This window comes from Rattus norvegicus, chromosome 7 (genome assembly GCF_021556685.1).
Source record: "Rattus norvegicus strain SHRSP/BbbUtx chromosome 7, alternate assembly SHRSP_T2T, whole genome shotgun sequence".
Taxonomy (NCBI): Eukaryota; Metazoa; Chordata; class Mammalia; order Rodentia; family Muridae; genus Rattus; species Rattus norvegicus.
The window spans coordinates 92,773,387-92,917,565 of NC_141540.1; the positions used below are offsets into that span (position 1 = coordinate 92,773,387).

Consider the following 144,179-nt stretch of genomic DNA (forward strand, 5'->3'; position numbering starts at 1 on the left):
CTCCATGAATGTCAGCTAAAACCGTTATTTAAAAAATGAAATATCCCTAGAACAAAACCGTATAACCACCGGATTCACATGAAGATGACCTAGTGGAGACAAGCTGGACCTCACCTTACCAACAAGCTATCAAATCTGTTATGTTTAAACAGTGAGACCTCCAAGGAAGGAGATGCCAAGTAGTGCTTCAAAGCTTCGGACCACAATCAAACACAGCATCCTTTTCAACAGAAGCAGAAGCTCATCTGAATATGCTCATGGATGCTGACATCAACATTTAATCATCTCACTCATCCAGGAAGAGGGGGAGATCAGTTACTACTGTACTTTATTGTGTTCAACCAAATCACCATGTTACAAAAATAGCAAGCTGCCATAATAAAAAATAAGGCTCCTCTATCCAGCACCAGATAGCATCATTTTACTTTCAAGCCTAGAAATTGCACACTTGTATATAAACCAATCGAAGATGAGGATTGAGAGTTCATCTTGGTGGATTTTTCCTTTGATGAATATGAAGTGTCCTTCCTTATCTTTTTTGATGACTTTTAATTGAAAATTGATTTTATTTGATATTAGAATGGCTACTCCAGCTTGCTTCTTCTGACCATTTGCTTGGAAAGTTGTTTTCCAGCCTTTCACTCTGAGGTAGTGTCTGTCTTTGTCTCTGAGGTGTGTTTCCTGTAGGCAGCAGAATGCAGGGTCCTCATTGCGTATCCAGTTTGTTAATCTATGTCTTTTTATTGGGGAGTTGAGGCCATTGATGTTGAGAGATATTAAGGAATAGTGATTATTGCTTCCTGTTATATTCATATTTGGATGTGAGGTTATGTTTGTGTGCTTTCATTCTCTTTGTTTTGTTGCCAAGACGATTAGTTTCTTGCTTCTTCTAGGGTATAGCTTGCCTCCTTATGTTGGGCTTTACCCTTTATTATCCTTTGTAGTGCTGGATTTGTAGAAAGATATTGTGTAAATTTGGTTTTGTCATGGAATATCTTGGTTTCTCCATCTATGTTAATTGAGAGTTTTGCAGAATACAGTAACCTGGGCTGGCATTTGTGTTCTCTTAGGGTCTGTATGACATCTGTCCAGGATCTTCTGGCCTTCATAGTTTCTGGCTAAAAGTCTGGTGTGATTCTGATAGGTCTGCCTTTATATGTTACTTGACCTTTTTCCCTTACTGCTTTTAATATTCTTTCTTTATTTTGTGCGTTTGGTGTTTTGACAATTATGTGACGGGAGGTGTTTCTTTTCTGGTCCAATCTATTTGGAGTTCTGTAGGCTTCTTGTATGCCTATGGGTATCTCTTTTTTTAGGTTAGGGAAGTTTTCTTCTATGATTTTGTTGAAGATATTTACTGGGCCTTTGAGCTGGGAGTCTTCACTCTCTTCTATACCTATTATCCTTAGGTTTGATCTTCTCATTGAGTCCTGGATTTCCTGTATGTTTTGGACCAGTAGCTTTTTCTGCTTTACATTATCTTTGACAGTTGAGTCAATGATTTCTATGGAATCTTCTGCTCCCGAGATTCTCTCTTCCATCTCTTGTATTCTGTTGGTGAAGCTTGTATCTACAGCTCCTTGTCTTTTCTTTTGATTTTCTATGTCCAGGGTTGTTTCCATGTGTTCTTTCTTGATTGCTTCTATTTCCATTTTTAATTCCTTCAACTGTTTGATTGTGTTTTCCTGGAATTCTTTCAGGGATTTTTGCGATTCCTCTCTGTAGGCTTCTACTTGTTCTCTAAGGGAGTTCTTTATGTCTTTCTTGTAGTCCTCCAGCATCATGATCAAATATGATTTTGAAACTAGATCTTGCTTTTCTGGTGTGTTTGGATATTCCGTGTTTGCTTTGGTGGGAGAATTGGGCTCCGATGATGCCATGTAGTCTTGGTTTCTGTTGCTTGGGTTCCTGTGCTTGCCTCTCGCCATCAGATTATCTCTAGTGTTACTTTGTTCTGCTATTTCTGACCGTGGCTAGACTGTCCTATAAGCCTGTGTGTCAGGAGTGCTGTAGACCTGTTTTCCTGTTTTCTTTCAGCCAGTTATGGGGACAGAGTGTTCTGCTTTCCGGCGTGTAGTTTTTCCTCTCTACAGGTCTTCAGCTGTTCCTGTGGGCCTGTGTCTTGAGTTCACCAGGCAGGTTTCTTGCAGGGGAAAAGTTGGTCCTACCTGTGGTTCCAAGGCTCAAGTTTGCTCGTGGGGTACTGCCCAAGTCCTCTCCGCGGCGGCAGCAACTGGGAAGATCTGTGCCGCTCTTTCCGGGAGCCTCCGTGCACCAGGGTTCCAGATGACGTTTGGTGTTTTCCTCTGGCGCCTGGATGTGCACAGAGAGCAGTCTCTTCTGGTTTCCCAGGCGTGTCTGCCTCTCTGAAGGTTTAGCTCTCCCTCCCACGGGATTTGGGTGCAGAGAACTGTTTATCCGGTCTGTTTCCTTCAGGTTCCGGCAGTGTCTCAGGCGCAGGGATCCTGCCGCTCCTGGGCCCTCCCCTACGGGAACCCAGAGGCCTTATACAGTTGCCTCTTGGGCCAGGGATGTGGGCAGGGGTGGGCAGTGTTGGTGGTCTCCTCCGCTCTGCAGCCTCAGGAGTGCCCACCTGATCAGGCGGTGAGGTCTCTCTCCCACGAGGTTTGGGAGCAGAGAGCTGCTCCACACTGGTCATTTCTATACGGACCCCAGAGGCCTTCTGACTGCATCGGGGGCGAGTAATTACTGTACTAAGCACATGGCTCACAAAACCTAAAATACCATAAGGCTCCTTAGAGACAAAAGTTATCTGATCTCTTCTCTGCCACCCCTTTCCCAGGACTCTCCCACAGGCCCTGGGAGCAACTGCAAGCAACAGAGATCTGTGGATATTGGGTCAGAGTCCACCGTTTAATGAGTGCTTTCATTTAATTTAATTCTATAAGACCTGAGTTATTGCACAAGTAATTGTTAGTACATAACGTGATAAGAGGACTGTCCTCAACCAAGGGACAGTGTCATCTTTTTATAGGTCATATATACACAACAATTTCATGAAAGTTGAACAATTGGCATCATTTCTGATTTGGAGAGCTGCAGCAGACAAGGGACCAGGAAGGGCTGTGGCTGGCAGCAAACAGTTAAACCGTGAAAGCACTCAGTTCTTGGCCAGCTCTATGTCTAAGACAGTGGCTCTCAACCTTCCTAGTGTTGCAACCCTACCCTTTAATGCATGTTGTGCTGACCCCCAACCATAAAATTATTTTCATTCCCATTTCATAACTGTAATTTTACTACTGTTATGAATCATGGTGTGAATATTTTTGGAGATAGAGGTTTGCCGAAGGGGTCAAAACCCACAGGTTGAGAACCCTGTTGTAAGGCCACCTGCCTCTTACTATGCCACCATTGCTAAACAACTGGTCACACTTCACTTTATGGGGAAATTTTTTTGGAAATTTCAAAGTACAAAAACACTAATACCATCCAAACAAACCTTTACAAGAAAAAATGTGTCTAGCAGCAAAATTCCCATTCGTCCCCACAAAAGTAGCACTCAGGAATAAGAAATAAAAGCTCACATTTCTTAGACTCGCTTAAGGGCTCTCCCTTCCTCCCCATCAACCCACAGCACTGAGGTGCCACCATCAAGCTCCAGGGCCACAGCCAGCCATCTATGCCCTGCCTCCCTGAAGACTCACCCTGAAGAGCCAGCAAGCACTCTGGGATGGAGAGGGGCATGGCCAGTTTAAGCTGCACCATGCATCCCTCCACGGGCACATGAAACCCCATTTTCCCTGTAATAACCTGTATAGTCCACGCTATTGCTGTGGGCTAATTCATTTACAGGAATGAAGAAGCTGTAGCCTAGGGCAGCGAGGGGTGTTTCTTTACACTTTGCTGAACCCACACCTCAAATCTGTGATGCAAATAAAGTGTATCCTCCATCAAAACTGCCCCTCTTCCAAGTCTGTGTCCTTTGAACCTATATGCCCAATCACCTCGGGGTTTTTCATAGTAGGGAAAACTGAGGCTGCCTTCTAGCACAAGTCAATTAAGCAAGTTAGCATATAATTAGCACCCACCCCTCTCCTTTCACAAGGGAAGCACATTTTTTTTATATCTGTAAAGTTTATAAAACATAACCTGTCATAAGCATTCTCCACTGCCCCTCCTGAAGCATTTACTTGGTGAGGAGGTTCGAAATCTATCACAGCCAATGACAGACATGTGCATGCAAAAATAGCGAGTCTCAAGTTGACGATTTTATTGCCATATTTTGAAACAACTGGCTAAGCAGCTGCTACTGTTATCTTCCAATTACTTCTCATTTTTCCAGAGTCTTAAACGCAAGCTGTAACGAATTAAATCTAAAACTCCTATATGCTCTTAAAAAAAAAAAAAGAGAGATCATTATCCGAGAACACTGCAAAAACCAAAGTTGGAGAAGTAAAGAGGGATGCCGGCAGAGAGAGAGAGAGAGAGAGAGAGAGAGAAAGTCCACTTCCTGAGCCTGAGCCTGAGTGTTCTGTTAAATGGCCATAAGCTATGCAGGTCTACAGCCCTACGGGGCTCAGGTGTCCCCTCCTGAATAAGATAGTAGTCAGGATCTTGCAGCTAGCTAAAACCACAAGCCCCTGCATTTTTATAAAGGTGATCAGGAAATCTCTTCACCAAATGTCCCCTGCAAGCCTGTTATGTTAGGGCGTTTGCTGGCGTCACACTCTATTGATAATACTTAACTACACAAGAATTCCTTCAGAAGGCCAAGTTTTGGAGGCATTTCAGACTCAAACAAAGCAAACCAAAATCAGCAACAACAGCAAAAAGAAAACAACAACAACAACAAAACAAAACCATAATATTTTGTAGAACAGGCTGGCCTCAAACTCACAGAAAACTGTCTGCCTCTGTCTCCCAAGCACTGGGATTGAAAGTGTGCACCACTGTGCCTGGCTTCCTCTACATTTTCTAATCTTTGTTCTCACCTTTCATCTGACTTCTTGACCCTAATGTTGGGGAGCTAAAAATGAGGGTAGGGAATAGAGTCTCCCACTTTTTTCCCACCTTGTGTTCCAGGTCAACATCTATCTCAGAGCACAAATAAAGACTCAGGATTTTCTCAGTGCACAGCTGTAAAATGTCCTGCACGCTGACCTCTTTTGACTTGGGCGCTACACTTCAAATATAGATATGTCTGTGACACCCTGCTACTCTGCCTTACAACTGGAAATCTGTCTGAACGTGAGATTCTTCCAGCCTCCTTCTCCTTTGTTTACCCTTTCCATTTTCGTCTCTCCTCTGAGACCTGAAACAAATACCCTTTTCCACCTCTAAGGGTTACAGTGAGTTATTATGTAAAGTCTTCCTGAATTCGTCTGGCAACTTAAAAATGGCGGCAGGGAGGATTTATAAACCTTATGTGCTTATTTCAGACTTGATAAGGAGCAAAAACAAAAAAAACCTTCCCAGGAGGCGACATAGCCAGATTCCAGAGCAAACTGCATCCAGCCCCGAAGGAGGTTAGCTAGGCTCCCCCCCTCCAGCAGGGATCCTCCTGACTCAGTGAGGCTGGGCTGAGGCCAGAGAACTCACTGCCCTGATAGGCTTTGCAGGTGATGCTCCCGGGGCAGTATTTTGAGAGCCACGTCTTTGGTTCAACAAACCAGTGTCCCTGCCACCCGGACGGAGCACTGAGCTGAATCTGATCCATGTGATCACGAACTCAAAGTGTGACACAGGTCCGAAGATGACACCGTTCTTGAAAGGGTGACTTTGTAGTCGTAGTTTGTTCATGCTGGGGCTCTACTTTCAAAAGTAAAGCCAGATTCACGATAAGAGACAAAGGTGCTGAACTGACAGTAATTTCTTGGTGGTTGGCCAGTAGGGCTTTCTTCCTCAGAGCAAGTTGTAGCACATGAAAGATCCAGAAGAAAGAAGATAATCTTTTGTCCAAGCGTGCTTCAGTCATAATGACTTACTGCTAACAATGATTATATTCAGGGCTCAGGCAGTTGCTGCCTTGTCAGCTGCCTCTAGGCACTCCCCAGCAGAGCCCCCCAAATTGTTCCAGTCCATCAGGACAAGACAGGAGACTGTCATCTGAGATTTACCACATCAGGGCTTCATTAACATGCAAAATCAACACCTTCCCTTTCTCCCTCTTCTACCCCAGATGAGTTCTGAATTTCTGTACATTTGTGAATTCGCAGAGGCATGAACAGAATGACAGGAACATCAGAAATGCAAATGTCTTTGTTGCTAACAAATCATGCCAGTTTCGCTCCTCTGTGTTAGGGAAGGCTCTCTGCAAAGTCACCTTAAGCTCAGGAACTAGGGCAAAGGGGCGTCCAGCTCCTCAGAGCTCTGTGAGAAGCAGCTGCTCTCACACACACAAACGCCCTCAAGAGTTTTCTTCCTGAAGCTGATTTGTACTTCACTAAAACTGACATCTGCATCTCGGAAGAAATACTTCACTGTCAAGAGAACGTAGCTGAATTTTGTTTGCTTGAAATGTTTTCAGCTCAGACCAAATTTAGAATCCCCTGCCACCTGTTTATACCACCAATCTCCAGCAAAGCAGCCAAGCTCACCTCTCCCATCCTCTTCCCTGCTGGAAGAGTCAAGGTGGTGGGGAGACCGAGTTCTAAATTCCATCTAAAGCCTCCTTCCCCTTTAAATATGCAGTATTTGTGTTCCAAGTCCAGGCGGGATGCTTCAGAGGGCAACTTGCACATAGAAAAGCTCAATCACAGAAGGGACAACATTTGGGCTTAGAGACACGCTGAGCCATAGGCTAATCTGAAAGGCTACTGGACCTAGAATGCTTCAGGACCTGCACTAGAGATCTAGAGACCCATTTTTGCCTCTGAATGGGTGTTAGTGATGGCAAAGACTGGAACAGGCCTCCCACTATCTCATTCTATTAATACAGTCACTCTTAAGACTATCTTCCCAAATCTGTTGGAGCCTACAGGGCAGCAAATAAGCCTTGGAATGACACGAGGATGTTGTTTTGATGTTGAAAGTAAGAAACCAACTCAGTTATTGAAGGGGAGAAAAGTTACTAAGAAGATTCAAAAGGATTTTTGTGAAATCTGAAGACATAAATTGAAGCACGTTTCAAAAGGGAAACAGAAAGCCAAGTGTTAGGGCGAACCAGAAAGCACCTGTCATGCCCAGTTCCCAGTCTGAGTGTAGCAATCTGGGGAGGGCTCATCACAATCTGCTTAAAGTGGTTCCATCATGGGTGAACCTGGCTGGAGTCTCTGTCTCTTGGTATTCTCTGTACCAAGGGCATTTGCTTCTCACTACATCTGAACAGGAGAAGATATACGAGCAACTACTTTGTAAAGTTGCAAAGGGAATTAACGAAGGGAATAATAGAACCTAAAACTATCTCACCTATAATGTAACCTGTCTCTGTACTTTCTTCTCCATCCTTGGCTCTTCTGCCTCCAGAAAGCTCTCCTCAGGATGTCTGAAGTGTCACAGACTACGAGCCAAAGCAACCCTGCCATCAGAAGAGATATTTTATGTAGGCAGTGCATGCACGTCGTATTTCTTTGGCCCATTGCCTCAGGAGAGTGCTCTTGTGTTATAGTGCAGTGGGCTAGAAGTGGAAGTCATCAGCTCCAATTCTTCTCTGTATCTCATTAGAGGCCTAGTTTCCCCTTAATGCACATGAAGACCTTTCATTAGCAATAATGGGAGCCGTACGCCTCACGAAGAAAGATAGCCCCTCACCACTGTGATTTCGATGAGGTTATTGGGACACTTGCCTTCCTGATGGGAGAATTATGACATTCTGAGATGTATGGCTAGATCAAGGCACAAATTAAAATCTTTGTGACTTTTTAAAAGGTGTGTGAGTGCACACGCGTGCATACACACACACACACACACACACACACACACACACACACACACACTTTTAAAACCTCACATGGAGAAGAGCAAGAATCAAAATGGAACAATCACAGGCAGATTGAAGTTAGTAATTAGTTGGGCCCGTGAAAGCTGAATAACAAGCTAAAGGCGAGGAGAGATTGCCCAGGGTGTTTGACAAAATAAGAATTCTTTCCACTTTGCGCAAAGCAGGATGCTGCCGAGACTACAATCCCAGAAAAGAAGGCAAGGGTCATTTACTGCCATCGACAGTGACCAGGCTGAAAGAGAAACGAATCCTTGCCTGTGTCCACAAGGGAAGGCAGAAGACGGCAGAAATGACTGTGCAGTGAAGTCTCTGAACCAACTACTGCTGAAAGAAATGGTGACTCCCAAGTTCCTGTTTTGAGAGTGGCCCAAACGCTGGAAGCAGAGTTCTCCTGCAGTCAACATTCAATTAGGACATAGGGAAATGGATCATTCCTTGTCATTGAAATGGCCGTCTTTCTTGTGTTCAATGTAAAAAACTGTAATCTGTGAATCCTCCTTTGGAGAACTAGAATCCTAAGGGCTGGGAACTGCACAGTAGGAAACTCATGTATCTGGAAACTAGGAAAGGTGAGACATTCATTCAGCACCTTGTCCTTCGTCCTTAACCATATGCATGATGCTTGCAGGCAGTGTTAGCTGCTTTAACAAGAAGACAGAGGCAGCATTCACTCTTTGACAGACTGCTGGCTACTCAGCCAATGAATAAGAGAAAAGAGGGTGGCTTCAACATCTAGTTCTGTGCAATGAACTGTGATTAGAACACACTGGTCACCGAACAACTGAAATAAGGGTATATAATAAATAATTGAACAATGCATCGGAGAACCGTCATTGACTAAAGTACTCAGAAATAAACATCTGGGATAGGTCAGACGCTTGGGAGTGGCCAAACCCCCTGTGGTGGTTTCAGTAAGAATGGCCACACAGGTTCATATACTTGAATGTTTGGTTCCCAGTGGTAGACCTTCTAGAAGGATCAGACAATATGACTTGTTGGAGGAAGTATGACACTGGGGGATGGTCTTTGAGGTTTCAAAAGCCCACACCAGACTGTCTATCCATCTGTCAATCATCTATCTATCTATCTATCTATCTATCTATCTATCTATCTATCCATCCATCCACCCACCCACCCACCCACCCACCCACCCACCCACCCATCTATCTATCTATCTATCTATCTATCTATCTATCTATCTATCTATCTATCTATCTATCCATCCATCCACCCACCCACCCACCCACCCACCCACCCACCCACCCACCCACCCACCCATCTATCTATCTATCTATCTATCTATCTATCTATCTATCTATCTATCTATCTATCATCTATCTACCCATCTACCTCCCTACCTATCTACCTTCCTATCATCTATCTCCATCTTGCTGGTTAGCGTGGGCTCCCTAGTCAGATGAGGGACAGTAGAGTGTGGCCATACCCCCTGACAGCTCTCAGAGAGCACCAAATCAGGTTTGGATCTACTCAATTCCATAGAGACAAACAAAGGCCACGCCATGATAAAGCTGGATAGGCTCCTGTTTCACTATTTCAGAACCAGCTTCTCAGAAACCATGTGACCGGAAGTCTGCTTGGAAGACCCCTACGTAGCCCTGATGCAGTACCTCTTCCCTTGACCCTTTTCCCTTCCCCGCTCGCTTGAGCCAATATAGTCTAGCCTCCTTGATTTCACCTCCAACAGTCTCCCAAGTCCCCACTGTACTCGATCGCTGCTGCCTGAGATCCTGATGGAGGTGGGGGGACCCAAGGGTATGATGTAAGCTGTCAGTTACTGCTCCAGCACCATGCCTGTCTGCTGCCTCACTCCCTGCCATGATCATCACGGACTAATCTGGAACTGTAAGTAGGCGCCAAAAATTAAATACTTTCTTTTGTATGTTGGTCACTGTGACTCTTCACAATACAACTATTTCCAAACTGGGCATGTAGCATCCTGAACACCACCCCTGCATGCATGAAATTACTATTAAGGCTTGTGTGTAGACAGTCTGGGTTCTACCAGTAGCTATGGAGCCAAGGTTGATTAAGATGCATTACAGGGAGTGTCCATTTGTGTAAAAAAAAGTCGCAATGGATAAAGCCATAATAGTTTATTCCAACAAACGAGTTCCCAGGCTCGCCCTCCTCCCCACTCAGTACCTCCAATCTCATCAGACCCAACAGAAAAGTCCACACACCTGACATATGAGTCCCTGATCAGTCAATGGACTCTAACAGCTGCCAACACTGCAGCCCCTCCTTACGTTTCCTACAGTGGAAGTGAGTCTCAGATATGCATCTGCCCTGTTCCATGTCTGAGCCTATCATCACTTTTGTACATCGCCAGTGAGGAGATGGCCTGAAGCACTCTCCAGGGAACCAAGGCCACCCTTCTCTTCTCAGAGTTGAGCTCCTGGATCAAACTCAGGGACAGATCTGCGTAATCTTTTTCTTTCTAATACAGTAAGTACTTGACACACAATAGATACTTGACAAATATTTGTAACATGAGAAGCAAATAAGAAGGTCAAAATAAGTTAGGCCTTTCAGCAGGGTAAACATGTTCAGTGAGAAGAGACAGGAAAGCGAAACGGGCAATGGTTTACTGCATTAAATGGGTTGAGAATCGTTTGCTATCAAAAAAGGGTTCACAACTAAAATACAAAATGTGCAACAGTTGATTATCAGTATGCAGAGTCCAATGCCAGCACATGAAGCGGACACAGATTCTCTAAGATCCCAAAAATCACAATATGGACCATGTAGGAACATTTTAGAATACAGAAAAACAAAGTATCTCAATACTGTACATGAGAAATCATACTAAAATCTATTATAATCACAGTCAATTTCCAACAAATGAAATTCTTCAAAAGCAGAACCTTTGATACATTTACATTAATGCTAAAATAAGGGATTTTTATAATTAAGTTCTGAATGCTAGCCCAAAAGATTTGAAATTAGCGAGCCTCAGCACCCTTGTTCACAATAGCTAGTTTATGGATTCAGTCTAAGTGGCCACCAATGGAAGACTGGATAGACATGCTATGCAAAACACGCTATGAAAAACACGCACGATGAATACTAAGTGACCCTAAACAGGAGAAACGCTGTCATTTGTAACATTAATAGAATGCCAGAGCGTAAGTTTCAACTAAACCACATAAACCATATACCAACCAAATGGTGCGTGCTCCAGTATTTATAGATGAAACAATTGCACTCCTGAAGCCAAGTATGGGGAAGGAGATGGCAAAGCATGGGTGGGGGTGATCATTAAATGCTGGACTGGAGTGTTTTGAGATGTTATGAAACTTGATAAGTGTTGCTGAAACAAAACTGAAACATGTTACATTTCCAAGTTGCCAAGTAGATGGATTCCAACTGTTCTTAGGTTATCAGATAGCATATCAGATACCAGAAGTTATAGATAGCATGGCTGGCTTGCTGTGGCATTATATTGCATTCAAAACTCATGCCACTTTATGATTACAAATACATGTAATTTGTGCATGTATAGATCTTATGTGAGGCCAGTGCCTTTGTACGCGTGCACAGACTAGTTGAAGTGTTCTGAATCTTTTACGCTCTGCCTTACTCCGTGTCTCACATTGAACAGAAATTAGGCTGGCAATGAACCTGGTCATGCTCCTGCCTCCACACCCCACAGAACTGGTGTTACCGATCATACATGCACCATATCCACTCTTGCACAAAGAACACCTCTCCAGCTCCTATGTATTTTTACAAAAAAAAATGTATTTTAAGTTGCTAAAATATGTAGTTCTCTCTGGTATTCAAGCATTACCAATGATTATGGGGCTAATGTATATTTAATTCCTTAGTGCTTAACATTCAATTTTCCATCAGATCACAATAGATTTTCCTGCCATTCTGTAGCTAAATGAATGCTAGACCTTGTACTAAGTTCCTAAGCTTTTTGGTGTTTAAAGAAGCCACAAATAAAAAAAAAAATAATATTAACAAATGGTGTTCGTTGGTCTCTGGAAACCTTTTACTATCGTGCTGAAATTGAGTCTCAGTCTGAACCTAATTCCTCAACATGACATGCTGTGACAACCTAATTTTCATTTCCTTCTTTTCCTGAAGTTCTACCCACAATTCCTCAATAAGAAACTACTGAAATCTGTTAAGCATGCATTCATGCTTCACTGAGTTAGTGAAACCTAATGAACACTGGGTGTAAGAACCTCTACAAAACACAGGATCTAGTAACTTCATCTCATATCATGAGAACAGTTAGTACGGGGACATTTGAGCTGGCTGTCCACCACTTTCCTCTGATTCTTTAGGAGTGGTTGTCTAATGGTAATAAAACCCCAAGTCCAGGCAAATAGGATGCAGAAAGATAAACCAAGAGCGCTCCCTTGTCTTGTTTACTCAAACGTCCCAAATAAGGGATCAGCAGAGGCAGGGAGGACAATCTGCAGAACATTTCCTTTTTCTTTTTCTCCCCCAGCACTGAGCACTGGGCCCAGGGCCTCCCACTTGCTAGGCAAGTTCCCCACCTGTAAGCTGTATCTTCAACAAAACCCTTCTGGAAGGCAATCTGAATATATAACTAAAAGGTTATAAACTTATCAGCTTCTTGGCTAGCAGCCCCATTAAAGGAATTTATCCTAGGTAAATAAGGACATACAAAATTAGAGACTCGGTCTCTAGACCCAAGGTCCTCAGCTTTTAAAGGTACAACTCAAATAACCACCTCACATCCTGGAGAGATTGTCTAGAATATTAACAGTCTCCCAGATGACCAATCTCTTCCTTAGCTAATTGTGGTGCTAAACAAACGTTGAGATCTTCAATAATCTTTCAGATATGTAGCCCTTATACTCATGAGCCTCCTGCCTTGGCCTCCTGAATACTAAGATAGTTTATAAAGTAGGTGCCTGTTATAGATCACTGTTTATATTTTCTGTATATTTGAATAATTTTATACACCAAGCATGGAGGTAACCATAGTGGTGCCCTGACGAGGAGTAGATCATGTACTCAAGCGATGTCAGGTAAAATCTTAAGTCAAATAAAGGCTAGAGCTTGTGATTGAGCAGTGGAAGGGGACGGTGGAGCTGGAAATTTGAGGGGGGGGAGGGTGGAAGAAGAGAGAGAGGATGATGGAGAGAGAAGATGGATGAAGAAGAGGTTGAAGATGGAGTAGACCCACGTGGCCTGGAGGAGCCACAAGTAGCTAGGGACTTCAAAGATGGGCAATATAGTGTAGTGGTATATTTGCCCAAGTGTTCAGCTTGTAATTATATTATTGAGTTGCGTGTTCTTTGCATGGGCATTTGGGGTTGGAGATTTACCATTATAACTCTGGCTGGTATAACATAAGTATCTAGTGTTTTCATTTCATGGGGCTAAGGAGAGCTGAGTGAGCGGTAGCTGGCACTCTGCAGGCCACCAGGTGTGATTGGCCTGGGAAATGCTAGTGGTAGCTCCAGGCACTGCAGGAAAAACTGCTTTGGTCAGGGGCAGGAACCAGGGCAAGACAGGCCCCAGAGCTAGCCATAGTGGGGTGAATGAAACTGGATGCCAGTGAATAGCAGGATTCAGGGTGGGTTTTTAAAACAACAACCAAAACAACCAAACAAACAAACAAACCAAAAAACCCCTACACACTACAGGTGGTGCCACTGTGCTTGGTGTATAAAATTATTCAAATATATTTTTCCAATGTACTATATTCTCCTAAGTTTTCTTCTTGCATGTACAACGGTTAGTGGTATGACAATACTTTGTGATATAGGAAGATAAATAGGAATTCCTAAACAAATATAAAAACATGAATTTTATTTTCATATAAAATACCTGATAAAAATGACCCTTAAAATTCATATGCTCAGTGGTCTATGAATATGGAAACAGGTATCTATCACCTGAAGAAAGGGAAGAGTCAAATGAAGGCAAATTACTCCAAGCCTGGGAAGTACAGAAAACACCCACAGGCCTCCAGAGCAGAGCTTGAAAGAGGCCAGCAGCCCAGAAAGGGCGGGGAAGGGAGAGGACAACAGAGACTGCCACAGGAGTGTACTGAGTGCGAGAGAGTGCCGATCTGGTCAAGACTTCTTCAATCTTTTTGGAAATAAAGAAAATGAAACAAAATAAACACACACAAAGGCAACTGAACAACCAAGTAACTTTTTATTATTGGTTATAAAGCCATTACAGCACTAAGAGCACAGTGCGCCTCTCCACTTTGCAGTACAGAAACACATTTTCCAAGAGTCACTCTGGTGGAGTCTCAACAGTCTGTCTTCTTTGCAGGAAGCTTCCTTTTCTTAGTTACTGTATTCTTGAAGAGCCTGAGCCATGAAGAGTTTGCCTAAGTTTTGGGCAGTGAACTCCTTGATGTTCTGGCAGTAAGTGTTAATCTGGCCTGCACATTTGAGTAGAGAAATCATAATTAATGTTCAACAAACTGAAAAATGGCCTAGAATTTCAGAACTAAAATCACTTGTATATGGTTTTAAACCAAGAATTAACCAAAGGAAAAACAACCCAGTGATATTTTTTTTTCCCCACAAGAGATAAAGAATGTCTTTTGCAAAGAATCTATCTTCTAGTCTTAGGGACCTGCCACCTACCTAGTAATCTTCAGTCACAAACTCCTGCCTCATAGCTGTCCCCCTACAGCAGATCAGACCCACACCAAGCTAAGACAACTTAGAGGACAGTATAGACTCTCCTTAGCAGGCAGGAGGACAAACAAAATAAAACCACAACCTGTAGCTAGCCAGGGTTCACGGGGCCCGTATGTGAATGGCCACCTTAGTTTAGAGTACAATCTTTGGGAGTGCTAAGGGTCCTTCTCTCGGGTCCCAACTGAGCAAGAGCCCAGCCCTCCTGAAGTTCTTCAAGGGAGCCTTGAGTGTCAGAAAGCTGGCACAGCTGCACATGGCTCAAACAGACTATACACTACCTGAACTTGACCTTAAGAAAGGGGCTGTGCCTCTAATTTAAAAATTGCAAAACCTTCACTAAAAAAAAAAACAAAGAAGACTACAAGACAAAAACCTAGGGAGGAAAGTGCCCAATTCCACCCAAAGCACAGTAAAAATGGACAGCATGACGTTCTAAATTTAAAAAGAGCCAACTAGGGGTTGGGAATTTAGCTCAGTGGTAGAGCGCTTGCCTAGTAAGCATAAGGCCCTGGGTTCGGTCCCCAGCTCCGGAAAAAAAAAAAAAGAGCAAACTAAAAACAGTAAAGGGTCGGATGGGACTGGCTCCTTGTAGAACAGTGCCTGCAGGCCAAGGCTCAGGGGCGGCTCTATTCCCAGGGTGTACTTGTGGAAGGCAGCTATACAGACTTGAGTTGTCCTAGACCTCCACAAGTGTATGGTGATCCACACACAACCACCCCTTCACAAACAGTACAGCTCTAATCTGACAAAGAAAACAGTGAGAAAAGATGGTGAAATTGTTTCTACGTCTGAGAGAGTGGCACTGTAATGCAGACCATCCATCCACAATCATAGCTTAAACACTGCACTGCACAGGACCAGCAGGCGTGAATTGTCCTGGCTGGTGTCCCTGGGATTCAGACAGACTCTGTCCCAAGACTTGCTGACAGTCCCATCTCATCTTCATTCCACAGCTTGCTGGAAAGCTGCTCTGAATGCAGTGTGACATCAGACCGTACCACTGCAACCTACATGTACTGCTCAGAGGTGACTGGACTTTCAATGAGAATACATAAAAATAAGTCTGGATGCCACAAGAAGTTAGAATACAGGAACTCAAAAGTCTTGTTCATGAAGGAGCTGGGCAGCCATATCCCAGGAGAGCTCGTTCTGCTGAGATTGCAGGTTATCCACTATAGGTCATCATTATACATTGGCCTGGAGCCAAGGTGCAGTACAGGTTATAGATCCGTGAGGAAGAGCACAAATTAAGAGAAAGCATGAGGATCCCACTCCTCATAGACGCCTTCACCATAGTGCTCACAGTGTTACCATCAAGTCAAACGTCTATTCACCCTCTCAATGAATTCAGTGGAAGACAAGCTTTTAATGTTTCACGCTAAAATCCTGTTCAACAAAATTACTACAAAAATACAGCCCATACATACATACGTACTATGTATGTACGTGTGTGTGTGTGTGTGTGTGTGTGTGTGTGTGTGTGTGTGTGTGTCTCACAAAAAAACACTATGCTGGGCAGTGGCGGTACACACCCTTGATAGCAGCTCTTTGGAGGCCAGCCAGGCTACACAGTGAGACCCTACCTCAAAAACAAACAAAAAAACAAAACATAACAAAACAAACAAAAAAGCCCAGAACAATGCTAGCCACTAAAAAGAGATGCTAAGACCCAGTATCCACAAAGGTTCTTTTCTATATTGCCATAGTCAAAATAGAACAGTATTTTCCTCACATTAGAAACCCAGGAGAAGAGATGAAAGGGCTTTAATTCTAGGTTTCTACGAAAGATGTCTCACACAAAACCTATTTTAGAAAGCATAGTGCCAGCCCAGACATGTTTAGATACGCACATACCAAGTGAAGCCCTGAAGAATCCAAGGCACAAAGGGTTGGAGGTGAGACACAGATCAAACCCTTACCATTTATAAAACACTAGTGTTTAGGACCCATGATGCTGTTGGGGAAGTTTTCACTGTCTACTGCTCCCTGAAGAAGACGAGAGCCACATGTGTCCCCACGGCAAGTAATACCTGCAATGAGCAGCGAGTCCATCCTGGCAGGGGCTTGGTGGGGCTTGAAGAGTTTGGAGAGGTCCTCCTCAGGGAGCGGGGGCTCGCCTCGACTCTGCCGCTGCATATTCTCCTGCTGGCGACGCTGCTGATACTACAGTCAAAGAGACAAGCACTCATTTTTCTCAATGGAGAAATGAGCATGTATGGGAGTGTCTCTCAGTGTCTTTCAGTGTCTCTCTCTCTCTCTCTCTCTCTCTCTCTCTCTCACACACACACACACACACACACACACACACACACACACACACACACGGCAGTCAATAAAGAGCCCGGTGTTACTGTACTCTCCAAGAGTCTACTACAACCTTCAGAAGACAGGCTTGACACCAAAGGACCTTAGAGGAACATGCCAGTGACATGCTAACACTTTGGACAAAGGGGAAGGCTATTCATCCCAATATTAACAACTAAGTAAAAAAATTATTCTACTGACCCAAAATACTGTCAACAAAGAGAACACCAATATGGCAGCTCTGCTGATGTTACTAACACTGCCTTTCTTGTCACACCATTGTGCTTGGTGCTCCCCTGTGCCTTAGCACATACTAGCTCACACAAGACTTCCAAAGCATACACATTTCTCGATGCCTCTGTCTGATTAGGGAGGATGGCTATAATCAGACACTGATTAACAATAAAACCACATGCCAATTACAACGAAATGAGAGTGCTTGGAGATGGCTTGTCACAACAGCAGATTATCAGGTTGGGTAACGAGAAATCACCATGGACTGATACATGTTTAGAGTCCTTGGACCCCTGTGAAAATCAGTGGTATTGACTCTTCTAAAGAAGCCTAACTTGCTTTACAAAGATTTCATCCTATAGGACGAGGGACATTGACACAAACCTAAAAGGGATTCTGAGCAGTGTCATTAAGCACAAACATCAATGTAAGATCTCAATACACTGAAGTTGAAAAGTATGCATAAGCTCTTAATGAATTTGATATCCCATGTGAGTCCTTTCTCTACAAAATCAAGCAAGAGAACGAAACCAAGCTGGGGTCCCACCCTCTGCTCCACATTTTGTCTGAGACCATACATACATACATACATACATACATACATACATACATCTTCTCCTTTCAAAAGTGGCAAAAGTATGCATTTTAAATTCACTACATTCGTGAACTGATGCTAAGATTTTTAAATACAATACTCTCATAACTGCCTAGCTGTCCTTAAGCACAGTATTTAACATCTCGTTTATAGAGGCTTTTAACATAGTGGTCAAATGTAAACACCATTTTCATAGATAAAACATGCTCAATTCTGAATCAAAGGCTAGAACATTTGAGTAATAAGAACAGAATTCCACCAAGACACGGTGAAAGCCACGAGACCATCAGGTAACATGAATAAAGGGGTTAAAGGCACAAAAAAGACTATGCATGTGCATATGAAAATCTTCAGGTAATCTTAGGGTTTTATATGCACTACACTCGCTATTTCACAGCAGTTGGTCTATTATTTCCTATCAAAACTGCTTGCTCTTAATCACAATTGCTCAGTTTTTAAATGAACTGAAGATTGCTAAGTATGCCACAACGAGCCACTGGCAAACCAATTACAGTTAGTGAAGAAATGAGCTGTGACACTCTGGATCTCTTCTGCCTCCGATTTTCTCAATAATGTATCACCTATTTGCATAACCTTGACATTATACTCTGAGCTTAATAGATCAGTGCTCTCTAAGTCAGGTATTTTTAAGTACAAGGTGTAAATTGATACTACACAAAGAATATTCTTTTAAAACATGGTAGTTATGAGGTCAATGGTTTCCCAACAGCTCTGAAGGGGACTCTGAGATGCTGTACCTAAGCACTAACCTGGTGTTTCTGCTGTTGCTGCTTACTGCTGTTCCTCATGTATGTGTTGTATTTGATTATGTCCTGACTCATTTCATCCACCCGGTCCATCAGCAACTGCAGATTCTTCCCCAAGTGATTGCTGAAAAGGAAGTACATCACCATGTCATTTTTCTGCTTACTGCATGGCAGGCGCTCTCAGCAGTTCGAGATGTTAGCTGGACTTGCCTTCTGTTAGCAGGGTGAGCCCACACATATGTAGGAGCAAGGGTAGCCAGTAGGGACAGCTTGTTAATAAGCTTCCTAGTCAGCCTCAAGCGTAACCCAGGAGTGCCTGCTGCACTAGTTCCATTTTTTCTCAAAGCACAGGGGTGAGGGCCAAGAACTGTTCAGTGTGTCTACTGAGAGTTTATAATGGGCATTTTTTAAAAAACTAAGTTTAATTTAAATTCTATATTCCTGAACCTTTTTTTCTTAAAACCTTTCCCTCCTACCCCAGGGACTTTAAATTAGCAGTCCCCAGAAAGAACGTGTAAACAATTAAAGTTCCTCAAACTGCACTTCTTATCCAGCAGACTCTAAACACAACGGTAGCATTTGCTCTGCAGAGCAAATGATCTCTTTGTCTCTTGTCATTCCTAGATTTCCAGTAGGTGGTCTTTTATACTCCTTTCAGTTCAGGCACCAACATCTTCTTTATATAAAGGGGTGGTAAGGATTGACAGAATGACCCCATCTACACCACTGCTGCCTGCAATCTGCGGCCTCAAGGAAGCCTGGACAACTGATAGACACATATAAGCCAACAGCTGCCGGCTGACAACCAGTACTCCCCATCACTAACTTCAGGCACACAGATATTTGCTACAGTTTATGACTTGCCAGTCTCAGCTACTGGCAACAGAGAGACAGCACTGAATGAGACACACACATCTCTCTCTTCACTGGACCTTTAACTGTGGAGAGCTGAGGACATGCTTTAGATAGCATGTCAGAGCTCTCTGAGGAGATGACAGGCTGAAAACAGAGCATTAGAAGTCAGCAATGCTAGCAAACATTCTGGAGAAAAGATAAGTACAAGTGATGAAGGCCCGAGACAGGCAAGAAATAGGCATTTTCAAATCTATTTGATGTAAAAATAAAAATCACCCAAAAGTCCCAGTGGCATCAAAGCTCCCCTCCAACCCTGCCTGCCATGAGGTCTGTGGGAATGAATCTTCTCAGCACCAATGTGAAAGTGCCCTGGACAATTAAAGACTAACCTGCTTCCTTTAAAAAGGGCACCATCATGCAACTATGTCTCTTGTAAAACACTGAATGGGAGCGGGGTGTGGCAATGCACACCTTTACCCTCAGCACTTGGGAGGCAGAGACAGACGGCATTTCTTGAGTTTGAGGTCAGCCTGGTCTACAGAGCGAGTTCCAGGACAGCCATGGCTACACAGAGAAAGACAGTCTCAAAAAAACAAATACAAAACAAAGCCAGTGAACATGTACGTGCGCGCGCGCACACACACACACACACACACACACACACACACACACACACACACACACACACACACCATTTCAGAGAAAGGCCATTAGCCTGACCAGGCACATCAGCACTGAGCATACAGCAATGTGAGCAGAACTTTGCTGCTGCAGTTCCACATATGGGGCATTATAGAGGAGTGGGATGCTGGTGGCTCCGTGTCCTGGTTTGAACAGCCAACCAGTTAAGGAAGAAACAGGCTGGGAAGCTTGGAACCAGATCAAAGTAAACATAACTAAATTATAGATTCTATTGGGAATCAGAAAATTAGGGTCTTTTTTCTTAAATGGTGTTATGATGAGAATTGTGTGTCTGCAAATGGTGTTATAATAGAATGAGGTGTAGGGGTGTGTGTGTGTGTGTGTGTGTGTGTGTGTGTGTGTGTGTGTGTGTGTGTGTGAATAAAGCTACCTTTCAATCCTGTCAAGCAGTTCAGATAACCCTGACTCAACAACCATAGCTACCTAATCTGTCTTCTCCAGTCCTCCCCGCTCCCTTTTGCATTTTCCCCACAGGGATTCATGGAGCCCAAGCTGGCCTTGTTAACACTGAAGCTAGCTTGAACCAGCCCCCGTCTCCCATCATCCTGCCTCTAGCTATACTGTTGGCATTTTAGACATGTGGAACCACCTGGCTTCAAGTACTCCTTTAATAGCAATACTCAATTTATATTTATAGTATTCCATTGGAAGTGTTGAACTACTTTTTAACTTGAAAAATATTTCTTTGAGAATTGGGATTGTTGCTGTTTTCTAATGTCTTAATAGTTTGATTTTAATTCATCCAGACTCAAGTGTTTGGGCATATGGTGTAGGATGAGAAAGGAAAGAGTTCTTCCTAGTAGCTAATCGGACGCCCAGGACCAGGGATCAGTCATGCTGCTTCTCAAATCACTTCACAATTCATTGAACAGTACTGCAGCTCACGCTTGTCTTTCCCCTCATACTGACGCCATCCTCTCACTGCCTGCCGTTCCCTTAAACAATAAGGATCGCAGTGTAAGACACCACTGCACTTAGCACACTGCACAGAGAACAGAGTACGGAGATAGGCTCGTAAGCATGTGAAGTGCTGTAGCAGATGTCCAACAGATGCTTACAAAAGATGGTTTGATCGGATAGAATGAGACCCTCCCAGACTGTCTGACAACCACAGTTTGGGCTTCTGAAAAGGAGACAGTGGCAGGCAGAAAGCGGAAAGGCATATACATCCTATAGGTACTGGGCAAAAGCAGTGAGCTGGACCCCAGTGTGACAAAGATGTACAGAAAGAGTAGTGATTAGCTCAGCAGAACAGAATACACTCTAAACCAGGACGTGAGCATTATGGCACTGCACACAGGCAGGAGTCATTCTACAAAGCACTATGACAGCCCTGAGGTGAGCAGCAGTCATGCCTCAGAACTTTGCAATTTCAGGCTCTGTCTAAAGACAATGGGACCAGTAAAGACTTAAAGTCAGGGACGATAATGACGTAGAAGTTCATGGCGTAAGATGAACTCACCCCTCCATGTACGCGGGGCAGACGGATCAAGAAGAACACGGACAGTGGACAGATCATCAAGAGAGTTCACTAGTAACCCTTACATTAATGGAACCGGAAGGAAGTGCTGCAACAGTGTTCAATGCAGAGTACATCCGGGGACACAGTGACAAGTCTTTAAAACTCCAACAACATGCAATGAATGCAACAGTGTAGTGCATGGGTAGTGGGAAGTGAGGAGACAGACAGAGGGACAGAAAATCCTGTCAAGAAACTTAGGCGTCCCTAGCAAGTAAAGCAGGTTGTCTCTGACTCTGCTGCTTGCTACTGGCTCCCATCCCCGAGCTGGACTGCCTGGTTGGGCCTCAGCTGGAAAGGATGGACCTCGTCCTGCTAGGACTTGGGATCTCAGGGCAGGGTGGTACTCAAGATGGGCTGAGGAGAAGGGGAGGATATAACGGGGAGAGGGACTTGTAAGGGTGGGATAGCAGGGGGCTTCAACAGGGTATAAAGTGAATAAATAAATTAATGGGGGAAAAAGAAGTGTAAGCACAATAAAAAGTTAAAGTCAAGGTTGTTCTTTCTGCCACAGAGAAAGCCTGGCAGTGATGGCATACTAGGAAAGACAGGAAATGAAAAATCTATGTGAAGACAGACATTCAGTGTCCTTCAGCTCATGAGGTCATGAAGGTTGGGGCAGGGTACAACGGCCTGAGGGACAAATAGTGTAACAGTGAAAGAACAGAGCTATGTCAAGTATATGAAATACTATTCACATGACCGATTGTTATAAGACACACTCCTACCTGCAGGGCACAGGCAAAGAAAAGTTCATCACTCCCAGAGCTGAGAGGTGCCACAGAGAGCCGGAGAGCCACTGCTGAATGCAAACGTGCTATCAATCCTGGAGACTGCTACACTCATTTTAACAACAAAGTTAAAATGGGCCTTTCTGGAACTGGAGCATTAGCCCATCTAGGCTGGCTCACGAGGACCTGTATCTCAAGTTCCAGGGAGATCTGACTGACGCGCAGGTGCACATGCATGCGCGTGTACACGCACACACAAAAGAAGACTACCATAATCATGGTATTTGGACTTCAAAGACAGTGTGACATGTATATCACAATAATGGCCTTTAGAAATACAGTCAGTTAGAAACACTCAAAAAGACACACAGTGTCTGGGCATCAGGAATTAACAATCTCACAAGAAACAATTTTCTGGAAAATCTTTTCAGAATTGGTTTAGCCAGTGCAGGGAAACAGGAGTTCCTGTGAGGAGTTTCTATAATCCAGCCCTGCCTTTTATTGCCAAGAAACAAAGAACTGAAAATGGATAACTTAAACAGATGTGAACCAAGACGGTGAAGTCAGCTCTTGCCACAGGATCAGTTCATGCTTAGTATCCTGACTCTAGGATACTCACCTCAGGTTTACTATCTAAAAGAAGGAACTGGCACTGTTTTCCCTGCGTGGAAAGCTCAAGGCCTATGTCCTGCAAATGTTAAAATGAATAAAGACAGATCTAGAACACCCCTTTAGTAAAATGTAAAAATTAAGACCCTGAACAAAAGGAACTGTACATCTGAAGCATGTGTAAAACAAATTAATTCTAAATAAAAGAACTGATACCCACATATGGGTCATAAAAGAAAAAATAAACCTAGTATCTAAGGAAGAAACTAAAAACAGGCAATATTCCAGGTATCATCGTGTTACTCTGTTAATGTGGGAGAGGAAAAGAGGATGCACAAAAGGCTCATTCTGTTACCTCATGGCAGTGACACCTGGCTCCACATAGGAGTCCACAGGTACACAACAGGCACCGGTCGTACCTCCTCCCCACAAAACACTAATTTACCCTTTAAGCAATTCACAGGGAAAGCAGAGAGCCTCTCTTTCAGAGTCCCAACAATACAGAGGATAAAACCACAATAACATAGTATTTGAGGATGTTAGTGATAGGGCAAGCCAGGATAGTATTCTTGGCTATTCCGATTGTACAGACAGGCTCACTGGTGACCTGAGAGCTACACAAACGCTATACTGTTCTGTATGTTCAATACAGAAAGCCAGGGTAGAAGGGAAGACATGAATTATACTAGGCAGGTTTTGTGTAGTAAATTTAAAATTACTACACAACTGTGTGCCAACACATCAAATTGTAACCTCCCACACCGTTAAAGAGGGCCCTTAGCTTGATCCTTTAAATACAGGTGTGCCAAGTACCTTTGTAAAAACAAAAGAAAGAATTGATCTTCTTAAGCAGACAAATACAAGGATTGTTATGAAAGTACCTTTGCATCCATACAGTTCACCCTTTGGCTCCGTGAAATCTGGCTATATCATTTGTCATTCTGGTCATCCTTGGGTTTCCATCTTGTTGCCCTTCAAGGCCTTAGCCTTAGCCTTTGTGATACATTATTGTGATTCGATGCTACATGAATCATGGTGTTGTTACTCATGCAGAACATGGGAAACACTGGTCTCCCTCCAGTCCTTTCCTCCTCTCAATAATTAACAAAGTTTTCGTTGCCCTTACTAGCTTATATTGAATGTAACTACAAATCTGATAAATAATTGAAGTTCTGCTCAAAACTGATTGCTTAAGAAAAGAAAGCTTAGCTAGGAATGGAGGCATCCATCTGTGAACCCAGCACCCAGAACTCTGAGGCAGATCTGAGTACTTAAGCTACACAGTGAGACCCACACTGTTGAGAGGAAACTGTTTCAGTCAACTGATTATCTACTCTGTTTGGTCACTTTATAGTACATATCTGCTGGTGCCTCTTTCCACCAGAAAGAAAAGTCACAAATAAAACTGAAAAGGAATGCAAGAGAAGTTGTCTGTAACTCTGACGCCTCTACTGAAAGGAAGACAGGACTGAAGCCGTCATTCGGCCATACCCAGCATGTATGAGGTCCTGGGCTCAATTCCTGTAACCGTAAAACATAAAAAGGAGCAAGAAATTGAGGAAGTTAGGGAGACAGGTCAACAGTAACGCCAGAAAAGCAACAATTTGCTCTGGGACATTTCAATCAGTATTAAAACAAAATAAAACTATGATCTTGCCAATTGGTCAGCTAAAAGAGTCACACTAAAGGAAATTGCATACTCACTGCTATTTGTAAGACAATAAAAGTGTCAGGATCAAAAATGCTAACTCTGGTCAAATACTCTAATAACTAAAAGTTTACTATTTGGAAGTCACCATCTGAACAAGGAAGGGTCAGACAGCAACCTCCTGAACCAACCTCTTGGGTTCCAGTACAGTAAGCAACGTCAAACTAAATTTCAGCAACCTCTCCGTGGTATTTATCCTATAAAGGTCCAAATGATACAGTGAGGAAGGCAGCCGAGGGATCTGACAACAGTGATTACCCTGAGAGTTTTCAACAGGAATCTTTACGGGGCCAGGTGAACAGTACATGCTGTTACATTTATTTTAGCAACCTCAAAGTGATTCTCAGTAATTTTTCCGTATTTCCCAAGGAAAGTATGCAAAAGAGTTTGCATTATTTAAATAAAAAAAAAAGAGGGGTGGAGGGCTTTTATTGGGCAGGGTCACTTACCTGCTAGCAAGACTGAGCAATTCATGCTTATCAGCCACAGCGGACTTCTTCTCAAGCTCCCACATCAGGACATTGATCAAATGTGAGTTTTTAATTACAATCGGCACTTCTTCAAACATGTGTTCAAAGGTGATGTTTGCCTTTTTCAATCTGTGGAGCATGTTAAACACACTTGAGGCCAGTGGTCAGAACTGAATGCTGAATTGAGTAGTTCCTACATTTTATCTAGTCACAGGGGCCCTCCATAGGCTCGGTTTCACTGGTTCTTTTAACAGCTTGGGGGTGGAGAGTGATTGCCGAACCCAAGTCCAGTGATTTGAGTAACTTTGAAAATGGTATGATTCTGAGCTATTAGCCCAGAAAATAAGGTCCTTGGCAGACAGACAGACAGACAGACAGGCAGGCAGGCAGGCAAAAAGCCTGCTTATTCTTTACAGTCAGGAATTCTTAAATTTTCGGTGACAGTGAAATGTCACTGTGAGTTACTTGATTTACTGTACACTTAGAGCAGCTAGAGAGGGCAGTGCTCTCTGCACCGCGGAAGGTGAGAAGACGCAGACACACAGCCGGACACAGCCTCTCCTAGCCCAGCTACAGCTCTTCACTTAACTCAGCTTCTCTTCTAAGGATTTTTCTGCACATTTTTAGAAGCCAATGGGAAACTAGTGAACTGTCCTACACGAAGTTGCATATGAAGTAAAAAAAACTTCACAATAACATAAGAATTCTAAATATTAAAAAGAAAAAAAACCCCATGCCATGAAGCCAGATCCCAGAACAGTTAATTACCAATTACCCTAAATTTCCAACAAGCCACTGTCTTCCCTCTGAGTCCCTGAACTGTTTCTATCTGTTCCACTGCATCATGCAACAGGACTCAAGATGCTGGAGCAGGCGACAGCCTGCAGTCTAGTGATGGCTAACTGCTCTTCACACCTCCCCTCACTCTACACTCACGACAGGCTTCGTACATGGGCCAGTTAATTCCCACTAACTGAGCTCACCAGAGTAAAAACAGCACACGAGACCTTCCATACAGGATAGTTTGAACATGGGGGAGAAATCAATGCAGAAAACTTCCACCACCCACGCAGGATTACTTATCCCAACCAAGGACTCAATACACGTGGCAAACGAAAATCCTTTAAAAAAAAAAAAAAAAACCTAAGTCATTTACCATATGCCTCATGGGCCTGGAACACTTACGCTTCCGGGGAAAAGTCCTTCTCTTTACAAACTTCCATCAGTTTAGGAGTCAGTCTGTATGCCTTCAGTGAGAGAGATCCTTGGGCAGTTTTTATGGGATCTCAAAAAAGGAAAAGAGAAAGCTATTACTGAGAATGTTGTCACCACTGGTGCTCATATAGCACTAATTTTGGGCACACTGCTACTAATCATACAAGTTTTGAAATATGAAGACCAAACTAAATAATCAGACATAGTTTGAAGCTGATTAAAACCAGAATAGATTTAAAATCTAGCTGGGATACCTTCAAATCCATCCCGCAAATAGAACCAGTAAACTTGTTAAAAATCAAATGTATGATCAGTTCTATAGATCTTATGTAAATAGTAGAAAAATATTCAATATAGAAAAATCTGTGTATACTTCTATAGCCCTTCAATCAATCAATTTAAAACAAATAGCCCTGGGAACAAAATGGATCCATCCCAGTGAGCACTGTTCACAGTTCTTCATTAGAGCAGATTGTAAAAACCAAACCACTAAGTCAAAGTGCTATCGCAAAGTGTCGTTTTAGTTTTAGGGAAGTAAGTTTTGTCAAAACTGACTGCTTAAACACTCCACTAGGAAGGGAGCTTAGCACTTGCTGCATGATAACGGCTCTGGCGAGCCAATGTTCGCCTAAAACCTGTGTTAACATTCATGTTGTCTGAAATTCAACACAGTGAAACTTTTAGCAATAGGTGATAAAATGAAAACCAAAATAGATTGCAGCAAGTGGAGAATTCATCAAGGTCTGATGATGCAATGTTTCCAGCCAATGTAAGTGCACTTTAACAACTTGTTCTCTCTGTAATCCAATTGCTAACACACTGAAACAATTTCGGGGCAGCTCGTAAGATTGATCGTATTCATTAGTATTTTTTCTGACAGATACTCAGGACGTTACATTTACTTCTCAGCTGGAAACTATATGCGAGTCTGCCAGATATGGCAAACTGTGAGTGTTTGGGGAGGGGGAGGCTATAAAGCTGTTAAATTGCCTACGGTTCTGATACAGCACAGAACATCTGGTCTGGAGAGCTTGAGGAAACACCATTAAATAGGCCGAAAAGAAAAAAAAACTTTGTGCTAAGAAACAGTCCAGGTTTTGTACACTGCTGTCAGAGGTTTAAAAAAAAAAAGAAGAAGAAAAAGGAAAAAAAAAGAGAGAGAAAAAAAAGAGAAGGAAAACTTGGCACGCTGTAGTATGATTGGTCAGTCGTGTACAGAACCAGACACTCCAGCAATGGGAGTTTGTTAGACATCTGGTCTCATTCCACCAGCTCCTGCAAGGAGGGAGGGAGATGAGGGGGAAAAAAAAATGAAGCAGCTACTCCAGCATTCCAAAACGTACACATCAGGGCTCTGATAGCAAGAAAAATAAACAGAAAGAAGGAAACCCTGTCTAGACTTAGCTGCTGCTGAGCTGCTCCGAGAGAGCTGATGTTTACTTGAGAAGGAAGGCCTGCCAGGCTGCTCCAAGAGGTAGAAAGACAGAACGCAAAAATAGTAGTAATAATATTAAGGAGGAAAAGAATAATAAAGGAGCCTCCCACTCACCATAAATGAGAACGACAGATTCTTCAATGGCGTGCTGGTAGCTGAACTGAGAATCCAGAAGCGCCCGGGTAACGAAGGAGCCATAATACGTGGACTGGTACCAGCCCACGTGGAGGTGGTCGATGTTCACGTGGCGAAGGCTGCGCATCATCTCCATCTGATACTGCACTGGATGGTGAGGAAGAGGAGTTAAAGCAAAGCCCCAAAGTCCAAGCTTTAACAACACCACCACCATTAACTATTGGTTCAGTATAACAGGGTTCCAAATTTAAAATTATCCATTTTACACAAAAAGACAACAAAGTTTTCAAATCACTTCAAATAATCGGAAGTTGTTGTTCATACTTCTCTTTCCTAAAACTGCAAAAAAGTTAACTGTGTAAAGAAACGGTGTACAATTCTTAGACTGTTCATGATAGTTTCATCTGAATTAAGTCAGTTATCATTCATGGTCTCCTTCACACAGTTTTTGGAACTAAGAACTACATCCATCAAGAAAACTAAGGGGAAACAATGACCACATCACTTACATAGGAACCAGACACAGGCTACAGCTAATTCAATGGAAGAGTCCATTTTTGCCTTCATCTAGTGCCCCCTACTGCATAGACAGTTTTTTAAAAAAGCATTTTCTTCTCTTTGTATTTGTTTGTGGTAACAGATACTTTAAAACTAGACTAATTGTATTAATCACCATGTATATGACTAAAAAGTCTGATGACTTTTCTTCTTGAATGGCTATATTATTCACTTAAAGCGGTAAGTATTACTAGAAAATGAGGTATAAATTCATAAAATAATAAATGACATTTAAAAGCAACACAGGGCTGGAGAAATGGCTCAAAGGGAACTGAGTTTAGTTCCCAGTATTTATGTCAGCTAGCTCTCAACTACCTGCAACTCCACTTCTGCAACTACACACACACACACACACAAACATATAAGTAAATGAATTTTTTAAAATAAGCATCATAGTCTAATAATGCACATCACACACAAAAGAGGAAAGTTGTACAGCCAATCACTACCCTAGCTATTTCTGTAATGAAGAATGAATGCAGGGCAGCACAGAGCAGCCACACAGCTTAACTAGATCTGATAACTTTCTTGTTTTAAATACAAGTATTTTCAAAATTTGATCAAATTTTATGAAAACTTTATTACTGCTGCTCCCAAACAGTAAACAAGACTCTGATTACAATACTGTCAACCTGTTCTTGGGCAAAGAAATTATAGATTTTATTTCAAGGACTACAAGATCATTGCAAACTCTTCACCTACTGAAAAATTGTCTAAAGAAAAGCCCCACATTGCTCTTATCACTATCTGGAAGGACCGCTGTTCAATTCCACAGTAAATGTGCAAGAGGTGGATACTGTGTGCTGTCAAGAGGCACACAAATGCAAGTAAGTAACTCTCTTCAGTGTGGATGCAGCTCACTATTCCTGGGCCACGTTACTTCTTTTGTCCTTTCTTTTCTTTTTACAGGGTATAGTGGAGAGGCTCGGGAAATGGCTCAGCAGTTGAGAGCACGTGCTACTTGTGCAGAGAAGCCCCGTTTCCATGGGATCTGATGCCCTTTCTGACCTCTGTGAGCACCATGCATGCAAGTGGTGCATATACCGTGTACTCAAAGCACTCATACATATAAAATAAAAAGTCAACGGGTACAGGAGAAGGCGTGATTGATATGTTACACACTTTTATAAATCCTGTTGATTTTTTAATTTTCTAAATAATATGTGAAAACAAGGCCTTATAACTCATGTTACATTTGAAACCATAATTTAAAACACTACAACCAGACTGGAGGCAGTGGTAAAGTATCTTCCTAGCACATGGAAGGCCTTGGGTTCAATCCCCACCTACTTAACCTAAAGGAAAGTAAATAAGCAAGCCACAGTCCAGATTATCTAGTTTACACATAATGACACCCTGGAGGAAGCAGTCTCTAGCTATGAGACTCTTAAGTTAATGTAAACGGATCTGACTAATTTTAATCAAATTTAACTTACAAATAAAAGCCCTAATGCTATCAGTACAATGGGAGCTAAAACTAAATTTGCTAAGTTGTTTTAAATTGAAAGTAAAGAGATGGAAGAAATTATCGAACAATCAACAGAACAAATATCATTAAAAACAAACAATGTATTTTGAATAACTGAACCTTAGTGTAAGAAGGCCAGCCTCTACCACACATCTGCTAATGAGCAGTTAAAAAACCTTAGTGCCATCTGCCAACTGGGAACAGATGGGAAAAAAAGAGTGCTCCTGCCAGCGCTGACATTTTCCCTGTGGGGTTCTTGCTCTCTCTGATCTTTGGTTTCCCCATTTCTAAAGACATCTGAGAACTCATCCCAGTCAAAATGCTAGGACTCCACATTGTTCACTGGATATGCTAATTACAAACAATGACTTGTCTATTAGCCAAAGCAAGTGTGCATTATGACTTAAAATAACTTTTTTGAAAAAAAAAAGTCTATGAGCTTGCTAAGACTCCCCTCAAATAGCTTGGATAAAGAGGACTTTATAAAAGCATTTTAGAATACCTCACAGAGCTTTAAAATATTCCAAGATCAGCAGCAAAACTCTGTAATGTCCAGCTTCCCTAACCTGCAGGCCTCTGATGAGACAATCGAAGGTGAAGCTCTTCTGTAAACTAGAAAAGTCAGAGCTACAAGCCCCAAGGCTGCTGTGTGTACAAGTAAATTTGAAAACTAGAGTAGGAGACCCGATTATTATCGTGGGAAGGAACAAGGAAACACCAATCCCTCCTTATCACCAAGACAAAGATTCTCCCTCAAGTACTTATCTTAAATGAATATAAAAATGAAAGGGCTAAGAACAAAGAACTGCTTTCAGAAATTCCAAAGCAGGCCAGACACGACAGTGCCTGACTGTACTGTTGGCACTTGGGAAGCAGAGACAAGAGTCAACTCTCAAGGGCTGACGGCAATCCTGATCCACAGAGAAAACCCCAAACCAACAAAACATCCCAGTACCCCGAAACTTCACTACTACACAGCGCCTGTGCTTGGGCCATCCTGTATCAATGTCAGTTCTTTACCTATCCTGACAGTTGAATTCATCACCCAATTGTAAGAATTGAGAATTCGTAAATCACATGTTGTGTTGCTCTCACTTAGGGAGATAAGCAAAGGGATCCATCTCAAGTTTGAGGCCAGCCTGGGCTATAAGGGAGTCTCTGCCTCTAAAACAAGTAAGAAACTAGACACACTGCCATTTTAACAAGTTTGTGGAGGCATAACACAGAAATAATAAAGACTAGTCTTCAGACGTGCGGCTGGGGCTCTAGTGTGAGCATGAGAGGCCCAGGCCAAAGCACATGCTGTCTGAGAGAGAAGTCACGTGAATCCAACTTAGAAAGTGATGCCTCTGCCATATGCAAGCTAAGGAACAGACAGCGCTCACAAACAGCCATGTGACCTGAGCATCTTGCAGACGCTTAAGGACTGCCGTTGTTTGTTCTAATGTTGACAGAGTGGTCCTTATCTCCCCACTTAGCTTTCCTTCCACCCACCCAATTTTTTAAGAGCCTTGCTGCTAAAGCTAAGCAGAAACAAACAGCACACTGCGCCATTAAACTTTCAGGACCAAAGCAACACTCACAGCAGCCCAATATCAGTCACCTCAGTGACACATTGGCAGGCAGCCATTTACTTCTACAGATTGTAGGCACAAGGAAACAAACCATCAAGCGCTGATGTGACTATTACAGTAAGTTTTCTAGTTAACAAGAGCGGCCATTTTGGATCTTGATTGTTGCTTTTTGTGGTTCTGCTAGTCATCAACAGTGAGGAGATAAGGTAGGGGCAGAATCCATCTAAGCTATAAGCCACAGATAAACAGAGACGCCCCAGGGGACGTGAATGAGGCCGCATTAGAGCCCACAACTTTGGGAAATACGATTGAGCTCTACCTCACACCTAGCCATTCCTATGTAGAGTGGCTCACAACAGAAGGAAGAAAGCCAAGTCCAAAGAAACAAAAGGGAAAGAAAAAAGGCCCTTAATAGAGAGCTAAGACTCCCCATTGCTCCACAAATTGAGACCAGTGGAGCAAAAAGCTGGCAATTTCTCAAAGCCGGACATGGTTGGGCACGTCCCTATGGAAGGAGTCATCCAGTGGTATTCACTTCTGAACTCCCCAAGGAAACATAGTGAAGAGAAAGTCCTTCTGAAGAGAAACTACTTTTAAACTGACAATAGTGTTCAACAGAAGGGTTTAGAACTGCATCGCAACAGTTTGGGGAAGAACCTTTAAAGTATTCTTAGCTTCAAAAACACTCAGCAGGTAAGGCTCAGCAGTTCTGAGTTGGCTCTGCAGGTAAGGACGCCTGCTGCCAAACCTGACGGCACCTGAATTCTGTCCCTGGGACCCAGAGGGGTGAAGGAGAGACCCAAGTTGTTCTCTGATCTCCACAGATGCACACTCACACACCCCTAGCTCCTCCACACAATAAATAAAATGAATTAACATTTTAAATCAAGGCAAACATCTAACCAACTGAGAAGCAGCAAATAAAAACTTTGCAGATGAACTGGTAGTGACCACTAAGCAATTCAAATTACTAATATAAAAGCCATACTCGGATACAGGGGAAGTGCTGCCCAAATATGAGGGGCATATTATTGTACAGGTTGAAAAAAAATCCCTTCAACTCTACCAAGGCCTCAACTCAACAAGGCCTTGGCAGGCAACCAAGGCCTGGTGACAACACCAGCATCCAGTCCAGGTCTGGCCCCAATATACTTACCTTCATTTTAGATAGCTGTTCTACAAGAGTCAAATTCAAGTGCCCAGAGCTACAGATGCCCCGAGGCAGACTGCCCAGGAACTACTCCTTCAAAAGCCCACATTCTCAGGGCTTCCTTTTGTTTCATTTTTAAATCAAAGAACCTTGAAAACAAAATGATTTCTTATACTGAGCTGCTGTGTCTGGAGTTACACTAGCAGCTTACCATATGGAGCAGAGAACTGTCACTCTAGAATTATTAACCATCTCCTTACATCTTCAATTATTCATTTGAAATACCTCTCCTTTATCATCTTTCTAAACTGCTTATTGTATGTATGTTGCATTTCAGAAGCCAAGGAGCTGGTTCTCTCCCTCTACCAAACTAACCCAAATTTTATAAATGAAATCCCTACTATCTTAATATTATATAAAAGAAACCTGAGTCTAGGAACCAGCCCTTACTGATCGTCTACTAGTCCGACTTCCCAAATGGCCTGCACATTATCCAGCTCCCAATAACTCCAACAAGCTAATCGCAATTATGGGAATGCTTTTAGAAAAACCATCTACCACAGTTGTGACTTCAATTTGCCTTTCGACTCTGACTCGAAAGCCTAGGGTGCCTCTCCTTCATAGACTCCGGGGATGTGGAGTAACGGCATCAGACTCATAAAGTGCAGCAGACATACACCAGAAGCTACAGTGAGGAGTCGCCGTGGCTTCCCATGCTCCAGAACTGTAACAAAGCACTACCAGTAAGACATTAAGTGCAAAGACTACTACCAAAGGCTTTTAAGTGCCAGAGTAAATGTGAAGTCAGACTCCCAAGACATTACATTTTATGTTACTATTTGAAACTTGGGTCAAGATTGAGTTGTCATTAAATGCTGGCTCAAATCAAGCAAGCCGGGAGACATAGTGATGGAGCACACACTCCATAGCAAAGGAAAAAAACCAATCAGGAGATGCAAATGGCTTTAAAAATAAGCAAAGCCACACAATGGCCCTGAAACAAACTAATGATTTCAACAAATATTTTCATATTGTCAAAGTGTAATGCATAAAACTCTCCTATCTGTCCAGGCACTGCAGCCCAGAGAGGACTTTAAAGAAAACAATCACAAGCTCTTTTCCCTGCAGCACCATGGGATGTCAAGGAGCACTCAGTCTGCGACTGTTTAGCAAGACAAACTTTATTCTGTGCTTTCCTTTTCATAGCGAGACTTGCTGCCAAGCCGCACATACGTTCCGGGCAATGTTCAAAGCTAGTAGCAGATGTAGATTTAAGCAAACAGAATGTGCATTTGAAAAAAAGAATTAAATACAGTCTACTTCGGGTGGAGAGGATTATGGAATACACAGATTTCTCAAAAGTTCCATATTCTCTTCGCCCCGACCATACCATGTATTCCTCCCTTGTTTCAATTAACACATCTGTTATTAATGCCACTCCTGGGACGGCTTCGAATTTTGGTAATGGCTCAATTTTTCACAAAAAGTGTCCAATATAAGTTCTTCTTTACCTAGAAACTACTCTGTCCTATTTAAAAGAAATGGCAAAATACTGCCTTTGTCCTGAGTGGTTACATACAGTCCTTCAGCTGAATATGAATTCTGGCAAAATAATTTCTTTTGAATGTCAGGCTGGGGACAAGGAACTAGAAGTAAGGCGAGAGGCAGTCACTAGTTTATCTTTTAAAACTATTAAGAGCCTTTGACAATTATTGGAATATTGGGGGGGGGGTGTTGGTATGTTTAAGGAGTTGCCTATGAAACACAAGAAAGTTAAGAGAAAAAGAACATCTTTGTCCTGTAAAACACAATGTCTTCTTAATCAGATTGTAAAATACAGTTAAGAAATTTACTGGGAAGTTAACTGTGTGTCATCTGACATCGGTGTACATCAAATTAATTTACCTGTGTAAGATCAGAGACAGACTCTTCACTACATGAAAAACTGTCACAGAACGACTTTCTGACCACTCCAGCATAGTATATGCCAGGGAAAGCAGATGAGAATCCTGGGTGTGGACAAAATATTTCACAAGATCCTGTCATACGGCAGAAAACATCTCTTCCATATTTACAGCCATCTGAGGTATTCCTACGAGGCTAGTATGATTATAAAACTAGATGCTACAAACACTCTGAAGGAATGGAATGTTGATAATATACTAAAAAGGTAACAATTATCAGACAATTGTCTGTGTGTTCATGTCCTGCCCCATCTACAAAGGGTAGGAAGCAGCCTTTTGCTAACTTGTATAAATAACTAGTCCTATCAGGTCAGGGAAAGTGTGCATTAGCAGAGAGACCACGAAAGCTAGAGTGAGCAGAGTGAATCAGACCATGGGTAACTTCTGGTTCTTAGCATTCCAAACAAGAAGGGAAATATCATCATTTACACTGTCCAATAGGCGAGAAACACCTCAAAATGTCTCAAGTAGGCGAGGCTTTCCTTAGTGTCTAGCCCTAAATACAGTCTCCACTGAAGCTTCAATAAAAACGTTTGTACAGAGTCTTAAGACATGGACTTCTATTCCTACTATAAACAACATCTGACTTGACGATCTTATAACTTTGGTTTTGTTTTGTTTTTTTTTTGTTTTTTTTTTTTTAATGTGCAAGGGAAGAGTGGGGTCATGAGTACTTTTCAAAGCAACAACAAAAATAGTACACTGAGGCTGAGGGATAAACATGAGAAGAAACGGCTGTCAAAAAGAATCAAAGCTACATCCTATATGGATCTGTGCAACAACTTCAACCTCCAATTCTAAAGCACCAGAGAGAGACACACCAGTGCTGAGTATACTAAATATCCCAAAGAAAGCTAATGATGACCTAGGACTGCTTGCAGGTTGCAGAAGGTTGGTGACAGATGACTCACAGATCACTGACCTTAGCTGCAAGCCCTAACAAAGCAGTGTGAACTAGGGGTCTGAAAACTACAGTGGTATCTTTTGGAAAGTTCATCCTCACTCGGGATGAACTGACGATGGATAGCATATAATTGGTCTTTTAGTATCTTAACTTCACAACTAGAAAATAATGATTTCAACTTCCAAAAAGCATGATATTGACAGCATTTTCAGAACCAAGCCTGGCCGAGGAAAACAGGTAGTCCACAGTGACCATCATTCCCAGCCTGTACTCTGCTTCCAGCTTCTTCTTCAGTACACGAACACAGTTAGCCATGAGCCTACCGCTCCTTTACTCAGCTTACAGTCATTTTTCCATAGCTAAAATCATTGAAACAGGGGGAAATTAATGGCATAGGAAACACTCATTTGCGAGGCAACATAGAATGTGAATTTGTTAGGATACAAACAAATGTGTTAGGAAACCACAGGTTACGCCTAAAAGGAAACGCCATAAAGAAACAGCTAAAACAGCAACACTGCTGTCTCTGCCATGGAGAAAACCCAAAGAGATTTGCCTTCTTAATAACCGTTCCTGTCCTTTCCTTTTCATGCTGTGGTAGCACTACTAACAAAGCAAGGCGCTCTTCTTCCTAGAGTGATAGAGAGTTAAATAGGGTAATTTATCCAAAGTCTGCTATGACACGTCACCTCAGAAAGAAATAAAGAACTTGTCCCCATCAACTGGGCTCAGAAAGATCTAGAATCTCAAGGAAACAGCACTTACCCTGGCTCAAAATCAATTGTTTTGGGAAATTGGGTTTGATTAATTTGATGACAAGCATTGAATAAAGTCCTGACTTACCATTTCTATATTGGGAATACAGAAAATGAAAAGACAAAAGGAGATTGCCTGACCAGAAAAGACAAAATATGACTCCATTAACATTCATCTCATGAAACTAAACTTACGAGTATAAATATGAATGTGGCCGAAATACAATCTACTATGAGAAGGATTACAAAAGGAAAAATACTTGTAGGTACTAAGATTATAAGCTAATTATATTCTGTACAATAAAGAACAGATTCAATAAAGAGAGAGACAAGCTACAGAAATTAGATTTCAGGAACAGGTAACCTTGAATGTCCTGTTATTACTGTGCATGTAACAATAAAATACATTTTACTATACAGGTTTCTACCTCCTGATTCCATTGTAAGTCTTTAAAACAGAGGAAATAAATCCCTGCCCCCAAAAGGTGACTAAAACAAAACCACTAATAGGGGAACACACGCAGGTCCGGGCAGCCGGCTCAGAGGCCTAGACAGGAGCACTTGGAAATAATGACATCCATCAGAGCACTGACTCTACGAGAAAAAGCCAACAACTTTATAATGCACCATGTTTTGCTGAAGATGCACTGTCCATTACTACAACTTAACTGTCCAAAGGTAAGTTTAGTTTTCCCTTACACACTAAGATTTGTATTTTACAGTCAGGATTAAAACACTAGATTTGTCCAGGCAACGGTGACTCAGAAGGAAGAGGCAGGCAGATCTCTGAGTTCAAGGACAGCTTGGTCTACAGAGCGAGTTCCATGACAGCCAGGGCTACACAGAGCAACCTTGTGTGTTGGAAGGAGAAAGCAAACAAACCCCACTGAGTATGAAGAAAAAGACTATGGATTACAGTTTCTCACAAATATCTGCAGCCCAAGACAAAGAAGCTGGCTAACCTGCAAAGTGAGGCACTGTTGTTAAACATGAAAGAGGAAATAATCTGCTATGGGTTCCTTACATAAGAAAGATGTTTATGTCTTCATAATCACATGCCCCACTACTCATCTGTCGCCTCCTTCCCTGCACACTCTGCTTCTCCCAAAGATTTTTATGGACTAAAGAACATAAAACTTCATGCTGAGAAAAATGGTCACACAGAAATCTTTCGGGGCAACTCATGATAACTCTGAAGAATGCACGGCTTACTTTAACATGTTTCATTTCCTGTTCAAATGCGGTTTTAGGAGACAGAACCCAACCCAGGGGTCTTTGATCTGGGATTTCAGGGTCAATTTCCTCAAATCACATGCATATGATGTCCATGAAAGAGGACTTAAAGCTCTCACCAAATTCTCTTCAGATCCAAAAGAGGTTCACAGGTACTGAGAACAAGGCTGACCCCACCCAAGCTCTCACAAAAGTCAGTCCTTTGTGGGGGCATGAGGCAGGATGGAGCCTAGGGATGAGGCAGTAATCAGTCCAGTGAGGAGACAGCTAGAGTAGCACAGATCAGCACTGAGCACCAAAGAGATGCCTTTATGGAAGACATGGAGGACAGGCCAGAGGGTCAGAGAAAACACCAGCGTCAGCAGGAGACTCACCAAGTTCCCGCTTTCCTCCAGAAGAGAACAGGAAGGAAACACTGAGGCAAGCTGAATGGGGGGCTTCACCCTACTCTCCCATGATCCAGATGAGCATTTCCCAAGGCAGACAGGAAAGAAACCCCACACCTCCTGGCAAGTGCTAATAAGACTAGAGCTGTTTGTCCATCCATGTGTGAAAAAGATGCCCAGAGTTTGAGAGCTCTGCCTAAATGTAAACATTTCTTATTCTGCTACATGGATATACTTTAGAGCACAACATTACAGCCTCACAGTCATCAGCGTTTTCAAGGAACTCACTGATCCTAACCTGCAGCACGTTCACACAGACTTCTAAGTCATCAGTGAGACTTATCTTTATATAATCTGAAGCTCATAAAGGTGTTTTTCTATAGAAGGCCATTTGGTTACAGAAATATAGTGTTGGGAAGCAAATGCTACTGAAAGGCAAGGAAATGACTGGAAGAATGCATTGGAAGCTACAGAACAGGCCAAGGAGCTTTGTGTTCAGTGTTCCTGTGTGATGTTCAGAAAGGAATTCACTCCTGTAACTATGATGGGAATAGCTGAAAACCACAAATACACACAATAAGCATAATTAACCATTAGCAGGGTTATTCCTCCCCAGTTACACAGTAGGCAGTTTATTGCAATTACACTGATAAGATATGCTGGACACAGAGCAAACAGTACAGGAGTAAGGACTTAGACTACAGAATTTGCATCCTCAAGCTAGCCTCTTAGAGGGATTCCTATGCCTCTTCCTTACATATGGGAATCAGAATTAAGAGAAAAAAAGAAAAACATGACTCATACATTTATTCCTTCGTGTATTCACCCTGAGCTTGACTGTGGAGGCCGGTAGGTGCTGAGAAAGAGTAGCCAAGACACAGGCAAACAAGGGCAACAGCCTGCACGAGGATGGCAGCCAAGCCAGCAATGAATGTCTCCTCAAGCTCCTGCTGGACACAGTTCTCCAGGCCATGAGTGAACAAACTACTGTCAGGAGCAACCAGGAACTGAGGCTTAGAAGTCAACAGCTTGGCATCAGCCCTGGCAAAGTTAATCCAATGTCAGAAAACAGCTGCGCTCTAAGCAAACAAGACGCTTATGCTGCAACGCTGCCGTTAAATACAGTTGGACAGAGAAAATGGCCCAAAGATTGGGCTCTCCCTGAAACACAGTTTTAAAATCATCTACATTCAATTTGTACAATTAAAACATGATTTGGCTTGATGCTTTTACATGGTGATGGGGACAACAGTAAACAGGCACACATCCCAGCTCACATTAACAATTACACAATAAAAATTCTTTTCTGAAATCACACATTTTTCCTGATGAACTACTCTGCACAGAAACAACACATGTGTTCAGCCTGACTGTGGGCCTGCATGTGTATATATTTATGAGTAAATGCTTTTTACATACTAGGCAAAGGTTATTGTACTTTCTCCCAAAACGTAATTTTCATTACCTTTGTAACCAATTTAAACTGCTGTCTGCCATAACATGGCTTGTGTGTGCAGACGTCGTGCTCCGAACCTTATTTTCCCAGAAGAGATTGCTTATCTTTAGATTTATTATTTAGGGAATAGCATATAAGAAAACCTGCTTGATTTATAAATGTCAAATGTCACTACAATTTACTTTTAAACCATACAAACATTTTGATGACACCATACCACAACTTAACATTTTACAACTACACCAAAGCTCTGGGGAAGAGCAAATGGGTACATGAGCCAACAAACCTCCTTTCAGACGTGTCGTCGTAACTTCTGTCACGCTTCTTTTCAGCTGCAGTTACACACCTACATCCTCGTTCTCAGCAGCTACGGACCCAAATACTAGGTTTGGACAGGTTTCACAAAATGGGCAATGACTTTTTGTTGGATAATCTTTGCTGGGGGTGGGGATGAAGTAGGGTCTGGATCCAGCTCTCCCACTGTAAGATCCGCATTTTTCCAAACTGCCCACTCTCTCAGGAAAAGGAAGCCTTGGTTGTTCAGAGATAATGTAATAATAATTTAGGCACCAGAGTGCCTATAGGACTATGAACACAACAGAGTAAAAAGGTAGAGACAATGAAGTATACAGGCAGATGCAGTCTTCATAATCACAGTCCAAATACAGCACAGGCTGTTGTTGGCCCAAAGAAAAGGTGTTGGCGCTCACACTGTGCCTGCATTCCAGTCACTCGGTAAGATCTTTTTCAAATTTCCTATGTAAGTCAGGTGTGCATTTTTTCAACTGCCTCAAGAATAACCTGACCACACAATAAGCCCTGACAACTACAACTTGAGGCTAGAATCCCAAACGTCCAAGACATAGCTATTTTCAATACACTGTAATGTCTACATCCAGTGACTGGTCCCTTTGATAGGGATACAGAGTACATTATACCTCAAAATCGGAGGGAAAGAAAACTATGTCCATGGTCATCAAAAAATTAACTCTGAGTTGGGCATGCCGCACTACAATACCAGCACTTAGGAAGATAGGCAAGATCACATGAGTTCAAGGCCAGACTGGCTACACAGTAAGACCTTATTAAAACTTTTTTTTTCTGTTTTTGTCTCTCATCCTTTCCTACTTCCAAGGCCCTTCCAGCTACCCTCCTCAAAGCCCCCTAGGCCTTTATAATCTTTGCTAGGGGTGGGAATGAAGTAGGATGTGAATCCAGTTCTCCTGTTGTAAGCATCTGCATGTTTCCAAATTGCCCACTCTCTCAGGAAAAATAAGCCTTGGTTGTTCACAGAACAATAATTTAGGCACCTAGATATAATAACACTAATTTAGATGCCTATTCATCTGTTCTAAGTCTACAAAGTTTACTGTATGGTGCGTATTGATATCTGTGAAAGCTTGAAGTCTTTTGCCTGGAGTGCCTATAGGACTATGAACACAACAGAATAAAAAGGTACAGACAACGGAACGAGTTGTTTCTTTGACTATATTTGTTACATACACACATAGAGGTATGTATGTGTACATACAACAAAAACAACACACAGACACACAATCCAATGAGACTGCTTTTGCTGTTTATCTGTAGAAGGCTTCAAGGCTGACCACTCTGACTTGACAACCAATAAAGGTGCTGGCCTCTGGAACAGGCTACTTCTCTTCATGGGAGTCGTTAGCTGCTGATGGTTCTTTGCCTAGGAGTAGGACCCCATAACATTTCCCCTTTCTATATTAACATGCGCACTGATTCTGCTTTTCTAATCTTTTGATACAGCTGTTTTTAGGACACTGTTTCACAGCAGACTTCCTGGCACTCTGGCTCTTGTAGTCTTTTGGTTCCTCTTCTATTATGTTCCCTGAGCCACAGGTGCAAGAGCACCAGAGGGCTGGGCTCCCACGATTTTTGATCTTTACGTTCATTGTATCCAGTTATGAAAATGTTTTCCTGATGGACAGAAGAACACAGTACATCCAACTAGAGCAAGGCCTTGATCTTAGCCCTGTGTAAAAATAGTGTTTATAACAAAAAACAAATAAACAAAACCCCAGCAGCTGAGTGTGCGTCTTTGTTCATAAAGGGCCTGCTGTACACATGAGTTCAGACTTCCAGCAATGAAGTAAAAAGTCTGGTGTGGAAACATAAAAAACAGGCAGTGTACTATGGCAATAACCCTAGTTAGCCAATCAGCTTGACCAAAGCAGTGAGCTCTAGAGAGTGAGAGAAACTATCTGAAAACATAAGGTAGAGAAAAATCCAGGCAGTCACCCAACGCCAATGCTTATTACCCTCCACATACACTCAAATGTATATGTATGTGTGTGCATCGACATAAGTACCCCCACCCACAAGTACAAATCAACTCATGTCTAATGACAATGTCAAGAAACTATAATGTATACATACCTTCAAGAGTTTACAGGGTCACTATAATAATGATGGTGATGAAGATTCATTTACAAAACAATGTGGGATTTATTTAAAACTTACACAAAAGGTTAAACAGGTAAAATGTAATACATTTTAAAAGTTTAGATAAAATGCACCAAACTAAAAACTGTTGTACTCAAGATGATATAAGACATGTTCTGAAGAGACGGCTCAGCAGTTAAGAACAGTGCCTGCTCTCCCACCACACCCCAGGTTCACATACCAGCACCCACAGCGGTTCACAACTGTCTGTAACTCCAATCCTAGGGGATCCCATGCCCTCTTCTAGCCTCCATGAACACAAGCACGTGTACACTAGGCACATGGTACAGACATACGTACAGAGAAAAGACTATACATTAAATAAAATAAAACAATATAAGATAATATAAGATAGATTTCATTTTTCAAAATTCTCTGAAATATTTTCTAATTATATCATTCAAAAGTTATCTAAAAATAAAACTTACAGCAAGGACTCAAAATTCAACTTCAGCCCGTGCTCTAATGAATGTACTGTAGTGCTACCTTCTGCCCTGCCCTAGCATCGCAAACTTTAAAGGAACAGATAGGCTAAGGAAAGAAGAGCAAGAGAGGTGCAGAACAGAGCAAGAGGTAAAGCAGATAGCCCTGTTCATCTTCAGCAGCTGATTGTGAAGAGGGAAATGCAGAATGTCAAAGGTTATGAAAAAAGAAGTATTAAAAGGAGGCTTAAAAGTAAGGTCCACCCACTATAGAACTGTCCATTTTAGATACAGCCATGCTATACTTTCGGTAAATGTCAATTAGTATCAGTTGAAGGCTGATTAAAAGGAAGCACTGGCAATATGAGAGGGAACTGTTTCCTCACTGGAGTACCTCACCGAAGCAATGAAGGCTGAGACCAAAGAGTCATGTACAGAGAGTGGAGAAGTGGCTCAGGGACTTCCTGTGCAACCATGAAGACCTGAGTTCTGGTCTCCACCAACCACATCAAATGTGTTCTGGGAAGACAGACAGACCCCTGGAGTTCACTAAGCATCTCAAGAACTAAACAGCGGAAAGACTGTAAAGACCCAATCGCGGCTTCTTTATAACCTTTATAACATCCCCACACCACATCCACGCACACACAGACACTTCTCAACACCAGATATAAGACTACAAACACATGTAAAATTTAGTTTACTCTGCACCGTACCAAAAACATTTACTTTTCACACAAAATTAAAGTGCGTTTACTAAGGGTATCTAGAGTAACCCCTTTTATGTCTACCCAGCACCCTAATCAAGAGAACATACACAGTGCAAGGCAGTGAGATATGGCTTACTACGATTGTGACCTGTGAAGTTTTCCCTATAAGAACTCTGCTTAGAAGATAATCATCTGACACTAAATTATGCGTAGTACATTCAGTGCAAGTCCAGAGAAAAATCAATTAAAGTTATACAAAAGTTAAAGATCAAAACATCTAGGGTACCTACCACCTACAGTAACATTTTACAGATGGCTTCATAAAACAAACCCTTCAACAAACATCTGTGCTATCAAGAATGGTGCTAAATAAAGCCACATCCCACACACTGAGCAGAATAACTTTTCGGTGCTGCAATATCTCATGACAAATTTAATCCCATTGGATAGTAGAGCTGACTGATCTATGCACCCCAATTATGAACTTCACTTGCTCGTTAATCTTCTTGGGCTATGATAACAAAACACCATGGACCGGCCAACTTAAACAACAGGTGTCCATTTTCTCACAAAACTGGGTCCTGGAAAGATCAAGATCAAAGCATGAAGGTCTCACCTCCGGCTTTCGGAAGGTGGCCTTCTTATTGTGCTCTACGAGAAAACTTACTGATGTTTCTTCTTCCAAGTACATATGACTTAGTCTCCCTTACAATCTCATCTAACCCTGATGACCTTCCAAAGGTTCATCTCCTCAATTGCACTGCAAGTTAGAGTTCGGCACCAAGGAAGACACAAACATGAGCCTACACCAACTTCTGAATTTAATTTTCACTAAGCTGAAAATGAGGTGATTGACATCAATTAATTTTATTTAAACCATACTTATTATAAAATGACAATATCGATATTCATAGAAAAGACTTTATCAGACATATTGTACTCAAATTCTAAACGTCACATCATCACATAGTGATTTCTAAAACCAAGGCAAGTTGGAGATGTCCAATTCCTCCTTACCTATATGCTTTTTAAAGACACAGAATGATCAACAATACCCTATGTTTATTCTTCAGTTAGAAAGAAGAGAGCCAAAGTATCAGATACTTGCCATGTATTTATGCTGATATTCCAAACAGATCCAAGACCAACAGATAGTTACTGCCCTCACTTCTCAGAAGAAAAAGATGAAGAGCTACCTACCTAGTATACATGAACGATTTCAGCTTCTAGAAGGATCTGCACAAATCCAAAGCCCTCCGTTTGACTACTAGCCAAAAAAGGAGGGGAGCCTCCCTCTGCACTGTGAGTTTTATTTTTGTAGGTGCATGTGTGTGAGTGTGGGGAACAGGGTCCACACATCACAAAAGACAACTTCATGTACTTGGTCCTTTACATGGATTCCAGGGACAGAACTTAAGGTCTCCAGGCTTACAAGGCAAGCACCAGCTCAGTCATCTTGTCATCCCTGCCATTTATTTTCACTCCAGAGTGAAGCTGCCCCAGTATAACCACTGGAGGACCAAGATAGAACAAGGCAGGGTGGGACTGAGTCCTCACCGGATGAAAACTTCCAGAGACACGGGCCTTTCCCCCGAGACTCTGATTCAAACTAGGAGGCACAGAGTCCATCATCTCCAATACACTCTACAACACACCCGTGAGCAGGTTGCTCCTGCTGGACCCTTTGAAATAGACACTTAGAAGAAGCACAATTTTAAAGCAATGTTTCCAGGAGGAACTTCTAGATTACCTTGAAGCTAACCTATTCCTATTATACTTAAAAAAGTAATGCACTTCTGCATTCTTAGCTACATGTTGTTTCTGTAAGGCAACAGTCCTTAATAAAAACGGTCACACTATTTCTGATGGAAGAAAACTCAGAGACATTTGTAACGCTTTCAATCTTTTCCAGACTCTGAATCATGATCAGTGCTAAAATTCCAAGATTGGAAGACACAGATAAGAAAATAACTCCTCTGAACTGTAAACATACACGGAGGAACGAGCATGGCATGAAGGCAACAGTGAACTTGACAGATACAGTCAGCATCCTGCAGATGCCAGGATTAAGCAAATTCAAAATTTGCTCAATTATAAAATGTTTTAAATTTTTAAATTAAATTAACAAGAAGTATTTATCTCCTTTTTCAGAAGGGTATGTAATTCATTCTCTGACACATACTCATCGAGGACACTCCTGAAGTACATTTTCCCAAGCTCTTTCATACAGAATAGAGATGTCAGGAAGATATCCACAAGGCGTGACTGCAGCACACTATCATCATATCACAGCAATCCTCTTACCTGTTTGAAACAAAGTGGAACTTCTGTGTTCTAAATAGTGTGTGGTGTAAGGAACTGACCAGGAGGCAGCAGTAAGGTGAAGCAGTGCATCTGGTAGAGCATGTTATGTGCCTAGCCGTCACATCTGCTGCCATTAGAGTCCAGCAACAGCTGCAAGTCCATGCACAACAGTAAAAGCACAATGCAGGATAAACAAGGATGAGGAAGGATCTCTTCAGCCATAGAGCACTGTCTTTCTTTCCCACCCTTTTGGCAATGTGCTAACGACTGAGGCCCAGAGAACTTGGAGCAAGATTCCTGCAATGTCCTTCCAAGTATGTAGGTGTTCATACTCTGCTTCTACTCTATGGCTGCCAATTACATCCCTACTCCATGTCCGTCAAGCTAGGTGTATGCTATTTCTGGTCTGTGGCTCAATCTATTTTACTCTTTTTGTTGTTCTGAAACTCACCAATAAAAGAATCTGCGTTGGGGGTGGGGGGTGAATAGCAGCAAAGGAAAACTGAGAAAGTCCAGATGACGGAAGAGGCCGACTGTGCTCCCACCCCTTCTCCATTTACCTCTAGTTTTCAATTTTGTGCCATAAACAGCAACAACAAAAATCTATGCTTGCTGCAGTAAATACTGCCCTACATTTTGACACTTTTAAGAGCCCCAACTGTGCCATGAAAGGTTCCCCAACAAGGAGTGATCTGCCCAGCAGGAGAGGAACCCACTTAGATTTCCTGAGAGCTAAGAAGGACCAGTCTCGTAGAGTAATAGAAAGCAAGCACAGACTAGAAACTACTCAGAACAGTTCCCACAGCCTCATGCTATCAGCCACTTCCCCATGCTCAGGAGAAAGAAAAGGGATTCCCTTACATTCGGTACAGCGAGCTTCACTGACAGTAAAGAGAACACAACTACTGAATACAGGAATTCATTACTGATGAGCACAGCATCTCTACCCTTCTACTACTAGGATGAACAATAGTTTACACAAACGTAGGTATATTTTAGAATCTAGCTTGTGAAATCAAGTATTATGACCTAAAACATGAGAATTAGGGGCAGATATAGTTCAGCTGGTCTGCTTTCTACTTAGGAAGCATGAGGTTCTGGGATTGAGCTATTCTAACAACCCAGAAACTATATATACATCAGCACTTAGGATGAGCAGATTCAAGACGGGGAGTTCAAAGTCATTCTTGGTTACAGACATAGAGTGAATCTGGCTTTCCTTGGTTGTTGTGTAAGTAACCTGGCTCTCAGCAAGGATAACACAGTCTCCATACCATGAAAAATAAAGGCTGCTGACCAACTAAGGGAATATCATCTTTTACAAGGAACAATACGAGGTGTAAAATGAAATCCAAAGTCACCTTAAACCTGAGCTAGCTTAAAGTTTTGCCACCCAATTCAAACTAGCCTGTTCTACACAGTGAGTTTCAAGACTTAGAGCACCTATCCCTTTACACACTATATAAAAGGCAGCAGCTAGCCTTGAATACAAGCCTCAAGTACCCACAATGGCGGATGAGAAAGCAACCCACTGACACGCGGGCAAAACCATGCAAAAAGGACTACAGAAATGGATGCACTGATAAAGGCTTCTCAGAGACGTTGTCACCTGCGCTAGAACTGAGGGTGTGGAAGTTAGCTAGGCATGAGCTATGTCCTTTCCTAGAGGGCACCTCTAACAATCTCAGATTATATGATATCCATGGGCAAAAGAAGAAGAAATAAAGCCAGGGACTGTTATCTCAAAGGGCCAGGGCGAGCCAGACTCTACTGACAAAAGTTGGTTTTTAAAACACAGATTCTCAGGTACCTGCTTTAGACACTGCAGTGGAGCAGCAATTAAGCCAAAAAGGAAGAGACTTGCACAAGTAACTGTGTATGGGAAAAGACAGCAACGACTGGCAAGGCAACTCGGAAGGCTAAAAAGAATTAACATGGAAACTGGAGGGGCTCTACAACTTTACAGACTACCTGCAATATGGGCTTATCAAAGAGAATTCTCGAAGACACTTGAGGCGCAGTGTAGAATAATGGAGTGTTTGCTATGGAATAGCTTCGTTCACAAAAAGACTGCAAGACTGCATCCTGCCTGCCTCAACTCTGGTGCTTCAGTAAAGAGGCGACCTCAGGTTGGCATCGTAAAATCTACAAGTCAAATATTCCCAGATAAGCAACTGATATGATTAAAATGTGTTATGTAAGACAACGTATTAGATAACAATAAGTTACCTAACTTCTTCATATATTTTGTTTTCTACCTGATCCTTTCTTAAGCTAGAAACTAAGAGAAATTTATTTGATAAAAGGCATTATTAATGGTTTTTAAAAACTATTTTAAATAGGTTTCCAAAATGTATTTCCCATTTATGCATTCTTTCTACAATAATGTCAAATCTGTTAAAAATAATAAAAATGAGGTTTGTCAATTACAACATGATTCCTTTTAAAGATACTTAGAAAATTACAAAGGCAGTAACTATTCATTTACATAAAAGAATTTAATACAGGTGGACTATTCCTGTAGTCTTACCATTCCACAGGCTAAAGCAGGACAGACAAACTGCCAGAAGTTCAAGGCCAGGTGGGTTACACACCCAGTTCCAGGTTAGCCTTGCCCACCAAAGTGAGACCCCCCTGTCTTTAAAAATAAACAAATAAGCAGACAGAAAAACAAGGTAAAAGAACTTAAAGTCCAGACACCATTCTAAATTGACCCAAGTCTGGCTACTGCCTTCATAGCCTTAATGATACAAGCCAGCTAAAGACAGTAACAGTTTTTAGACAGTGTTCTGACTACAGATTAAGTATAAGACAATATAGAGCTGGGCAAGCGGGGCTGGTGGCACGGCCCTTAGTCCCTTCCTCAGGAGGGGAAAAGCAGGTGGATCCCTGTGAGTTCAGAGCTAGCTTGGCCTACATACTGCTCCAGGACAGCCAGGGTTATGAGACACGGTCTCAGAAAAGAAAACAAGTTGCCAAAACAAACGAAGAACACCCACGAACACCATAGAGCCTAACTTAACTCCCAATTCCCTCATTTAAATCTACATACTATTCATATGACCGATAAAAACTTAAGCTTCTGACGGAAAATTTCAAATAGTTTTACAACAAGCAACTACTTAACAAATCTACAAAGCTGGAGTAAAGAAACTTCCAGAGAATGTCCTCACAGAGCGAGACAAAGGTTATATAATTCCCAACAGTGTGAGAGAATTTTATCAGCAAGTGTCCTGAAATACAGTACGTTTCACATTTCTGCAATTCCACATAGAAAGTGGAAACAACCCAGATGTATTCCAAAGAAATAATGAAGATAAAAAGCATAATATATTCTTATCAAAGGATATAGCAATGAGAATGAATGAAAAGACAAGACTAACAAATGTGAAAAACAGGAAGAGGGGAAGGATAAAAAAGATATACACTTATAAAACTCAAAACCAGACAAACTGAAATCATAATGACAGACAGACTCAAAATCACACTGCACATAAATACAGCTGGCAGAGTCAGGAAAACAAAATGGCACAGATGTCAAATGCTGGTTAGTTCTAAGGAGAAAAACGTGGATCATAAGCAAGCAAGAGCGCTCTAGGGAGAATCTATGGTACTACACTGTTCTATTTCTTGACCAAAGCCATGGTTATGAAGATATATATGTCCTAAATATTCACCAGCTCTACATTATGGTTTTTTCCTGTAAATATCTTTTACAATAAAACATATGCCTTTAAACGGGGCATTTTTTAAATGATGGGATGATCTCAAAACTAATGGACAAAAGTCTATCTCAGTTTTCTAAAAATCAATGTGTAAATGGTATGGCTGCTCTGGGAGACAACCTGGCAGTTCCTTAGCTACATGTACTTAGTTAACATGTAGCCCAGCCGTTTTAACCTAGAAATGTACTAAAGAGAAATGAAAGCATAATACCCATAATACCCTAACTAATAAGTGTTTCAGCTGCACTGTTGACAACCAACATCACCAAACAAATGATGAACAAACAGGAGATCACATGACATAAAGGAACTCTGCACAGTCATAAGGCATCTATCTGAGTTCTTTTGAGAAGCCGCCATAGGACGAACCTTGAAAATGTTACGCTCAGTTAAAGCAGTAAGACATACCAGGACCAACACTACATGAGCACCCACACATGAAGCAAAAGCAAATTCACAGCGAGAGAAATTAGACTTTGAAGATCCCACGCTCAGGTCTTTCTCTATGATGGACCTCCATTCACTCTTTGTTTCCTATGGGTCCATTTGCCTAGAGTAAACAGAAAGGGCCGACCTAGAACAAAACTGATGAACCACCAACAGCTACCACAGGAATCACAGGTCTGTTACTCATAGATGCGACATCAAAGAGTGAACACACACTCTTACCCTAACTATGCAGTTAAAGGAAAACTACTCTTCCTTTATTCTTCGATCCTTTACCGCTTCCTTTATCTCTCTCAATTCCTTTATCCAATACCACCCAACACACTCAGAAATAAACTCAGAAAGTCCCATGAAGATGTAATGTTCTAGGCTGAGGTGCACTCTGAAAAAATTGCTCTGCAGGAATGAAGTCTAAGAAAGGGAGAGCTGGTTTTATCAATCCTTCCACGTTGCTGCCATATTACTTTGATCCTAACCATTTCTAGGCTGAATTACAGTAGACTCTAATAAGCTGTTTTTCTTAATCTCAGTAGATAAAAAAGTCTATATAATCAGATGCAGCAAATAGTCGTTTTAAATAGAGCACAGGCAGTAGAAAGAGGTAGGAAATAACTTAAGAATGTTACATTATGTAAACGAATAAAAAGCCCACTTCTCTCCCGATAAGCAAGTGAATGAGTCCCACATACCAGCAGAGTCCAAAGTCCCAAGCAAATGAGTGACTGACACCAGTGTGTCTCAGCCTCAACCTGTGCACCCAGGCAAACTGTCTTGTTGGATGTAAGCACATCTCCACCCCACTGCAATCCTGCAGAGCAGGAGACTCCTAAGGAGAGCAAGCAGTAGCACTCAGAAAAAGAATGGCTTTCCCTGTCTCCCCACAGACAACAAGCATTAGACTGTGCCCGCCTGTTAACACAGCATACCACACTGCTAACAGCAGAGTGCCACCTGTTGGCTTATATTCCCTCCCCCAAGCCCTCAACTGAGTGAGAGTGTGGGGATGGAAGCTTCTTGACAAGCACTAAGGACACTCTAAGAAACCCCAAATGTAAGGAGTAAGTGTCTATCCTTCGGTCTTTTAGCATAGGCTAATCCTTTCACCTCACATGCTATATTCTCAGTAATCAGAACTGTCTCAAAAAAGGAGGAAAATCCTCCAAAAGCAATGTCCTACCTGAAAGAGAGGACAGAAGACACCTTCAGTTCCCACCCTGATTTTTAAGGTTTGACAGATTAGACACGATAACCTTGCACATAACTCCACTCTGAGCAGAGAGATCTGTCAACAGCTGGTGCAGATGTCTTCTTTGTTCATGACTTCATATGGCTGTATGACAAATAAAAACCTACTTTCTACAATACCCCTAAAATCCTTCCCAGTACTGCATCCCCTTATCTGTTGAAGCAAAGTACAGAATAGACAATGGTATAAGCAAAGAAATATAATAATCCCCCTACGGTATAAAATATTAAATGGGAAAGCCCAGAAATCATTTACATTTTAATTTGCATGCCTTCCTGTGCAGGAACCATTCCACTGTGTGGAACAACTACTATTAGCCCCAGACACAGCTCTCACCTTAGGGTTAAGAGAGATTTTTTTGAGTCAAATATGAGTGGCTGTGGTCCAGAAATACTGATTCATCATGTTACAGAATGACTGTCACATATCTGTACATTGACATGGCTGCCCTAATTCACTATGGGTTAGTGTGCATTCATTCCTTGCTGTGCTTACATAACATTTTACAGTTACAGAAGAACAGGTTATGTGTTAAGACTGTCTAAATACAGTGGTGGGATAGACAGGTGGGCGACAACAAAGTAGACAGGGCTATAATGGGTTTTAGAGACTATGTAATGACAGTCTTTACTCTGGAGTTTGAAGAAATCAATGGCATTAGGTTAAATGCTGAATGTAAGCACCGGATGCTCTGAAGGGACACAGACAGCCCACGTTAACTGTGGCTCTGACTTGGCAACACTGTGAGTCTTCGATCATGTCCCAATGGATGAGTCAACCTTGCAGACTCTTAAAATAGATGTGGTTTATTTTTTTCTGAGAACTTTAGACTTTTCAGTTAACAGATGACTGTCACTGTCCTTTGAATGACAAGATTGCTAACTATGTATATTTTCACGACTTTGATCAGGCCAAAGAAAAAGCAACAATATGGTAAGGGCCAATTAAATATAATACAAAGAAAGGACCACCCACCCTATTATGTTAAAGAGGTAAATATTGTTTCACAGTAGAACCTAACTAGAACTTAGCACGCATGAGGAGTATTTTGGCAGAATAACTGACTAAGACTTAATTAAAACTGGAGTCTGTAGAACAATTAAGGAGAAATCAGGAAAGGTAAAATCTGTCCTTTGATAAGGAAAACCTATTTCTCATCACCTCATTATATTTACACCTCATACTATGGCACTAAAACATTTATTTAAAAGACTGTGTTCATATAATTACACCTAATGAATTCATTCCTAAACTAAAATACCAGTGTCAAGGAAGAAAACCAAATAGTGGGTCCCTGGTTAAGACACTTAGACAGAATCAAGAAGACTGCACAGCTAGTCTTCAGCCACATCACCAGCTCACTGTACACAGGGAAATGGGCACAAAGAAATGTGCCTGGGCTACAATCAACTCCCTAGCTTTCCTTAACCAAACTCAATTCTCTGGAGTACCTAGAGACAGAAGCGGTCAAGAGCCAATCCTATTCTAACACAGCGTGATCCTGTCACCTCCAGGAGGTAAATGGGCAAGGACGAGCACACAGCTGAAGGTTTATACTTTCTTCACCACCATTCTATAAAACCATGGAGCACATTGTGACGATATGTTTCCCCAGACTGCAAATCCCAAGCAACCCCAAATAAATTTAACTCCCTTGCTCTGAAGTAGGTAGATTTTAATTCTTGGTTGACAGCAGAGTTTTAATATCAGTTGTGAGATATGAAGAAAACATCAGGCCTTCAACTGGTCTTTTTGGTCTATGGGGAATGTATCTTCTTCATAATTCCTCAATCTAGCATAAAACTCAAGTTAACTATGTAGCAATAAAATATTTCCTATACCTCTTTCTGCTTAGGAATACAATGGAGGTACTCTACATGTCCAAATAACTTTGTAGGGATTTCCTAATTTGAGTCTTTAAATATTGAGGGCTTGTGTTTAGAAAGCACACAATCAAGCAGAAATGCTGTCTCATGAGGACTAAGGGATAAGGACTTAATGTGACATTGATGGAGTAATATCTAAAGAAATCAAAATACTAAATTTAGCTGTACTAAATAACCAAATACAGTTAAAGTAAACCCAAAACCATAATGCTTAATTTGAAGAAAACTGTATTTTTAATCATTAAACATTTTTATGTTGGAAAGTTTAGGATATGCCTCTTTGACTACAGAGTTAGCATAACCTTCCCTCAAGGGGCTGCCATTTTTGGGGAGCTGTTTCCCCCCTGAGGAATGAAGTTTTAAATATTTTCAAATGGCACCACACACGATGATGAGTGGAAAAGCCAGGGCTGCACTGCAAGTAGACACCGATGCTGCGCAGAGCAGCCTGCGAGGCGAATTTGCTAACACTTCACTAATCTCAATCTGAACACAAGAATAACCTTCACTGTCACAACTCAGCTGTCATGTAAATAGAAATTTATAGATATGTGTTTAACACAGAATATTTCATCTTTTAAAACCTCCTCCCAAGACTAAGGCTCAAAATAATGAGGTCTAACCAACACTGAGAAAGTCAGTGTTGAAGACTGAAGCTAAGCGTAATTTACCCAGTAAATATCATGACGGTGTTAACAATAAAGGTCAAAGTACTAAGGTTAAATTATAGGTATTAATATCTTTGTTGTGTGCATGCATGTGTGCAGGGATGAGTGATACCCTGAAAGGCAACTGAGATGCTGTAAGATAGCTGGGAAGTGTGGGCAGGGAGGCAAATAATGGATGTGCAGAGGCAGCAAGCCCACTCATCCCTTCCACTCATGTCTGTCTCCCGTGTCCTGAGACACTAAGATGCCACAAACCTTAATCAGTGGCCTGCTTCTAGGAGGTCTCTTTCAAATGCTAAATGTACCCTTTGCATCTCCCCAAGCATGCCTATGCGCCGTGTCTGTGTGGGCACACACACATCATGACACACATGTGGAAATGAGAGGCCAATGTACATACATAGCTCTAGGGTACTGCCTGTACCTTCCTGGCTTCTAGACAGTGTCAGTCAGTACAAGCCCTCCTGCAGTTCTAACCTACACTACCTAGGGCAAGAGGACAAAGGAAACCCACTCTTTTTACCAGTCAAACTCTAGAGCTAAATTGAATTTATTTAAATAAAATAAAGAGCCAGTGAGACTGCTCTTCAGGTAAATACACTTCCCAAACAAGCTTGATGACATAAATGCAATCTCCAGAATCCACAGAGGAAGAGAAGCAATCCCAGAAAATTGCCCTCTGATCTCCACACCTCAGCATGACACTCACTAATGCACCTGTTTGCATGCACATGTGTGTTCATGCACGCATGTTTACTCATATACACTATATATAATACATAATCATAAAATTAACAAAAATAAATTTTAACTGTTGATAATCACATCCTAGTCTATACTGGAGCACCTGACCCTATACACGAAACCACTGTAAAGATGTGAGATCCCCCTAGACCTTCCTGTCTTCTCTTCATCACACTAAGTCAATATACAGCTTTGGCTGTCCTGGAACTTACTATGTAGACCAGGCTGGCAATCTGCCTGTCTCAGACTGATGAGTGCTGGAATTAGAGGTGTGCACCACCAAGCCCAACTTTACAGCAGCTAATTTTAATAAACGTATGGATCTCTGATAATTCTCTTCTAAGAGTAGGATGTTTAAAAGCAAATGGCAGTGGAGAATGTTTCAATGGAAACAATGAAACAAAGATAAATGTCTGACCAGTCTTCAGAAGCAAAGTAGATAGAAAAATGGCTGCTAAAACAAAAGATTGAAGCCACTTAGCAAACTCGTGCAGCTTTCCCATGCTTTGTTTTCTTAAAACTATAGAGCCCTGGAATGAGAAATATCAACCAAGCTGGCCTCAAACTCCAAGGACTCACCTGGCTCTACTCACCTCACCAAGCGCTGGGATTAAACTTGTGCCCCACCATACCCAGCCCCAGTCATGTTCTTAAGGAAATTCTCTTTATGTTTTAGTTGCTACTTAGTTTAAAAAAGCCAACAAAAACAAACAAACCCAAATGTTACATACAAATATGGTTTATTGTTTCTGTTCCTAGTGGATCAACCAACAGGCTTTTCCAAGAGGAAGCCAGACAGCATCCACAAGAAAAGCTTGTTAGATTTCGGCACCTGAGGTTCAGGGAGTCCATTATATTGCAAAATCTAGGCTAGATGCAGCACTGATACTTGTACACACATTTTTCTTTTTGTCAGAGGAGAGAAAAATTTCTATTACTGCTAATTACTTACAAAGAAAAAGCTTTCTGATGTTAACTCTGCCCTTCTAAAGTGTAGGGGAACTCAAATCACTCAACCAACAATGTTTAACCAAAGACATCTAGCCTACTCATATTGTCAAAAGGCTTTAATCAGTTGTCCTTCAAGAATGAGAAGAAAATAAAATAGTATGCTAAATTAGAGAATTGTCAAGCAGTGGTGGCACACACCTTTCATCCCAGCACTAGGGAGGCAGAGGCAGGTGAATCTCTGAGTTCAAGGCCAGGCTGGTCTACGAACAAGCTGTAGGGTAACCAAGGCTGTACAGAGAAATCCTGTCTCAAACATAAACAAACAAATAACAGTTATAGGATAGGAAAACTGCTCAAGTTCAAATAAACGTGAAGCAAGGAAAGCAGCTTATCACCTACCTATGTGTCAAGTTCCCTACCTTTGCATGTCTGTAACTCACAGTGGCCTCCTTTCCACTCAGCAGTTATTTCATTTGCATTTAGTTCACTCTACTGTTCCACACACAGGGGAAACAGTAAATAAGTGTCAGTCCTTGAGTTCAATGAGAACTTGGTCTAGCAGAACTGAGGAATAACAGAAAAGATGGGCTCTGACAGTCCTCATAATGCTTATTAATTATGGAGCACTTTTTATGGATCTGCAGGTCTTTGATATTGCTCCCACAAGAAATGGAATTTAAACCTAAGTACAGGCTGCATTTATGAAAGTATGGGAAAAGAAAAACATTAACTGCTCAGTGTAGAAACCTAACAGTCAGGGCCAAAACCATGTGACCGAGTGACCTAACACTGTCTTGAGAAGCATCACCCAGATGCAATGAGGAAGAGCACGCCATCACTTTCTCCACCACATCCATATCAACACTAACCACGAGAAAACAGACAAATCCAAACTGGCAAACACACTACAGAGCTGACAAGTACTCCTCAAAATATGGCAAGTTCAAGAGAAGGAAGAAAACACAGACTGGAGCACATAAGAAACATAATGACTAAATACAATACAGTATGTTAGACAGAACCCTAAAACAGCTAAAGGACAGAGAAAACTTGAGGGAAGAAATCTGGAGGAATCTAAATGTAAGCTATGGTTTCGTTTCTGGTAATTTCTTACTTGAATGGGCACATGTTAATTTGCTGACCATGTCATCAAGAACCCAATGATAATTGGGTCATTACAGGACCATGACCCTCTATGGACTTTTAGATGTAGTCACTACTGTGGGTCACTGCTCCCTGCAACTCTAGCACTCTGGAGATTCGGACAGGAATATTAAGTTCAAAGCCAGCCCGTGCTATTCAGTGTGTCTTCAACACCTCCATCCTCAGACCAGAGGAGTCAGAAATAAAGAACATCTCTGTATGCTGACTAAAGGGTATGCCAGGAGTGTATGTACTGTCTTTGCAACCTCTGTAAATCCAATTTCAGAGTAAAGGCTTTCAGTATTTGTAAGGGTTAGGTAAGCAGCATATGATCTGTGAGCATGCAGTCTGGGCTTGCCCCAAGGCTATGTGTGTGGGGTCTCAGGATAATATCTAAAGTGAGTCCTGAAATAGGAGCAGGAGTTAATTAGCTGGGGGTAGAGGACTAAGGTAATCACTGTCTAGGAACCAGGTAGACTCTGGACCTGTAGGGTAAACACATGCTTCGGTGCAGCTGGCAGAAGGAGAAGAGAGACTAGGCAAGAACAGGATGCACCTGTCTGCCAAGACCCAGCTCAGTGAAATCCCAGGGAGACCAAGACACCACCCTCCTGCTGAAAGGACCACATTTACTCAGTTGTGTCTCAAGTCTGTCATTTCACCACAACCACGTACTAAGAGCATCTCACCCAACAGTCCAGCATTAGAAATACTACAAAATGTGAAACTGCCCCACCCCCTCCTGGTTATGGCAGTTGCACCAGGGATCAAGCTCAGGACTCAAATTCACGTAGGTCAAACACTACCAGTAGGAGGGTCTTACAAGTGCTCAAATGCTTTAGGAACATTTCAGATTTTGAAATTGTAGAGTAGGGCTGTTCAATCTGTAGCAGCTATGCAAACATTCCCAAAACAAAATACACATCTCCAAGATCCAGAGTACTTCTGGTCCTATACAGTTCAAACTAAGGGTCAACCTGGACCGCCTTCTGCCAGGTTATTTATCTTAATTTTTCCTAATTAAGTCTTACCTCTCTCTACAAATGGACTAAAATAGCAGGAGCCAAGTTTCACATAGCCATTCTGGATTAAACAGACACTTGCCTAAGTGCTCAACAGAATATTTGGTACTCGCCAAACACTCAGAAAGCGGTAATTAAATCAGCACTGTTCTTAGAGTGTTAGCATTATCAATAACGGTAATGAGCAAGACAACAAGGATCACTACATGCACAGCCAACCTCTGGGGCCAGGGCTTTTACTCTGCAATCATCTATCCAGTTTTAAAACTAGAAGATAGGTCTGTTACTAATAGTTAGTCCCTAATAATAGTAAAATAGCCTACTGGGAAAGCCTCAGTATTGCTGCTAATGATCATGGCTGCTAGTTTGTTCTATACAGAGAAGAATAGGATTCATCAACAAATACGAGGAGATCCCTGAATCAACAGGTAAACAAATACTGAAGAAGAGCTGCAAGAAAGGGAAATCAAGAGTGACTCTAATTTCCTCTCCTATTCTTTAACTGAAAGACATCAGACTGAAAAGTTTCAATGATCGATGAAAAGACATCCACTTTAAGGGCTTTTGTAAGGAAATCATTTCAAGTATTATTTAAGCAATCTTGTATGTTTTATGTTTCCCTTTCCACTTGACTATGCAATCTCCCAACATCGTAAAGGTTTAAAGATGGATGGCACTACTAAAATACCCATCCAATGAATCAGGCAGGTCAACAAGTTGTTAAGAGTGCATTTGAGGTGGCACAACTGAGGAGTGGCACCACCTTTCTATGTTTGAGGTCTGAGCTCTGCTTGGAGTTTAATAATCATCTTCTCAGAAGATAGCCTTAAAAAAAAAAAAAACTCACAGCCGCGCCCACCACACTGACTATCCCACATTCTCTATGCAGTTTAAACGACCCAAACAACTCTCTACAATTACTAAGTCTAAAATACCTCATTTCAATAAAGATGATAGTTACCACAAAATATATGAACATCCTGGCCTGGCACTAACAGCTTACGCTCATTACATATCTGATCTTTAACACAGACCACTGTCACACTATCACTGAACAGGTGTCTTATATGAAATATTTTAAAAGAGGATAATGAACAAAAATGTAATTCTTCTGGAATTCATCTAGTCCACCTTATCTGCCCTCCATCTCTCTCCTATTCACCTATGGTTATTAGCCGTGTCATTCAAGTTCTCCTTTCCTTCCCAGTGTCCCTCCCTAAGCCACAAAATGCCGGTTCCGCCCTGCGTACTGTTGCCAGAGGATACAAACTGACTACTGCATTTTCAAGCATCCTAGAAGCTGAGTATTTTTTCAGCCCGTTTCCAAGGTATTCTCTGCTTCCGTTGACGATCTTCTCGTTCTACGCTTGTGTCACATATATGTCCCTAATCTATGCGTCCATCTTTTGTTCAAATCATCTTTCCTGATTCAACGAGTTGTACATGACAAGTTAAAAAAAAGGGCCCTACATTCAAAACAAGAATACCACAGCTCTTGGTAAGCAATCTTTGCAATACTCAAGTCTTCTACTTATTTTAACTTTTTCCTCTTTTTTTCTGATTAGGGAAAATAAAAATAATACTGAATGTATTCCACATATTCCTCTTACTACCAAGGGCAAATCAAAGAAGATTTAATTCTTAAATGCTTTTAAGAAGGCTTAAGTTACATGGGGAAATGAAAACATTGAAGTAAAATTATAGCAATTATAACAGAGTATTCAAATATCAAAACAATGATAATTAGTAGGAATGTGAATAAATGTAAAGCATATTACATATTAATATTAAATATTGCTGAATGACCATTGTTACGACTAAGCTAATAACAACAGTATTAAATTATTAAATCTTCCCTGTTCTCTGTTCACTACTCAAAATAAATGTTTTTTTCAAGCTAAGACATTTACTGTAACACATAACAAACAAACCATTAAATATTAGTGAAAGACTATTTCTATGATAAGGAAAATTAGTGGAAGGAAATTTTGATGGTCCTTATGAGTAAAAATTTCATTTACTGACATTAAGCTAACTGAAGTTTAAAGATTTCAGGTTCAAAGGCAAGACAATTTATCAAGCAAGTTAAGTTCTGTGATTAGTATAATTCAGTCATTATGGCTGAAGCAGTTAAAAATAATTCCATACGTTCTTGAAGATGTTCATCAAACCACTTAGGAATTGGGAGGGAAAGCTGAGAACCCCAGTACCGTCTCAAAACATGAAATATGTTTCAAATGTGTATATTTATATCAAACAATAATTAATTGAATTATACCAGTCATCCTTATTGCATTCCCTACCATATGAAGTATAATATGAAGGGCAATTTATGGTCTAAGCAAACACTATGCAGAGGTCAGATGAACCTGGTATCCGGTGGCTTTCAAGTCTCTATGTAATGGTTTTCTTGTTCTAAACTTCTCACTGTTGAACTTGCACCTCCTCCAAATTTTGGCTTGGCCGGAATCTTTCTTTTAAAGAAAAAGAAAAGAAAGATCTCTTTGCAATGGAAGAAATTGTAGTCTAAATCATGATGATGACAAGAAACCTTAGCAATTTAAATAGACAAGCCTTGAAATAATATTGTGATCAAAGTATCAAGCAGTCTAATAAGACCCAGGTGGCTTAGCCTTATCATAGATGGTCCCTGTTACCTGCTGCACTATTTAACCTCCTTCCTGCTGTCAACAATCACTTTCTGTTATTAATTCCTCCTCATGATAGATCTGCTGAAGTTACCATGTTTTCTGATAAGACAACTCTTTTCAAAAAGAAAAAACAGTAAAAAGTAAAAAGAAAGAGTGGGTTTTCTTTTGAATGGTTCAGAACTGGAGCCATGATGGGTAGGCCTGAGAAGCCACAGTGGCTTTGTACTCTTAGCCATCTACTGAAGGCTATACTAATTCCTAAGGAGGCACCAGATTACCATGGCTAGGATGGTACACTAAGGGCCTGCATGTTTTATGATAACAAGAAGCAGAAGCATGAAAAGCAGAAGCACAAAAACCTGCTTTACAACCCTAAAGATTCAAACGAGAGATGCTGCCACTGACAAAAGTGTACACTTGCCCCAGATACAACTTCACCATTCAATGGTTCCCCATTCATACAACTTGTAAGGTTCGAAGCAATTTTCCCATCTGTAGGTACTGCTGCCTTTTAAAACGGGAATTAAATGCCTTGGGGATTTACTTTAGAGCATAATTTGGTTCTAGAAAGATCTCATGATGCCAAAGTTAAAGTGCTAGTGGTTATTACCCCTACCTCAACATTTGTTCCAAAGACTGAGAGCGGCACTTGATTTTAAAAAGGAAATTATTTTATCTGCCTTCTTTAACCAGAACAACCCCACCCCCTAAAACATTGGTAAAAATAAATCATTAGGAAGACTCCACGCTGGAACAGGGTGAAGGACTGGCTGAAAGACAGTGAGGTGATACACCATGTGTAGCCTTTCCTCTGGGTGTGAATGTTTCCGACGTTGCTCTGCTGTCTCAACCACAGGTTCCAAGCCATCCAAAGGGATGGTGAGAGCTGGTCATGTTACAGGCCTCCATTTTACACACTGCTACCTATACTAGTCCCCGGACAGTTGCCACAGCTCGGTGTACCATGAGTGGCACCCAGTGTTCACACAGACTCCTTACAGCACAGGGATCCGTTTCTTTCCCTGCTTTCTTTTCTCTCATTCTGTTTGCCCAGATGGCAGAAGTGGCAGATTGGAAGCATTGCACAACATATCACTTAACCATACTGTGTGCTCAGTAAAGGAGGAAATTCACATGACAGGCTTTATCAGTACTGTCTGTTTAAGTCATCTGCAAGGCAATGCATTCTAGAACGCCTGTGCCATCAGTCAGGCACCCGCTCCGTCTGTTAAATAAAACCATCTATGCGAGCTATTTGCAGATGCAGTCAGTGGCATTTAATAAGAACGTGCCCTACTCAGCTCGATCTATACTTCAATTAGTTTCTCCATTCCGTGTAGCAATACTAGAGGCTATGTTGACTTCCAGTAACTGCTCAGAATTCCTGAGCTGACTTGATTCAACCACCACTAATTTATGGTTCACGTAAAGCTTAGAGCTGCTCTGGATCTTTAAAGTGTATGGTACACATATATAAACTTACTAAATTTTCTGAAATCTAGGTTAAATTCAACAACCATTGACTTCAACTGTGCCAACAATAAATGATAACGCCAAGCAGTGCTTAGGTGAACACTGTAAGCTGATTTCAGGGTCTGCCTCACTCCATGACAGCGATTCTGGCAAACTAGCAGAATCACTCCAGCTCTCTAAACTGGATTTCAGTGCACAGGCATGTAAGGTGGAGCTCCCATCTCTAGATCTGCCACTAATTTAACCTTGTGCTTCTCTTTCCTCAACCCCCTACTTACTAAAGATTCACAAAAGTCCAGACTAGGGTCCATATTACAAATGTGCAAACCAGCAGGGGAAAGGATGACAGTTGGTGGCCAGAACTACTGAAAAGCTCAGTCTGGACCTCCTTCCTTTCCATGCCTCTCCAGGCTGGCAATGGGAATGTATACTTCCCACGTGAGAACTATAACAGCCTATCTATATAGTCCCCATAATTAGCTACTAGTGTTTTTTTTCTAGTCAATGCCCTGTAGGAGACAATCTGAAAAGAAACACAAAGTGTGACTCTGAAGAAACAGCAGTTTCTGGCTTGCCACTCACACCCAGTATCTGTGAGGCAGGAGGAAGCACATAGACACCAAAGTCCGAGTATGCCGTGTCCTCCCTATCCAGTCCCTTTCCTCACGGAAGCTCCAGAGGAACAGGACGAGCACCCATCAAGGCCTCACTTCACTAGTCTTCACCTAACCCTTCACACGATACCGGTAATGAAATCATTCTACTGTCTTGTTTTCAGCAATGTTTTGGAGGTGGGATTAAGCTTGAGTTGATAGAAATATGATAAATCAAAATATAAAATTTTAAGAAATAATTCACAATACTAGGAACTTTGTTAATACACTTCAAAACTATGTAAATATGCTGGTGTTACATCTCCTGTTTGCAGACCTAGCACAGAAGACAAGAGGATGACGACCTTGAGGAGATCCTTGGTTACATTAAGATTTCTAGGCCCTGTCTCAAAAAATAAGCAACAAAACAACCCACCAAGCAAATTTAAAGCACTGGGAGTTGTTACCAAATGAGGTGAAATGAAATAAAATAAATGTCTAAAAATACAATGCAAGAGTGATCCAACTTAATTTTCCAGAATAAATATTTGTTGTATATAGTCATTTTAAATCACAGAATTAGTGTGCAGCTTTGCAGATATAGTTGTCATTCTCCTTTAAATGGATGGATGGATGGATGGATGGATGGATGGATGGATGGATGGAAAGATAGATAAAATGAACCTAGAAATCTTCACTTACCAGTATTCTCCTTGTCCTCTAACATCATATAACGCCTAACTAACACCATCTCTTAGACTTATCCGTGCTTCAAGCCAAATGTGCTGCTCAAAATAGCTAAGTCCCTTAGGTAACAGACCCCTGCAGTCCTCCCCTTCCCCAAAACAACCCATAGTTAGATGTGGTAAGCTATGGCCACCAAAAATGCCAGGCATATAGTTTTCACTCAAATATCGATCAATGTAATGAGATGGGTGAGAATATAAATGGAGTTTGGAAGCCTCAGGAGGACAGCTGACAGAGGTCCAACTGGTGCTACAGTGTTGTCCTTGCAGCCTGCTCAGGCTATCGGCAGTTACAAATCCCAAGAGTTCCAACCAGGCTCTGCAGTCAGACTCCTACTGCCACGGTTGCTGGCTCTAAACTTAGTTACCAGCTACAAAACAGACTTCTAGCATCACCACCTATCTAGTTCTGTCAGACAGAAATAATGTGGACGTATTTCTGGGAAGACTGCTGAAATGAACATGCAATCCTCTCCTTATTCAAGCAAAGGCTATATTAAACAATATCTAAAGGTTAGATGTTGGGGAAAACAAAAGAAAATACACACGAGGGCATGGCCAGGAAGTGATTCAGGGTATACAAATCTACACTATAGTAGGTCAAAATAAACACTGATTTTGTGTTTCACCACATCAGAAAGCAGATAAAACGTACCAATGAAGCTTACTGATTTCTACAAAGGTAATAAATAAGACTCATGTTAGAAAGCAGTAAAGGTCTGAAAAGCTCACTCAGAGCAGTCTCAGCAGAAAGATTAATTTACAACACACATTTTATGTCTTTGCTATCTCTCTTTGGAAAATGCAATATCAGCATCAAAAACATTAAACCCAATTATAACTAATCTAGTTATTTATATATATACAATTTATAGATAAGGTAACCTAGTTGGAGGACTGAAATTAGCCAACACTTCTAGGCAAAACAGAAAATGAGTTTAAACTTGCTTCTTAGGAAACAGTTTACAGAAAAACAGAAATAACACGGCCTTTGCTTACATGGTCTAATTGTGGCTTTTTGACATTTTGATTAGTGTTAAATAGTTCATTCTTAATGGTAATTAGCTTGAAGTTTAGTAATAATTCAAATATCTTCACCTAGAGTTGTTGTGGGTCAAAAGTAAAACAGTTTTTATTTAATTAAAATTTAAACCACTGGGAATGGTAATTTAAGGATTACGTTTTTAGACTTGGGAAACTTAGGAATTTTAAATACTATTTAAGTACTATATCCACCTGTAATTTTCAAATCTTACAGTATTACTTTAAGTCTGCACAAAATTCAAACAGGTTTTCCTTGGCTTTTTTCCAAACCATAGCACTTACACTTGGGGACTGCGGGAGAGGACAGTGGAAAGCACTTTCGTTTCTTTAAGCAGAAAAACCTTCCACATGGACCAAATTTTCAACAGTGCATTTTCCATGCAATAGTGTTTTTCAACTAATTTTTAAAAAGTAAAATTTAAGACATGAAATAAACACAATGACACTGTTGAAAGTTTTAAAATGATGCCAGATTTTGCCCACACTTTTATAGATACTCCTTAAAAAGAACTCAAGAACAACAAGACCTGAATATACTGAGATTTGTTTCACATTTAGATTTTATTTTTTATTTTCTAATCACCTCACAAACCAAAAACAAAACATGTCATTTTAAAGTTTAACTCACAGTCTGAGTGATCAAAATAATTTGGTTAGGCATTAATCTAAATTAGTTCATTACTCTCAACGGTCACCACAAAATCTTCAAAGGTTTATGCTTTAACATTTCAAACAGTACCATGAGTAACAAAAACAAAACCAGAACTATAAATTGTGTCATGGTCTGCTGCCTGGACCACTTGTAAAATGAACTATGAAATAGTTAAAATGTATCAGACATTTTACTAAATGTCTTAAATGGAGCTATCTGCAGACTAAATGCCCACAAAGCTGAGACAGGCACAGCATGCTAATGCTTATCACAGGCACAGCTCTTCAAAGCCTGAGTCCTACATACTACAGGAGCAGCCACATCAAGTCAAGGACTGTAACTTTCTCCAAATACCTGCCAAGTCAATTCATCACAGCAGTTTGTTCCTTATTTTTTGAGATGCCTACATTACTCACTATGTGACACATATGTGGATAGTTAGAATACACAAAGAATATACAACCTAACAATGGCTTAGGCATCACTTCTGTGAGGCCACCCCAAATAGAAAGCATCGTGACATCTACTCGCTCCTACCCTTCTCTCCACCTCATCCCAAGTACACTTCACACTATTTATACACTTGTCTCTCACTTAAAACCCTTCTTGGCTATAACTAGGATTTGCTATCTTTCTGTCTTTTTTCACTATCTGTACAATGCCATTTCTGCATAAATGCTGAAATAAATTACTGTGGGTAATCTTTTCCCCCCTGAAATATATGAAGCACTTTATCATATTTTCACTTATCTTTCCAACAAGCTTCAAGCAAACTCCTCAAAGTATCTAATATATCTTCTAAGAAAACTAACATTTCTACCCAAAAAGGTCCTTTTTCTTTTTTTAAGTAACAAAATAGATAATTTTTAAATGGATGTATTGAACAGATCATAGTGATTGCTAACTACAACGAGGCAAACAAACATTGAGCAAACATCACATCTTTCTATAAAATGTCTCTGTATTTCAGAAAATTATAAACCACGCTGACTACGACCTGAATTCTGAGACATACCAAGCTAAAGGAGGAGCCCTCTGGTAGGTTTCTAGCAGTTCTGGCTTCAGACAACCAAGGAAGAGACCAGGCAATGAGTAATTAGACCAAGAATGACTCTGCCATCCAGCACAGTCTTTACATCTTACATTACAAATCTCACAACCACAGATCTCACTCTCCATAACCCAGTGACACAAGCAGCATCTGAGCCTCAAGAAACTCCTCTGAAAGCCTCATATTTCATTAAACTGATTTCTCAATCCTTTCAAGAGTCCTGGTAACACTTTCTGTTTTAAGTTAACATTTAAACTTTTAGCAAAAGACAACAAACAATTTTGCTACAATGAAAATTGACCAAAAAGGCTCAGGGTCTCCTTATCACATGGACTTGCTATCTTTGCTGTAATTGCAGAATGACTACACACAGTAGAACAATCCCTTCCACATTTCCCCGCTTCCTTTTTAAGGAGATGGACTTTGGAGGCCAATGACCACTCTCTGTGACTAAACTAAGGCAAGCAAAATTAAACATTTGTCTGTTCCAAATATAAAAATTATGAATTTGGCTCTGATGCAAAAAAAGGTAAGCTTTTTTCTAACACCTGCAATATTAAATTGATTAAGTCTGCTAAAAAACAAGACAGTGAGTTATTGAATCTGTGTTTAATTCAGTACACTTTATAACATATTTAAGGAATTCAGTTGTATAAAACAGGATCTGAATCTTATCAGATGAAAATATTTTTTTGCTGTTAGCAAGCCTCGGGTTGTATGTCTGAGAAAACAAATTAGTCTCCAGTTCTCCTAAGCTTGGTAATAGTGCCCCCTAATGGGAATTTTAACTTGAGGGCTTTTAACTTACATTTTTAAAAAAGCATATATTCTGAGTAGGTTACCTCACTATAACCAAAAAGCAAATTATATAATGTAAGTTTGGCAAAAGTGGACCACTCAAAAAGCTACCTATGGTGAATTAAAAAACAAAACCCTGAGAATAACAGTACCAAAAAAAAAAAAAAGACACATTTCTAGGTTTTACATTATCCTATAACACATAATCCAAGAAACCACTAGGCAAGCATGTTTCTGGTCCTCACCAAACGAGCAATCAGCATCTGCCAAATGAAAGACATTACAGAATGTGACAGAGACTGGCTCACGGGTTATTTACCATTGCAGGAGCTCAGAACGAACCTTTCGCAATGCAGTCACAAGTTGACACCTACAAATCGTGCCAGTTTACACTGTTTTCTACAATTAGTTCCCTTAAACATCAACAACTCAATGTGTGTTGTTTTCTTTAAAAGAAAAGGCATGAAAATTAAAGCAGGAGCTACCTACTGTGAGCCTTCCCAGGGATGCCGGGGAAGTGAATCCAACAGTACTAGAACTTTCATTTCAGTGTTCATATCACATTCTGAACTTGAGCCATACTAAGTGCAACATCCAGACAAAGCAAACACTGACCGGCCACAGCCAAACATAGAGTAAACATTAAAGAAACTAGCACCATTTTCTGTATGCAAACACGAGGAAGAGAACAAGGAGTAAGAAAGGTAGATTCCAGGTCACAAGTTTTCAGAGAGCTCAAAAAAACATTTAGGCTAGAGACCAATATGGCTACTGTATAGATCTAACAACTGTAGCAGGAATATAGAGCTAATAACACATAATCAAATAGGACACCGTCCAATAAACCTTGATGTACAACAGCAAGTACAGGGATCAGTTTGTCAACCCAGTTTAAAGCATTTGCTAATATTTCATTTGCAGCACAGATTAAAATTCCTCACTTTACAAAAGACACAAAACAGCAACAACAACAACAACAAAAACCAAGCCCATATCCCACCCCACTACAAAAAAAAAAAAAAAAAAAAAACCTCTTAAGAAACCCAAGTTACATAATGCCATAACTATGAAATACTTGATATTTCAGTTTCATAAAGTTGGTGGCCAAAGAAAAGACTATTCTGTTAATAAATACAGATTTAAGGGCACTGAATAATGGAAAACACATGAATAAAACAAGTGGCCTTTATCATAACACAAAATAATCCACATCTAGGACTATTCTAAGATACCCAAATATAGCGGAAAATTTCATTTTTATTTAAGTTTGACCCCCCACCCCCTACCCCACAAAATCTAACAGTGACCACATTCTGATGATTATTATGGGTTTAGGCAATTGAACTGAAATTCAAACGTACCACCTAAGGCTATGAAGAAATAGAGTGTTATACTTTCACATGTATAACGAAAGGGATGAACCTCACTGGATTTTAGCGTGTGCGTGTGCGTGTGCGTGCAGGGATCCTCCTCTCCCTGCCCTGTGCCCCTGCTGAGTTACAGATAGGAACTACACAGCCAAGCTTTTATTGAGTGCTGGGGGTCTAATCTCGGGTTCAGTGCTTGTATGGCAGGCCTTCCCAGACAGAGCCACCTTCCCAGCCTCTCGTTTGCTTTTAAAGGCTAACCAAGCGATTGAAACTTGTACATAAATGAACTTCAGATATGGAATTACGCTGCTTTATATTCAATATATTTTAATCTCCGACACACACTCCAGTTTTCTATGAAGAAAACGGATAGAAATCCTAAACTGAGCAGAGCAGGATATAATGCCCAGTGTTTAACTTATTAGTATTACTAAATGCTAGATAAAGTTTCTTTTTGACTTCAAGCTGTTACAACTTTAAACAAGCTTCTTAAAGTACACATTCACTAGCTAATTATTTCAAACTCATAAGAGGTTACCCTCCAGTGACTGATTTCTGAAATTAATAAAACACTACACACCATAATTATATTAAATATCATTTCTTTACATTCTAAAGTGTTTTTCTTAAAAAATAACCAACCAACAAAACCAGGTAGTGGCACTGCATGCTCTGAGACGGTTTGTACTCTTACGGGCCACACCGCGTCACTAAAACTCCAGAGCTCAGCTGTGAGAGAAAACAACTGTACCAACAACCTTGTCCTTTAGTTCTGAAATATTAAATTCTAATTATTATAGTGAATATTAAATTCTAATTATTTCCAGATATGCAGAATAGAGAAACTGATCTCTCTGGTAATGCTATTAACAAACTACACACAAATCCCAACAGTAATCCTATCAAAGGTGTTTAAGTTTACAGTCATCCAGATAAAAACTGGCCTGTTCAAAACAGGAAAAAGTGCATTTTATACAGAAGTTTTAAAATGACACACAAGCAGTTGTGTATCTGAAACAAAAGCAGATATGTGATTTTTCTGGAGATACTAACTTAATAAAAACTGATTTATTGATGAATGATGGAATGTGCCTCTGCAGAAGTATATTTAAATTTATAATATGTTCAAGTTGCTTCTCTAAGAGCCTAATACATAAAATAGTGAGTTATTAAGTTAAAAGCAACTGTTCTTTAAAAAGGAACCAGTTAAAAGTTCTATAACAAGAGCATGAGAGATAAAGTGGTTCGTCACGCAAGCCTGACAGCCTGAGACGGCTCTCTGGAGTCCACGGAGGTAAAAATGGAAAACTGACCTCTACCTGAAACACTCATTTTATGGCATGTGTGCCCCCCAACACTAATAATTGATTTAAAGTTTCAGTTTACAAAGTTCTTAAGAAAACTATCCACTTCACCTCATCATAAATATATTTACAAATAAACTTAACCAAGGAGACAAAAGACTTGCCAGCACCACTCAATGACCTACGTGTTCAATGTAATCGATATCAAAATCCTAGTGTTTGGACAGTGGTGGTGACACACGCCTATAGTCCCAACACTCAGGAGGCAGGCAGGCCACTTTCTGTCAGTTCAAGGTCAGCCTGGACTACAGAGAGTTCCAGGACAACCAAGTCTACACAGAGAAACCTTGTCTCAAAAACTAATCAAAATAGAAGGGAAAAAAAAGCCATCCCAAAACTAAGAAACCTAAGATATGTTCTTGTATTGCTGGACCAGCCTAACTCCATTTTAAGATAAAAGCTATCCTATTACAAGGTCAAAATAAATTCTTTCTGATTTCTGTAAAACTAGGATTTGACTAGAATCCTAAAAAAAAACTGCAAGACTAGGATTTTCTGGACGTGCTCCACACACTGTACCCTGACCTCCACCTCTACCTCCACCCTGATTAAGACGCTGTGCCAAACAATTCCAAGTCGTCAGCTAAATTCCTATGAAACCAAGTCTTGGAAATCCCACAACCCCTGAAAAGCCCCTCTCTAGCCTTGCAGTTTTTGGGGGGGCTATGTAAGTCTATGTTCAGTGCTATCTTTTCAAACTCCACTTTAGGGAGATAACTTTACCTGACAGAAAATAAAGCTTGCATAATTTGACTAAATAGTTCAAATGATAAATAATCTTCACTTGTGTTCAGTGGGATGAGCAGTATGAGAACAGACATCTAAAACAGGACAAGAGAGAAGAAAGTCTGTAAGTCACACCCTAGGCTTACATATGGTCACATGATCGACAATGATTCCAGGACCATTCAATAGAACAGGATGAGTCTCTTCTCCAACACCAGCAAATCTGGACCTCTCCTTTACAGACAGACAAAAGTTAACACTAAATCATATAAATAGGTTAACTTAGTTTTTAAAACCATAAAATTTCCAGAAAAAAACAGGAAAAGTTTCGTAATAAATCTGTCAATAGTTTCTTCAATGAAACTAAATGAACAGTCAACAAAAGTGAAAAAAGACAAACTTACATCAAACTTTACAAGCACAGAAGCAAAGGGGGAAATGATCAACAGAGAGAAAAGGCACCCCTGGGAACAGAAGATACATGTAATGATTATCTCTCTAAAAGCTACAGAGTTGCAAACTGATTTTTAAAATTTAATTTTAGAATGGGAAGAGAGGTTAAGCCATCAAGTAGAATAAGCGTCCGTATCCACAGGCCCCACAACCTATCTCAGTGTGTCTGCACATTCAGACTTTTCCTGTTCATTATTCTTTCAGGGACAGACTACTCACACATTAGGCAGCCGTGAAAAGCGATGATTTCAAGTATAAAAGGATGTTCAGATGTGGCATGTAAATATTATACTGCTTGACATAAAAGGACTTGGGCACGCAAGAAATTTTATATTTAAGGGGGTGTCCTAGACCCAATCCTTAATAGAAAGCAAGGAATTGCTAGATACAAAAAGTGGTTCAACATCAATGTTCAAAAGGTGTGATGCAGGCCACTGAGAGGAAATGCATCGTTCCCCAGGGAGGGACCACAGAATCTACAATACCACCTTTCCAGGCAGGATGTGCCTGCTGCTGCAATAGAGGCATGGGAGAGACAACAACTTTGTGACAGAAGGGAACTCAGGGCTTGTTCTGGAAACCTGGTCAAAAGTCCAAAGCTCTGGAGGCTATAGAGCCAGAGGGAGCCTACAACTGTTGCTAAATGAACAACTGTCACACTGCCTCCTAGATACGTGTGTCCATAGCCATAGTGCGGTTTTTGTTCTCAGCCTCAGACAGACAACCCTCCTTCTGCAGTGGGCAGCGATGCTGGGGTTCATAACTGGGAAGGAACTAAGAACAGGTAACCTGGTGCTCAGACCTACACAGGGCATCTGCTTAATGGGACACTGATTTCAATCCCCCCAACGCGCGCACACACACAGGATGACAAAGCATCGTGGACAAGGAATCAAGAACAATATAGGAGCTGGAGGGGAAGTAGTGCTGTAAAGATGCTATCTTCCTGTCATAATGCCACAGCACTTGCGACCTCACTGCAGCTATGGCGACCTGAAAAGGTGAAGGGCACAACACAACAACAGCAGGTAGCACCAATGGGACTCAGTGGGTCACAAAGACAAGTCAACAAATAAAATAATGTGACAGCCATGAAGGTGAGGGCGGGACGGTGATATGCTACGAATTATCAGGAAGGAGTGGGAAGTGGGAGTAGATATGATCAAGGCACACTGTATACATGGTTAGATACTGAGAAAGCATTTGACAAAAGTCAACACCCCTTCATGATAAAAGTCCTGGAAAGACCAGGAATTCAAGGCCCATACCTAAACATAGTAAAAGCCATATACAGCAAACCAGTAGCTAACATCAAACTAAATGGAGAGAAACTTAAAGCAATCCCACTAAAATCAGGGACTAGACAAGGCTGCCCACTCTCTCCCTACTTATTCAATATAGTACTCAAAATCCTAGCCAGAGCAATCACACAACAAAAGGAGGTCAAAGTGATACAGATTGGAAAAGAAGAAGTCAAAATATCACTATTTGCAGATGATATGATAGTACATTTAAGTGATCCCAAAAGTTCCACCAGAGAACTAAGCCTGATAAACAACTTCAGCAAAGTGGCTGGGTATAAAATTAACTCAAATCAGTAGCCTTCCTCTACTCAAAGGATAAACAGTCTGAGAAAGAAATAGGGAAATGATACCTTTTACGATATTCACAAATAATATAAAATACTTCGGTGTGATTCTAACCAAGCAAGTGCAAGTTCTATATGACAAGAACTTCAAGTCTCTGAAGAAAGAAATTGAAGAAGATCTCAGAAGATGGAAAAATCTCCCATACTCATGGATTGGCAGGATTAATATTGTAAAATGGCCATCTTGCCCAATGCAATCCCCATCAAAATTCCAACTCAATTCTTCACAGAATTAGAAAGAGCAATCTGCAAATTCATTTGGAATAACAAAAAAACCTGGATAGTGAAAACTACCCTCAACAAAAAAAAAGGGGGGAAATAACCATCCCCGACCTCAAGCTACAGAGCAATGGTGATAAAAACTGTATGGTACTGGTAGAGAGACAGTCAGGTAGATCAGTGGAATAAAACTGAAGACCTAGAAATGAACCCACACACCTATGGTCACTTGATATTAGACAAAGGAGCTAAAACCATCTAGTGGAAAAAAGATAGCATTTTCAACAAATGGTGCTGATTCAACTGGAGGTCAGCATGTAAAATGCAGATTGATCCATTCTTATCACCATGTACAAAGCTTAAGTCCAAGTGGATCAAGGACCTCCACATAAAACCTGATCCACTCAAACTAATAGAAGAAACGGTGGGGAAGAGACTCGAACAAATGGGACTGGGGAAAATTCCTTCAACAGAAAACCAATGGCTTATACTCTAAAATCAACAATGGACAAATGGGACCTCATAAAATTGCAAAGCTTTTGTAAGGCAAAAGACACTTTCAATAGGTCAAAACAGCAACCAACAGATTGGGAAAAGATCTTTACCAATCCTATATCCGATAAAGGGCTAATATCAAATATATTCAAAGAACAAGAAGTTCAAATAAGTAAGTCAAATAATACTATCAAAAACTGCAGTACAGAGCTAAACAAAGAAATCTCAACTGAGGAATACTGAATGGCTGAGAAGTATCTAAAGAAATGTTCAACATACTTAGTCATCAGGGAAATGCAAATCAAAACAACCCTGAGATTTCACCTCACACCAGTGAGAATGGCTAAAATCAAAAACTCATGTGACAAGAGATACTGGCAAGGAGGTGAAAAAAGAGGAACACTCCTCCATTGTTGGTGGGATTGCAGACTGGTACAACCATTCTGGAAATCAGTCTGAAGGTTCCTCAGAAAACTGGACTCAGTACTATCTGAGGACCCAGCTATACCTCTCTTGGGCATATCCCCAAAAGATGCCCCAACGTATAACAAAGACACATGCTCCACTATGTTCATCGCAACCTTATTTATAATAGCCAGAAGCTGGAAAGAACCCAGATGCCCTTCAACAGAGGAATGGATACAGAAAATGTGGTACATCTACACAATGGAGTACTACTCAGCTATTAAAAACAATGACTTCATAAAATTCATAGGCAAATGGATGGATCTAGAAAATACCATCCTGAGTGAGGTAATTCAATCACATGGTATGCACTCACTGGTAAGTGGATATCAAAAACAGAAACCTCAGATTGCCCAAGATACAATCCACAGACCACATGAAGCTCAAGAAGAAGGACTACCAAAGTGTGGATGCTAGGGGGAACAAAATATTCATAGGAGGAGATATGGAGACAAAGTTTGGAGCAGAGACTAAAGGAATGTCAATTCAGATCCAGACCATATTCATACAGCCACCAAACCCAGACAATATTGCTGATGTGAAAAAGTGCATGCTGACTGGAGCCTGATATAACTGTGTCCTGAGAGATTCTGCCAGAGCATGACAAATACAGAGGCTCACAGCCGAACATTGAACTGAGAATGGGGTCCCCATTGGAGAAGTTAGAGAAACAACTAAAGGAGCTGAAGGAGTCTGCAACCCTGTAATAATAGCAATACCAGCCAACCAGAGCTCACAGGGACTAAACCACCATCCAAAGAGTACACATGGACAGACCCATGGCTCATATGTAGCAGGGGAAGGCCTTGTTGGGTACCAATGGGAGGAGAAGCCCTTGGTCCTGCCAAGGTTGGACCCCCCCATTGTAGGGGAATGTCAGGGCAGGGAGGTGAGAAGGGGTGGGTGTTTGGGTGGGGGAAACACCCTTATAGACGGGAGAGGTGGGGTGGGATAGGGGATTTATGGATGGGAAACCGGGAAAGGGGATAACATTTGAAATGTAAATAAAAAATTTTCAATTAAAAACAAATGTATTAAACATAAAAGTTTTATTGTGCTTTAAGCAAATTTTTTAATTTAAAGAAATTACATATAAATTGTGTCCTAAGAGTTCGAAAAATTATTTTCAACCTGGTTTTGGTTTGGTTTGGTTGTTTGTTTGTTTTTTGTCTGTTAGTTAGTTTGAGACACGGTTTCTTTGTATAACAGAGCCCTGGCTCTCACTTTATAGACCAGTCTCAAACTCACAAAGATCTACCTGCCTCTCCCTCCTAACTGTTCGTGGCTGGTGTAATCTTTAAGCTATAAGAATGATCTTCCTGAAAGAGCTGGTAATACTTACCTCTTCTTAAAACAGATGACAATGGATGCCAAACGGGACAAAGTAAAAACCTTTGTTATACAAATTCTCATTGCACAGACATGCCATTTTCCCCAGAAACTCAAAACCCATGATTTAAGTTAACCCAGTAAGAGAGGAGAGTTACATTGGGAAATGAGCTAACGCCATCTGTGTACGCTGCAAAGACGCAGCTGACAGGCCCACAGCCTTACCTTCATCAAAGTCAGCATCGTCCTCTGTGTGCTGGGGGAATGGGAAACAGTTGGTAATCTCCAGTCGGTCTTCTACAACCAGGCCCAGGAGCACTCCCTGAACGACCTCAGTTCCTTGTCCTTCTTCTTGATAATGTTTGATTATCTTTAATACTACCTAAAAGAAAATACAAAAGAGAACTTAAAAACCACACAATTTTATGTTTTACTTATTTCTAAGGGAAAAATAAAAACCACCAGTGAGTTTACACAACCACAAAAATACCTATTTGTCTTGTAAACCATTTCCTTTCGTCTTACTTAAAGATCACACAAGGTTCTTGGACACTTAACCCTATAAATGAGATCACTAGACCTTTGTTAAAACAAAGTAAGCAGGTATCGGGAGACATGGAAAATTAATGTAGGTTTTTAGAAGAAAACTACAACAGATTCCTTAAAAGCCAGGACCTACATATGCAAAAGGTGTGTGTTCATGCCCAGAATCCAGTATATTTTCATCAAAAAGCCAGGTCAGAATAACCTTACTTCCTTTCATAGAACAAATAAGGCTAAAGAAAGCTATTAAAGTATTTAAACAAGCAGCTGCAGGTGAAGCATCTAAACACTACCTCATACTCTCCAGTGGTCCTGAACCGCCCCAACTTGTTTCTTTATAAAGACCAAGGACACACATTAAACATACCCAAGCAAGATGGGAAATGCATAGAGATCTGATTATCTGCTAAATAAATAAAGCAGATAGAGAAATGCATAAGCGAGGGCTAAATTATAGGAGTGAAAGCTTAAAACTCTGTGATGAGTACTAATTGGGTTCAATAAATTCGTGTGTCTGGAAAAGTATTCACAAAGAGTATCTATCAAGTAGCAAAGGATTACCAGGGGTAGGACATTAGTCTTCTGTGAAAAGATAAACCTGAGAATCACCAGGGTTCATTTCAATAAATAATATTTCAAATTTAAGAATATATTATCTACAGCACTCAAAAACTGCCAAAACAAAAAAGACTATCACCAAAGTAAGAAGTGCAGGATCTTGCTATTTCAATCTCATGAAAGAGATTCAAAAACAAATCAAAACCAATCTTTGTCAAACCTGAGCAGTTTCATTCATCATTTGAAATTGTATAGTCCTCCTGCTTCCCTCCTACTGTGGTATGAATATGAATGCCCCCAGACTCCTGGGTTTAATGCTGTGCTGTAGCCTGTGATAGGAATTTCCAGAGGTTCTGGAGGTTGGACTTAATTGGAAGATATAGGTTCCTGGGAGAATGGCTTTGGAATTTATACCTGGTCCCCAGTCCCTTCCTTACAGGATTTCATGAGGTGAACATGCCAGTATGATGATGCTCTACTCAAACACTTGGGGCCTTGCAACCACAAACTCAACCTCTGAAGCCAAGAACTGTCTCCTGTAAGTTGTTTTTCTCCGGTGCGTGTCAGAGCAATGCAACATAACACCTGCACACAATCAATGCAATCAATGTACGTTGTGTTGCTATGGCAAACTGCCTGATGCACAACTTGGAAGGATAGCGTATTTCAGCTCACAGTTTCAGGGGTCCCAACACTGGTTCCAGAGAGTGAGGCAAAGCATCATCTGGTCAGCACAGTGGAGTTGCCTGAGCAACTCTGTGGCAGTAAATAGGAAAAGAAAAGATCAGAGACAACTACAGTCCCTCAAAGTCGGCCCTTGGATATTTATTTCCTCCAGCCAAGCCCCACCACGTAAGTTTCAACTTCTCAACAACACCATCAATGAATCCAACAGAGGATTAACTGATAAGCCAGAACCCTTGTGACCCAATCATGTCCCAAAGTCCCATCAGAGGGCAATTCAGCTTTGAACACGAAAGAACATGAAAACTTCCTATCTAAACCATACGAGTACAATCAATCAAATGTGTTATTCAAGTAATACTGTAGAAATCCTTCACAAACTTGAAATTAGAACAGCAAACACACACACACACACACACACACACACACACACACACACACACACACACACACAAAAGGGGGGGAGAGGGGGGATTGAAAAGTGTCTTTCTTGAGAAGCCTACACTTACTACGATTCGTCCCAATTTCTTAAAGCTGTCTTGTCTATGTATGTGTCTCTAAGTATGTGTGTCTCTAAGTATGTGTGTCTATGTATGTGTGTCTCTAAGTATGTGTGTCTATGTATGTGTGTCTATGCATGTGTGCCTTTGAGACTTTACGGGCATCATATGTGTGCAGGAGCCCACAGGGACGGTAAGTGAGGAGAGCATTAGGTCCCCACCATCTGTAGTTAGGGGTAGCTGTTACCCCCTTGTAGGTGTTGGAAACCAAACACAGGTTCTTTGCAGGAGCGGTAAGCCCCTTTTAACTGCTGAGTCATCTCTACAGCCCCTCTAAATTATTTGAAAAAACTGGGAAAACACACACACACACACACACACACACACACACACACGCGCGCGCGCGCGCAATTGAATGAATAAAAGAAAGAAGAAAGCATAAATTCCTGACTAGAACAAATTGGCACACATATTTTCTAATTCTACAAAACCAAGAATGTATCATATACATGGGTTTAAAACTTCTACAGACGTGTGGGATGATCTGGAAGTATCAACATGCTGCTTCTGCACTCCCTCTTAAAGACTCGTACAAATGAAAGGCTGTTTTACTCACCATTATACCTTCAACACTAACACAGACACTGGCACATGAAAGCTACTCCAAGTATAGTTTGCTAAAGAAATAACTAATGAACATTATCAGCAATTCCTGATGCACCAGCCCTCTGCTCAGTGCCTTACACGCAAGGAATGACTTAATTTAATCCTACAGCTACCTTTTTATAAAGCCAATTATACTCTTCTCCTATCTTCTCTAAGAAACAGGTAATCTGACATAAACTGATTTAGGTAAGCCTTGACACTTTAAGGTATTTCCCAGTAACTGAGAAAGTGTAGGTATGCTAAACGCGTATGCTAAACAAAGGCTACACGGTTATGATGCAATGTCAGCATCTCCAGGAGGTGTCCCTGTAACTATGGCTCAGGGGTTGATGCATGAAGGACAAGCTGACAAAGTCAGGCAGCAGAAATCTGTGAGTAAATAGTGATGATGAACAAGTTGTGCCCTGGTCCCTGACCACGTGTCCAGTTGTCCTAGGAATTCCAGGCAGTTTTTAATCTTTAGGCAGCAGTCTCACGAGTTGAGTTGGGAATGTCCACCCACAATAATCCTAGTTTCAGCCGTGTTCAAATGCTCACTTTCTTTGCCTCGAATTACGTCTCTTTCCATAAAACAGTGCTGATATATGTAATTAATCCTATTTATGGATGTCAAGGCTCCCTGTTCATACTTTCAAAGCTGATGCAGGGAAGTCTCCAAAACAAAAAACACACTCCCATATCTTGTTTTTAATGTGTCACAAATGACCCCACAAACGCCGGAGCCCTACGTCACTTGCAGCTTAACAAATAATGTAACAAACTTTTTCAGAATAAATAAATGCTCTCATACTGAGTACTTATTAAGAGCTATCTAAGGAGCCTAAAATATCCTTGTGTCCAATCCTAATCTCTGAGTTCCGATTAACTGGTCTGAGCTAGATGTGTACACCTTTGGGAGAGTTTTGAGTTTAGAGTCTCCATGTGTCTACAACACCTTGCTTTACTCTAACATTTTAATTATAATTTAACTTGTATGTAGGTATGTGTGCCTACGTGCAGGTATCTGCCCTTGAGTGTAAAAGCCAGAAGTCACTGGATCCCCTAGAGCTGGACTTACATGTGGTTGTCAGCCACCTGATGTGGGTGCTGGGAACAAAACTTGGGTCCTCTGCGAGAGCAGTGAGTGCTCTTAGAGACCAATAGTCTCTCTAGTCCTAGTGTAACTTTTAATGACCATGATCCTGCTTTCCTTTCTCTTTATTTTGGTTTAACTCTTCAAAAGCTTGTAATGCCATAAGCTAGCTTTCTTCTAAGACTTTTCACTGTTTCTAAAAAGTGCAGTGAGAAATACCAATCAAATGTGAATATTTTATTTATAAAAGCAAAAGTATCACCCCTAATAAGGAAGCCCGGGTCTACTTGGAATATCATTACAGAAGAGGGACAAGAACAGCAGAGACATTACACAGCAGAGCAGCACACACGTTTTCTCTAGTCTAGTAAGTCTCAGGGCTGTGAGCTGACCAAGACAAGAACCAGCGCTGACTAGAGTCCTTTAAATGGGTACAATGGTCATTCTGCTGTAAACTCTGCCAGGATAGTAAACCTTAGAAACTATGCACAACAGTCTTCTAATACTTTGAAATGTCATCACACTCTGGGTCTGAATGTTTAACCCATTCAATTTGCCCTGCCCGCCAAGTGTCCAACTACTGTCTTCTGAATAGTGACTTGTGTCTAGCACCATCTTGAAGACTTCTGAGGTTTTCACGATATAAAGTAAGGCAAGAATCCTACCAGCAAGATACTGCCCGTGTCTGCTCGGACAACCCTAAAGGGAGTGCTTATGTCTAGATCACTAACGCACACTGTGATGGGACAAAACAGGGAGGCTTTTACCTATCTATCTTCAAGGACTTAAGAGGAGTGTTTACCAAGCTGCCTGCCTTTAAAAAGGAAACAAAGCACAATCTCCCTTTGATTCAAAATCTACAAATTACAAATGATTTCATTTAAGATAGCAGTATTCTCAAAAGTATGGGGTGCCCTCAAAGCTCAGGGATCTGTGTATGCAGAAGAGGAAGTGGAAATATTGTGACCAAGAAGTGATGGATGACTCCAAGGAAACCGTCTTCTAGACACACTGGATTGACCCCCATTTGAACGCAAAGTCTTGTACATTAACCACACTTCAGTGCAGGCTCTGCTTTCAGGACTGAAAACCAACTCAACAGCATTGCTAGTTTTCTGTATCGTTTTGCTGTTCTATCTTATTGGTCTTTTGATTTCCATTTTTGTGTTTTGTAGTTTGTTTCTTATTTTTGTTTTCTTTAAAAGAGATCGAGAAAGAGTTGGGTGGGTAGGGAAGGATCAAAGACCTGGGGACTAGGGGAAGGGAAACATGATCAAAATAAATTGTACAAATTTTTTTTTCAATAAGATGTCAAAAACAAGCTAGGCAGTGGTGGAGCACACCTTTAATCCCAGCACTTAGGAGGCAGAGGCAGGCAGATCTTTGTAAATTCTAGGCCAGGCTGGTCTACATAGCAAGCTCCAAGATAGTCAGAACTACCTAGCCAGAACTACCTAGAAAGACCCTGTAAAAAACAAATAAACACAACAAAACAAAACAAAAACAAAATGTTTAAAACATATGGGGGAATATATATATATATCAATGCAAATAGCTAAGTAAGTTATTATACTAGCAATCAGTAATGCTTAAATTTAATGTTAATAAGGATGAGTAAAACTTCCCATGATTCCCTAAGACCTCCCTGCAAATATATTGGAAGCTTTCCTAGGAGTGTGTTATACTAGGAATTTCAGGTCCTCTACCTAAAGTCATTAACCTACACTATAAAAGACCTTATCTGAAAAGGGGGTAGGATTTTTTTTTAATGCTCTACGAGGAAAGACTTTAAATTTTACCAAAATGCAGATAATGCTTTTAGACAACTGTTTTCTATCAAATCCAGGTCTCTGAAGAACACTACCTTGAGAAGGCTTGCATCTGCACAGACTTACCAGCCTTCTGTATCACTCCCTCATTAATTGATTTGCTCAGATATTTACTGACTTAATTCTAGAGCCATGACAACTCTCTCATCTCACCTCATCTCATATGAGATGTTCCACAGGAAGCACGTCTCCAGTTCTCTCACCATCGCCTTAGTGAGCTTCATCCCACACCACCATCTGAGATCATTTCAGGCCTCAGGCACTTCTGACCATTGACTATAAATCAGGGATTCCCACAATATCCCTCTCAGGTTAAACCACCTGTTTTAAAAGGCTTATAGAATCCAGAAATTAATATTTGCTGGGTCCACTTTAAAAAAAAAAAGTCAAAGAAATGGACAGAGCAAGGGACAGAAGCAGGAGTGGTGACTCTGAGCCTACCACTCTCCCAGGACTCTGGAGATTGCTACACCCAGCAAGGCTTGCATCTTTGGTCATGCAGGGAGGAGGTGGGGGTTATTTTGTCTTGTTTTTACCGATATTTAGTAGATTAAATTCATCTCCAGCTATCCCAACTCCTTACCAGAAATCAGGAGCCAAGTCCAACCACTCCAATCTCTTTATGGAGACCAGCCTCATCCTAAATCACCTCACTAACACAAACTCCTATGTGATCAGAGGGCTGAGTATGAACAAAAGCCATTCCTGTCACTCAAAGCCCTAAATGTTGTAGGAGCTCTGGGACAGAAACTGGGAACAAAAGCCAAAGTCACTGAGGTCCCGAAGCACTCAAGACTCTTCTAGACCTCTAAACTCTTAAAATTGAGGGCCCTGAAAACTTCAGTACAGCTAATTTCATGTCAGAAAATGAAACTGAGAAATCCTGGCATTTCTCTTTAAAAACAATAATGAATATGCTATGTATTAGCATAAGCTACATTCTTATAAAAAATAGCTTTTCCAAAACAAAACTATTTACTCACAGGTCAAAAATGGCAGTTTTAGACTTCTGGAAAAAAGTTAATTTTAAAAAATATTTCATTCAGGACAGAAAAATCACAGTTTTACATTTCATAAATCTTTTTAATGTCTTATTTTGTAGAAAGCAGTTGGATTATGCCTGCCTTTGTATTCAATCTCTTTTTTTTTTTTTTTTGGTTCTTTTTTTTCGGAGCTGGGGACCGAACCCAGGGCCTTGCGCTTCCTAGGCAAGCGCTCTACCACTGAGCTAAATCCCCAACCCCTCAATCTCTTTTATATTGCTTATCACTGAGCATCTGGAACCTCTCCTGAACACACATGAAGGATACAGAACAAGCTGGCAAAGGACATTTATGTACTATGAAAAGTCTGACCCTGGAGACTTTTAAAACAAGATGTTAATGACAATAAGGAAAACTGATCGTGATTAGTTTGTGAAAAATAATTATAAAGTGGGTGGTGCAATGAGGGACAAGAAGGTGGGCTTCAGTAGGGGGTGCAGCGAAGATCATATGCAGCAAGAGTGGAGGAAGCAATCACCCAGAGAAGACACAAAACACAGCGACCGCAGCCTTGGGACACTGCTTAAATTGCCAACATCTGCTTTTTATAAAATATGTAAGTTGGATTTTTATTTTTATTTTTTAAAATGTACATGTACCACAAGTATTAGCCTGCAGCTATGCCTGTATACTGTATACAACATGAGGCTTGAGGCCTGTGGAGGTCAGAAGGGGCTGTTGGAGCCCCTGGAAATGGAGCTACAGATGGTTGTAAACTGCCATGTGGGTGCTAGAAACCAAATCTGGGTCTTCTGCAAGAGCAACCAATGTTCTTAACTACCAAGTCATCTATCTATCCAGTCCCAGTAAATTGTATTTTAAAGACATCAAAAAACACCTAGAGATGATGGAGTTTAATGCCTTCAACCCCAGATAGTAAGGAACCTGAGACACAAGGATAACAAATTAGAGGCCAGCCTAAGTAACTTATTGATGCTGTATCAAATTAAGCAAAAGGCTAGAAATACACCTCAGTGGTAGAAAGCTTCCCCATGTTCAATTCCTAGCACAAATAAAGGAAGGAAGGAAGGAAGGAAGGAAGGAAGGAAGGAAGGAAGGGAGGGAGGGAGGGAGGGAGGGAGGGAGGGAGGGAGGAAGGAAGGAAGGAGGGAAGGATAGGGTTGGGAATGCCAACTTCAGTTCCTAGCATAAATAGGTAAATAGATAAAAAGTTAAAAAAAAAAAAAGATGGGCGTGTTGGCCAGGGTGGATGGGCTTGCCTGGCATGCATGAAACTCTGCTTTGAATCTCTGTATTACAAAACAAAATAAACAAAAAATGCACCACCAAAATATTTCAGACATTTCATGAATACTCAAAAGAATGCCCATGACATCTAAAACAGAAAGTTTAAAAAAATAAAACACCTATTATGTGAATGTAGTTATATGCTTTAATGATATCTGTATCATTAATTATAATAAGCATGTATTTGTTTTCTAGTCAAAGGATATCAAATTGAAGTGAAGAGGAAGACTTTTTTTAAAAATATTTATTTATTTAATGTATGTGAGTACACTGTCACTGTCTTCAGACACACCAGAAGGCATCAGATCCCATTACAGGTGGTTGTCAGCCACCATGTGGTTGTTGGAATTTGAACTCAGGACCTCTGGAAGAGCAGTCAGAGCTCTTAACCCGAGCTATCTCTCCAACCCCGAGGAAGACTTTTAAATATAGCAGTTACTGTAACTTGTTCCTTAGAGCTTCACAACACAGAACAAATTCAATTTTCTTTCTTGACAGTACTGGCTTACAGAGTAAGATGCCAACATCCTTAACACTTTGAGGGTGTCATAGTTATAGGTTTTTAGTACTACTTTAAGGCAAGTTGGGGAAGATAGGGTTTATTTTGCCTTACAGCTTATAGTCCATTATCCAGGGACATCACAACATAAGCTCAAGGCAGAAGCCTTGAGTCCGAGGCTGATGCAGAGGCCATGGAAGAGTGTTCCTTACTGGCTTGCTCAGCCTGTCTTATCCTTGCCATGACTACTAGCCCAGGAGATACACCATCCACAGTGAGCTTGGTCCCCCCACACCAATCATCAAGAAAATGACCTATAGATTTGTCTATAGACCAATGTAGTAAGTCACTTTCTCAACAGGGGTTCCTTCTAACCTAAGTCAAGTTGACATCAAATTAGCCAGTTCTGTTGTTAGTAAAATACCAGCTAAATTAAAGTTTGTTAGTACCTGGACAATAGGTGTGCACACGTTTAGTCCCACCACTGGGAGGCAATCGGATCTCTGTGAGTTGGAGGCCAGCCTGGCCTACAGAACAAGTCCCAGGAAAACCAAGGCTACACTGAGCTCAAAATAAAAACGTTTTTGTCTTAAGAGTTTTATTACTGTGAAGAGACACCCAACCACGGCAACTCTTATGAAGGAAAACATTTAATTAAGGCTGGCTTACAGGTTCAGAGGTTCAGTCCATTACTGTCATGGAGGGAAACATGATGGCATACAGGCAGACTTGTGCTGTAGAAGGAGCATCGTGATCCACGGGCCACAGAAGAGACTGAGACCTAGGCCTTGCTTGAGGTAGAGTCTTCAAAGCCTACCTCCTAGTGACTTCCTCCAAGAAAGCCACAGCTATTCCAACAATGCCACACCGCCTAATAATGCACTCTCTATGGGATAATGTGGGGGGGGGGGGGCACATTTTTATTCAAAGCACCATAGTTTGCTAGTAAAATATCAACTAAATAAAAGTACAATTAAATAGTCCTAATCCTAAAAGGACGGGAAAAAAATCCACAATATGAAAGCCAAAATAACTATTGACTAAATTCTACCTTCTTAAAATTTCTTTTTTTGAGATTATTATATAAACCATTTCCTCCTTCCCTTTCCTCCCTTCAAACCCTCCCATACACCCCTCTATCCCAACCCACTCAGAGATAGATTTGTAGGTAGGTAGATACATTGGTGGGTAGACAGACAGACAGACAGACAGACAGACACCCCTGCTCAGTATGTATACTACAAATATGTACGTCTTCAGTGCTGACCATTTGGTATGGATGGCCATTTGGTATGTTTTTGCCCAAGGAGAACTATTTCTCCCATTCTCAGCATTCCTTACTTCTTTGTGTAGGACACCTCTTTTTCATGTGGTTATTCTACAATTCTATTCTAATAGCATACACAGGCACCTGTGAAATATCAGATAACATGCACATAGACACATGATTACTAGAAAAGCTATACATGGAATACAGAGTCTGGCTTCCAAGAGCAGAATGACTTATTCAAGAGAAACCTAATGTGAGTCTAGTATAACTCTACAAACTCGACTCAACTCTGTACTATAATTTATATTCAAGGGGAATAGGGCGCTAGACAGTGGGGCACACTTGCTTAGCACACACATAACCCAAGGGTCAATCTCTGCTAGCAGCAAAGAACTAGACTGACTAGCAAATGAGCTAAAAAAAAAATAAGTAGTAACATCAGGACAAACAGGTTTCCGACTGTCCCTAAAAAGAACCAGCTGATGCCTAAGCAGTTAGTAGTTAGCCTACAGCATCTGTGATGGTTTGTATATGCTTGGCCCAGGAAGTGGCACTATTGCCCTGTTGGAGTAGGTGTGGCTTGTGGGTATGGACTCTAATACCCTTGTCCTAGCTGCCTGGGAGCCAGCATTCTGCTAGCAGCCTTCAGATGAAGATGTAGAACTCCTGTACCATGCCTGCCTGCATGCTGCCATGTTCCCACCTTGATACTGGACTGAACCTCTGAACCTGTAAGCCATCCCCAATTAAATGGTGTCCTTTTAAGAGTTGCCTTGGTCACGGTGTCTGTTTACAGCAGAAAAACCCCTAAGACAGCAACCCTTGTGCTCTATCCTTCACAGGGCAGAGTTCACTCGGAGTGCTGGGTAACCTGCCCTTTATAGCTAGAGTAAGCAAACACTGAAGTACTCATTCAGCTAACATTAAAAAAAAAATACTTTAACCACCAAAATTAACTTAAAAAGTAAATCTGGTGGTATTAAATGATCACATGCTCTAATGTCATACTTGTATTAAATATTACTACACTGGTGAGAAAAAGAAGCTACATCCTGAACTGGATATGAAAATAGTTTCTTACAGAACATCTGGAGCAATCTGTGAAGAACACATTCCCACTGTTTACCACGGCCTAGGAAAAGGGAGGTGCAGGAGAGAGGGGGGAAAGCACAAGCCCAGGGATGACGCACTCCAACTGCACAGCAGGGCCAAACTGCTACCAAAGTTCCTTAACACTCGCTCAGCTCACACAGACCACACCCCACAGCTAAGTAGAACTTTATCAACTTTCCATGATATTCTGGTTGGAGCTTTTGGGATAGTCTCCACATAACAACTCTGGCTGCCTCCTTCCCTGCCTGTCTCCAAAGTGCTAGGACTACAAGGTCACACACCAGTTTAAGAGAGAGAAGAGAACATGCAGGTGTCAGAGACCAGAGGTGCTGGGTCCCCTGGAGACAGAGTTGCACGCAGCTGTGAACTACCCAACGTGTGTGCTGGGGACTGAACTACAGTCTTCTGCAGCATCAACGGCAGCTCTGAACCATTCAGCTGTTACTCCAGACCTACACTTGGCTATTCAGACTTCAGAGTCAAACACTTTATGTCACAAAAATAAAGATTCTCAAAATATAGCAATAGGTGTGAACTTCAAACCATGTGACTACCAAGCTCCTGGCTTTCTCTATCAGCCCCACGGCTGCTTCGAAGTACATTCTCTTCCACTGAGGTCATTCCCATTTTCCCCTTAGCTATTCTGCACAGTTTATTTGTATAAGGAGGGAAAATAAATCTCCCTCCACAGCACAGGCCCTCCTTGAGTTCCAAGTTCTCTACAACAGAGGTAAGACAGTGCCATATTCACCCAGTAAATAAACCCAGCCAGAAGCTCAGCCCTCTTCCAGCCGCTGCCTAGTAATGAGGGCCTGAGACACACTGACCACACAATTAAGTCCTCAATAAGCACCAGCACCATTACAATGGCCACACCACAATACACAGCCCACCTATCCTTATCTGTCTGTACCCAGCAAAACATTCAGTCACTGAGTGAAGTTTGCCAAGATCTGCCATCCCTCTAGAATGCTTACATTCCTCTGAGCTTTTTTTTCAAGCACGACACATTGTAAATTGTGGCTATTAAAAATCGTCTGCCTAAGCCAGAAGGTGGTGTTGCACGCATTTAATCCCAGAAGAGGCAGGTGGATCTCTGTGGGTTCGTGGCCAGCCTGGTCTACAGACTGAGTTCCAGGACAACCAGAGCTGTTATCCAGAGAAATCTCATCTCAAAAAATTTAGAGGGCAACTAAAGCCGGGGGGAAGGTGCAGGTCAGTAATTGCAGCAGGAAGTGCAAGAAGTGGAGGCAGAAGGATCAGGAGCACAAGGCCAGCCTTGGTCACACGGAATGATTGGCTGGAATCAGCCTGGTCTCCATTACACCCTGTTAAGCCACTTCACTCAAAAGAGTTCACTTGTCATAGCTACAAACCATGGTGATGTCCACTTTATGAGTTCTTTAAAAGTTCAAAGCAAAGCAGTAGGCCCAAGCCACCCCAGCCACCGGCCAGCTGAAGAGCTCAAGTGAGATATACAATTCCTAGCTGGCTCTCCTGGGTTCTGCAGCTACTGGGAGGTAAGGCCCACAGCCTGAACTCTCACATCAATCTCTGTCAAAGAACAGCTATTACTGTAGAAGAACTTTATTCTCAAAGAAAGTGTAATGTCACAAAATCTCCCTTTAGCATACTCTGTAAAGTCAATATCTAGACTTTCATTTAATCTGGCTTCTTTCACTGCCAGAACTGTGAACTTGGCAGTTTTCTTATTTGGTTAAGCCTAGACCATTTTTTCTAACACTGAACAAAGAAGGCAGTTATTGCCAAAATGTAAACTCAAAAAGCAGAAAGCTGCATTAGTCTTAAATTTAACACATTTTACGGCTCAAGTGGGATAGGAGTTCCATTTCACAACTGGCTGAGTCAAAGAAGAAATGGGATTTAAATCATTGCTGCTAAGTTTTGATGTGAGTAAACTTTAGGGACTTCAATGGTGAGAATAGTTATTTTGCCCCTGACACGTGAGACTGGTTACAATGCTCCATGATAGCTCATCAATATCGCCTCTAGAATATCTCATTTTAAAAGAGCGCGTGAGTTTCATGATTATTCTCTTGGAGCTAACGCTTACTGACGATTCGCATTGTTAAAGTTTAATCAACTAACGACTGTCAAAACAGACCAGAAGCACAACTTCACGAAGTTCTTCAAAGTAACAGTTCTTCTTCTGCCTTAGTCCTACAGGATCACAATGGTGCAGCCAAAGGCTCTAAAGTAGACAAGCAAAGGCTAACTAGCGAGCGTGCTTAGTGCATAAGCTTTACACCATCAGAAGGAACACTAACCTGGAATTTTTCCCATATACAGCTAGAAGGTTTATTCAAAAGTAAAATTAGTGACAGAAAGGCTTATCTGGAACAAAATATATTTCTCTTCTCATGCAAAGCAATAAATTAATAAATAAAAACTAAATCAATAAATAACAAAATGTCTATTCCTTAAAATACTACAGCATATTCAGATGCACTGACTACTACTTAAAAAGTCATTCTGGAATTTGGGGGCACTGGGATTATCAAGTGCTTTAGTACTTGCTAAACGAGGCCAGGAAACACGGTAGGCAACCCTGACTGTTAAAGAGCCATTAATTACGGCTGTCTGGGAAAGACGCATGGAACACAGGTGCTTTGGTTTCTTTACTTGCTCATTTTTTCCTCACGGTCTGTGTTCTATGTGCACATATTAATCACCCAGTGCAGTGGGTGTGCAGATTAACAGACCTTCTGCTTTCAGCATTATAAAACATACTATAAACCAGGCATGGTGGTACAGAACTTTAATCCCAGCACTCAGTAGGCAGAGGAAGGGGGATCGGATCTAAGTTTGGGGCTAGTCTGGTATACAGAGAGTTCCAGGACTGCACAAAGAGTCCCTGTCCTGGGGAGCTGGGGGAGGAGGGGCATTACTACAGTAAGCTCAGAAGTTCCTCTTCCTGCTCAGGGCTTACCTCTGAATGAGCTGATGACTATGTATGCCCGCATGGAATGTGAGTGAGTGTCCCTCCAAAGCGGAAAGAGGAATTTAAATATCATACAGTGAAGTGCGTTTACGTTGGATATGACAGTGCTTTTCCCACAAGGCTTTTGAGTTTTAATGCTACAGGTGTTCTATAAGCAAGTTTACTCAACAGCACTGTCCAGGACAGCCAAGTACAAAACGGCCTGTAAGACAACATACATGAGGTTCTTAGAACAGCCAGGAAACTCAGAGAGAGCTAACACGTGATCGTCAGAGGTCCCAAGGAAAGCATTAGAAACCATCAAAGATGTCCCCCCAGCTTGAGTGACTTAGACAGAGTGGATTCACTAATAACAGAAATCAATTGAATCCATGCAACACACATACTAACAATAACACCTCATTTTAAAAGTACAGAAAAAAAATTTAAGATAGTAATGTCAGTTGGCAATGGAGCCAAACATTAGACTGGAATTCTCTGCAGGTGGGAAAGTCAGCGGCACTCCCTACAGGGCTACTGAGGAAGGTAATGGGCCAGGGTGCTCAGCACAATCACAAACACACAAGCCTCTAACTCTACTGCCGTCAACTCTACACATTCCAAAAAACAGGAAAAACGCTAGGACAATAATCCCCAACTTTCAATTTAAAAGCCCCAATCCAAATTAATTTTCTTCTTTGCAGTTTTTCCAAACCTCCCTTACAATAACTGTTCAGAGCTTTTCTTCTTAAAAACTATTTTACAGAGTGTGTCAGAGGGAGCATCTGTCACTTACATAATGAAGCTAGTTGTAGATAGGGTTAAGAGAAGGCACAGGGAGTCCAAAACAAAACCTCACACAATCATCAGGATCCAGTGAGTACAAGTAATATTTAGAAACTTTACCTGGGAAGAACATAAAACTTTACAGTAAATATGTAGCTGATGTTCCAACTCAAGTGGTAAAAGCTTCATATTTCACTATGTTCAGCTGAATTACCACTATGATTCTGAGTATAAATTTTTATATGCCTGGTCTTGGTACTATACAGAAAACTACTCTGGCATATGGAAGGATCCCTTTCCCACCTCTTAGTTTTAGACATAACCCTGGCATTAGTTAAGCTGCTGCACTCTGCGCTTTCATGGCCACTGGATGCAGCCCCTTTGAGAGGGACCGTCCAATAGCAGCTTACAGGTACACGTCTGTAAACACACTACCACACCCCTTGCCAAATGAGATACATCCAAGTACCATGGACTAAAAAAGCATACAAAAAATAACTGTGAAATACTTTTGAAGAAAAGACAAACACAATCAGATATCACATAACTGCTAAACTCAGACATTCACTGAACTATAAGATACATGAAAAAGAAGTCAGAAAAATCTCACACATGTTAAGAGCACATTTTTGGAAACTTTTCTAACAACGAAACAAGGAATACATTATTTTGTACATAATTTCTAAATCAGTGGTTCTCAACCTTCCTAATGCTGCAAACTTTTAACAGTTCCTTGTGTTGTGGCGATCCCCAACTATATAAAATTATTTCATTGCTACTTCATAACTGTAATTTTGCTACTGTTTTGAATCATAATATAAATACATGTGTTTTCCTATGGTCTTACACCACCCTGTGAAATGGCTGAACTCCAAAGGGGTCATGACCCACAGGTTGAGAACCACTGTTCTAAACAGACATTATTTCCCAACCTTAGCATATATCAAGATCCATAATCTGTGTTTTAGTTCCCTTGTTTATATGAGGATAGTTATCATTTCTACCTGAGAGCTACTGAATCTATTCCCTTTGTGTCTGCCCTCTATCCTTGCAAGCTCCCTGCCAAAAGAAAAAAAAAAAAAAAGAAAAAGAAAAAGAAAAAGAAAAATTTCATTGTGGAAGCTATAGTGTATCATGATGAATCCCAGAGTACACCCTTTTGTCCATATCTCTTTAATTGCAAATGTTCACTGTAATGAGTCATGGGTCTGATTCAAGTCCTCTGGTTTCTCCTATCAATATTGGATCCTCTCTGGAACTCCTGGATGCCTTGTGTCATGGAGATTCTGCAGCTTTGGATCTGTAAGACTGGCCCCTTCACACACTCCAGCAGTTCATAGATGGGGTAGATGTTGGGGTAGGCCAATTCAAAGCCCTAGATCTGGGCCTAGGTGGTAGCTGATCCGGATAGCCTGCCAAGTCTCCTGCATGCACACACCAAGGCCAGCACAGCACTGCCCTGCCTGGCTCAGGAAATGCTATAGCTGCCAAGGGACAGGGTCAGCTCTCCCACCCTAATGCCCTTGGGCTGGCTCACCCCCAACTCCCTCAACCAGGGTCAGCTCTACTATGCCCAAGCAAGGTGCAGGGCCAACTCCTTCATTCTCATGACCTTGGAGTCAGCTCTTCTGCTCAAATGCCTTCAGGGTCAGCTATCCCAAGATGCCCAGGCGAACCGTGCAGCTCCGCACAGCCCTCAGATAGTAACATGGCCCCAGGTAGCAGCTGAGCCCAAAGACATCTGCCTGCCTTGTGGTAAAAGACCCCTAGTGCTACAGGTCCTGACCCAGACATGAACCTCGGTGGTAGCCCTAGCCTTAGGTCACTGGTTACTCACGTCAGACTGTTCTTCACTACCCTCCATCTCCATTCCCACCTCTCTTCACGTGCACACATCACTCTGCTCTCATCCTCTTCCACCTCTCCACTGCTTACTGTTCTTCTTAGAGGCAGCCTGGGGCCTCTGGGTGTCTGGGTCGTGTAGGGCATAGCCTGTCCACCTAGGGGATCTCAGTGGCCTGCCTGCCTGGGCCCCAGAGCTGGCCCCAAGCATGGCACCAGCTAATCCCCAGTACTGACCTCTCTCCTGCTCCCCCATCTTTGTTTTTTGCAATGATATCTGTAACCATGTTCTTTAGCAAACTGCAGAATCAGGGATCACTGTTTTCTAGAACTGTTGGTGGCATGAAAAACCACAATATAACCTTCCCCGGGGCTGAGATATCCTTTAGGGCTGCTTCCCGCTTAGTCGGCCGTCCATGGTGTCTGGGGAAAGAATTCATAGTTCCTGTACCTCACTGCCTCTCATCAACTCTGGCCTAAATTAAACAGTTTAATTGCTTTGCCTCTCCAGTCAAGAGAGCGTGTTAGCTTTGCAGAGATGTAGGCCTTGCCTCTACTGGTAAGAATATCATGACCGCCATTGTGGAGTGATTGGTGAGCTGTGGCACTGGATGCTCTTCCTTCAGCTTTTCCTCACGTCACTAATTATGCAATGGCTCTCCTGCATTTACAGACCCCAATGCAGGTCCACTGGGCGGCATCAAACAGGAAACCCGGACACTTCTGTTGGTTCCTGGGAAGGCTGAGGAAGCGCCCTTGTTAAGGGGTGTGCAGTATTGAAATATTAGCTACTGTAGTTGCCAAAGAAGTGCCTGAGCCACTCACAGCTTCATCTCTTCATTCTAACCATATGTTCTCACCTTGCCTCAAAGGGCAGCACCAATATTAACAAGGCCCTGACTAGAAAGGGTTTATATCTTGGCTCTACCACTTCTGGGAGACCATGACAAATTTACTCAACTTCTACTTAGCCCCAGTGCTGCTTCCTGATTTATCCCTGCCTCAGCTTCCTGAGTACTGGGGTTACAAGCTTGTATGACCAAGCACCACTTTCCTACAGCTTCCACCTTAGCTCTGTCTCCCACCTAGGAGTGAATCTACTCAACACTACAACCATAAAGGTGGACATACAATGTTCTTATTACCACTTTTTGTGATCTTACCACAGTGGGAAAGCAGTCAAAAATCAAACCTGTAATTCTGAATTTTGGACTTCTCAGGGGTGATGGCTTGCAGTAAGGTACTTCCTAATACTAGCCAGCAGCAGGTACGCCAACTCCCACGTGCTAGCAAGCCAGCTAGCGAGGTGCAATCTCACACAGCCCATCTGATTTTAAATTGCTATATAACTAAAAGTGACTTTGAACTCCTGATCCTTCGACCTGCACCCCAAATGCTGGAATTAGAGGTATGCTCCCATTCTCAGCTGAAATGTAATTCTGTTTACAATATTCTCAGTTTACTATAGGTTTATGGGGAGGTAACACCGTCGTTAGGGAGCATGTGTATACTACTCTTAACAGGAGCTGGGGAGGCTAACTCACTTGCTACAGTGCTTGGCCCCTCAAGCTGAGAAGGACCTGAATTCAAGCTTCAGTATCCACCCTAAAAGGCCAGGCTTGGTGCTTGTATCTGACATTCTAGTCCTAGGAAGAAAAGAGCGCCGAAGTCCTGTAACTCTGGCCCATCAGTCAGCCTAACTTAATCAGCAAGTCCCAGTTCCAAGTGGACAGGCTTATCCAGGACTACACTCTACATGCTGCAATGCTAACCTAAAAAAACAAGATGTGCCTACTGGTAAGACAGTAGCATACCTTCTCTGGGGTAGCTAACAGTCTTCCAACTGGACTAGAGGCCTGCTCCACAGGCACAAACTTAACGACTGATACGAGAATCCTGATCAAAAGGCTAAAATAGAAATGGCTCTTGCCACTTTGCTGAATGGACATGGTCAATTTGACTTCCAAAATTTATGTTTGCCAAGGAATGATGATACACATCTTTAATCTTTAATCCCAAAATTAGGATGCAGAAGCAGGCAGATCATACAGAGTGAGTCCCCGAACAACCAAAGTCTATATAATAAGACCCCGTCACAGAGAAAATAGTAAAATAAAAGTAAAATTATATGCATACCCACAGACTCGAGCTGCTCTCAAGCTTGGTAACTGAAGGCTTTTGGTAGTAAACTGGTCTATAGAAAAAATGAATAACTGGTCAAAGTATGAGACTCCAAGACTGAATGGTCAGCTCTAAATGGGACAACCACACCAACCCCTCTACCACTGATGCTCAGGGAACATCACAGAGAAGGAAGAAGGAAAGAATTGAAATGGCAAACAATAGAAGTGCTGCAAATTACTGTCTTCTGGGCACGTCAGCTATCCCAGTCGTGAGCACACAGAAGCTGGACTTACTCACACAAGTTCAAGGCAGCCAAAATTCTGCCACAGAAGGGACACATAGCCCCATCCCTTACTAAGGAGCTGTTGGCAGTGAATGGACTGTTGCTAGGGAAGAGAAAGTCATTCCTTTTTGAGGGTGGCCACTCATGAGATTCCAGTAATGAACCCGTACTGATGGCCGCATAGACAGCACTAACTAGATTAGTAAATTAAACACACACACACACACACACACACACACACACACACACACACACACACACACACCAAGTTGGGCATCCCAGGAGTCCATGAAGAGGATGCTGAAGAGGAAAAAGAGAGTATATAGGATCATATTCATTGTATGCATATATAAGATTTCCAAAAATAAAGAAAAATAAAAAGGTGGAGAATGATTGCGAAAGATACCCAGTGGTGACCTCTAGCCTAGCCACATGCCCGATACACAAATACAGCACTTATAACGGTACCTGCCACCAATGAAGTCTTAAAACATAAGAAGCTGTAGTAACAGAAGACAGAATGAATGGTGGCAAAGATTTGAGTTCAAGCTCTAAGATAATTTACTTTATGTCTCTGAAACTCTACTAACTTCATGTGCATATCATGGGAGAAGGATAGATGTATGTATGTATGTATGTATGTATGTATGTATGTATGTTATGTGTATATACAACATCCTAGATAATAATCGTATCAGCTCCAGAAGTTACGGGGCATGATGTTGTATGCCAAATGCTTTTTTTCTGACTACAAAATGTTAATATAACCAATAATGTCTTGGTGGAAGAAAAAAAAAAATCTAAGCAATCTATCAGACTACATTCTTAATCTTCATTCAGATACACTAACTCTAAAAGGTTAGAAATAATTCTAATAAGACTCTTTAAATGGTCTTACATTCACAAAATGAAGTTAGAAATCCACGAGGTAAGAGGCAGATAAACCCAACAGCAAAAACAAAAACAACAACAAAAAAACTGGATGGATGAACTGCTCAAGGCACCTAAATTCCATGAATTTATTGATTATACTAATTATAAACGTAAATACATTGATTATAAAATAAATACCTCACGGCATTCTTGAAATCTATCCTCCAATATGAACCAGGAGTTTATATTCCCAAGGATAATACTAACTGGTTGTAGCCACTAGTAACATGCCAGAAGCAAACATAATCAGTATGAAATTAATATCTGGGTCCATCCATACCTATGCATGGCTATGTATAGTCATGGTGGTGGGAATGGAACGTGTTTACATTACTTACCAAGAAAGCCAGCATCTGGGAGAGGTAGATGTAACTAAAGATAAGTTATTCATAGCTGGATTGGGCATGATAGGGGAGGCAGAGGCAGGCAGATCTGTCAGAGTTCAAGTTCAGCCTGATCTACATACATAGTTCTAAGACAGCCAAAACTACACAGAGAGGCCCAGTCACAAAAAGGAAGGAAGGAAGGAAGGAAGGAAGGAAGGAAGGAAGGAAGGAAGGAAGGAAGAAAGGAAGGAAGGAAGATCAATCCATGGATTCTAAATGAATCAAGAACAGAATATATCTGAAGTATACAAATTAAAATTAAACTACAGATTAAAACCATAGTTCTATTAAGCCACATGTGGTAATATTGTGCATGACAAGGAGGGAAAGAAGAAAGCCATAGATCAAAAAAAGACAAACCGCAGGACCTAGTCAGGGAATGGCTAATGGTCACAGGTAACTAAACATCCTTCTGGACAAAGTAAGGAAAGAACAGGGGAAAACCTGAAGACAAACCAAGAACACAAGAAGCAAAAACTATACCTCGGTGGACCTTGAAGTCACTGAAAACATCCAATGAAGGGAGTTAGGATCTGAACTTTTAAATTAAATGAGAAAAAAAATAAGATATCATTAAAGGACATAACAAGACTTGAACTAAGGACCAGCGTCATGGCTCAATAGGTAAAGGTACATAACAATCTGAGGGCCCCCTTCTAACTCATGGGTCCCTTGGAAGCTTCTGAGTCACAGTATGGTTTGCCAGGACACCAGTGGAGGCCCTTCTGACTGAAGACATGAGTACTTTGTCACTGAAAAGTATATCTTCAAAGCAAATTATCAATACAACCTCTTATAAAGAGCAGTAATCACTCCCCAGATAAAAGGAAACAGTGATACATGAATCCAGAAATTGAGAATAAGCATCTTGACTTTCCTATGTCCACTGCCTTGCTTGTTGAACTCAAATGACCCTGTCTGTTCCCACCTGCAGCAATCTCATTGTTTCAAGTATCTTAAGGCGCCCTGACACTGTAACTATTGAGATTATAGCACTCCTCCGCAGTTCCAAGACTGCCCTAAACTGCCCTAAAAGTATGTGTCTATTTGACAGTCTCACTATGTGGCCCAGGCTGACAGACAACTCCCCAGAATCCTGCTGTACTTTCCCAAGTGCTGGGATTACAGGTGTGTACCACCATGTCCGAACCCTGTCCTAAAATACTTCCTTGAAATGACATCTACCAAGAAGGTTTATAACACCTACCTGTTGACTTTTACACTCTAGCAAACAAGAAATTCAAAGAGTGGTTTCAAATTATACAAAAATGCAGAGACTTAAAATGCTTTTACAAGTCCACCCACCAACTAATTTGCAATCTTTAAACACGTATTATTTACTTATTTATTCCTAAAGGCACCTGCCTCAAAGAGCCATTGAAAGCTGAAACTGTCAGCTAAGTAAACAAGATAGCATTGCCTCTCAAAGTACTATGCCAATGATATTTAAGTGGGGGATAAAACTTTGCAAACTTATGCTCTTACAGACATCTTTCAAACTCTGACATCCACAGATATTACAGTCAATAATAAGACAACTTACAGTCTCACATGCTCACCATGGGGTTACCACATATAGGTTTTTTACATAATCCAAAAACATACACCAATGCGTAACTACTTCTCACTCCCACTTGAACACATGAGGGAACTAAAGCTGGTGAAGACAAACTTTCTAAGAGCCACAGAGTTAGCAGGTGGCAGAACTGAGAGGACTCAGTCTATAAACATCGGGCTATATTTAAAAACAAAAAAACCCTCATGTCAACGTAACAAATTCAATTATATTCCAAAGTGAAATTACTCGTAATTTCCACTTAAACAATGCCTGAGGAAATCACAATTTTCACATGAATTTTAAAATCCCTGCAAGGGTCTTTACTAAAGGAAAATGCCTAAAAACTGGTTTGAGAGAAAGGGGTGCTTTTGAAAAACAACATGAGGATGCCCTTTTCTTTTCTGTGCTTTTCTTTTTGAGACAGGATATCAATCCCTAGTGGCCTCAAACTTGTGTAGATCTGACTGCCTGTGCCTCACCAGTGCTGGCAGTAAAGACACGTGCCACCCCAACCTTTAGGAGTAATGTCCCTAAAGCTTAGAATCTCACACATCATTTTAGATTCGCATCTTTTCCCCTCCATCCATTTCCTTACCCCGAACTTCCAGATACTCTAGAACATGGACCTTACCCAGAAATATACTTACGGCTATTTTTCTACGGCTTCTTGTGGTTCACACTTAACTCTGCCTAAGAGTTTCCCCCAGTTCTGCAATCCCAGGTACAGTGGTGCTCTAGAGTACAGTAACACAGTAAATCACCTGAGAACGCACTTGGCAAAAGCCTCTCCAGGAAGCCAAAGTGTTTCCTTTGCCCTCTCCCCACTTCCTAGAGCTCTAATCAGACCCCTAAACCCTTCTCATCACAACTGTCATCTGGTTGTAAGCAGTCCTCTCCTGAGCATCTAAAAACAAGACCATGCGAATCTATCTCATAGCCCTTTTCCAGTCCCTTTGCTCAGCCCCCAGCCCTCTCATCAGACAACAGAAAAGGTTGTGATGCCTCTGGAGGAAAAGTGAAGATGAAGGAGAAGCGCGCTGAGGGGAGAGCGCGGTCAGCCTGCTCATGGGAAAAGCGGCAAGAAGCGCGCCGGGCAGGGATCAGCGCCACGCGTGGGCCTGTGGCCGCGACCCGCACTCACCAGGCCGTCAATCTGCACCTGCTTCACGGCCGAATCTCCAGAGCCGCCTTTCCCTTTTCCCTTCCCCACCGCGCCGCCAGTAGAGCTGGAAGAGGTGGCGGTGGAACCGGTGCCTTCCTTGCGCGACGCCATGTTTCCAGCCAGACAGGAAGAAAGAGAAGCGTGAGGAGCCGGAAGCGGAACTACGAAGTTCCTTACGCTGTCGTAAGGGTGAGGGGCGGGGTCTGGAAGCACCGCCCGGGTAGGGCCACGCCTCCCCAGTTGGTGTTTCCCCCTACTCTCTTCCTGCGTTTGCTGGAATCTTCTCGCACGCGCGTGATTTGCCTGGCTAATACCTTTCCGCCCGTAGTGTGTGGTTTAGGGTCAGTCACTCATTACTTAAATCCCTAGTACGCCTTTTAAATGTAGACCTGCTCTCCAGTAGGCAGACGGCTATCGTATTTCTGTAGCGTCTCCCACGTAAAAATGTCTTCACTTGGGTAGGACCTAAATAGCTCAATTGGGAGAGAATTTAGAATGAAAAATGCCTTCGCTGCTAATTTAATTTCAACTCTTCTCACCAACTGTCAAGGAGCCTGAGGCAACGGTGACCTCGTTAAAAAGTGACAAGCTGCTTTGAGTTGCTTTCCTTAAGTTTTAGATTATCAGCCTCAATTGCCTCATGTGTTCAGATAGGAGTGAAAAGGAGTTAACGCGTTGGTGTATCTTTTTGGATTATGTAAAAAACCTGTATGTGGTGACCCCATAGTGAGCATGTGAGACTGTAAGTTGTCTTATTATTGACTCTAATATCTGTGGATGTCAGAGTTTGAAAGATGTCTGTAAGAGCTTAAGTTTGCAAAGTTTTATCCCCCACTTAAATATCATTTGCATAGTACTTTGAGAAGCAATGCTATCTTGTTTACTTAGCTGACAGTTTCAGCTTCCAATGACTCTTTGAGGCAGGTGCCTTTGGGAATAAATAAATAAATAAATAGATAAATAAATAAATAAATAAATAAATAAATAAATAAATCAAACGAGTTTAAAGATTACAAATTAGTTGGTGAATGGACTTGTAGAAGTAACATTTCAACACTCAAGAAAATAATTTAAGTCTTAATTCCAGCACTCACGAGGCAGAGGCAGGTGGATCTCTGAGTTTGAGCCCATCCTGCTCTACAGAGTCAGTTCCAAGAATAACTAGGGCTACACAGAAAATCCCTGTCTCAAAAAACAAACAAAAAATAACCCTAACCCTAACCCTAACCCCTAACCCTAACCCTAACCCTAACCCTAATTCATTAGGATCACCCTAACTACACAGAAAGAACTTAGAAGCAAGAACCTTTATTCTTCAACCACTCAGAATATAAAGAAAATGCCTAAAACATGATTAACTTTGATCACCCTCCAGAATGTAAGATTTACCTGAGTAATATGCCAAAAAAAGTTCTTTAGTGTAGTGTTGAAGTTGATGTCGTGGTAAGTATTCAGAATGCAGTCTCTACAAATAATGCTGACCTATGCCGTGAGCTCTGAAATACATATTATCATGTCTGCAAAACATTGCATCTGTTGTAGGAAGCCATTGTAATAATTCTTTGCTTTAGAGTGACTTTTCCCCCCTATTCCTTATTTGTACAATAAGCATTTCTTTGCTCAGTATTCCAAAGTAATAAAGTGGTCCCACTATGACAGAAAATATTGTGTGCTGTTTTAATTTTTGTTGTTGCTATTATGTTGTTGACCTATTATTATAGATCAATCTGACAGCACAGATAACAATGTTACTAATGATTCGATGCCCACTTCTTCAAGTCTGTAAGGAACTCACAGAGAAAACCTCACACTAGAAACCAGCAACAGGATGTTAAAAAGCAGAAATAAAACTCTCAAAAGAATTAAATGGGAGTTAAAACTGTGTGGTAGTTATAAAGAAAAAAATATTAACTAGCTAATTCTACAACATACATGGTTTGACATGACACTGCCTCTGGATATGGAGTAGACAAATGAGACCCATAGCAGTTTATAAAGGTAAAGGGGGAAAACCCATATTAGGATGAAGTGCTTAATTTTAATTGGGCATGTTAATTGGGTGAGGGGCGGGGATTGAGTGCTGGAACTCAACTCTTTGATAGCTGGACTTGGTAGTCTCATGAGGAGGAACTAGCCAAATAAGGAATGGACCTTGTTGGCTAGCTTTAGGAATGCAATCCAATGGTTTGGTTTGGTTTGGTTTGGTTTGGTTTGGTTTGGTTTGGTTTGGTTTGGTTTGGTTTGGTTTAGCAAGGCAGAGGGAATGGGGGAAGAGGGGTAAGGTCTGCCAGATCCATGCCTACAGTTCTGGGGCTGGCTAGAGTCCCTTCAGAGAAGTCCCTACCTAACTCCCCTTCCATCACCACATCTGTATTAGATGAAGCCAGCCAACGTAAAGAACCAGAGTTCAGCACCAAAGTCGTCAAATATATAAATGTTTAAATTATTTTAAAAATCATGCCAAGATGCAGTGGCACTTGCTTTTAATTCCAGCATTAGGGAGACAAAGGCAGGCAAATACCTATGAGTTCAAAGTCAGCCTGGTCCAGAGCAAGTTCTAGGACAGACAGACCTACACAGAGAAACGCTGTCTTGAAAAAAAAAATCAAAAATCAAATCAAACTAAACAAAAACAAAAAACCTAAACTGGAAACTGTAATATATACATGAAGGACCTGGTGCAGACTCTATATAGGCCCTGTGATTGCTGCTTCAGTCCCTGTGAGTTCATATGAGCTTTACTCAGATTTAGAGGGACTTGTTCTCCTGGTGTGCCCCATCCCCTCCAGCTCTTAGTCTTTCTCTGCTTCCTGTTCCATGGGAATCCCTTAGCTTGTACAGAAAGGATTTAATAAAGACATTTCTTTTAAAGCTATGTATTTCAGGATCTATCTCTGTCTGTTTCTGTCCCAGTCTCTCTCTCTGTCTGTCTCTGCCTCTGTCTCTTCCTCCCCCTTGCATGTCTGTGTGTGTGTGTGTGTGTGTGTGTGTGTCTGTGTCTGTGTCTGTGTCTGTGTCTGTGTCTGTGTCTGTGTCTGTGCCTGAGTGTCTGGATAATGTCTGGCTGTAAATTCCTGAATTTGTTCCCATTCTTGTGCAGGAGGAAGCTTCTCTGAGGATGACTGAGTAAGGCACTGATCTATGAATATAACTGAATATCATTAGGAGTCATTTTATTAATTTGTTTCTTTTCTTTTTTTTAGTCTTGTCTTTCAAGAGAAGGTTTCTCTGTGTAGCCCTGACCATCCTAGAACTCTCTCTGTAGACCAGCTGGCCTTGAACTCACAGAGATTTGCCTGCCTTTACCTCCCAAGGGCAAGGATTAAAGGCATGTGACACCAACTCCCAACTCTCCTTTTATTTTTGTTTGTTTGTTTTGTTTTGTGTTTGTCTCTAAGACCAGTAATATTTGGTTTTACCCTAGAACTCTAGCTATCTGTTCATTGGTTCTTAGTAACCCAAGAAGTGTTGGTTATGAATTCCATCTGGTAGAGTAGGCCTTAATCAGACACTGGTTGGTTACTCCCACAAGCTCTGTGCCACCATTGCCCTCGAATATCTTACAGGCAGGACAGCATTGTAGACCAAGGGCTGGTGTTTCTGTTTCTTTTTCAGGAGCTTCTAGAGTACCTACCTTCCTGTACCAAAGACACAGGAATGTTGGGATGCAGGCTCTATATAGACACCAGCTCAACTTCTCCATGGTCAATGAGTTATGTGGTTATTGTCCTCGGCAATGGGGTCTTGGTGTCAGTTTGTGGAGAGCAACCTACTGTCTTGGCCAAAGCCTGGGTCACTTGGGAATTTCCATGAACAACTGAAGGGGATGTGACTCAGTCCCAGAACTCCAATGTTCATCTGGTAACAAGAGATGGCCAATTGTAACTGCATCTTCCTCATTATTTGGAGATTTCACGAGGATTGTCTTCATATATTTAAGGAGTTTTCCACTGCACTGGGTTTCCATACCACCCCTCAAATGTCCCTCAATTTGAGCTGTCTCTCCCAGCATTTCCTCCCTCACCCTTGCCCATGACCAATTTGAAAAGAATTATTAAAGAAGTTCCCTCTTAAGAAAATGAAAAGAAGAAAAAAATAATTTCAGACCTTGATGAAAGAAGAAATAGCATGATCATTAAAAACATAGAAAATAAAAGCAGGCTTTCCTTATCTTTGGAAATTTCTAAAATAGTTTAAGAAAGCAAATTTTTAAAAAATTGATGACTCTAGTTTAAATGCATATTACAAATATTTAAGCTAGTTACCTTAATTTAGCCATAATAATTTATAACATCTAGAGGAGGGACTATTCAGCTTTACAAAAAAAGTATACTAAAACGCTATCGCAATGAATACAGTATACTAACAGAATCAGGTATGCTTGTACAAACCTGAAATCTAGAACTTGGGAAACTAAAGTAAAATGGGAAGTTCTGGGCAGGTCAGGATGGCCTACACAATGGGAGAATCTCAAAAATGCTTCAAAGATATTTAAATAGTCTTCAAGAACACAGAAGGGAAGAAAGAAATAAAACAATAAACTGGAAATAAATAAATGGCAGGCCTAAGCCTAAATGCATAAGTAGCTACAATAATATAAGTGTTCTTGATAAATCAATTACAAAACCAAAAGAGAGAGATATCAACATAAACCTAAGTGTAAATGACCAGAAGAAACTCACTTCAGACACAGTGATTTAGAGATGTTGGTAGTAAAATGAGAGACAGCTCAGCTCATAGACTTCTTGCCATGGAAACAGTGAGGCATGTATTTGATCCCCAAAACCCACATTTAAAGGTGGGGTACAACAGATCATCTGTGTAATCCTAGCACTAGGGAGGCAGAGACAGATGGATTCTTGAGGCCTGCTGGACAAGCCAGACCAGCCTAGCCTTCTTGCCCAGTTCCAGGCCAGTGAATAATGATGTTTTAGAAAAAAGGGGGTAAAGGCACCTGCTGCCAATCCCGACACCCTCAGTTCAGTCCCCCAAATCCACGTGGTACAGGCATAAAACTTACTGCAGGTTGTCCTCTGTCCACCATAATGCTCACAGACAGACACACTGCCACAATAAATAAATGGGTGTCATTTTAATTTTTTTAAAAAGGCATATGGTGCCTGAGGAAGAATTCCTGAGGTTTCCCTCTGGCATAAACACACACACACACACACACACACACACACACACACACACACTCCTGTACACTCTTGTTGGTATACCTGCACACTGGCACACATACACACCTGGACTCATGCACACATAACTGGGCACTCTTGTACACACACAAGCACGCAACAATATTCACATGATGTGATACACACGAGTGCACACTCATATACTATACTAGATAAATACAGGATATATAAAATATTGGCATTTGTGGAATATATTGTCGCTGAGAGGGAAGTTGTAGCTAAATGCCTGGGCTAGAAAATCAGATGTCTCAAATCAATAATCTAAAAATCCCTTTCAAAACCTAAAGAGAGGGAAAGAGAGAACCCTAAAACATGCTGATGAATAAAAACATTAAACAGGAAAAATTAAACAGGAGTACTGAGCATCACACAAACACGGTTGTCCACAATAGTTCCATTATATTTTCCATGTCCCTACAAGACAGTTTACTATTGCAGACACTGATTGCATTGCCAGTGCTCAATTATAGAAATTCAAGCTTTTTTTAAAAGTTCTCTATTTGCTGGAAATATTCCAGATTTAATTACAGGTATGGGGAAGGGAAGAGAGAAAGGAGAAGTGGGGGATGGGGTGAGCACGGAGAGACTTCAGACCCCCTTCAGGGACCCTGCAGATGTGTGATTCCTGACTGGGGACAGGAATCACCAAAAGGCTGAGTGGAAAGTGAAACAAAAAACAACAACAAAAAGCAGCCTGGTCTTGCAGAACAATTCTCCCCAGTAGAGAAGGCACAATCCAGTGAATGCCAGCCTTAAGATCTTACTTGCTTTCCCTTCCTTGTCTAAGACTCACTGAGACACCTTTCAAACCAATAAAATCCAAGAATAGAAAACCCTGAAGATGGACCAAACTTTGTTTTTTAAACATCACTGCATGTTATTTCACTATAGGAACTTTCTTTTAACATGTTTCTGTTTGTTGTGGCTGCTTTCCTTGAGAGCAAGGTGAGGCCATCCTGCCCTTGCTCCTGGAATCCTCCCAGCTTGGTTCTAAGCAACACCTTTGGTGATGGGGCAGAAAAAGAGAGATAAGGAATGTTTCTGCCTGGGGCTCCAGGCCAATCTTTATGGCACCTTTGTAGCTTGTAGTCCTGCCTTGGTGAGATAGAATCCGGTAGGTTGTGATCAGACACTGTGTCCTATTCCTCCTATTCCCAAAGACACTGCCATCGTTCTGAGATGGACTGTGTTCTATACTACCATTTATGAGCTAAGGTGAAGGAGCACTGTTACTTAACAATGAAATGTCTAATAATGATATTATCTCCGTGTTTCATATTATTTTTGTGTCTGTGCAGATCATGCTGTAGGGAAAAAGACATAAATATCCTTTTTCTGGCTTTTTATATTTTTATTTCAGTTTGTGAGATGAAGAAAAAAACAACAGTTTATAGTCTTCATCTGTTTCCTTGCAAAGGATGTGTTTTTATGCTATGGTTATGTATCTATCAAAGAATTAGCTGAGCCAGTCCTTCTGGGAGCCACAGTAACAGAATAGAAGGAGGATTTAGCAACTCCACTCTCCAACGCTACCCATGAGAAGTACCAGAAACCCTCTCTTGTAAATAGGAGAAACAGTTAGTAAGTAACTTCTAACCCCTCCTCAAGAGAATAGTTCAGAGCATCACAGTTCATGAGCTAAACCTAAGATATGAAAAACAGAGAACAAAGTCAGAAGATACTGTATAGTCCAAAATTTGGACAAATTACAAAATAGCTCAAGTAGTCAGTTTAAGAGGAAAAAAAGGACTGGTTAATTCCATCACTCAAGAGGCAAAGACAGGCAGATCTCAGTAAGTTCAGGCTAGCCTGATCTACAAAGTGAGTTGTGAAAGTTAGCCAAGACTACATGGTAAGACCCTGTCAAAGAAAGGAAGGAGGGAAGGAAGGAAGGAAGGAAGGAGGGAGGGAGGGAGGGAGGGAGGGAGGGAGGGAGGAGACAGCAAAAAGAACCCCAAAATACACACACACACACACAGAGAGAGAGAGAGAGAGAGAGAGAGAGAGAGAGAGAGAGAGAGAGAGAGAGAGAGAATGAGAATCACAGGTCCTTAAAATATTTTAGAAATGTAAGAACATAAAACATCTCCCCAAAAAGCTTCTGTCTTGTAAAAAAGAAAGGCAATAGAAGGGCAAAGAGCTTGGCTTACAGTTCAGCAGAATACAGCTCATCTGTATTTAACAGAAGGCCTGGTGGCAGGCAGTTCCATGATGGCAAGAGTCTGATCTGTGATTCCTTAGTTCCTTACATCCCAGTGGGGCAGGAAGTTGACAAGCAATGAGCCAAATTAAAACAAAACAAAACAAAAAACCCTCAGAGTCCTGCAGTGGTGACCCATTTCCTTCAGTTCTACCATCTAATGGTTCCAGAACCTTCCAAAACAGCACCACAGGCTGGAGACTAAGTATTCAAACACCAGGAGCTTATGGGGACATTTCATATTCAAACCACAACTACAGCCACAGGAAAGGGCTTTCGCTGCACTCTGCTTGGTATCAACTTAACCCATGTTCCTCCTTTTTTGTCCCCTGTGCACCACCATGGGAGATTATGCTTTGAAGAGGTAGGTGATCTTTTTCAGTGTTATAAAAGGAGCAACTCGGAGGGTAAAGAAAGAACCATTAAAAAGAAAGTGATATTCACTTCCATGAGACTCAGCATGTGGCCATTTTCTATAAGTTTCTTAGAATAATAATTTTTAAAATGACCTTTGGCCTTTCTATCCCAATATGTTGATTTATGACTTACTGACTAGTATTAAAACAAATTGAGCTCGCGTTGAGAAAATATCAAAGATTCCAAGACTGAACTTACTTTGTATAATATTCTGTAATTAATACCTCATATTGGTGTAACTCAATTATAATTACTAGACTTTGTAATAATATTCTACTGGATTAATAAAGCACATTTATTTTTCTTGCCTCCAGGAGTTCAAGTTTTCCTGCTGCTTAAAAATATACACAGAACCCTGAGAGAAAAAGTTGTCTTCAACATTCTGCTCTATATAAATAAATAAGGGTGTTAGAAAATCCTTTTAAAGCTGTAATCTGAGATAATTTTCAGTCTTGAAGGTCATTTAAGTAACAGGACTAATATTTGCTTACCTAGAGTAATTTCTAAAGGTTTCATTAATCTCTAAAATGCTTTGATGGTTTAAAATGATGGCTCACATACAATGTGAAATTTTTGATCCATTTTAGTTATCATGTAATTAAATTCCAAACGGCAATGCGTTTTCATCAAGGCAAACATTTTTCTTATTGCAGCTGCTTCATTTCTAACAGGAAAAACCAAAAATGGCTGCTACTTCTGAACCTTTCACTCTTCTCTAAGTGTTCCCCACCCCCTACCATTATAGAGTAAAATTAAAGGTTCTGTAGCGAGATTCCGGTGGGGAGTACTATCTAAACTATAGTGGAAAACTGACTTTCCTTCAATTTAGTCAAGTGGGCAGTAATCTTGTATGACTTTGTTCAAATAAACTTTCTGATCGAATTTTATAGCCAGGAGAAAAGAGTTTGAGCACTAATCCTGGAAGTCTAGGCTTGGAACTTATTTCCATTACTGAAGCTTCGTAAGCTTTCTCTTCTTGCTCTGCCAGCATAGTTCATGGCTTCTCTCTTGATCGTGACCCCACAGCTTAATTTAGGCTGCTGGAGTGGCATGCATCACATGTAAATTCCACAGAAAGAAAGGAGGGGAAACACGGGCGTTTATTGCCAAGCCATGTCAACTTCTTTTATCAGCCTTCTCAACAGTCCTGGCAACACTTAACACATATGTATCTTTAGTGAAATCCATCTCTTTTTCTGGTACATTACTGTCTAAAGTAAAACTAGAATTCTAAAACTATACAAGAGCGGGACTGGAGAGGTGGCTCAGCGTTTGAGAGCACTAACTGCTCTTCCCGAGGACCCAGGGGTCAGTTACCAGCACCCACATGGCAGCTCACAACACCTTAGCACTTGTACAGTTTGTAACTCCATATTGGACACCCTCACACAGACATACATGCAAGCAAAACATCAATTCACATAAAATAAAAATTAATAATTTTTAAAACCTATAGAGAAGCGGTGTTAGATGGAAAGTGCTATATCTACTATAGTATCCTTGGTTTTGTGGGAGACGGCATTCAATCGCTAAATGTAATGAATGAGAACTCTGGGTACCTCCCTCAAGTCATGGTCATTTCTACAAGATTGTTAAACAAGAGAAGCAAAGGTAGCCCTGTGTGGCGATGCCCATGTTCAGGTCCAGCATTCAGAAGGCAGAAGCATGCAGATCTCTGTGAGCTCATGGTCAGCCTGGTCTACATACCAAGTTTCAGGCCAACTATGGTGAGAGCGACGACGTCCTGTTTCAAAAAAAGAAAGGAAAGAAAACAACATTTATAGAAGTGGTAAAATGTGATTTTGGTTTTGTGGAGACTACTTTACATATGCATTAAATAGGAATGCAAGTGATATATGAATATATGTATGTTCTGCCTCTCCTCTGGGGTGTCTGGGTGCTATGGATACTGTTACATGGGCTTGGAGAGGACAGGTATCCAGGGTATCAGTCACCACTGCCTAGTGAAGGCCTTCTCTAATGATCTTTAATGAAGCAGCTCTCTGAGCCAATCTTAGCTTGTTTGCATTTCTTTATTGGAGGTGGGTTTGAAGGCATCCACTTTATTGCAGTGAACCAAGGGTTATGTAGTTTTTGGGGTAAGAATATGCAGAGTGGGAGAAGGTCACTGATACTAAGGTACTGAGATGCCTCATTAGCATGGAGAGGTGGTCATGTGCCCCATATATGTATATGGAAACATTACAGAATTCACACTAGTTTGTTGGTGTGCTATCTAGATAAGAGGAAAGGTGTTGTTGTGTAACGGTCTCCGCCTGGATTAAAATGTCCCATCCTGCAGGGTAGCTCCTTAAGGTAAACAGCTGAATAATAATCACGATCGTGATGATGATCACAGCATCCAGGAGAAGTGGAAATTTCTGGTTTCTTCAGAGACTCGGTTGTGTCACATTATGTTTCTTATGAGAGGATGTTTTGCTGAGAACAGACAAGTGGTGTGTTTTTCCCAGAAGCTGCCTGGGAAAAGACCATATGATGTTTTGCTGGAGCAGACACTTAAGAGGATTCATGATATTTGGAAAGGATATAAGTAGAACCCAACACGCAGCGGACAACGCCGTGGCATTGGTTCACTCTGTCACTCTTTGCTGGTCTTCGTTGGGAATTGCTGATGCTGGTCTTCACTGACGATGCTGTGGTATTGGTGCCCCTGGCCGCCTTTGCTGATCATTGTCATGATTTCATAGAGAGAAACGAACTAAAGAACTTCTGGTAGTGTTCTAGCGGCTTCTTGTTGATTCTACATGGATGTGGGCCATTTGGCAGTGTCTCGAGGTTTCTTCTGGATCAAACCGCAGCTGCTGATTCGTGAATGGTGTTTGTCAGTGGATAGAGCTACTGCTGCTGATCCATGTGAACTGAGTGGACAATATCCTGACAAAGAAGACTGAGATCACCCCCATAGAACTATTTCTTTTTGTTTTTTTTTTGGTTTTTTTTTTTTTTTTGTTTCTTTTTTTCGGAGCTGGGGACCGAACCCAGGGCCTTGCGCTTCTTAGGCAAGCGCTCTACCGCTGAGCTAAATCCCCAACCCCATAGAACTATTTCTAAACGGGTCGCCATCCCCTTTTTGTTCTATTAATTTATCCTTTCTACTACCTCTGCTGGGTGGTGGGCTAGAAGGGAAATTAAAGCATTTAAGAACCCTTATTAAAATAGTTTGTGAAAAGCCTCAGCCTACATCCAAGGGTTCCTGGTCAGGATCACTGAGTTCCTCCATGCCACAATAAGCAGAGCCCCGCTGCAAAGAAGACTCAGAGCAGAGCTGCCCAGAAGAGACTTAAACCAACTGGGGCCCTTGGAAAGGACACTTTCAAATCGGTTGAGCTGCCTGCAGGCTGTGAAGTGTGCTCCAGAGTCCCAGCTTTTGTGATCTGTCACCAAGGCTGGGGTGAACTTTGGTGATGCACCTGTCTTTGAGTCATTTCTCCTCCTGTAAGTGAACCCTCACCCATATTCCTGTAAGTAACTGCAATGGAACTGATCGGTTCATCAAGCTGGACTTTGGTGGGAGCCATATTTTGTTCTAACCTGTGTCCCTCTCTGGAGTGAGTAGATGTGTGCTGTGTCTCCCTAAGAAAAGTTTTGCCACACAATGGGAGTTAACATCCTATATTTATTCTACTTGTTACAGCTGATATGGGTAATGTAATTTAAAATTAAAAAATATTTTAAAATGTATCTCCTTTATATGTTATCTTAATAACACCTTCAGACAGGTAGGAAATTCCACAGTCAAGTAGCCCACATGGATTCTATACTATGGAATGAAATATATCTGCATATTTCTTTCTCTCTATACAGTGAAGAGCTTAATAGGACCTCACTATGTTGCAGTTTACATAACTTGTTTTAAAATGCAATTTATTTAGCTAAATTGTTTATTTTGATAGAATGCCAGGCATAATTTAGGAGAAAAGTAATATTCTTTTCAAGTTAATGCCATGTTAACAAAAGTTTATAAAAATTTAAATATGAATACAAGGATGACAATATTACAGTAGATATGTTACATGTACCCCTTGTTGTCCATGAAATTAAATAAAATTATACCAACATTCATGAGTGAAACAAAATAACCTTTATGAACTGAACTTAATGTTTACCTATTTAATTCCATTTAGACCATGAATTTTTCATGAAACAGTCCTATTCGGGTATTAGTCACACCTTCCAAGAATAAATCATTCTCATGTCACCTTGGCTTCATCAAACTTTCATGAAGAAAAAAACCTTCCAAAACCATGTACAATAACGTCACATTATAAATTATATTTGATCCAGACACAATAATGAATATTAAGTGTTTTAAAAATAAAGAAAACTAAACCAATTTTCCACCCACCTCAGCAGAATGTAAATGTCTGGCATAGAAAGTGCCCAGTGCAGCAATCCAAGTCAAGCCAATGGACAGCAATGACAAGGCAAAATTGTTTTTGCCACCCTAAGATCGTGTTTTTCAAAGACTATTGTAGTTTTAAAATGACGTCACAATATTTCTTCAAAAGAATTAAGCAATTTTTTTTTATTTTTAACATTATCAAATGTATATCCTAATACTTTATATTGAATAATGGCAATATTGAGCTTCTGTCTTGGCTGTAACCAGATATTGACTTGCCATTAATGCTAAGTCATTTGGCATCTGTGTAAAAATATTTTTGGTAGACCGCTTAATGAAAATATTATATTGGGTAAGCAGTAGTGTTTGCCTGCAGTAGGTCAGTCAGGAACACTAAGAGCATAGCAATGACTTGGAGGAATTTTCATAATAAGTGTGCCTTTCTGTCTGAATACTACCTGCCTGTTAGTCACTTAGGAGGTAGCTGGAAGTTGAAACCAAAGTCTGATCTCACACAGCGGCATGGACAAGAGACCTCCACATAGGTCTTATTCCAGCATTAGCCGCTTTGTTCTATCGGCTTTGTCAGTTTTGTGCTGTGCTTAACTTATGAGTTAAAATTTCTCACAGGCCCCTGTCTCTCAGGAAAAACACAGTCTATATAGAGTTCACTACCGTGCATAGCCCAGGTGCTGCCTGGGAGAGTCTAAGAACTTAGAGCTGCTGTAGAATGTCTCCAGCAAAACTTGTTCTAGCCAGAAATGGCTATCTTAAGCAAGCAAGGCACCCTAAGGCTTTTTCTCCATACCCAGGGACAATGTTTTATTTTAAAAAATCAATAGAAAATTATTTCAAGCTTGATGATCACTGTTAGAAGGCTCTTTTGTACTTTATAGAAGAGTAAGTGTGTAAATTGGCAGTCAGACATAGACCTTGAGAAAGATTCAGCAAATTAAAATAAATAAAATAACAACGACAAAACACCCTAGAATATGATTCAAATTCTTAGCGGCATCCCACATCTTTTGGAACTAAAGGGTGACTAGAAGTTAGATCTAGGTGGAAAGAGGCACGGAGTCTATTTTTTTTAAATTGTTCAAGGTGGGGATGATATTTCTTTGTCATGAGAGCACATTCTGGACAGGGAGTGTGCATACAGGGGTAAAGGAAGGATTAAAGTAGAAAATAGTGAGCAGTTATGCTCAAAGACTATCAAACCAGCCCTACTGAGCTTCTCAGGATTTCAGCCTCCTAATTTTATTTTCTGTTAAGTGAAAGCAGCCGTCTCACAGCAGTACTGGGTCTCTGGTCAAGACTAACTCTACAGAATATCTTAGCTCAATTCCATAAGCCTATAAATTGAAATAAAATGCCAAATGCAAGCAATACATTTCAATTACATTATAAGTCATTAAAAAATATGGTTCCTTCAATATTTGGCCAAATTGGCCAAAACTAGATCGGGGACAGATTCCAGACAGAGACAAAAATGCAAACTCCATACTCTCCATTCTTTGATTCTCTTATCTTAAAATGGATACCCTACACAATTAATCAAATTTGAAAACTCCTGGTTCATTCTCTTCATTTAACTAAATTGATTAAGTAATTCCCAAAGTATTTAAATTAGGTGTGTGTGTGTGTGTGTGTGTGTGTGTGTGTGTGTTCCTATTTTCAATCAGTATGCATATTTCCTATGTCAGACACTATAGACAGAAAAATTCCATATGAAATTGAGATCAGGCCTCCAACTCAACAGACTTTGGGAAAATGAAACTTTTGGGACTTCTTCTAAAACACTGAGTCACTCAGGCTTGGCTTTATGATGAGGAGATACAAATAATGACTCTGTAACTGGCCTGGCAAAGACTGAAGATACTTTCCTGTCCTTCAGTTGAAACAACTGACCCTAAGAAATGGGAATTTCATGCTGGAAGAAGGAAAAGGCTCAGAGCTTGACACCAAGGGGGAACTTAATTTGTCTTCTGGGAAAGAGATTTCACAGTCTTAATGCCTTGTTAGAACACATTCCAGGATAGGACCGAAGTCCAAAAAATGATGGGTCAGTGGAACAATACCACATATTAACCAAAATTGGTTAGAATTCAGGATTCCTCAACCTGTGGGTCCTGAACCCTTGAGGTTCAAAAGACCCATTCACAGGGGTCGCCTAATGCCATCAGAAAACGCAGATATTTACATTATGATTCATAACAGTAGCGATGCTACAGCTTTGAAGCAGCAATGAAATTGATTTTATGATTGGCGCTCACTACACATGAGGAACTATATTAAAGGGTTAAAGTATCAGGAAGGTTGTGAAACACTGAGTTAGGTATTCAGATCCCTGGCTACCTATGTGCACTTCAATTTCACTTTAGGACTTCGGAGATTGACAGCCATAATGACTTAGTACTTCCATTTGGCCACACTTAGCAAATTCTTTTTTACTATCAATTTGGCTGTTTGCTTTTTTTTAGTTTATTTATTTTCCAAGACATGATCTCAATATGTAGCTCTGGCTGTCTTGGAACTCACTAAGTAGACTAGGCTGTCCTTGAACTCGCAGAAATCTTCCTGCCCCTGCCTCCTGGGATTAAAGACGTGTGCACCACAACTAGCAAATTTGGCTATTTCAATTGGGTTCTCCAGGATGGGTTTATGGGTTAGAGACTGTGCTGTCAAGTTGGGTAACAGACCTTTTACTACAGGGTCAATTCGAAAAGTGTTGTAAAATACTTGTGAACACTAGGCAGTCTGAAAGTCCCAGACGCTTAAGATGAGCAACCAGTAAAGCTTCCCAAGTTATGATCGTCCAACATTAGCTCATTTTCCTCCCTTGGAAATTAAAAACATTCCTGGGAATGATACATAGTAAATGGCAAATTACAGAGGGCCTGGGTCAATGGTGTCATCATTAGTTATTTTCATATTACTAGTCTGTTAGAGACTTGGTGTCAGGCAACAAGCTACTCAAGGAAAGAACATCTTTATTCCTGCTCACCAGTGCGCATGTGCCAGCTTGAGCTAATTTGTTTACTCAGCAGCTCCTGCGCAGACGGAAGCTCCGCCCCTAAAACTTGAGCTTGGAAGTGGAAGTGGGCGTTCCTCTGAGAACGACTGACTCCAGAGAGGTGGGCCGTGGACGTAGGGGCGTATACTTCCGGGCCGAAGGCGTTTCGTTCCGGGGAGTAGACTTGGAGTGCGGAAGTGAAGGTCGCGCCTGTTGTCCTGTTGCTTAAGCAGGCATGAAGATCACCAGGCAGAAACACGCCAAGAAGCATCTTGGCTTTTTCCGCAACAATTTCGGAGTCCGCGAGCCCTACCAGATCCTTCTAGATGGCACATTCTGCCAGGCGGCGCTGCGGGGTCGCATCCAGCTGCGGGACCAGCTGCCCCGCTACCTTATGGGAGAGACCCAGCTGTGCACCACGAGGTGGGCCTGCGGGGCGGGGTCGCGGGTGTGGCCCAGAATTCTCCGAGGCAAATTGAAAGTCGTGAGCTACTATGGGCGGTAGTGAACGAGGAGTCAGGCAGACTGTGCTATGCCCATTATTCCTTTATTTCTGCGAAAAATCAGAATAGGTAGACTTTGACTCCTGGTTCCAGTCAAACCAGCTGTGTGGTCTCAGGCAAGAAATGGCGTAGTTGTGAAGTAGAGATCATAACTTCATCAAAGTTGATAGAAGCTCAGATGAAGTATAGTGTACATAGGACACTTTTCAACACCCAAAAGCTAACTCCTTTCCTATGGTGGTTGTTACTTGTAAGTTTAGCCCAAAGTTTTTCAATCCTTCCAACTGCCAATGAGGTTTTCAATTCCTAGGAAAAGAAGTAAAGGCTGGAGATTGAAAACTTTGCCCAAGGCCATTTTTAAGTACCAACCAAATGGCAAGCACTACTCCAGACACTGAGGATACCTTAGTGGGCAAGACGAAGGCCTAGAATTCATGGGCTGTAAAGTCAACTTCTGATGACTGTTTTCACTCACATCTGTGCCTCCTCACTTAATGTAAGTGAGCACATCCAGGGTAGAAGAACACCGGGAGCAGGAGTGTGTGGGGATGGCTGGAGGTGGTTATTTTAAGAGGTTTCATAGGATCGCTATTTGAGCTTCCTGAGGCTTGATTAGAACTGAGGGGGGATGTCAGTTTTTAATGATAGAAATAGTAATGTTACTATTTGAGTGAACTCTTGAACAAATAGAGTTGGTTGACGCTTAACAAAGAGGTTATATCTCATATTATGGGATGCGAAAGTAAGGAAAAGGGGAAGTGAAGCTACAACATGAACAAGAATTTTAGTAGTTTTTGCACTGTAGAATATTTGCTTAAGAAAATGAGTTAAGCTACGACAGCTCGCAAATAGCCAGTTAGAATGTTCTTTATACATTCGGACAGATCAAGCCGTGCTGTGTGCTGTTGATATTCTACCTTGCATTTAGAATTTAATTAATGCTCTTTCTGAGTTACAGATAACCTCAAATTTTTAATCTCAGGCTGGAAAGATGGCTCAGTGGTTAAGCATGCTTCCTGCCCTTCCAGAGGACCTAAGTGGGTTCCTAGCATCAGTGTCAGGGGCCTTACAACTGCTTGTAACTCCAGCTCAGGGGATCCAACACTCTCTTCTGGCATCTGCAGTTAACCACCCACATATACATACAAAAATTTTTTTTGGAGGCAGGGTAGCCTCAAGACAGGGTTTCTCTGTGTAGCCCTGGCTGTCCTTGAACTCATTCTGTAGACCAGGTTGGCCTTGAAGTCAGAGATTCACCTGTCTTTCTTTTTTTAAAGATTTATTTATTTATTTATTTATTTATTTATTTAATATACACCATTCTGTCTGCATGTATGCGTGCAGGCCAGAAGAGGGCACCAGATCTCATAGATAACCATATGGTTTCTGGGAATTGAACTCAGAACATCTGAAAGAGCAGACAGTGCTCTTAACCACTGAGCCATCTCTCCAGCCCTCACCTGTCTTTTCTTGAAATCTGGGATTAAAGGTGTGTGGCACCACCATTACCCAGCCCAACACATACAAACTTTTAAATGTTTTATGGATACCATAGTCTGAAATTTTTGATCCCTTTAGCCTTAAGAGCTGCCTGTACAGCTTCTAATAGCCTATGCCCAGAGCGAGTTGCTTCCGAATGTAAGTGGTTTGTTTACTGCCTCGTGCCATACACATACTAATAATACAGCGCTGTGATGCCAGTCAGTGCTCTTAGCGGCTGAGCCAGCTCTCCAGCCCCTTTTGTTTGTTTTTGAACAGGGTTTCTCCATGTAACCCTGGGTGTTCTCTGTGTAAGAGCTGTTCTGAAACATGCTCTTTATTAGACCAGGCTGATCTCAAACTCAGAGATTAACCTGCCTTTGCCTCTGCTTCCTAAGTTTAAAGGGATTAAAGGTGTGCACGACCACCACCCAGCTACTTCGGAAATTTTTTCTTAAATAACACAGAATTTGAGACTAATACCCAGCCTTTGCAGGCCCCCGAGTGCTCGTTCTTGTTGACCCCATGTCTTCCCCGCCCCCTGGCAGCACAGTTAGAGCATCTGCTCATCATTCTTTGCCATTTATCATGAAAAAAACCTTTTTTAATTCTTCTCTCATACAGTACATCCCAACTACAGTCCCCTCATCCCCTTATCCTACAAGGTCCGTTCTTCCTCTGTTTCTCTTCAGAAAAGAGCAGGCCTCCCAGGGATAGCAACTGAACATGCTGTAACAAGATGAAATAAAGTCTAGGTACCAACCCTTATCAAGACAGGATGGTGAAAGAGTCACAGCGTGGGTGAAAGAGACAAAAGCACCCCCACTTCCACTGGTAGGAGCCCCACAAGAACACCAGACTACACAGCCATAACGTACTTGCAGAGGACCTAGCACAGGCCCATGCAGGCTCTGTACTTGCTACCTTAGTGTCTGTGACTCCCATGGAGCCTGCTTAACCGATTCTGTGGGCCATTTTCTCCTGGTGTCCTCAACCATTCTGGCTCCTACAGTTATGAAAAAAATTTTTTTTAAAATCAGGATTCAGACAGGATATATAAGTTCCTTTTGATTTTTGTGTTAGTGATTTTTGAACTTATAATAGTAGCCTGGAGTCCCTGTCACCATCTGGAAGGCTCATTGTATCTGGTACTTCTGTAAGAGGTCTAGATTTGAGGGTAAGTTAGAAATTTATTCAGTTGATCACGTCGTCGGAAGTTGAGCAACAATATTTGTGAAAGGCAGCTTGCACGCTTCCTGTACACACGCATGCTTAGTGTGTTCTGACACTGGTATTCTTTCTACCTGGAGTATGCATTTTTCAAGTCTTCATTTAAGAAGAAAATGGCAACCATACTATAAATTCAAATTTTTATGGTATACTTTTTTCACTTTAAAAACTTGAGTATTCATTAAAAAAAAAAAGAGGATGCCATTAAAAAATAATAAAAATAAAAACTTGAGTATTGTGTTCACGCTTGCTTTGTATAAAGAGAAGGAATGTATTGATTATGATTCTGGACTTTGAATGACTTTTTTCTCCCCAGATGTGTGTTAAAGGAGTTAGAAACACTGGGAAAGGAATTATATGGAGCCAAACTGATTGCACAGAAATGCCAGGTTCGAAACTGTCCTCATTTCAAGAGCGCAGTGAGTGGATCTGAATGTCTCCTGTCTATGGTAGATGACGGGAATCCTCACCATTATTTCGTGGCCACACAGGTAATGCTACCTTCAAAACTGTAAGGCAGTCCTAACTACCTCTCTATATACTTCATGTAGAGCTGTTTATAGTAAAACAAAAGGAAGTGGGAGAGATAATGTAGTGTTTGAGATTTATTTATTTACTGACTGTGGTGTATTTGACAGGATTCCATTCACTTACTAAAGTCCATGTTTCATTTCTGGGCTTTGAAAAATGCACATTTTAAAATGGAAGCAATAAAGGCAGCACTTACTTGAACATCCGAGGAGAGAACTTTACATTCAGGGGATTTTTTTTCTCTCAGAGGCTGAGGAGCTGTTGCAGTAGTGTGCTGATTGCTTCACGGTTCTTCAAGTAGGGAGGAGTAGGGCAGAATCTCTGCCTTCTGCACTCGTAACTGTTTTCATGTTCCTTTAAGATTAGCGTGGCTCAGTGGTTAAGAGCTGGCTGCTGTTGGTTCAATTCCTAACACCTACACAGCTGCTCACCACCTTGTAACCACAGTCTCAAGGAATCCTATGCCATCTTTTGACCTCCTAGGCCATTAAGCACATGTGGTACACAGATAGATGCATAGGCAAGCCTCCATACACATAAAAATAAGTAAACCAAAAACTACTGAGACTAACAACAGCATGGAGTGTTGAGGGCGTTTAAAGACTGGGAGGCAAAAGGAGAGACTGAGTTGATACTAAAACACTCACATGCAGCTTTGCTCAGCTACACTTTCAGAATGATTTTGGAGACAACTTATTACTCCACTCCAACCTTTTCCCCTGTCAATGTTTCGAGAGAACATCTTAGTGAAAGAGCTCGAGAAAGTTCCTCATGTATTTACTTTTGCACTAGTTGATAAATCGTGGGCCCAGAGTGTTGACTGATCCAGCCCAGACTGCTGCTGCCCACTTACTTCAGCTTAGTTTTTATGTTTTCTGTCCTCTATCATGAGATACACTTTGAGAAAGAAAATGTGTAGTCTTGTTTTTTCCCCATCTAGCCTTTTTTAATAGAAACTTACTTTTAGGCCCTAAATTTGACTGAGAAACTAAATCCTTTTCCTTTTTAATAGGATCAGAACTTATCTGTGAAAGTCAAGAAAAATCCTGGAATTCCTCTCATGTTCATTATTCAGAACACCATAGTGTTGGACAAGCCTTCTCCCAGAACCGTGGCCTTTGTGAAGGCGGTGGAGGCAGGCCAGCTGGTCTCTGTGCACGAGAAACAAAGCATCAAGCAACTCAAGGAGGAGCAAGGCTTGGTGCGGAACCCTGAACTGAGGAAGAGGAGAAAAAAAAAGAAGGTGGGCGGCCCCAATCCTCTCAGCTGCCTGAAGAAAAAGAAGAAAGCACAGGATACAAAGTCCCCTGCTTCGGAAAAGAAAAGGAAAAGGAAACGGATTCGGATTCGAAACAAATCCACTCCTAAAGTGTCTGCGCAGCAGGGTGCGGAAGGATGATGGGTGCTGTGGCTACTTAGATGTCAGAGTGAAAGCGAATTTCCTTCTCAAACTGTGAAAATGTTTATACCAGAGGACTAACTTATTTTTGTAAACTAATACTGGCACATACACTTTTGCCTAAAATTAAAGAATGGTTGGGTTTGTCAGTGTGCATCTTCAGTTGTTTGCTTTGGGGGATTAATTTTTATTATAAAATTTTCTCCAGTTTCTCCCCATTCTCACCATCCAGGTGGTGTGTATGCGTGTGGTATATGCGGTAATATGTGTTTGTGAGCTCGTGTGTGTGTGTCTGTGTGTGTGTGTGTGTCTGTGTGTGTATGTCTGTCTGTGTCTGTTTCTGTGCCAGAGGTCATTATGAAGTGTCTTCCTCCATCACTCTCTACCGTTATTTTTTGAGACAATTTCTCCCTAAATCAGCAACTGGCTAGTTAAGTGATACTAGATGGCTGTTAAGCCCCAGAGAGCCTCTTGTCTCCTTTCTGGTGCTGGGATTGGCAGCATTCTCTCTTGAATGTGGCTTTTTGTATGAGGCCGCAGATCTGAGCTCAGCTCCCACACTAGGGCAGCAGGTATGGTAGTGATTGAGGGACCTCCACAGCACCATATAATTTTAAAAGTCAGTCCTAAGGCCAGTGAGAAGGCTCGGTAGGTAATGATGCCTCCTGCCTACTTTGATGACTGAACCTTATCCCTGACCTAGAGAACTGACTCTCAAAATTGTCTTCTCACCTCTACACCTGCACACAAAGCAAAAAGTCAGTTTTAAGGGGAAAAAGGGGAAAGTTATCTGTTATTTTGTACAGTTAATATATGGCAATAAAATTTGTAAAAGGCTTAAGATAAAAGTAACGTCTTTGACAGTTGGAGAAACCTTCCACATGCAGCTGTTGAATACCATGCTACCTTCTGCTCTCAACAGACCGGAGAGGATGGCTATAGGCCTTCCATTTTCCTAATATATAAGTGTTGTAGTATTTATCTGTCACAAACTCTTTTTTAGCATGAGTAAAGCAACATGTGGTGTGGCTAAATTTGTTACATTGCTCTTTCTGAAACTGTTAGCATTGGGCTTGTCTTCTACATTGCCCAATACTCGTCCAATACTATCAAGTCAATTTTACCATGCAGTACTTAGCTAGGTTCTACTGATGCCCTCCAGTGTGGCTGTGCTTTTTGCTGAGCTCAGATGTCACTATGCACTGTCTCTCTCTGGAGAACTGTCATGTTGATTTTCTTAGGTTTGGGGTTTATTTTTATTTTTTGGAAAAGAATATAGCTTGTAATCCAAATTTCGAGAATCTGTATCTACTGCCTTTATTACAAACTACATTTATTGTCCTGAGGAAAACATTCCATTTTTAAGCTCCATATGTTCAAGAACATGCTGGGTTTTTTTGGTTTTGATAGCTGATCTGAATACTATCATTTAATGGCAAGAATTCTAAAATAATGTTCCACTGGGTATCCTGTTGAAGGGTCCAAATTATTCGATTCAATTAGAAATATTTTATGTCTGGATTTATGTAAAATAAGATGATTGTGATTTGACAGTTTAATAATAGTTTTTCATGTGTAGGTAGAAGGAAATGTTTAAAATATTTAAAATATGCCATTTTATTATATAAACTTACCCTTACAATTTTTAGATGTAAATGAAGAGTAAGGATTGGTTGCCCCCATCCAAAACTATCAAAATGCCCAGCCACTCAGAGAAGGAGAAGGGTGTTGAGGGACCATTCCTGGTACTGTAAGCCCTATAAACTGGGACCTGGGCAGTAAGGTCATGTGGAGAGCTTATTATTTATGGTTAAACTGTCATTGATGGTTCTCTAAATTGGCTAAGAACAATTTAAATTGATTAAATAAAAAGTCCTGGCTAACTGCAATACATCTTAGTTTGGTTTCAGAGTACCCAGCATGTAATGGTCACACAGAACTTTTAAAATACTGCCACGCATTATAGCAACATGGGGGTTTGCTGCTAGGAGGGTTGGAAATGACTACACCAGCACCCACCAACAGTTTGAATCGGAAGGTCTATGCCAAGTGACACATGTGACATTTGCCCTCCCCTATGTAAGATCGTACCTCTTTTTTCTATACAACTGGAAAAGATGCCTGTGGCCAGGATGTCTTAGATCAGTATTATCTATCAGCTTACCTTAAATCTAGACATCTCTACACTTCTTAATAATTCTTGAATAAGTACTTAGTGTAAACCATAGAATTCAGGTACTGAATTTACTCTTTAAAAGATTGTGGTTTTACTAGAATATATCAGCAAGACCAGGCCTAGGAAGATGCTTGGTGGTGGATTGCTCACTTAATATTATGAGAAAATAATTGATCTCCTGCACACACACACACACACACACACACACACACACACACACACGAAACAATTAAATTCTTGTTACTTAAATAATGTGACTAATATTTCTTAACATTAGACACCATCTTATAAAGCAGATTTTTTAAACTAGTATTGGACAAAAAGAAGTAGTAAGATTGCTTACTCTTAACTGTCATTGCTTAAGCTCCAAAAACCACTTAGTCTACATTTCAGTTTTATTATTTGGACCCAATTACTAGCCTCCCTTCCACATTGGGAGTTATTGTGATTAGGTAATAGATAAACTGAGTTACAAGTCAAGTTTCAAGTCCAGAAAGCACAGTAGACTTGGGAACTCACTGATATTTCCCCTGAGATTCAGAGTTTATAATTGTTAAACACACTTAGAGCCTGCATGTATCATCATGTTGCCTCATACGTCTAGACAAAGGGTAGAAAAAGTCAAGCGGAAGCTGTTGGGCCTTCTTCTCTTAGGAGAGTAAATCAAAAGCTAGGCCCTCACGGGCAGAGCTGTGGAAATCACTGCCATCATTTCACGCTTGAGTAAGGCAGATGTGCGGATTTCATGAGAGGGGTAGAGTTACCAATACTGAGACATTTAAAAGCCCGTCAGATGAAAGTCCCCTCTGACACTGTTGTCTTTACAAGCTGAAAAGTACTTTCTCAACCTTTTAATTCCCTTCAAAAACCCCTCTTGTTTGTGAAGGAGAAAAGGCAAGCAGTAGAATGAGAAAGAACACAGCACGTATCTTGTAAAGGCCATATGTGGAATATAGAACAGTAACTAATACTAAAAAGGCAACACAGTGCCTGGAATGGGCACAGAATATAAACAGACCCTTGTACAAAGAAATCTGCAAATGGCCAATGAGCACAAGCAAAAATACTCTGTATTATTAGCCACCAGGGAAATGGAACGTACACCATGACAAGGTGTCACCTCACCCCCAGTAGGATTCCTGTAACCAAACAGACAGAAAATAGCAAGTGAGTGCAAAGGCAAAACCAGACCATCATATATTGTTAGTGTGATTTGAAAATGGCAACTCTCGGGGCTGGGGATTTAGCTCAGTGGTAGAGCGCTTACCTAGGAAGCGCAAGGCCCTGGGTTCGGTCCCCAGCTCTGAAAAAAAGAACCCCCCCCCCAAAAAAAAAAAAAAAGAAAATGGCAACTCTCTTGGAAAACAGTCTGGCAGTCTTTCAAATTGTTAAGCATGCATTTACAACATTATCTGGCAGATTCACTCCTGGGTACATGTTTGTGAGGAATTAAACAGATGTCCAAATACAACCTATATGCAAGAATTCACAGTGGCACTGTTAACAACAATGAAAGGGGGAGCATCACGGATGTTCACCAATCAACACACACAGCACATGTGACATGGAGGGCTGCATGCAGGAAAGAAGAATAAAACATAAATTGAGAGATGATTGGGCCTTGAAGACTCGCTGACTGGAAGAAAGCAGGGGATCTGGTATTGTATACTTCCGTAAAATGTGAAGAACGAGTCAATCTGTAGTCAGATTAGTAGATTTCTAGGGCAAAGGAAACGGGGACAGATAGAAGGGAAAGAGGCCATTTCTCCAGGGGAAAATGCAAGGAGCAAAGTTAATTTTGCTATGGGTACATTACCAGGAGAATATATTAACACCATTTGATCTTGTATACGTAGTTGGCTTCATCGTGTAGTAAATGAATTATATCCTAGTGGTTTGAAACATGCACTCATAAGCATAGTATGAGAATGTATTCATGAATTAGTTGAATAATCATGAGGACTGAACAAAATATACTCTGGATGCTAAAGAAGAAAGAGAATATATGCTATTGTTCCTGGTTTCTTTCAAAGAGAAAAAACCATGTCCTGACAAGCCATTTGTATACCAATATGTCATTTCTTTCCTTCCTGTGAACTCACATCAAGTGGGTCTCTGCCAGCCTAATGCTCCCTGTCCTCTGTCTGGTGCAGTCAGAAGGCTGCCATCTGTTTCATTCAGTGGCCAGAATGTTCCAGATAACCCAGGTAGAAATTGCTAAAAAGATAAATCTCTTCCAAATGCACTTCATTTTACACAACCATTTCACGATGACAGTCTTCTCCAAGTTGACTTGAAACTGATAGCTCTTGGTGTGGTGAGGCAGTGCCGGTCTCCAGCACTGACTTAGCAGATGTAGACCTTTTCATGGTAAGCAACAGGAGCAGAAGCCAGCTTTAGTTCTGCAGCAATCGTGTCCACACTAGCCTGTTAGCTCTCCACATTCAGAAAGAGTTGTGCATGAAGGGGACCATTCGAGAACAACATCGAGATTTAGGTACCCACATTCATGTCCTGTCCCATCGGAGCCTCCTTAGAATAGCGGTAAGCCAGACCGTTGGGCAGGCCGGGAGCAGCTCTGACCACAGCAGCTCTGGGTTTTACTGTGATTTTACACACCATGTTGATACTTTTAATACTTTTAGATACTTTGAACTGCCACTAGAGTGTTCTTTGAAGTTCAATGACTTTTTAAAAAATTGATGCTTGTGTTAGTTTTTCTCATTTGAGGCAAAAACCACGAATAAAAGTGGAAATGTTGATTTTTGGCTCATTGTTTCATGGGTTTCTCCCAATGTCTATTTAGCCTAGTTGCTTAGGCCCACAGAGACACGATACATTATGGTGGAAACATGTGGCAGGGGATGTTCACCTCAAGGTAACGAGAAAATGAAATGAAAGGAAGCAGGTAGCATCCCAGTATCTTCCAGGGTGTACAGCCAAGGGCACACTCATACTAGGCTGTACCTACAAGTTCCAACACCTTCCAATATCTCCACAGATTAGGATGACACTTGTAACTTATTGTTCTTTAAATTATATCATCGTTGTTTTGTAGTAATGGCTAACACCATTTGTGGCACATTTTTAATGTTTGATGAATGTTGGAAGAATGTAACTGACTTGGATGAAGTCTACCAGCATCCGTTATTATAGGGTCTCCAGGCTTTATAACTAACTCATGTCTACCTATGTCAGTATTTGTCCTTGATGTACTATAAAAAAAAGTGGCCATCTTCACTCGGTTTGCCCATTCAGCTCACACATAGATTAACTCCTCCACCCTGCCTGCCCCCAAGACATTTGGAAATAGTCAACAGTTTTTTTTTTTAAATACAGAAAATAGACACTGTGGGTGTAAAACTAGAGACATGTGAAGAGAATAGTAAAGGACTTAGAATAATGGAATGGGGGAGGGGCATGATCAAAACATGTAGATGTATGAGATCCTTGAACAACATAAAATTTACATGTTGGTGTGAAGAAAGCATACTTAGTGAAGGGACTCTAGCCAGTCTGAGTGTGGCAGACATAGCTCTGGCAGTCCTTGCCCTTCTCCCACATTCCTTCTGCCTTGCTAAAAAACCATTGGATTATATTCCTAAAGCTGGCCATCAAGGTCCATTCCCTTATTTGGCCACTTTCTCCTCCTGAGGCTGACTACCAAGGTCCAGCTGTCAAAGCATTGAAGTCCACCAATCAAACGCCCCCTTGGCTCACTTAACATGCCCAATCAAAATTAAACACCTAATCCTATCTTGGAATTTCCCTTTTTACCTTCATAAACTGCCATTTTCCTATGGGTCACATCTGTCTCCTCTCTATCCGTAGGCAGTCCTTTGTCCCCAACAGGGGTAAATACCCCAACTCCCTCTCCATTGTTTCCTTCCCCTTCTCCCTCCTAACTGAAATATTAGTGTATAACTCTGAATGTTACCATTCTCACTACTTTGTCTTAAGAATGTCTGAGTGGAGGTAGTGTGCATCTCTCTGTGTGTATATATGTGTGTGTGCGTGCACACGCATGTGTGTGTATACTCCATATATTGTGAAACAGGACTTTCCTGGGGAGATACAGTACACACCATCTAGCCACTCCTGATAGGGAGGCCGCAATTGATCAAAGTATGGATATACTGAAGTCCAACTTGATGAACGAATAAGCTTCGACCCAGTGACTTACAGGAATGTGGGTGAGGGTTTACTTACAAAAGCAGAAATGACTCAGACAGCTGTATCATCAAAGTTCACCCAACCATGGGAGACAGCTCACACAAATCTGGAAACATGGAGCGCACTGCACAGCCTACAGGCAGCTCAACAGAGCGGAGAGTGTCTTTTTCAGGTGCTTCAGTTGGTTTAAACCTCCTCCAGGCAGCTCTACTGTTTGTTTCTTCCAGGCAATTAGTCTTGTGTCGGGGGTCTTCTTTGAGTTTTGCTTGTCTGAGGGTCCTCTTTGCAGCTTGATTTATTCAGAGTCCCTGGTGAAGATCTGGCACCATCATATGAATGAAAAGCCTCTTTCTTGATAAAATATATTGACTGGTGAATCTCTGAACCACCATAGAACTATATAATGTGGTTTGAATAGGTTTGGCCCCATAGACTCATGTGTTTGAATGCTTGGCCGACAAGGAGTAACACTATTAGGAAGTGTGTTCTTGCTGGAGTAGGTGTAGACTTTTAGAGGGGGTTGTGTCACTGTCGGGGAAAGCTTTGAATATGTATATATATATATATATATATATATATATATATATATATACATACATATATATATGTGTGTGTGTGTATCTATCTATCTATCTATATCTATATCTATATCTACATCTATATCTCTCTCTATATATATGATGTAGAACTATCAGCTCCTTCTCCAGCACTATGTCTGCCTGCATGCTGCCATGCTTCCTGCTATGAAGATAATGGACTAAACCTCTGAACCTGTAAGCCAGCCCCAATTAAATGTTTGCCTTTGTGAGAGCTGTCTTGATCATGTTGACTCTCCATAGCGATGGAAACCCTAACTAAGACACATAGCAATACCTTTACAATCAGCCACAGAAGAAGAATACTGAGAAATAAAGCAACATGCTCTGACTGTGCAAAGGAATCACTGGAAACCAAATAAATGCCCAATCAAAAGAGCTAGGTGCTTGTAATGGGGCAAGGGGATTAGGCGCTTGCCTAATTAAAATATTTTCCAGGCGCTCTTCGCAGGCAGCCTAGCTGGTATCTTTGGTGCAATACCACAGAACTGGAGCTGGAGAATTAGATCAATCTGGGTATCCGTCAGGCTTCTTTCAAGTTTCAGGTTTGGGTCAAGTGTCCAGATCCAGACTTTGAGACCTGCCTGAGACAAACCAACACTATCAGGCATGAGGAGAAGCAAACCTTCTGAGGAAAGTTTATAGACCACTTCCACAGTCATCTGCTAAGCAAACACACAGATCCTCTCTACGCACACCTGTGTTACTGGGCTAGTGGGAGGGCAGAATAAAATAGCTCGTAACATGTCATTTCAGTGTCTGTCACGTAAATATTTAGTCACCTGCATGAATTATTTTTATTAAAGTAATGCTTTGTGACTATGGACTACATACTAAATTAGCATTTGTGTAGCGAGCAAGTTAAGTGTAAATTTTGATCATTTTCCTCTTAGAGATATCCATTTCTTATGGGTCCCTTAAAAAGACTTTTCTAATTAAATTACCTTGTTTTCTATAGCTCAAATGAGTCCTCAGAGATGACCCCAGAGAAGCACAGAAATATGCTCACACAAAAACCTTGCATACAGCTACGTCATTCACAGTCAACTAAGGCCCAGGAACAGCCTTGGCTCTATACGTGGGCAAATGAGTGACCAGTTCTCTTATACCTATGCCTTGAAAGATGGTGCAGCAACAGAAAGAAATGAATTATTGGTACATGCTGAAACGTGCATGGGCCTCAGAAGAATAATTATGCTACAGGGAAGAAGCCCGCAGCAGAGGCAACAAAGGGTATGATGTCATGGATGTACCATTCTGAAAAGAACAAGACAGTAAAGACAGGGAATAGGTCAGTGGTTGCTGTAGGCTGGGAGCAAGGGAGGAAAATCACTACAAAAGGGCAAAAAGGAACATTGCCAGGTGATGGAAACATTCTTTCTTTCAATTAGAATGATGCTTGCAAAATCATAATTGCTGCCAATGCGTAGATGGCAGACCTGAGCTGAATGAATTATATTATATATAAATTATTCTCCCCCCCTCACCTGCTTCCACCTCTGGGGAAGTTACCCAGTTACACAAGTCTGATAAAAATCAGGAGGGAAGAGTGGCTGCATTTTAAATTGATGAGCGCAACTTTAAGAAAATAATGCACACAGTTACTTCCAACATCAAAGCTTTGTGTACAGCTTGCAATTAAACTTAGCTTCAAAGAATTCATTACTTTTGTATTTTAATGTCTGCAAGTGCACAATTTGAAACGGATAGCTCTATTTAGGAAAATGCCTCTCTCTTTCTCTCAGAATTATCCGATATTGACTCAGACAAGTCACAAGTCACAGTCTATTGGACACTGAAGGGCTAAAAGAAGTTGTTTCCATAATGAAGAATGCTATATCCAGGAATCAGGAAAATAATAGGAGAAAATTCCGTGCAAATACTTGTTCTGTTCTTGTAGAAGATTAACAGCCTGTCTCACAGACTCCAGACAGAGTCCTTTGCTCTCATTACCATACACACTTACTGACTGCAAGAGAACCGGTGATTTTCCTGAAAGACGGCTGGGGTACTATGGTCCCGAGAACACAGAATGCCCTGTGCAGAGGATCAGGGTCAAGAACAGACTGGTGGGGTAAAGGATGCAGGAAGAAAGTGGCTGGAATGAGACTCTTCCCTGTTTTAACCAATAGGAAACCATCATGGAAAATACACTGAACTTTTATGACTGTTGGAGTATGTTATATTTACAACTCTGAGGAGTATGGGTAGGAGATGAGGGTGGGAAGTGCAGATGTTTAGTCTAACTAGAACAGGTGAGAGGTGACCAACCACATCTTGACACATCTTGAAATAAGAAGCAGTCACTGTGCAGTGGAAGGGGACCCATTGACATGGATATGGTACTGTACCTTCTTTAGGGTGAGATCTGAGGAAGGCAATAGAATCTTGGCGAAGGTTCCCATCCATCCATATATATATATATATATATATATATATATATATATATATATATATATATATATGTGTGTGTGTGTGTGTGTGTGTGTGTGTGTGTGTGTGTGTGTGTGTGTGTGTGTGTGTACACTCTCTGTGTCTTCAGACACACCAGAGGAGGGCATTGGATCCCATTACAGATGGTTGTGAGCCACCATGTAGTTGCTGGGAATTGAACTCGGGACCTCTGGAGGAGCAGTCAGTGTTCTTAACCGCTGAGCCATCTTTGAAACCCCAAGGTTCATGTTTTTTTAAAACATTACTTATGAACTCTGTCAATAGCTGGATCCAGACTCTCGGTGTCTTCTGGTCCGCACCCCATCTTTCTGCCTTGTCATCTCGTTGGTTTGGGTCTTAGGAAGGGTTGCTCAATAAGCCAGAAAAGTAGCCTGGCATTCTCAGGCATAAAAGGCAAAGACTTAGCGATGATAAATGCTGGCCAGGCCTTGGGGCAGTTATACCGCTGAGGTTGGGATCCTAGTGTGGTGTGTGAATGCATTTTTATAAAGAAGCGTGGTAGTAAGCTGTGTCGATGAGGCAATTGGTAAGGAGCTGGCTATGCAAGCATGAGCACCAGAGTTTAATCTTTAGTACCTGTGGAAAAAGATGGGTGCTGCAGTGTTTGACTGAAGTACCACTGCTACAAGGGCATCAGAGACAGGAAGATCTCAGGAGCTTGCTAGCTCCCCTGTCTAGCTTGTCTAGCTGTCCAGGTTCAGCAAGAGATGCTGTCTCTAAAAACAAAGAGGAAATTGATGGAGGAAGACATCTGTTGCTGACCTCTGTCCTCTGTATGAATGCACACACAAATGTATGTGCATTACCCCACACATATATGAACCCTTGCTTCCCCTCCCCCCTTTTAAGGTTAAGGCATTAACTGAAGGATGAAAGTAATTAAGCACGAAAAAAATTACACAGCGACCTTCATTATGTTCAAACTTCTTGGAAAAGGTAGGGTTTGGAATTGGTATAAAATGATACAGAATATGAGGCCACATTACAGCAAAATTAAGGAACGGTTTAGAATCCCAAAGTACTCTTGCATTTGGCGCCACCTGCTGGCCTATTCTTGCTGTGTCTTGCTTGGAATCTGCATTTTTTTTTTCCTCTAAGCAAATGCTAAACTAGACCATGACAGTAAAAGGTGCAAAATGGTACGGTCACAAGACAACTGGCAACACAGTTGTTCTTACTTCGAGTCCTCCGTCTGATGTGGCTTGTGGGAATCTCCTGGTTAATTAGAACTCCCATTTTCTTGGTTGCCATTGGAACAAGGAGCCAAGGTCATGAGGATCTATCCTCTGCCTTGTCACTGTTTGACATAGGAAAAGGGTCCTGCTTCTTATATTTAAGCTGATTCTCCTCATCATCATCCCCAGGAGACCACTGGGGACATGAACACTGACCTCTTTTAAAGTGGACCCAAGGCAGGATCCAAGGACCATAAGCATTAGATTGAAGGTGTCGTGTGTAACCTCCTATTGTTGATTTTGACGTTACTTCTATAATCACAAAAGCTCACAGAGATCGAAAAAATAAATAATCTCTGTCCTTTATGCCTCTCTGTATTGAAGAATCTTCTACAGACGTTTAATTCATAGCAGGTAATGTTCCCTGTGCTGCTCTGTGTAACTAGCCTGCAGCCATGTTGAGGGTAAAGGCAGCCCTTTTCTCTCAGCATTTCTCATCACAGTGCTTGGTTCTCCTCAATTATTCACCCTATTAAGCTAAAGGATCTTTCAATGATTGAGCTATAATTTCACCAATGAGGTTTAATTGAAGAATTAATCCACAGTTATTTGTAGTTGATCACAATGCCTCGTTGGATAGTAACAACATTCGTCTCTTTTCTTCCTGGCAACAATAATCCGAAAAACACCGTCACATCAACATTGGTGAGAACACGGAACTTAGTTTCAGTAGCACTTTTAGCTTCTTATAGCAAAATTATGTTTTAAATATTAGTAAACTAAATAAGGAATTCTGACACATGTTTGGCTTCAGAGTCAACATTTAGTTTTGTAACATTTTCACAATGGTAGGTTTATCAGTCAGGGTTCTCCAGGGTTCTCAACTTGTGGGTCATGACTCCTATAGGGTCACATATCAGATAGCCTGCATATCAGATACTTTCATTACCGCTCATAAGAGTAACAGAATTATAGTCGCAAAGTAGCAACAAAATAGTTTTTGTTTGTGGGGGAGGTCACACAATATGAGAAAGTGTATTGTAGGTTCGCAGCATTATGAAGACCAGAACTGATAGAATAAATATATATTACAAAGGAACTGTGTACACAAATGGTAAATTATAACCCAAGCTGGTTGTCCCCAGACCAACTAATTCCCATGTAGACAAGTCTTTGTTGTGTAAACCTTGCCCCCCCCCAATATAAAGTTATTGGTTAAATATATGTGGCTACAGCCAATTACTGGGCAGAATGGAGGTAGGTGAAGCTTTGGGCTGGAGGTAGCAAGTAAGTGCAGTAAAACTTATTTAAAATCCCAGCCCAGGGCTTCTTCCCCACTTCAGACCATTTATGTCCCAAATAAAACACATACACAGCCTTTATGCTTTTAAATATACCTTAGGCATCATAATTGCTGGGCAGCTGCCTACCCTCTGTGCTGTTAGAATCCAGTTTCCTACTGATAACACCAAGTAAACACCAAGTTACTGTTTACTATGGTCCATCTGGCCTGCACTTACCTCCCATTGGGCAGCTCTCTGGACCACATTCTCTTGGCCCTTAGCTCAAGGAGGCTCTTCCTCTCCTTCCTGCATGTTCTTCCTTTATTGCATAGTGGCTTCCTCCTGCCTTCTCCTCCTCCTCCTCCTTCCCCCCTTCCCCTCCTCCTCCTCCTCCTCCTCCTCCTCCCCCCCATGGTCCTCTTCCTCCATGCTCGCAAAACCTCAATCCCACCTATGTCTCTTCTGCCCAGCTATATTGACTGTTAGCATCTTTATTCATCAATCAGAGTTAACTTGGGGGCAGGGTTCCAGGGACTTTGTGCAGACTCCAGGTCTTAGGGGTCATCACTTAGCATTACAATAGACAGTAAAAAACAAAAAGTCAAGAGACCATGAGGAGAGGGAGAAGGAGAAGGAAGGAGAGAGGAGAAGGAGAAGGAAGGAGAGAGGAGAAGGAGAAGGAAGGAGAGAACAGGAGGTCTCTATTCAGTGTGATGGACCAGGAGCATATGGCTGAGTGAAATACCCCTTGAGGACAGACTGATGGAACAGATATAACAGGGGAAGGGGCTGGGGAGCTCAAACAAATGGCAAGTACTTGGGGAGAGCAGCTGAGGAATTAACAGTCTAGCATATAGAAAAATAGATTAGGGGTAATTGGCCCAGCAATTATGCTAAAGTTGATTAAGAAAAAATACCCGCAGGACTCTGTCTCAATTATTGGGGTTGGCTGGGTCACATTAATAACTAATAGTTATTGCATAACATTTAAAAATGGCATTTACATTAGACAATGCAATCTGGGTCATATAGCAAAGGCGCTCTCACACAGGAAATGCTGAGACACTGAAGCTGCTCATCTCCTGAAACTGGAGGCCTCACCAATCTCCATCTGGTGCTGAAGGCCTACTGATGTGGTAATTTGTTAGATCTAAACTCCCCAGTGGGTCTGTGCTCACTCCTTGCTACCTGCCCAAACATTTTAGATTTAAGAATGAAACACACACACACACACACACACACACACACACACACACACACACACACACACATACACACACACAAACACTCAGCCTTATTTTTTTTTTTAATTAACTTGAGTATTTCTTATTTACATTTCGAGTGTTATTCCCTTTCCCGGTTTCCTGGCAAACATCCCCCTAATCCCTCCCCCTCCCCTTCTTTATGGGTGTTCCCCTCCCCATCCTCCCCCCATTGTCGCCCTCCCCCCAACAATCACGTTCACTGAGGGTTCAGTCTTAGCAGCACCAAGGGCTTCCCCTTGCACTGGTGATCTTACTAGAATATTCATTGCTACCTATGAGGTCAGAGTCCAGGGTCAGTCCATGTATTGTCTTTAGGTAGTGGCTTAGTCCCTGAAAGCTCTGGTTGCTTGGCATTGTTGTTCATAAGGGGTCTCGAGCTCCTTCAAGCTCTTCCAGTTCTTTCTCTGATTCCTTCAACGGGGGTCCCATTTTCAGTTCAGTGGTTTGCTGCTGGCATTCGCCTCTGTGTTTGCTGTATTCTGGCTGTGTCTCTCAAGAGTGATCTACATCCGGCTCCTGTCAGTCGGCACTTCTTTGCTTCATCCATCTTGTCTAATTGGGTGGCTGTATATGTATGGGCCACATGTGGGGCAGGCTCTGAATGGGTGTTCCTTCAGTCTCTGTTTTAATCTTTGCCTCTCCCTTCCCTGCCAAGGGTATTCTTTTTCCTCATTTAAAGAAGGAGTGAAGCATTCACATTTTGATCATCCGTCTTGAGTTTCGTTTGTTCTAGGGATCTAGGGTAATTCAAGCATTTGGGCTAATAGCCACTTATCAATGAGTGCATACCATGTATGTCTTTCTGTGATTGGGTTAGCTCACTCAGGATGATATTTTCCAGTTCCAACCATTTGCCTACGAATTTCATAAACTCGTTGTTTTTGATAGCTGAGTAATATTCCATTGTGTAGATGTACCACATTTTCTGTATCCATTCCTCTGTTGAAGGGCATCTGGGTTCTTTCCAGCTTCTGGCTATTATAAATAAGGCTGCGATGAACATAGTGGAGCACGTGTCTTTTTTATATGTTGGGGCATCTTTTGGGTATATGCCCAAGAGAGGTATAGCTGGATCCTCAGGCAGTTCAATGTCCAATTTTCTGAGGAACCTCCAGACTGATTTCCAGAATGGTTTTACCAGTCTGCAATCCCACCAACAATGGAGGAGTGTTCCTCTTTCTCCACATCCTCGCCAGCATCTGCTGTCACCTGAGTTTTTGATCTTAGCCATTCTCACTGGTGTGAGGTGAAATCTCAGGGTTGTTTTGATTTGCATTTCCCTTATGACTAAAGATGTTGAACATTTCTTTAGGTGTTTCTCAGCCATTCGGCATTCCTCAGCTGTGAATTCTTTGTTTAGCTCTGAACCCCATTTTTTAATAGGGTTATTTGTTTCCCTGCGGTCTAACTTCTTGAGTTCTTTGTATATTTTGGATATAAGGCCTCTATCTGTTGTAGGATTGGTAAAGATCTTTTCCCAATCTGTTGGTTGCCGTTTTGTCCTAAACACAGTGTCCTTTGCCTTACAGAAGCTTTGCAGTTTTATGAGATCCCATTTGTCGATTCTTGATCTTAGAGCATAAGCCATTGGTGTTTTGTTCAGGAAATTTTTTCCAGTGCCTATGTGTTCCAGATGCTTCCCAAGTTTCTCTTCTATTAGTTTGAGTGTGTCTGGTTTGATGTGGAGGTCCTTGATCCACTTGGACTTAAGCTTTGTACAGGGTGATAAGCATGGATCGATCTGCATTCTTCTACATGTTGCCCTCCAGTTGAACCAGCACCACTTGCTGAAAATGCTATCTTTTTTCCATTGGATGGTTTTGGCTCCTTTGTCAAAAATCAAGTGACCATAGGTGTGTGGGTTCATTTCTGGGTCTTCAATTCTATTCCATTGGTCTATCTGTTCTTTCAGGGATTTTTGCGATTCCTCTCTGTAGGCTTCTACTTGTTCTCTAAGGGAGTTCTTCACGTCTTTCTTGAAGTCCTCCAGCATCATGATCAAATATGATTTTGAAACTAGATCTTGCTTTTCTGGTGTGTTTGGATATTCCATGTTTATTTTGGTGGGAGAATTGGGCTCCGATGATTCCATGTAGTCTTGGTTTCTGTTGCTTGGGTTCCTGTGCTTGCCTCTCGCCATCAGATTATCTCTAGTGTTACTTTGTTCTGCTATTTCTGACAGTGACTAGACTGTCCTATAAGCCTGTGTGTCAGGAGTGCTGTAGACCTGTTTTCCTGTTTCCTTTCAGCCAGTTATGGGGACAGAGTGTTCTGCTGTCAGGCATGTAGTTTTTCCTATCTACAGGTCTTCAGCTGTTCCTGTGGGCCTGTGTCTTGAGTTCACCAGGCAGGTCGCTTGCAGCAGAAAAGTTGGTCTTACCTGTGGTCCTGAGGCTCAAGTTTGCTCATGGGGTGTTGCTTATGAGCTCTCCTCGGCCACAGCAACCAGCAAGATCTGCGCTGCCCTTTCCGGGAGCTTCCGTGCACCAGGGTTCCAGATGGCATTTGGTCTTTTCCTCTGGAATCAGTAATGTGTGCAGAGTGCAGTCTCTTCTGGTTTCCCAGGCGTGTCTGCTTCTCTGAAGGTTTAGCTCTCCCTCCCACGGGATTTGGGTGCAGAGAACTGTTTATCCGGTCAGTCCCTTCAGGTTCAGGCGGTGTCTCAGACGCAGCAGACCTGCTGCTCCTGGGCCCTCCTCTAAGGGAACCCAGAGGCCGTATACAGTTTCCCCTTGGACCAGGGATGTGGGCAGGGGTGGGCAGTGTTGGTGGTCTCTTCTGCTCTGCAGCCTCAGGAGTGCACCCCTGTCCAGGCGGTGAGAGCCTTATTTTTAATATGCCCTAAATAGCTCAATGGTTGCGCCACTCCCCAACTCCATCTGGCTAACACTAACACCCACATCCCTCCAATATTCCTGAGCTATTACTTACATAATCTATATTTTATCTTTGCTGACTGGACCCTGCTGGGCAGGAGCCCTCTTGGGGCCTCTTTTCCCCTGTACCTACGTGTCAGTTGTCTCTCCCTTCTGTATCTTTCTGGTGTGATCTGTCTCTTATGCGGTCTGTCTCTTATGCAGTCTGTTTCTTATGTGGTCTGTCTATTCATGGTGGAATCACATTCTTTCTCCTTCCTCAGTCCCCTTCCAGAGAATCCTAAAAGTTTCTGATTCCCTGAGCAGCCATTGGCCACAGGTAACTTTATTGACCACTCAAAAATCAACTGGGGACAGTCTTCCTTTAGTCCTATATGTGGTACATTAAAAACAGTTTTTTTGGGGATAACATAATTAACATGAGAACACAAGCTGTCATAGCATATAGTAGTAGTTCTCAACCTGTGATCATGACCTCCTTTTTTTGGGGGGGGGGTTCAAATGACTGTTTACAGGGTTTGCCTAAGCCCATCACCATCAGAAAACAAGGTCTTTACATTACAGTTTCTAATACTAGTAAATTACAGTTGCAAAGTAGCAAATAAAATAATTTTATGGTTGGGGGTCACCACAACTTGAGGAACTGTATTAGAGGGTCAGAGCATTAGGAAGGTTGAAAACCTTATTATGGAGGGCTTCTGAGAGTCACAGGTCTGAAGTCGGTATTAGAGGACCAAAGGGGCTGGGTTCTAATGCTGGCAAATAAAGCAGCAGAGGTGTTACCTGCAATGCAGTAGATGAGCTTGTGCAAACAGAGCAGAACTCACCAGCAGGACATGAAGGCAAACAGGCAGCAAGGGGACGCTTCTCCCTTCTACATCCTTATATGTGGGCCTGGGTGCAAGGTGCTGCCAACACTTAGGGTGGGTGTTTCCATTTCAAATAATCCACTCATGAAAAGTCTTCAAAACAGGTGTTTTCATGGGTGATTTTAGATCTCGTCAAGTTAACCATCAGTATTAGTTAGTCAGCCTCAGAAGTAATGGTGATGTAGGAACAAATGTAATTAGCTTTCCTGAAAGCAAACTCTGATTTGTAAGGTTTTCCCATTTCTGTGGTGTAAATATTCTCCTGGTGGGTTTTTCCACATTACCATTCGATGGTACTGAAAAGAGATGCAAATTATATTCCCTCAGCTCCTGTGAGCAGATTCTACACAGCTCACATAGGTCAGCACATATATTAGCACAGAGTAGGTCAGCACATAAGCCAGGCTTATGTGATGTTGTCTTTTGGTCTTCAGTCGTCAACAGGTTTTTGTTTTTGTTTTTGTTTTTGTTTTTGTTTTGTTTTGTTTTGAAAATGGAGCAGCTATTTCACAGGGAACACCAAAGTACAAAGACACCCAAATCATGTGGGACAAGGCCCCAGAAGATTAATATGAACATAATTAAATAAAGAACACAGTAGAAAGAGATGATGTAGAGGAACAGAAATAGGACAGAGGAAGAAAAAGGTACTTGAGAGAGTGAGAGATATTGTAATGTTAGCCATTACAGTGTGTCCAGTGTGGGCTTCTCTAAGGACTGTTAGGGTCCAAGGATCACTGATGGAAGACCCCAGACTCAAATAGTATGCAAAAGCAAAGAGCATTTTATTCTGCAGAAATTACCAGCATGCAGGGTTCTCCATCCACCAAAATGGAGCTACTGAGTGCACTTGCAGACTTATTTTTAAAGCCTATTAGGGGAATTCCAAGGAGAAGCATGTGACCTCTATCCTGGCTTATCTTGATTGGTTGGCTCTATTTCCAGTGATATGGGTATCTTTGGGATTGGTCAAGGCTTTGGGGAATTGGGGGACCTACCATTCCTGATAAACTATTCTTGGCTCAGATTTGTCTCAGGCTAGGTGATGTGGCAGCTCTTGGCAGCTCCTGATTGCCACCAGAAACGTGTGGTTTTTCCTGGAATTTGATTTGTTTTGGGCTTGTCCAGTATTAGGAAACAGAAACTTAGGGCTAGTCCTTAAGCTACCAGTATGGCGCCTGCTGTGGAGTCTGCCTGTCTTAGCTCCTGGCCTTCTCAGGATAGGGGCTTTTCAAGGATATAACTGAGCAAGACTTCTTGATAAATAGAGGCAGGATATTCTACTTAGAAGGAACAGCTAGTACAAAGGCTCTGAGGTAGAGCCCACGAGGTCTGTTTAATGGACTATAGTAGTCAGACTAGAGAAGTGGGAGGGAGGATGAAGGCTTTGGGTACAAGGGAGAACATCCATAGGGGAGGGGGGAGGGACTCTGGGCAGACAGGGAGGACATCACAAAATAGTACAAGGATGAGTTTCACTCAGAATGAAACTGAGTCACTGCAGGCTGAAATGTCAAGAGACATAGTCTAACTTGACTGTTGAAAACATCACTAGCTATTTTATGCCTAGAACAGACTATAGCTGGGATAAAAATGAATGCCTGGAGGCTGGTTAGAAAGGGATTGCTGGTTGGTGGCAGTGGACAGTGTCTAGAGGCTCTATGATTCTGGATGTTCCCTGGTGGCAGAGCCAGCAGGACCTGCTCACCAGTCAGCTGGAGAGTTGGTTAGCTTTGTGGTGTCACCGTAAGAATGTTACAGAGCTGGAGGCTTGGAACTGGGGAAGTCTGGAGTGTTGCAATTCTGGAGACTAGAAGTCTAAAATCAAGACTTGGATGGGGTCATGCTGCCCTCTTCCCAGCTTTGTGGTTAGTCCTCGGGGTTCCTTTACTTGCCGCTGCCACACTGCCATCTGGTCCTCTCCTGTTCTCCCGTCAGGAGTCTGGTTTTGTACCTTCCTCTTCTTATGAGGACACCTTCATCTTAGAGCAAGAGCACAGCTTGATCCAACATGCCCTCATCTCAACTAGTTATACACAGAATGATCTTATTTCCAAATGTGTCCTGACCCTTGTTTATAATGGTTTGACTTATCCTTTCTTTAAAAAAAAATAAACCTTCATAATGGTGTAAGAGCAATAAGCACCCAGCAGAGGCTGTACTTTGAATTTGGAGAATTTCCTTAGGCCATACATAGCCTGCCACACTCTCAGTTGTTGGGTAGCAGCAGTGTGTTTGTAGCTCCTTCCTGGACTCTAGCCGTGAGGATGAGTGGCTCACAGCCTAGACTATAGTGTGTGCTAAACTGCAGATGTCTATGAGTTAGGTATGGTAAATGCATTTTCTTTGCTTCATTTCCCCTTTCCTTTCCTTTTCTTCTTCTTCTTCTTCTTCTTCTTCTTCTTCTTCTTCTTCTTCTTCTTCTTCTTCTTCTTCTTCTTCTTCTTCTTCTTCTTCTTCTTCTTCTTCCTCCTCCTCCTCCTCCTCCTCCTCCTCCTCCTTCTCCTCCTCCTCCTTCCTCCTCCTCCTCCTCCTCTTCTTCTTCCTCCTCCTCCTCCTCTTCTCTTCTCTTCTTCTTCTTCTTCTTCTTCTTCTTCTTCTTCTTCTTCTTCTTCTTCTTCTTCTTCTTCTTCTTCTTCCTCCTCCTCCTCCTCCTCCTCCTCCTCCTCCTCCTCTTCTCTCTCTCTTCTTCTTCTTCTTCCTCCTCCTCTTCCTCCTCCTCTTCCTCCTCCTCTTCCTCCTCCTCATCTTCCTCTTCCTCCTCCTCTTCCTCTTCCTCCTCCTCTTCCTCCTCCTCTTCCTCCTCTTCCTCTTCCTCCTCCTCCTCTTCCTCTTCTCTTCTTCCTCCTCCTCCTCCTCCTCCTCCCCCTCCTCCTCCTCCCCCTTGGTTTTTGAGACAGGATTTCTCTATACAACAGTCCTTGATTGTCCTGGAACTAGCTCTGTAGACCAGGCTTCTCTTGAACTCACAGAGCTCCCCCTGCCTCTGCTTCCGGAGTCCTGGGGTTAAAGGCATGGTCTGCCACACCCAGCTTGTGTATTGATTAAGGATAGTATCAACTTGTAATGTATTTATGAGGACAAAAATCATGTCACACATCAAGGAATATCTATAATATCAAACTCTGAGGTTCATGGGGAGAGGACTTTAACAATTTTAAGAGACATGATCCTTGGCTGGATGTGGTGGTGCATGACTTTACCGCTGCCACATAGGGGGCAAGTGTTAGGCAGACCTCTGAGCTTGAGGCCTACCCAGTTTACAGAGTGAGTTCTAAGAGAGCTAGGACTACCCAAAGAAATTCCATCTTTAAAGATGGAAAGGGAGCAGATCCTAAATTATTACAAATTTATGTTAGTTACATCACAATAAGCCAGAGAAAACTCCTATTAGAAAATCTAATCTACCTCAAACCCAGTATTCTGCTTCCTGAGTGAGAACTTGAATAATTTACATTAATAGGAATCTTTAAATTTTCCTCTTCACACATGTCAGAGACATTAATGTCCTTTAAACTTACCTTTGTACTGGATAGTTTAACACTGGTGGCTAGGGAGCTGGAGAGATGGCTCACTTGTTAAGAGCATGGACTTCTCTTTTAGAGGTCCCGAGTCCAATTCCCAGTAACCACTTGGTGACTCACAACCATCTGTAATGAGATCTGATGCCCTCTTCTTGTCTGTCTGAAGATGGTGAGAGTGTACTCATATAAAATAAATAATTAAATTAATGAATCTTAAGAAAACCACTGATGGCTGGGGATGGCCAACTGGCTTTTGGGAAGTCTGTAAAAGACTTCTGAACTATAGAGAGATAGAGCTGGCTTTGTGGGCAGAAGTCTGAGTAGATGCTGATGCTTGCTCATATGTAAATTAGTGCCGCACCACAACAGTACTCCAGAAAGCTACTTAATGTTCTGAACTTTGAGTCATGTTCAAGCAATTCTGTCTTAGGGATTACTGGATAGTACAGCCGGAAACCATATAAAGTATTACAAACAAAGGGAAAGTTCCACTGGAAGACAGGGTGCTCTGATGACCAGCAGCAAAAAAGCAAGACAGCCATAGCTTCTCTTGCAAATTCAAGGACTCCCACTGTGCTCATTCTATGTATTACTTTGTTCAACCACTTCAAGCTGGCCATGGGCCTCAGCTTTACTTGCCCCTGCCAAGCCCAATGGCATCTTTAGCCTCTGAGTTTCTATCACTGAGCAAAACCAAAGACACCTGCTTTTGTAGCAGGCTGAGTGCAAGGGGCTGGGCTCCTGTCTGCAGTAAACTTTGGCTAATAAGGTGGTTGATACTCTATTAGATGATGGTGACAACGGAGGTTAACCTTTAAAGAAGTATTTTAAATTTTATTTTAGACAGAGTCTCAGTATGGATGGACTGAAGTCTCTATGTAGACCAGGCTAGCCTGGAACTCTAGCTCTGCACCCCAAGTTCTGAGATTAAAGGTATGTTCCACTCTGCCCAGAAAACAAGGCCACACCTCCTAATAGTGCCACTCCCTATGGGTTAAGCATTTAAACACAGGAGTCTATGAGGGCCATTTCTATTCAAACCACCACAAATGGTGTGGCTCCTGGTAGGTCAACCATGCTCCAGTGGATAGCCTCATACCAGGAGTATGAATTAAATAGACGGGCTTTTTTTTTTTTTTTAAAGGAAAACAGAGTTGAGGGTCATGGGGAGTTAGAGGTCAATCTAGGAGGAGCTAAGGGTAGGAGTAGGGGGTGAGTATGGTCAAAGTACATTGTATAAAAGTCGCCAAGAATTAATAAAAATGTTTTTATACAAATTGCAACCTCCATTAACATGTGTACAATAAAAATTAAACAATAAAAGCAAAAGTCTGCCCCTGCTCCTGACTATTGGAACTATTTACACGGTTTAGAAATTTTGGGAGGCAGAACTAGATGTTGTTTGAAATTCAATCGAATTATAATATCTCATAAAAATGTAATAATAGTGAACTATGTAATATTAAAATGACTCCAATTACACAGTGTATAGCAAAGACTCATTTTTAGAAACATAATTTCCATTTTGTGGTTCCATAGTAAAGGTGCTTGCTACCAAGTCTGATAATTTGAGTTCAAACTCCAGGATTTCTTGGTGGAAGCTGTCCGATAATCTCCATACCCACACCTTGCCTGCAATCCCATGTTCTCTCCAAGACCCCATAAAAGAAATAAATAGATGTTAAAGAATTTAATACATTTCAAGCCGGGTGGTGGAGGCACACACCTTTAATTCCAGCACTTGGGAAGCAGAGCCAGGCTGATCTCTGAGTTCAAAGTCAGCCTGATCTACAGAGTGAGTTCCAGGACAGTCAAGGCTACACAGAAAAACAAACCTTGTCTCAAAAAAAAAACCCCAAAATTAATAAATTTCAACTTTAATATTCAAATACCTTGTATCTTACGTCTTGATATTTAATAGACAGATTTTTGGATGGATTTGTAACCAAAGATTTATCATTAAATCTTTTATTTACTGAGGTTGTTTCAACAATGCTGCCACATAATGTCAGGTTTCATCTCCGTCAAAAATAAGAAATTTCCTATCTGAGGCAGCACAGCATTTTTACAGATACCTCATCTCTGCCCCTAGGGGGAGCTCCAGCCTCCTCTACGAATCGCCCTGTCACCATTCTCTTGAATACATTTAAGATGAATTGAGAAGAGTCTGCTAAGGACAGATTTCTGAGTATATTTCTCCGTGTATTGATCTTTTGACCCATCATCCATCGGAAGACTTGACCAAGGTTTCTTCTGTTTGGTATTATACCCACTAAGGGTGGGTATATATCTCTGGTTGGATTTTGCTGTCCATATTAAATGGATTTAACATATTACTTAAGTTCTTAGCAGGTGCCAGGTATAGTGATGAAGGCTGGAATATAGCAGCATGCAAGTGATAGAAGTTGCCTATTCCTTGACATATACAGGCTTGTGCATTTTACTAGCTCTGCCTTGGTCCATAAAAAGAAATCTTAAACACAAGTCCAACCTTAGTAGGCTTCCTAAGTTTCCAGTTTCCTAGCAGTGGAAGGTGTTCTGAGTCCTTACCATTTTGGCAAGGATGGGTACCTAAATATACATTGTCATTGTGGTTAGCATGTATCCCTTGTCTCCTGACTCTCATGTGCCCTGGACAAAGCTAATTGGCCCTGGGGGTGGGGAGGTGTATTTGTTCAAAACAGTACATCCTATTGTTGGTGATATTGTAATTTACTCTAAGAGCTTCGTTTAGCAGAGGGCCTAATCATCAACTTGGCCATATATTCACTGCCCTTAGAGTTTTAACAATGAGGGTTTGCCTTGGTTTGCTACAGCTGCTACACCAGATACAAGAGACTCTGTGGCTTAAATAATAGACGTAATTTTCTCACAGCTCCAAGTGTTAAACATTTGACATCAGGATGTAAATAACACTGGCTACTTCTAATGCCTCTTCCCTTGGCTTGCACAGGGCCTCCACCTCCCCTGGTCTCCACTGTGTCTTCCTTCCGTGTGCCTCTGCCCCAGTTTTCTTTCAGAAGGGCACCAATCACGTCAGATTTGCACTGTTTTTCCCTAAGGACCATGTGTTAACTTCATCAACTGTTAGAGACCCGGTCTCCAAATATAGCCACACTCTGAGGCACTGGGTTTAGGGCCCTCAGCATGTGAATTTGCAGAAGGCACAATTCAGGCCGTAGTAGATACAAGGAGAATGAGTCACTAGGTGATGGGAAGAAAAGTAGACACTGCCTTATGTGAAGAGAGTGCCCGAAGAAGCGAGAGCTTTTAGGAGTTGAAAGTGATCGGGAATGAATGTATAAGCTATGCTTTAAAACCATATTAAACAGCGTTCATTGAGTTAGTACACCTGAACTATTTAGTTCCCTGACTTGGGCAAGAATATTGGATATAATCATAAAGACACAAGCAACAATAGCAAGTGTAGACAGGAGGAAGGCCAAACAGAAACACTTCTACAGACCAAAGGAACAATTCAGCTTGAAGAGTGGGGAGAAATTTGGACAAATCATAATCTGACATAGTTAAAAATCTCAGCTCAACAGTAAGGAAACAAATCATTCAATTAAAAATGCAGAAAGTAGGGTGGCGGCGCCGCGCGGTGAGGAGCTCGTGTTCGTACTCGTAGCTATGCCGTCCAAGGGTCCGCTGTACTCCGTGCAAGTCTTCAGACGCAAGAAGACAGCCACAGCTGTGGCCCACAGCAAACGAGGAAATGAGCTCATCAAGGTGAATGGACATCCCCTGGAGACGATCGAGTCGCTTACGCTGCAGTACAAGTTACTGGAGCCTGTTTTGCTTCTGGGCAAGGAGAGATTTGCTGGTGTGGTATCCGGGTCTGTGTGAAGGGTAGTGGTCATGTGACCCACATTTATGCTATCCGGCAGTCCATCTCAAAAGCTCTGGTGGCTTATTACCAAAAATATGTGGATGAAGCCTCTAAGAAGGAGATCAAAGATGTCCTCATCCAGTACAATCGGACCCTGCTTGTAGCTGACCCCGTCGCTGCAAATCCAAAAAGTTTGACGGTCCTGGTACCTGTGCCCGGTACCAGTAATCCTACCGATAAGCCAGTCTCAAGGATCAGTGTTTACCTTTGTAATAAACATCCTAGGATTTTTTTAAAAATGCAGAAAGTAAGCAGGAGAGTTGGCTCAGTAGTTAAGAGCACTAGGTGCTCTTCCAGAGGATCTAGTTTCTATTCCCAACTCCCACATGGTGACTCACAACCTTAACTAATTCCAGTTACAGAGGATCTGAAGCCCTCTTCTGGCCTCATTGGGTACAAGGTATATCCATGACACATATGTATCAAGATATGCATATAAGAAACAAAAATGTATGAATGGACAAAAGTTGTCAAATGACATGTATTCAGATGGTCAACTGGTACATCACTAATCATTAGGTAAATGCAAATGAAGACAACCATAAGATGTCGCCCCACAATGGTTAGAGTGGCTTTTATTTAAAAGATGAATGCTGGGCCCACCATGTGCTAGTAAAGGTGACTGCTTCCTACCCTGAGGAACTGACTTCACTCTCCAGACCTCAAATGATGGAAGGAAATGTATGCTTGTTGTGTAACAGTTTCCTCCTAGGTTGAAACATTTCATCCTGCAGCAAAGATCCTTAAACCAGAGGGTAACGCCTCGAAAGAGTTTCAGGAAGTCCCCGAAACTGACCAGATTTCATTAGGCTCCCTCCCTCTTGGAGGAAACAATATAGTTAAGCTGCAAAGAAAATTCTAAGACAAGGTAGGCTACAAAGAAGACCCTGAAATCAGCTAAGCTGTCTGCAAGAGGTTTAGACAGACTGAGTCACTTGGAAAGGGGACTCTTCAGTCTGTTGAGCTGCCTGCAGGCTGTACAGTGTGCTCTGTTTTTTGTGAGCTGTCACTCATGCTGGTAGGCTTCAGTGACGAAACTGTCTTTGAGTCATTTCTACTGCTGTAAGTCACCTTTCACCTACATTCCTGTAAATAACTGAAAAACACTCATTGGTTTGCCAAATTGGACTTTGGTGATGGGGGGACTCTAGTTAACCCGAGCATAGCAAACATGGCTCTAGCAGACCTTGCCCTTCTTTCCTATTTCCCTCTGTCTTACAAAACCTCTTAGATCACATTTCTAAAGCTAGCCACCATGGTTCATTCCCTTATTTGGCCACTTCCTCTCCGTGAGGCTGACTACCAAGGTCTAGCAATCAAATTCCCCCTTTAACATGCCCAATTAAATTAAACACCTCATCTTAACGTGGGCCTTCCCCTTTTACCTTTATAAACTGCCATTTTTCTAGTGTCACGTCTGTCTTAATCTATTCATAGGCTGTCCTTTGTCCCCCTCCAGGACAAATAACCCTGCCCCCTCCCTCATTCCTTTCCTCTTCTCCCTTGTTCTCCGCCTCCTGTCCTTGTCTCTTATTCCCTGCCCTTTGTCCCTCTGTGGAAAATAAATCTTTGTGCTGAGTACTCGGTCTTGGAGGTCCAAAGCCAATACCAGTCATTTAAGGTGGCATCCATACTTTGGCCTGTTGTGGACTCCATGTCTGGGATGAGTAGACAGAGGTATTGTATCTCCTCAGGAAAAAAAAAGTCATACTACATCTCCTACAGATAGATAGATGGATAGATGATAGATAGCCAGATAGATAGATAGATAGACAGATAGATGATAAATGGATGATAGGTAGATGATACATCAAGGTAGATAGATAGATGATAGAGAGGTGATAGATGATTGATAGATAGGCAATAGATGATTAATAGATAGATAAATAGATGATAGATGGATGGGATGTAAAAACCATGGATTCTAAGTGTTGATTAAAATGTAGAGAAAAGGGAAGGCAGCTGTTTTGCAGTTGTGTGGATGGCTCTTTAAAAGCCACAAACAGGAATAATACATGAGCAACTATCCCCAGTTCTGGGTATAGCTAAAGGATCTAAAATCAGTATATTCTGGTGACTGTTGTTGACACTCCCATGTTTATTGTAGTGTTGTTAAAACAAAACAACAAGCCAGGCAGTAGTGGTGCACGCCTTTAATCCCAGCTCTTGGGAGGCAGAGGCAGGAGGATCTCTGTGAGTTCAAGATCATGCTAGTCTACATAGTGAGTTCGAGGCCAGTCTGCTTTACAGAGCCAGTTCCATGACAGCAATACAGAGTAACCCTGTTTCAGAAAACCAAAAATGGAAAAAAATAAACAAATGAAAAAATCTTAACAACAACAAAACAAAAACCAAGATGCAGAACAAATTCAAATGCCCAACCCCGAATGAACAGATGTATTCAAAGATGA

At 41.5% G+C, this 144,179-nt stretch overlaps 2 protein-coding genes and 1 pseudogene across 2 annotated transcripts; 2 read left to right on the forward strand and 1 right to left on the reverse strand.

The window, feature by feature from the left end:
• Positions 1 to 14,044: 14,044 nt before the first annotated feature.
• On the reverse strand, positions 14,045 to 97,293 carry Eif3h (eukaryotic translation initiation factor 3, subunit H). The gene is given in 8 exon segments (NM_198751.4): positions 14,045 to 14,303; positions 16,599 to 16,731; positions 18,472 to 18,592; positions 25,042 to 25,191; positions 26,248 to 26,347; positions 27,827 to 27,994; positions 74,338 to 74,494; positions 97,132 to 97,293. Coding segments are annotated over 8 exon segments (1,059 nt in total). The 5' UTR covers positions 97,264 to 97,293; the 3' UTR covers positions 14,045 to 14,205.
• A 15,207-nt stretch (positions 97,294 to 112,500) lies between these two features.
• Utp23 (UTP23, small subunit processome component) lies at positions 112,501 to 117,649 on the forward strand. The gene is given in 3 exon segments (NM_001126266.1): positions 112,501 to 112,766; positions 115,872 to 116,046; positions 117,099 to 117,649. Coding segments are annotated over 3 exon segments (750 nt in total). The 5' UTR covers positions 112,501 to 112,578; the 3' UTR covers positions 117,486 to 117,649.
• A 23,821-nt stretch (positions 117,650 to 141,470) lies between these two features.
• On the forward strand, positions 141,471 to 141,948 carry Rps16-ps9 (ribosomal protein S16, pseudogene 9; annotated as a pseudogene).
• Positions 141,949 to 144,179: the final 2,231 nt, after the last annotated feature.